A 139,534-nucleotide genomic window follows, 5' to 3' on the forward strand; every position below is an offset into this window, starting at 1 on the left:
GCGCCCAGGGGCTAGGTAGCGGCGCGCCCCGGCTGACGACGTCGTGCGGCTGAATGTTTAGAAGGCGCGAAACTACGTACTGATTATGCACCCCATCAGGGCTACAAAGTGAGCTCGCTAATCCAATAGTAAATCTCGAACAGATACTAGCATTCTCCTGGGGGGAAATTAACCGATTAAACAAGCGGATTAGTGCGTGGGGATGGTTGCAAGATAATCATGCAGCAGTCGGCATCCCCAGCAAAAGCAATCCCCATTTGAGCCTAGCTATCAAGACTACTATTTGCGTATTTTTGCATGTGTATCCATGTTCTAATGCTATATATCATGCTTATACTATACTCCTGTGGCTAGTGAGTAGTGATGATTCTAGGCCTTCTAACTAATCCATCAACAGCATCTAAAAAAGGTAATACATGCATGGGCAGTAAGCTAATAAGTAAGGAGGAGAGATTGATCTGGTGCTTTGTTGGTTACTCATGCAAGTGATATATCTGTTCCACTGTCCACGTGTACCTCGCCGATTTGTGGGAGGAACAAACAAGACATCCGTGGATAAGGCGGTGAGTGGTCTTCAGAAGTTTGATTGAGAGAAAGACGAAGAAGAAACACATTGTACGTGCCTATCTTTACGTCAAATCCATAATCCTACAAGGAAGAACATTTACTTTACCTCTTTTAAAAACGAAAACTGAAAAGGAGCAGCACTAGCCATCTACAAGCTAGTAGTAGTGAGCAACAAACCATGATCACTAAAGGAAAAGCGAAGCTCCTAACGCATCAATGGCGATTGGGACCAAGGATTGTTTGGATGCACATATGCACCGTCGATTAGCTCCATTAAAGCAGCAGGCAGGCCAAGGTTTATCCTCAATCCTAACCTAATATTTTTTATTTAAGTTTTCAGCTGCAACAGCAATGAGTTGTTTCCGTGCCATGAAATAATAACGAAAACCTCAATTTGCCACTAAAAAATTACTAATCCCTTGTGTGCTACTAGTTTAATTTTTCCTTTCCCTACGTGCCACTTCCGTCTAAATTGAGTTAACTGAGAAGTAAAAAGACCACTTTGCCCCTCACCCTTTCTTCTTCCATTCTTCCTCGCAGCAGTACATTCATTTTCTGTAGCAAATCAAAAAGCCATAATGAAAAGTCTGATTTGTCGCATCATTCCTTGTTTTGATTGTGAACAGGTGAGCTGCCCTTTCCGTTTTCTTGCACCAATATGCTGAGCAGTGATGCGTTGTGACAGTAATATTTGTGTGTCTGGCTTGAGAGCATGAGCTTGGTGGAGCCATCTTTTTTATGTAGCCAACTATTGGATCCTTTTTGGAAGATTTTGGCGTGGATGAACCAAGAGAGGATGGGGGTGGCGAGCTAGTCAGCCTGCTTGGGAGTTTCAGCCACCTCACCAGCTCTTCACTGCCAACTGTTGCTCCGTCCACAGCCGTAACACCTGCTCGATGCACTCCGCTATTGTGGCACAGCGACGACTGTGGGCAGCGGCACATCTATGGGACACACGAGTGGAAAAGGCAGCGAGGGTCGATGCGGAGGCGACGGCGCGTACAGGCACGTGCGTGCCACAGTGGATAGGTTATGGTGGGCCGAACGAACGCGATGATGGCGGCGTTGGCGCCACCATTGGCGAGCACGGGCAGAAGCGGCCGTGGAGCCTTCTGCACTGTCACTGAGAACTCTTGTTGTGACACGGAGACCGAGGGAGGAGCTAATCTGATCAAAACGAGTACTACAGCACTAAGGAGAAAGAGGCAAGGGCAATTTAGTCATTAACGCAAAAATTTGACAACAAACTGAAGGCTAACTAAAAGTTTAGATAACTGAGGTGACGAAAATGACACGGAAGGAAATGAAAAATAAATCAGTGGTGTAAGAGGGACTATCAATTTTTCAATGTCGAATTAAGAATTTGTTTAATGGCGCACGAGGAATTGTCTTGTTGGGTGATGTGCGTCAATGGCGCCCGGCATGCCACGGCTCGGCCCTGAGGCTGGAGCGCCCCCCAACCCCATACTAGTGGAGGGCCAATGGGGCCTGGACGGTAATGATTGGTCTACTCATTGATTGCTAGCGCTCAGAACTTTCATATGCTCATCGTGGCACGCACAGGCAGTCAGGCACACCACTGCTCTCTCTCTCTTGCTTCGCCTCTCTCTTCTCTCTTCTGCCTGCCATCTTGCACTTTGCAGCACAAAAGGGGGAGGGAAATATGGAATGTAGGCCGCTGCACGGAATACTAAAATGGACACGACTAAATACTGACTGTGCATACTATAAAGGGATAGCATGCACACTCTTAATTAAGAAAATATTTAATTAATTGATTTCCTAATTAGGTAAATTAGCATGACACACGCAGATCACGTCCGCGACAATACCTGAGAAAAAACGAATTTGTCTGTCCACAGGCAAAAATCATATGTATTGAAAAAAGTATTTTATATACTATAAAAAAAGCATTTCATATGCTGTGAAAAAGCATTTCATCTAATCATCTTTTCTATTTTTAGTAATCCTAACAAAGACTAGCATGGTATAGCAGCAAAGAAGAGAGGCGCACCCAAGCAGTTCAAAAAATCCAGAAAGCAAATTGTTTCAATTTGAAAAACTCAAATCCGTGTAAACTCATAAAAAACATATTAGTTCTAAATTATAAGCAATTCATGTGAACCAGAAAAGCATATTATGTGAATTTGAAAAGCAAAATTAGCATAACTGGGTACAGATTTGAGAAAAATATTTTGACGAATAAACAAGTTTTTGTATAGTCATAATCAAGTTTTCAAAAATCATAAGCAAATTATAATGCACACAGAAGCACTTTTTTATATGAAGTTGATGTTAGAAAAAAATATCATCAAAATATACTCACCTGGGGTCTAGTTTTGAAGCTTTTATCGTACGAAACACAATGGTGCGATCGGATTTTAATTTAGATGCTCGGTTTGAAAACTATAGTTTTTTAAAGTTTTGAAATAGATTTGCATGTGAATGACATCAACAATTTTGTCATATTTCTCTTCTCCATGCATGCAGCCAATGACATTCGATGCTGAACGAATGGCTCATCTGAGCGTGCATGCTGCATGATAAAGGCATGCACGGTCGGAATTTAGTCTTTGGGTACTAAAATTTTCCGGAGAATTTGCAAATCCGCATGCACCAATACCAAGGTTGGAGCTGGGGTAGCAGAGAAGCACTACTACTGCTCCACTTTCTGGAGGAGGGGGGGATGGAGCTCCAAGTCTGAGCCTGGGATGTGGAGCAGAAAAGAGGGAAAGAAGAAGATCCATCTGTTGATGCGATTTGCACCTCTCTGCAGGTGAGATATTTGATAATTTCTGTAACACGAATCGACACAGAATAGTGCAAAGTATCGTTGATATATGCTATTCAATTCATTACCTAAATCATACGGCAAAGAAAAGGAGCATAGCAAAAATTGTATCTTTTCTTCACAAAGACATCGTTCACCTTGTAAAGTAGCAGAGCAGGGGAGAGGATCATGATGATGGGGCTCTAAAGGAGATGGGCCGGGGAAAAGAGGGCAAAAATAAAAGGCCAAAGGGCAAGGAGGAGGGATTAACAAAAGAGAAAAAGGAAGAAACTACAAACTCCAGTAGTAACAAAAACCAAAAGAAATGAAAGGGGAAAAAGTGAAGAAAAAAAAAGACACCTTGCTTGATTACAAGTCATCCTCGGTTATGCTCTCCAGGTGCGGTCGCCACACGGCGACGCGCCCCTGCCGCCGGTCCCTCACAGTGGAGGTATTCTCCTTCATGATCTCCGACAGGTACCTCTCGTTGGCCAGCCGCCGCTCCTTCTCGCCCTCCACGCCGCTGCGTGCCACCGCGGCCGCGTTGCTGCAGGCAGCGTGGTCCCGCGGCGCGGCTTGATCTTTCCTCCTCCTCCTCCTCGCCGCAGCGGCGGCATGGGCAGCGGGCGCCGAGGCGGCCATGACCGGCATGAGGAAGTAGATCTTGCCCTTCTGCAGCTCGGCATTGGGCGGCAGGATGACGGGCTTCTGGACGACGATGCCCCCGCCGCCGTCGGCGGGGCACGTGGACGGCGGCTTCCGGAGGACGTGCTTGGGGTACGCCTTCATGATCTCCCCCGCGAGCACCGGCCCGCTGATCTCGTCGACGCGGCCGTTGGAGTGCACGATGCGCACCACGTCCAGCGCCCCGCACGGCAGGATGCACGCGATGCAGCACCGGATGGCATCCATGACTGACGGACCTGACCGATCTAGCTGTCTCCTTCTCACCGCCGCGCTCCCTCGCTCCCGGCCGGCCGCTGCGCCGAGCTAGGCGGCTAGCTCATAAGGTAGCAAGGAGATCGATCGAGGACGAAGCTGGGCCTGGGCGATGCGCGCCGCGCGCACGATCGACCTTTCACTCTCAGCTGGCCCTAGGTCCTTTTGGTGCGGGTACGTTCGAGCTGCTCGCTTTTATATAGCGGCACATTAGGAAGTTACGATACTTAGCTGGGCTGCTAGCTCTGGGTTGCAGACACGGAGTATTTGTACCACTGATAGGGGGAACTGGTTCTCATTCTCTCTCGTGAGATCAGTTCACAGCTGCTGCCACCGCTGCTGATCAATGCACTCAGTCAGTAGCACTACTAGCCCACAGTGGCAACGGCTCCAGCTAGCTCCCCCTCTATTTTCTACTGTTTCCACTACTCGCTCTCTCGTTGGCTAACTTGGCTTCAGACGTGGGTGGATGAAAAGGTGGGATGTATATCAAGTAGAAGTGGGGCTCAATGAACTGTGAATTCAATTCGGCTCCTGTTCATTATACCTTGCTTTTCATCTTATCGTTTTGGTTCCTTGAGTGGAAGTGTGGAACCCCTGGCCAGCCTAAATCATTGCCACTCCTCCGCAATCTTGTACTTTTGTTAGGGCTAGAGAACGAGCTAGGGGTGTGGGCGAATGGAGGATCGTCTGTAAATTCCGAGCCTGGAGCACGCCTTGTGGATCTGAAACTGAAAGGCAAAGATGAAAGCAAGGAGTAGCAGTAGTAATATATGTATCTTTGGTGTTAGGTCTAAATTCAAAATAATTCCACAATTAACTAGACTAAAGACATGGGAAATTGACTATATGTCCCTGTCAGGGGATAATATCCCGGATAATAAATCCGGGATATATATATTAATGGGCACGTTGATCTAATTTTTTAGGTTAGATCTAATGAATTTAAGAACACGAGAATTTTATCTAAGTTCAAACCTTCCATAAGATAATAGCCCTACGTTATTTATATTTTCTTAAGAATTGGATGAATTTATTATATAATATGTTTTTATTGTCCTACAAGTCGGGTCATTCCCCCTTTATAGAATCAAAGAAAAGATGCACATACAAACGGACCGTGCCAAATCCCATGACAGACCTACACCTAACGAAACCAACCACTCCTATCTCATCACGACAAAGGATAGGCATGCACACCTTATTCTGGTCGCCCTGCATGCCCCGTCCCATCATTGAGCGTCGTCACACTCGTCTACAAGACTATTTCGTAGCATTAAATGCTACATGGCCAGTCACCATATCTGCTCATGAACTTACTTGTTGAAAGAGAGTGGCTAAGGAAGGAAAACACTTGAGTAGGTGGTATTAAATATGATGCGATCAGGAGGGGTTGGTCGCAGGATTTTATTCTCAACTAGAGGACTGGTCGCAGGAGCTTTGTCTTTGTCGCAAGGTGAGACCATGGTCTTGAGAGTATTCACCTACGGTTGACATGTGACAGTGTGGGGGTCTGCCGGGTGGGGCATCCCTTTAACTATTACACCGTCTCTTCCAAAGTTAATGAACTTTTGATAAAATATCTAAAATCGATGAACCTTTAATTATATGTCATATAAGGATTAGTTTATAATAAAATTTTATTTTAGGTATTGCAATTAGATCATGTACATCAAATGACCATTTTCTGCCTCTGCCTGATCCTGGCCAACTTCACTGTTCCAAACTGACCGTTTTCTTAGCAACCCTCTAATCTGCCACAAAAGCTTTTATTATTATTTAGTATCTATGCTATGCTATTCTGTGTTTCAGTTCTCCCCCTTTTTTTAATACATCGATTTTTTGAATGTATGATGGGCTAGACATATGGTAGTTGTATCTCTGCAGACTAGACTATCTATCAGTGTGATGATCAGACTCTGAAAGTCCTGAGACGAAGAGTTGCTGAAAGAAGTGGCATCATGTGAGTTTCAGGTGCTGGCCTGAAAAGGCTCTGAATTACTGAGCTCGTGTTTGGTGTAGCATATAAAACATCAATCGAACAGAAACATTCAGCACATCCTTCAATGCATGTAAGATGGACACGATTTTCTGCCTTGTTATCTAGCTGTTCTTTGTTTATTGTAATCTTGTAACCTTGCCACGACAACTTGTCAAGGCCTCCCTGATCCAACTTTGTCACGGGGGCCTCCCTGATCCAACTTGGCTTTTTGCGGCTTCATTCTGATTGATTGCAACTGCTCAAGCTTCTGAATGAGATTTTTGTTTGTGAAGAGTAAACTTGTCTATTTATAGGGTTATTTGTTCCTCCATTTGTAAAAGAGATTCTATAGATATATAATCGAACTATACAATCAACTTTCGATATATAATAAAGGGTTAATTAGATTGGTGCCATTATAATTTTCATGGTTTAGAAATATGCCATCAAACTTTACTAAATCGGTCTGATGCTATTATTGTTTTGCATACGTCCGCATCTTGCCATGTTGTACGCCTCCGGGCTCCTTGGGCCCACCTGCAGGCGGGCGTACTTCGGTATGTCCCAAAATGCCCTGCCGCCGGGCCTGGTCCACTCGAGCTGCTCCCGCACCACTCCCTCACTCACTCATCATCACCAGCGATGACGGCGACCAACACGAAGACGGCGGAGGCGACTGGGAAAGGCGACATTGTCACCAGCGATGGGGGCGGAGCTCGGCTGAGGACGACTGCGCCCACACCTAGGATGGACGACGCACTTCCCACTGCGGCCGGATCGCAGAAACCGTGAGTAACCCTAGACTTCCCAGATGCCCCTAATTCCTGCACAATGCATTGGTTATTGGTACGAAATAGCTCAGATTCGTGGTTTAATTCAGTTCTCGGGAGGAAATACCTCACGATTTGACTAGGTTTCCACCCTTTTCTCGCTAGGATTTGGTACACAGTAGAGGTTAAGATTGAAGGTTTTGTCACGGTTGACTCAAATGGTAGGAAATCATATACAAAAGGTTTAACACGGGATTGGGTAGTGGATTCAGACAACTTTTCATTGGATTTCCTTATGAGAAGCTTAAGTGTCGAGGTCAAATGGGGCACGAACCAAAAGCCAGTGGTGTGGGTCTTTGACAAGAGGATGGGTGAGGATATTCAATTAGTTGATGAGAGTCAAATATTAGACGTGCTTGACATGTACAAACGAGAGAAACACTTAAAGCTCCTGGTAGCAGTGTTTGACAAAGACACATGTGATCAGTACGATGCTTTAGTCCTAGAACCTTTGTGTGTTGTGCCACCAGAACCAAGTACCATTCCCAGTGAATGTTTCCCACCTCCTGCTCAAGAAGGCCAGGCAACATTTGAATCTAAAGTAGCAGGTTGTGAAGAACCTGCTGGTGAAGAAGCAGATGAAGCTGAGCCTGATGTCTTTGACAGTGGTGAGGAGTATGTTGGTGTAGATGATGAAGGTATGTATGGTCATCCATCAGCACCTGCTGCTGGTGCTGACACTGCACAACCAGGGCAGCCTGATGTACCTGCTGCTGGTGCTGACACTGCACAACCAGGGCAGCCTGATCTACCTGCTGCTGGTGCTGACACTGCACAACAAGAGCCTCCTGAGGTAGAAATAAATGATGCTGACCCTTAGGAACTCCACGTGCTGCATGATCTTGAGAACCCAATTATTAGATTGCGTGCATTGTTTCCTGACATCATTAGCTTCAGAAAAGCAATTAGGCATTATGCTATTAAGAGAGGTTTTGAGTTTAGTGGTTTGAAGACAGATAAAACTAGGTTTATTGCCAGTTGTTCACATAATGTGTCCATGATTACTACTCTGTGCAGAGGTTCAAGGCAACATATGCTGCCATGGTACCCCCAATGACAGATAGGTCCTAGTGGCCTATTGTGGACCTTGGTTACAAAGTGTTTCCACCAAAGCAGAAGAGAGGTGCAGGGAGGCCTAGAGTTCAGAGAATAAGATGTGTTCTTGAACTAGGAAGAAGAATTGTTAAGTGTAGGAGATGTGGACACTTTGGACACTTTGAGAAGACATGCAAGCTACCTGAGGCATCTGGTGTGGAGAGCAATGGGGAGCATGTAGGCCCAAGTCAATCAACACTAAGGAAGAGGTAACCTCAAACTGTACTATTTTTATTTTTTATTTCATATTTGTGAAGTATGCCTGACAATGAGATTATGTAAGCAGGAAAAAAAAAGGCTTCCACTGGGGAGGGTGAGAACCAGACGACCAAGAAGCAGAAGAGGACACCCAAGAAGAAGAGGAAAACACCAAAAAAGAAGAAGGCTAAACCAAGTGCACCAACTGCTAGTGTTGTCAAAAAGCTCTCGGAGTGGTTGAAGACCTGATGCATGTAGTTCTGGACACCTGATGCATGTAGTTCTGGACATGTAATATGTAGTTGCTAGTTCTGGACATGTAATATGTAGTTGCTAGTTCTGGACATGAGGTGTTAAGCTACTTCTGGACATGATGTGTTAAGGTAGTTCTGGACATGATGCATGTAATATGTAGTTGTTGTTATGCTAGTTCTGGACTTGATGCTTATGTTAACATTGTTATGGACCTGATACTGTGCAATTTAGTGTTCTGGGCATGATGTGTGAAGCTTGTTCTGTTCTCTCCCATTTCATACAAAATGATGTGTTAGATTATACTTAACCCAATGTAGCAATATTGTACATGGAGCAATCATAATGCCTAGCAAACAACATTTCATTCACTTAACAAAGTAATTACACAGTCTTTCACTACTTGCACAGAACTGCAACTACAATACCTAGCAAACAACTAACTAAAGCAACACACACACTGTCAACAACAACTCCTTTCTTCCCTATGCACAACATTGTCCTCAACGACACAATTTGCTGCTTCAACTCCCTGATTTCATTTGTCAGATGGGCAATCTCATGCTTCAATTCCAAAATTTGTTGCTTCACTTCTCCATTGCGACCACTGTGGAACTTGTCATCAGAAGAGCAGGGCACGGCAACATCTTCCAGCAAACGTTTACGCCGTAGCCACGACTTGTACTCGTTCTCCCATTTGTAGAATCCACAAGTCAATGGATCATCCTACCAATATCAACGAAATCAACAAAATCAAACAAAGCCGTGGCCAAGAACACCGAAAACCTAACATCGATTTGATCCAGCTCACCTTCACATTCTCCTCACACTTGTAGAACACTCTGCCATATGTCGCCGCTTGCTTGCTTCGTAGCTTAATCACATGTTTCCCACAATCTGGTCAATCAACAAGGGGGAGCTCCTCCACATCGCTGCCGGTTGCGCTTGACCCCGACGCCGCCTTCATCGGGCTATTCCAAACCTTGCTTGGGGCTGTCCCAATCAGGGGGATCTGGAAGGTCTAGGGTTACTCACGGTTGGTCGCCGTCGCCGTGTTGGTCGCCGTCGCCGTCTCCGTGTTGGTCGCCGACGTCACTGGTGACGATGAGGGAGTGGTGCGGGAGCAGCTCAAGTGGACCAGGCGGTCGTTTTAGGGCCCGGCGGCAGGGCATTTTGGGACATACCGAAGTACGCCCGCCTGCAGGTGGGCCCAAGGAGCCCGGAGGCGTACAACATGGCAAGATGCGGACGTATGCAAAACAATAATGGCATCAGACCGATTTAGTAAAGTTTGATGGCATATTTCTAAACCATGAAAATTATAATGGCACCAATCTAATTAACCCTATAATAAAAGGTTCATTAATTTTGGACATTTTATCAAAGACTCATCAACTGTAGGACATATAGCCAAATTTCCCAAAGATATGAATACTGATTGATCTTGGTGTAAGTGTGAACACATACCCGATGAAAATGAAGACATTGCAGTTCTGTTGGTGCTGAGGCGCAACAAGGATCAGTACGGGTTGGTGAAGCGCAATGCAATGTAGATCGCGACGATGAAGGCGGAGGTGTAATCGCAGTTGCCGGAGGTGAAGAGCTCGGTGTTGACATAGGCAGGGATGTTGTCACAGTCGTTGGCGTGATGGATGGTGACAGCAGCCTTCGCCTCACTACTGCGCGCTGATGATCGCCTTAGGGTTTAAGGTTGTATGGGGAATGCTAAACCTCATAGGAACCTTAGCTCATGAGATGCCGACTTCTCTTTTATATTGCTCAGGGCGAAATGAGACCGCAACCAATAGTTAGTTACATTTCCAATCAAAATACAAGATGAGGGAGTCATAGCCCCTCTAGACTCGGTAGATAGTTAGGATACGTTAGATTAGTTTGAGATCAATCCAACATATGGTACCATATATATATGATATGTTGGTTTGGGCATGGACAGCATATCGGTCCGTGCCATCACTGTTGTGATGATTAAAGAGGTGTTGAATACGTTTCTAGTTTAGGGGCCTGTAATGGACATGTTCATATTCAGTTAGGGGACAAATAGCATCGTATACAAGATATTGTTCTCAATCGGTGGCGAAGCTAGAGTAAAATAGAGGGGGTGTAAGATCTTACCAACGCACGGCTCTACGCTCTACGTGAGCCTGTGCAGACTGGCGTGGGTGCAAGAGTTTGGACCATGAGGGTACGTTAAGGGTAAAATTCTTAGGGTTAGCATTGATTTTCGATTTTTTTGTGTGGGTGTATCCGCACCCCCTCTGTCCATATATCGTCACCACTGTTCTGAATAATCTGAACCGAGATGCATGTCCTCCTAAATCATTATCCAGAGAAGCAGGGATGGATCCATGTATATACTCCAAAAAATCAAGCAGCCACTACCTACACTGATCGACGTCGTCCAGGCGAACGCTGAAGTAGAAGGCCCAAGCTAGCAAACCTCACAATGCTAGCAAATATTTTTCTCTAAAAACTCTCATTTATTAAATAGGCTAAGCATTCACCCTCTTCCCCTCTAAAACTCTAGCACAATGCTCTCATATAGGTGGCACAATGGGCTCAAATGACTGGTTCATCTTCTCACATAGTCTTACCCCTCTATTTATAGGCCTAGGAAATTTGATCCTTAAATTTCCTAGCTTTTTCTCAAAATGCCCCTCTCTTTTAGTACACTTCTACTTACCACCGAAGGTATTTTGGTCTATTTTCCTTCTCCACTCAACGGATGGCCTCGGTGTCTTCATAACTTAGCTTTGCCTCGACTCCAGTCCTCTCATGCTTTTAAGGTCAAACCACGAAACCCTAGCACGTTTCTCAAAGTGTGACTAGCCGTCACTTACTTCAATCTAAAGCAAGCGCTCTGATGATGACAAATATCCTCCGTCTTGCAATCTTGACCGTCGACAAGTCTCTCCCACTTCCGATTCCTCGGACCGTCTTGTCACTTGCACCAGCATCCCCTTCGCTTGACTTTGTCAATATGACATCTTCATCATCTATTTCATATTTTGTTTGACCTCCATGTATATAGCTAGGATCGTCCTTGACTCCGCTTGGCCCTCCTTGATCGTCCCACACCAAGCACTCACTTAGCCCCAATCATCCGTCGTCGACCGCCAAGTTGCATCCATCACCTACACACTATGAAACAAGCAAACATAATTCTCTATACTCTAAAACATCTCCCGGTTAGCATAAAATAAAAAACTTTAACTTAGAGCACATCCTGCAAAAAACGTGAACACTAGATGTTCTAGTGTGTTTTGCTCCTGAACACCAGATCATCTGATGAGTGTAACACTATTTATTCCAGAAATTTTTGCTCTCTGCAAGAAAAGTTCCGGTGAAAACTTCCGGTAATCTCATGTCCATTACCGGATAATCCAGCGTGTGTAAATTCACTGAACCACCCTTCTGCAATTTGTCTGTAACAAAAGGTTTAGCGCATTCTTCAGTGTTCATAAACTCAGTACCGTACCATCTGTCGTACATATTGAAACTTGACGCTAAAAACCTACTCTATACAGAAAATACTCCGGTGCTCTCTAAATCTATCACCAGACCATCCGGTGTTTGCTTCAATTTATGTTTCATTACTGAAAACGCTTTGGTGCTTATTTCACCGTAACAGCAGATTATCCGGTTTAGTCAAAACCCACACATCGGATGTTCCAGTGAGACATTTTTTCTGAACTCTGAAATAGTCTGCTCCAATTCAAATTTTAGTTAGTCGTAATAAAAATTATCTCAAATTCAACATTATCAATAACTCATCATATATAAAACAAGACATATTTTAACTTGCACGTTAGAAATCACTCTCGAGTATTTGACACACTGGTGTACACCGTTTCCTAAAAAAACATGGCAATAGCACACGTACGTACGGCATGGGCCCCGTTACCTAGCGAGAAGCATAGACAAGATACCACTATCATCCACGCACTAACAAAATACTACTTGATTGCGTGTGTGTGTGATCATTTGATATTCCGATACCGTCCTGACAATTCGCGCACGAGACCCTTGCACTGCTCGGTTTTGCACGACCAGGCTGTTCCGCTTAAAATCTCGGTGAGTTGACACCTGTTTCGCTCGGAGCAGTTGTTCTTTGCCCTGGCCTCAGAGCGTGCCTTTCTCGATCTGTTTATAGATGCTCCCCAATGAAAATAGTATACGTATTTCTTAACTCAATCTTTGAAGTTGATTAAGATTTTCTTATATAATATGTTATTTATAATTACAAAATTTATATATTGTAAAATTATTTTAAATTGTGAATCTATTTATAAGATTTTTATATTATAATTTAAATAAATATTTTTCAAAAATATGTCTATTATTTCTAAACAAAACAAGTAATTTACAGAAACCGGCCTCTTACTCGTAACACGTGGCGTGTTCACTGAGCAAGCCTATGCTCGGGCCTCGTACTGCACTCTCGCGTGTCGACCGCTGGAAGGAAGCGGCGTGCGCGACACAAGCCGCATTTTGTCCTGGTCGGCAGGGAAGACAAAACTCGATCGGGCATAGGTGCGAGAGGCGCGTGGATATCTGTTGGAACCCGTGAACATGCAGCTGCTCTGTTGCTGCGCCTCCATTTGTGTTTGGGCCTAGGACTCGTCAGTCGGAGGATGTGCTTGCATGTGTGCTTCACGACATCGATGGATGCGCGAGAGCTTTATTTTGGTAGAGGGTTACTCGCTCTTCCTCTCCTTGCGTTGTGTGCTTCACCTTGCTGTCAGGCTCCACTCCACAGTGCGCAGCAGCGACGACTCCAGCTTGTCATCTCAAGCACGAAACATCTAGCTTATCCCACGCTAGCCACCCGTAGAATTTTAGCCACCTTTTTAGCCTCCGAGAAAGAGCATCACCTTCATCAGCACGCTGCAGCTGCAAAGATACGCGGCGAGTGAGTGCACTTGATTATGCATGGGGATCCGGCTCGGCGCTGGGCCGGACGGATCGATCGTCCCCCGGTAAAAGTCAAATGCATGAGCAACGACCAAAACTTTACAGCCGAGTTAGTGCTCTGATGTCAAGGTTAAAATTCAGAGGAGTCAATAAAGCTAAATGAGTTTTAACTGAATTAAAAGAAAACAAATCAATAAAATATGAAAAATTAAATCTAAATACTGTAAAATATAAAAAATTAATTGCACCTAAAAAATAGGTCATGGCCCACCTTCATCACCACAATACTCCACCCGCGCATGTCACAGTCAAATGCCATTGGGCAGTAGGCCCCGCGCGGCATGCAACGAGAAAGGGGTTCGCGCAGCTTTACATCAAGTCAAGGTCCATTCATCACTGACTCGTCACCGATGGAGCTGCTACTCTTTATGGAGAGCCCTAATACTAGCTCAAAGAATTCCTTTGGGGGATGATATTTTTATTGTGAAGGGTTTTTCGTTTTTTTAGTCGTTTCAATAGTTTCACTTTATGATTTCTTTCATAATGGGATTTCTATGATTATTCCTTTCAAGACGAGATTCTCTCTCCTTTCCCTTTGCAATTCCCTTCGAAGGGAAACTGTTAAAGATGAGAGAAAATAAAGAGAATAAGAACGAAGAAAGGAATCGGAAAGAAAACAAAATGAAAAGAAAATAGTTAAAGATAATCTAACGTGGCCTACTAGAGCTAGCGCTGGCATTGCAAGCATCTCATCTCATCTCCTTTTTAATTTTAGGAGTTTTGTTTTGGCACAACTCCCTGATCGCTTGCTGCTTTTCTTGGAAAGTGATGGCATGGAATAATACTTGATTTGTTTATCTATAATTGATCTCTGACAGTAATTTCAGTATATTGGACAGTGTGTGTGAACAATGTTTTAAGAATTGGATGTGTGTAGATGGTGAATTCAGGGACACGAGAAGTTATATAGGTTTGGACCTCTCAGAGGATAATAGCCCTACGTCATGTGTGTTATAAAGGATCTCAATTAATTACAGATGATGTTCTAGTTGGTTACTAGACTTGATCCCTCTCTCATACAAATAGGGTCATAATCCTTTTATATAGTAGGGAGGATGTGTGAATATATATGTAGATCCAAACAGAAAACCTCTTTTCATTCTAATATCCAACTCAAATCATCATTACGGAGGACAAGACGTGATCACTTGCTCTGAAGGCTCCGTATATCCTATCTTCGTGTGCCGCCGTGCTAGCCTGCAAAATCTCACTCCGCAGCATTCAATGCTACGGGACAAGACAATGCCCTTATGCGGCGTCCCCGCCCACGTACCTGGTCGGGCTACTGATGACGTCCCATCCATCGTGCATCTCCGTGTCGGTCTGCAATGTTTCGCCCCGCAACATTTAATGCTACGAGACAGGACAATGCCCCTCTGCACCGTCCATAACTTCGTCCACTGGAGCTAACGCCTAGGGAAGAAAAATACTTGAGTGAACGTCAATAAATATGTTTTGGACAGGTTGTGTCAAATCTGGCTCTACGATCAGTGGGGCTGGTCGCGGGTTTATGCGATGGTGTAGTGAGATTGGTCATGTAGGTATTATACTGGTCGCTAGAGCCATATCCTGATCATCGCACGATCGACCAGTTTTTGGAAAATATACACCTCTAGTCGTTAAGTCCTCGGTGGGGCCCGTTAGCCAGGGTACCTCTTTCCTCAAGACACCAACATTGTTGATGATGGTTTTTTTTTTTTTGAAAAAACGTATTGAAATATGACTTAATTTATTTGTAATGAGTGATTGACAAGTGTGTTGTTTTGGTTTGATGATTTTTAAATTGTATGGGCATGTATATGTATTGCAATGATGTTTATGGCTAATCAAAGTTACAGAAAAAAAAATAGAGTTGGCACGGTAATGAGTGATTGATAAATTTATTTGTAATGAGTAATTGACAAGTTGCATATGGCGGGTGGTTCGACGCTTAGGAGGTGTGCATGTTGGACCATCTGGCGTTCACAATTTTTCTGAGATGTGCCTTAACTGAGGATTTTGATTATGGACTAATCTATAATGGAATTAGAGATATATGTTTATTTATCTATAGTTATACAGGTGATGGATGTAACTTGGTGATCGATAGCGGGATGATCAGGGCTAAACGGGGTGCTTGGTGTCAGACGATCGAGGAGGCCAAGCGAAGTCAAGGGTGATCCTAACTGTGCACATGGAAGTCGAGCAAAGCTTGGAAGGTAGAATGAAGATGACATGTTGATAAAGTCAAATGAAGAGGGTGATGGTACAAGTGACAAGGTGGTCCGAGGGATCGGGAGCGGTAGAGACTTACCGACCGTCAAGATAGCAAGACAGAGTACACATGTTGACATCACGATGCTTGCTTGGGGTCAAAGCAAGAAGCAGTGAGTCACGTTTTGAAAAGCGCGTGAGGCGGTTTCGCGGTTTGACCTCAAAACCGTGGAAGGGTGAAGTGCACGTAGCATTATCGTGAAGCTTGTGTCGAGACGAAGCTAAGTCATGAAAGCGTCACAATCGTCTAATGGATGGAGGAGAAAATATACTAAAATATCGTCAGTGGTAGGTAGGAGTATACTACAAGATAATTGTATTGTAAGAAAAAACTAGAAAACTTAGAGGTCAAGGAATCTAGGCCTATAAATAAAAAGGTAGGGCTATAGGAGAGAAAGAATGAGAAGATAGATTTGGTCGAGAAGACATGATAGACTTAGCCTTTATAATATGTTAGAGTTTTTATGAGAGTAAAATATCTTATAATATGTCTAAAATATGGCTAATTTTTATTCTTAATGAAGTTAATTTTCTTACATGAGGTTGTGTTCATATCCTTCTAGTCTCTTTTTTTTTGTTCTCTTGCTTCTTTTACAAGCTTTTTCTTTTCGGTTGTGATTTTCGTTTTTCTTTTTGAGCTGCAATTTTTTATCATTGTGAAGTTAATCTCTTTCTCGCTAGGGGCATAAAATAAACATAAAATATTACAAATTTGGGTTTCGTATTCTCTTGCCTCTAAATTATCAACTTAGAGAGTTTATTTCTCCGGTGTCTATCCTTTTGAATCAAAGTATTTGTTCATTCAAGTTAATCTTTTGTAGCTATAACTCATGAAATTGGTTTCAATGGATCATAGTGTTCATATACAACTATGAGAGCTATGCTTTCATTTATGTTCTTAATTACTATTGGTTTCTTTTCAAATTTTGCTTCCACTTGAGTTTTAAGATGTATGGAATGAAATAAAAGAAAAAATCATCCGATTAAAAAAATTGATAAAACGTTTATTCAACTTCTCTATTCACCGTTCTTATCCTACACTCTCCTTTGAATTATTAAGCTCCTCTCTCTCGTAGACCTTTTTCTCTTCCTGGTATCCATATTTAGACAGGATGGTCGGCTTTCTCTTGCCCCGGCCAAAAGGCTGCTGCAATTCCACTCGAGATCGAGAGACGAGAGAGATTGTGGTACGTACGTGCGCTCGCATGTGCGTATCTGTGGCTACCCGCGCGCGTACGAGATATGATGGTAGACCTGCACGGCCCAGAAAGTGAGAGGGGCTCCGCTGCAGGGTGCAGGCAGCCTACGTACCGTGTGCAATTGGGTATTGGCAGCGTAAGTTTCGGCTTTCCAGTCGGCCCTACCGGTGATACCGGTCTCGTGCATGTAGCTAGGTGCAGTGCGGTTGGAGCAGCCATTGAAGCAGGAGAGGAGTAGAGATCAGTGATTCGTTTTCTGAAACGAAGATCAGTGATTCGTTTTCTGAAACGAAGATCAGACATTTGTAGTTGTTGCCTGTTGCTATGTAACCGTATCATCGTCAGGGGCCTATCTAGTAGAGGGACAGCCCAACGTCGGCGCCGATAAGAAGGGACCGGGGAAGAAGTTTGTGCAGGCAGTCGTTGACTGTTTCGTCCAATCTCACAGGCCTAGAATCGTTGGTGAGGTCTTCCATGTTAAGGTCCCGTTTGGTACAGTTTTGGGAGCTGATTTTGCTCCGGAATCACTCCCAGCGCTGTCAAATGGGTTGGTCGGGGAGTGATTCTGCTCGGGAATCGCTTCCTGTTTTGTATAGCGAGGTGGGAGCTGAAAAAACTAGCTTCCACCTGATTCTCGACTGATTCTCCTCGATTTCAACACAATATCCTCTCAGGAATCACTTCCACCACTAGCATACCAAACGATTTTACAAACAAAATCACTTCCACCACAGAATCACTCTCACCCTACTTCCACCACAGAATCACTCTCACTACAGAATCAGAGCTCTACCAAACGACCCCTAAGTTTACATCTTTGCCTTTAGGGCTGTGCTATCTGCTATGTATTATGGATGAGGCTTAAACTTTTCTCGAGAACACGCAGGAGAAGCGCGCTTGTCTGATCGGGTTAAAAGCGGTATACCGAGTGCCTGCTCCACTCATGTCGAATTATTTCCCTGATGGGAGGAATATATCCGTGGCTTTATAAACCTTGATTGAGTACAGTGCCTTCACGTCATGAAGTCCTGAACATCATTCTTAAATGGGAGAATGTCGTCTCTCTTTTCTCCACTTCTCAATATGCTCTCTATTTCCGTTTCTCCTTTTCTTCTAGAAATCCTCACATCGGTGTTCAACTAAAGGCACGCTGTACATCGTATCTGCTCACTGCTCAGGCCTTTTAGGCTAAAGATCAGGCGCGCCTGTGCTTGGATTCAGCCTTTTATTCAGTGAAGCCCCTCCCCCCTCCCCCTTCATTGTTAGGGCAGAGTTCTGAATCTGGCCAGTGCGCATGTATAAAAGCATGAGCCATGCGGCCAGAATCACACAGCAGGGCATCTCAGATGAAAAGGTTGGCACAATCAGGCTTGCAGCATGCTCCAGATGTTCAGAGACGCCATGTTCGCCCTGATAATCGCTAGAAACCTGTTCTTGCTTAGACGCTCCTTCGATATCGTCGTCAAGAATCTTTATGTCGAATCTTTCGTTTTCTTTTTTAACCGAGAATGGTGTCAGAATAGGCTCATTAGAAGAAAAAAAAATCTATTTCGATTGCATACTCCTTTTGTTTCACCCAACACATTTTAAAAATTAAGTGAAAGTAAAATCCAAGAGAAACAAGTTACAATCAATAACACAAAGGAAAACATAGCTCTCATAGTTATATATGAACCTAAGTTCCAATAAAACTCAATCTACGAGTCATCGCTATAAAAAGATTGTAACTAAAGGAAACAAACCTTCAAATCAAAGAAAAGATCACCGGTAACAAAAATTCTTCAAGTTGATGATTTAGAGGCAAAGAAATTTATCGGTGACACAGGAACCAGGGGTCCCCAAGTTCCAAGACCAGATCAGCAGTTTGCCACATGACGCCCCCCGCGGAATCACCTCCGTGAGGTACGAGAAGACTAAGTCCCGGGAGAGGGTGCTCGGGGCCATGAGCAGTGATCCCCGAGTACCTGAGTTCCCTGATAACCCGAGAAGACCAAATACCGGGAAGAGAGTGCTCGGGGTTGTGAACAGTGGCCCCCGGGCACTCAAGTCCCCCGACGACCAGAAAAGCTAAGTGCCGGGAAGGGGGTGCTCGGGGCTGCGAACAGTGGCCCTCGAGCACCTGAGTACCCCGAGGACCCAAGGGAAGTTAGTTCCAGGAGAGAGTGCTCGGGGCCGTGAACAGTGACCTCCGAGCACTGGGTTCTCCGAGAACCCAAGGGAAGTCAATTCCGGGAGAGAGTGCTCGGGGCCGTGAACAGTGGCTCCCGAGCACTCGGTTCCCTGAGGACCAAGGAAGGGCATATCCGGGAGAGAGTGCTCGGGGCTGTGAACAGTGACCCCCGAGCACTCGGTTCCCCGAGGGCCTGAGAAGTCCTTCGCCGGTGGCCCCCACATTGGTCCAGCGGTGAGGTGTCAACCAAATAAAAGGCCCGATACCGCATTTAAGAGAGCGCATGGCCTGTCACTTCCAACTGCTCCTCCACGCTTACTGACAGTCCCTACCACGGCCTGGCAGGGAGGCGTGGAGACATTTAATGCACGGGTCCCATCCCGCGTCATCTGACGCGCCTCGGGATAACATCGCGAGGCCCAAGGCACCCCGCCTGTCGCCCTGCTACATCAGACTCGCTCTGACCGAGCGGGCACGCCGGGCTGTTCAGTGGCTGCCCGGTGGGCCCTCTCCGTGGCGCCCGTTGCAGAACGACATGATGACGAACAAGACCGGATGGGGGCGCGTTTTCAACCCTCCCCGTCACTTCGTGCAGCAAGCCTATGATGGTTGCTTTCTATTTATTGCGCCTTGGAACTCGTGCCCTCCTTTTCTGGGCACGCCACCGCCCCGACGGGTATTTAAGGTGGGGCGGGCTCCCCGGAGGAGGGAGGATTGAAGTGATTTCAGAAGACCGTAGCCAGGACAAGTAGAAGACAGCGGCAAAGACAAGCACAGAAGCTCAGATCACCGAAGAACAAGGAGCCCGACGCTCTAGGCTAGACAAATATTCTTGTAACCAGTAACATCTCTGAGAGACATTCTCAGAGCATTTATAGCATACACATATGAGTAGGGTATTATGCTCAGTGCGGCCCGAACCTGTCTAAAAAACCTCCTGAGCTTTACTGCTTTCTGCATCCGATCCTTCCATTCCACCTGCATCACATTTACGCCCATTTATTTCACCCGCAAAACAGATTCAGAATCATCCCCCCGGCCGAATCTCAAAGGGGGTCCCTCTGGATCCCTGCTTGAGGAGTTCACCCTCCGACAGAATTTAAAACTCAATTGTTGGCCTCAGTGATGACGTTGTGGCATTCATCCTTACCTGTGAGAAAAGCTCTTTCTAAGATCTATTCATTGCAGGAGCTTAAGCTAGCTCCTGCATCATCCTTGAGTAAATTGCGCCCTCATGTTGGAAGATGACCATGGGAGGGAGTGTTCTGAACTATAGGGTCATGGGAATCGAGTCGCGGGCAGGGATGAATCCACCTGCAACAGCAGCGTCTCTTGATTAGTACTTTCCCCCAATGACCTCTTTACAAGCAGCACTTGTGGACTTGGGAGACCATCCTGATGACCAGCGCAATGCAACAAAGATGGGAGGAGAACACGTCCCACTAGGCTTGCAAATCTGTTTTGCTCATTCGAAATCTGTTTCACGGATTCGAAACTCGACTTTTGAACTGTGTATTGTATACACTTGGAATAGATCATTTGCGGGCGTGCCAGTATATGAAAGAAACAGTAGAGCAATGTAATAGAAACAATGAACTTTCTTCATTCATTATGAACTCATAAAGTACCAGTTTCATCGATTACATATTCCACCTCACGCATGCGCACACGCTACCTGACTAGAGCTTCCAATCTAGCGACTACGTCATCCTGGTTCATGTGGCCTCGTGAAGCCTCCGATTAATTACGCCCGTCTCTCGGGCTACCTTTGATTGAGCTACGCTGGCGGTCATCGTGTAAAGGTTGTCTCCGAGTCTGCAAGGCTGTAGTGACAAGGAACACAGACAGAGCAAAGTGATTGTTTATGTATCCTGAGTCATCATTGGCTAAATGGCCTTAGAATAGTATGTAATCGAGGTGAGCTAGGAGCACGACACGACGCTTAGCTACAACCAGTGCGGTAGCGAGGCCGCGACCAGGAGCCAAACGTCGTGCTTATCTCACTAACTTCCTCGAGCCTTGGACTTAACCTCATCGGTCGACTTTGAAAGGCAACAAAGGGGCAAGCCACAAAGGCTATCGGCCACCCAGGCGGGGTAATAATAACGAAGCCACAAAGGCTATGGGCAAGCAGTGGCAACCGACAACAGTGACCACTTCATTGCTTACTCAAACATCACAAAGTAACATGTAAGCAAACAACATCCACAGTGATACAAGCAACCATCATCATAGCCAGGGCAAGAGCATTAAAAGCATTGAGTCACCGAGGAAACATAGACTGACATCAGCATCTCAAGCCAACAAGTAGGCAACAGGGATGACAAAAGAAGGACACAACAACACTAAATAGCCTCCACGACACAGAAAGAGAGAGACTTAACCATCCATCATCAGTAAAGAGAGTAACAATCAAAGATGTAGTAGATCAAATAGCCACCACAACTCAAAGAGAATTACTCAACAGGCAGCAGGACAATAGAATACAACAACGGCACCCCACATCGCCAGATCAAATAATATGGAATGTACCAACAGCTAAGGTGGCACACACAATGACAATGACAGACCGGGCATATACACACAGCAGCACTCAGATTACCAAGCCAACAATGAATGTCGATGGTACTAACTCCCGACCGGCGGCATCACACCCTGCGGCTGCATGAACCCCCATCAGTTTCCAAACCAAAGTAATTGCATAACCCAACAAGGATATCAAGCACTTGCCCAGGTGCTAAGACATAGCAATATCAGCTCTTCACTAAGTAACAGCACATGCACAAGGTCATCACCAACAGAAAAAGAGTATCACTAGCAAATAACAATACCACGGACGGCACCTCGACAGTGCATGCGCTGACCAGGTTTCAAACTCTCCAGTACGTCACACGAGCACAGGGAGGTCACACTGGCACAACCGGGCTAGCAGCCACAAGCACGCACAAAGGTGGCATCACACACGCTCATGTCCAGATAGAAGAAACAGCGGCAAATACACATGCTAATGCATAGGTTAAACCAGGTGACCGTAACATGCACACCAGCGGCATAGCCCACCCAGCTATTTAGTGGCATGGCTCACCCGACCGACGGCAGGAACTCAACAACGTCCAACCAAAGACAAACACACAGGCACAAACTTGGTGGCAACAACACAAGGCCGGCCGAAGAAAACACCCACAGGGTAGTGTAGCGAAAACACCTCGTCGGCAAGCACCAGGACCACACGCTTCCACGGCCATGGTATAAACACTAGCCAGAGCCCATCACAGATCAACAAAACTAAAGATGACCACCACATCTCGCCAGTAATGAAAAAAGACCGGCAAGATCACACCTGCATCCACATGGCCACAGCACAAGCACCGACTGGAGCTCATCACAATCAAAAGAATCGTCGGCCACCAAATCAAACAAAGCACCTCTCGACGATCGCAGCAACAAGGCCGGCTGGAGTGGATCACAGAAGAACCACCGGCCACCAAATCAAACAAAGCACCTCTCGACGGTCGCGGCAACCAGACCAACCGAAGCTCATCACATATCAAAAGAACTGCCAGCCACCAAATCAAACAAAGCACCTCTCGACGATCACGGCAACAAGGGTGGTTGGAACTCATCACAGATCAAAAGAACTGCCAGCCACCAAATCAAACAAAACAACTCTCGATGGTCACGACAACAAGGTTGGCCAAAGCTCATCACAGATCAAAAGAGCCGCCGACGACCAAATCAAACAAAGCACCTCTCGACGGTCGTGTCAACAAGGCTGGCTGGAGCAACACCTGGACATCTCATGGCCACGACACAAAGGTCAGCCGGAGCAACACCTGGACACCTCACGACCATGGCATGAAGGCTGGCCGAAGCACACTTGTAGCGGAGAGGAAGAGGATGAAGAAGTGATCACAGAGGGAACCCACCACATCGGACATCAACGACGATGGCCATTGGCGGTGGCGAGAGGACCTATGCGGCGAGGATGGCTTTCTCTCTCTTCTCTCTTCTCTTCTCTCTCTGAATCTCCTCTCTCTTTTCTGGCCTCTCTCCCCCTCACCCTCTAGCTTCCTCTCACGGGCACCCCCTCCTGGCCCTTTATAGCGGCAGCTAGGGCTCCCTCGCGGAGGAATTGTATCGAGGCGTTTGGATTTGGGGAGGGGATAGAGATGGTGAGGAGATAAGCATGGCTGAGCGGCTCAACGGATAGGGATGGGAGCGGGCAGCTCGGCACGGGGACAACAGGTGGAGCGGTTCGGGCACGTGTGGGTGTCTCAGCCTGGGTAGGAGAAGAAGCACAAGACCGGCCGTGTAGATAAGAGAGAAGGGAAGAAAAAAGAAAGGGGCAGCCAGGCCGGCATGAGCCAGAAGAGGAGAAAAGAAAAGACCGAGATGCCAGCTTGGGCTTGGGCCGGTGCAAAGATAAAGAAAAAAGAAAAGCACGGGCCGGTTTAGGCAGAAAAGGGAAGAGAGAGGAGAAGGAATGGCGGCCCAGACTCGCTCTCTCTTCTTTTTTTATGTATATGTGCATATACGTTGTGCAAATATATGATAAAATAACATCGTACACATATACATGCTTTTGCAATCCCACAAATCAACACACCAAAATCATAACCTTGTCGAACCAAGTCACATTTCAACTTGATTTCTCACTTTTATCTTTTTTCTAAGTAGCTTATGAGTTATGAGCATGTGTACCTGAATAGTTCGAGTAAAGGGAATAAGCAAGTGCATGACTGGGAGCATGATCATTGAGACTTTTTTTTTTGGAGAAGTACGGTAGAGCTTTTATTCAATTGACCTCATGATCGGTACATGGATGAACTTCGGTGGGCGCCGGAGCCATAGGTGTCTCCCAGCCGATAGAGTACAAGAACATTTAGCTATTTTGGAGAAGTACGGTCGAGCTTTTATTCAATTGACCTCATGATCGGTACATGGATGAACTCCGGTGGGCGTATGAGCCATAGGTGTCTCCCAGCCGATAGAGTACAAGAATTTTTAGCTATATCATGAGCATCAATATTGGAGATTCTACTCTCATGCTTAAAACTAATCTCCGGGATCAATTCTGAAAACAACTCCGGATATCGTTGAGGATCACACGGTAAGCACTTCTCGTCTCCTTCTGCAAATTTACGATTACCTTCAAGCAATCCGAAGCCACAACACACGGTGTGGCATTAACGTCAAGTGCTAACGAAATACCTTCATTGATGGCCATCGCCTCCAAGCTAGTAGGGTCAGTGATGTTGTCAAAAATCATAGCACTCGCACCTAAGAACTTACCTGTCCAATCTCTGGAAATTGCAAAGACCACTCCTTTTGTGCCTGCTCTAGAAACTGCAGCATGAACATTTATCTTAAGCATACCATAGGAGGTGGAATCCATTTCAGAGCAGGCCTGTGAGCTTTTTTTTTTCTGAATTGTTTTTGTAGTCAACCTCAATCATCTCTAGTTCCTCTAAGTATCTCAAGATAAAGTGACAAATAGATAGAGGACTCTAAAATTCATGTTCATGAATAGCTTTCCTTCGTATAGTCCATATCGACCAACAACCGATAAGCAGCTTCCTAAATTGAGGTGTTGTAAGCGACTTCATCATAAAAGCCAGTTATTCCTTTAGATCCACAATATAATTTTGTGCTATGTGTTCAGTAAGTTCTTCATCTAATAGGACCCAAACACACCTTGCTAATGTGCAACTCAACAGCGCATGAAGCCAATCAGCGTGATCACATCCGCACAAAGTATAAGCAGCATTAGTTTCCATGGATCGGTTTTTCAATACCTCACCTGTAGGCAAGGAGTTTAGAGCTAACCGCCAAGCAAAGATGCGAATCATCGATGGAGCTTTAAACTTCTGTAAATCCTTCCATTCCTTTCCAAATATAACAGCATTAGAACATTCTGCTCTGCTCTCAAAATAGTTCTCTCGCCTATATTTATGCTGAACAAGCATACGGTACGCAGATCGTACTGAAAATAATCCATTCCGTTCATAATGCCAAGCCCAGAAATCATCATGTCGGCTGAAGTTAAGAGGAATTTGATCATTGAGATTTCTGACCGAGAGAGCAAGTAAGAAGGCTAGAAAATTTCAGTCGAGTTGAAGCTCTAGGGCCCAAGTACTAATAGAAGAACCCGTTTCAACGGCCCATATCCAAAACGTGATGTATTGGGGCCCATTCTGAGACCCACGGGTCATCAACGTTTCAAGAATTTTACTTCTGTGGAATTTTCTAGACTTGTTTCGTGACAAGTAAGAGTCCAAACTCCTTTTTCTAAGGTTAACCACCCAAGTGAGCTTTACTTTCATTCATAAGTAAGATGTACAAAGTTCAGCCCAGTTTGGCCATGTACAAATTTTGTCTTTCAAAGGGCAACCTCCATGGTATCTGATATTAGAGCATCGAAATACAAGGTTGCCAGAACTGACAGAAACAGCATTCCTAGGTAGAACATCAGCGATTAAATTCTCCTCTCTAGGAATGTGATAAAAAAATTCTTTTAGATGTACTTGATGATATCCATCATATCATCGATAGTGTGTCTTATTCTCCAATCCAGCATAGCATCTTGGTGATTCTTCATGCATGCTATAAGATCTGAGTTGTCAGATAGAAGTCACATTCTTGATCCTGCAAAGAAACAACAAAGAGTAGGCCAAGGAAGAGGCTAAGCGCCTCAGCATGAAAAGAGGATTCAACTTGAGGGATTCTTGCTTTTATGTGCAGCGCCCAAGGGGATTTGTCTACAGTATTTGATTTTTTTTTTAGAGCGGGGTCTCCCCGAATTTCATTACAAGGTAATAACAAAATTACAAACAGTTTTCACCGATGAAACAAAATGCAGGCTGCAAGCTAAAAGAAATACATAGCTCCAAAAGCTACCTACGCAACACCGAGGGTCGCCCCAAACAAACGTCCACACAGCTGCCCAGATATGTACATAGAAGTCTCTACGCGAACGACCAGCATTATACACGACGCTAGGAACAAAAGACAGCAAAAGCCAACAACACGACATATAACGCAGAAACAGGTCCAGAAGGCCGATTTGCATTAAGCAGCACAGCCTTGATGCCTCTCCTAGGCGAGTTTGGCGATGGCAGCATCAGAATCACTAGCTTCATCTTGAATCTTCGCGATCTTTTCAGCATCGTCCTTGTGTTTCTTGGGATGGAGCTAGAGGGCCGTCTCATGTAGGATTTGCACGCTCTTCAGCAGCATGTCCTGGCACTGTTCAGCTTAGAGGCCTGCCCAATAGCGTATAAAGGAACAAGCAAAGCAAACAAACTCAGTTGGAGACCGCACAAACTTTTTATCAAAGATCACCCTATTTCTCAATCTCCATATTACCCAGATAATTGCAGCTAATCCCATCATGTGAAACTTTTCACCACCAGGAAGATGGTGCATGACCCAAATACAATACTGCTCAATGTTTGATGGCTGGCATTTAGCACCAATAACCCACCCGATTAGGCTCCAGCTGTATTTGGCCATGGGGCATTCAAAGAACAGATGAGAAATGGTTTCTTGGTCACAGCAAAAAACACATCTGGGATCACCCTTCCAATTTCTTCTGATCAAGTTATCTTTAGTAAGAATTGCGTTTTGTAGCAGCAACCACAAGAAGATTTTAATTTTTAGGGGGATCTTGGCTTTCCAGACTTCATTATAGTTCAAACCATTATGATCTTTGCACAAATGTTTATACATTGATTTTACAGTAAACTTTCTAGAATTTTTCCAACGTCAGATAGGCTTATCATTTTCATTGGACAGAGCACATGTTAAAAGAATATCTTTCAGTCTTCTTAGCTGATTTTGCATATTCTCATTGAGCCACCTTCTATAAGAGAAGCACCAATGTTTAGAAGCAGCTACATCAACAGTCATATTCTGATCCTTGCAAACCTCAAAAAGGTCTTTAAATTTGTCCATGAAGGAAACTTCACCACACCAAGCATCTCTCCAAAAATCTGTTTTTTTTTTTCCATTACCAATTCTTATTTTCCTGCCAGCCAGGTAAAGATCTTTCACCTTAAGAAGATCATTCCACACAGGGGAGTGTTTAGGGTTACTTTTAAGTTGGGAGATGCTTTTTAGCTTGATATACTTTTTGACAATAATCTGCTGCCATAAGCTAATCTCATTTTCCAATTTCCACCACCATTTACACAACAGATTTATGTTTAATTTCCTAAGATCTTGGATTCCAAGCCCACCTTTACTTTTGGGACTGCACACTTTAGTCCATTTGACAAGGTGATATCTTTTTTTTTTCTGCCCCCTGCCAAAAGAACCTTTTTCTGATTTTGTCCAATTTGGCATGAATAGTTTTGAGTAACAGGTACATGGACATATGATATATGGAAATACTACTCAAACTAGAGTTAACTAAAGTAGTTCTTCCACCAAAGGAAAGGAGCTACCTTACCACCCATCTAATCTCTTAACTAGCTTCTCATCCAGATGTAACCAATGCATCACAAGCAGCCTGGTACTAGATATATAAATGCCTGACTAGCCTCATGTCCTTGGATAAATGAAGCATCTGTCCTGCAACAACAATCAGAAGAAGAAAAAAGAAACATATACTTCATGGTGATTGTTGCTTGAGTTTCCAACTGGATTTTCTCCAGCATTTAGCTCAATGCTGTAGGCTTCATATTGTGCCTTTTGAACAGCTTTTGCCTGAAAAATGACACAATGTATAGACCATTCTTTAATGATGCAGCTCACACACAGGCTGGAACACTAGTACTCGTACATGGGCATCCTCTTGCTTCAACCTTACGTGATGTGGGATCATGACCCAAAAAAGAAGTATCTCCTCTCCCCCTTGCACGGGAGCAAAAAAGAGGACAAATTTTACGGTGGTCTAAGAAAAATTTGAGCCATCTATTTTTTTTTGGATCGGATGGTCTAGATTAGTTAAAATACTACCCGTTATTTAGAGGTAGTATGAGTAGTATACGAGAGGAGTATATGTAGTATAAGGGTATTTTGAGAAAAAAAGAAATAGCATGTTATTTATATTATGCAAATTCATATGTTTAATATTTAGACTGGTCTGAATGTTGATTATTTAGTTGAACGATTATTTAGGAATTAGATATAAAAAAAGATTGCAGTGCCCTTCAATAATATGGTGGGTAAATATTAATACTACTGTCGCAATTACAGAAATGTCCAATCATATGGATAGTCAGATTAAATTTATACTACCTTCTAACTATAGGTAGTATGGATCACCATAAAAGAGCTCAAAAAGAGAGATAGGTGGAGTATCATCTCAGAGTCTGAGACTGAGAAAGAAACACACCTTCAACATGGTGGCAAGAGCAAGTACAGTTTCAGACGAAAAGGAAACGAGTTGAAGACGAGCAGGTACAGTTTCAGCCCCTTCCAAAAGGTGTGTTCTGAAAGCAGTGTCGACTGAGATCGTCCGCCGGAGCGACACGAATGTTTGCGCAAGTTCGTAACGCACGGCGTCCGGAATTCCATTGCCCGGCCGACCCTCGAATAGATTGTTCAGTAAAGCAACTTGTATCCGTGCAGTTTTCACAGAGCAGTTAACTAGTTTGGTAGGAGTACCAACGCGGTACCTCGAAACAGAATAATCAGTAGTGATGTAGCCCTACCAGCGGCAGCGCCCGGTGCCCCAGTGCAAATACAGGCTCCCCCCTCCCCCCGGAGCCCTGACAGCTACCCTCGCCAATGTACACACGTAACAGAAGTGATGATCTGAACAACCAAACACCGGTCGGTACCACTCGTACGTGCTTTAGTAGATGGGTGCAGTTAGCCAGTTACGCGCAGTGTAGAAGAAACGACTGCTTGAATGATGAAACAACGACCGGTTCAGTTTAGAGATGGAGCGAAGCCGAAGCCTGCAGCTGCAGGGGAGGGAGTGCGTGCGTAGGGACGCAGGCAGGCGCTCACGGGCGCACATGGCATGGCGACCCTGCCAGACGGCGCCGAGACCGCCAGTCCGCCAGCGCGGCCAACGGCACTAACGAGCGCTTGAAGCCGCATTCGCTTTCACACACGATCCGCGCACCCAACCGATCTTGAATTCATTCACACGCCACCTCGATCCATTGATCCTTAATCTTTTCCCCGTGCATGCATGCCCGGCACCGGCAGGGCTCATGCGGCCGTGCGCTCGTGCCTCCCCTAGCTGCCGCGCGCGCTGCCCGGACCATTTCTGCCTGCCGTGGTCATGTCACCTGCCAAGAGCAGGCGACATGATCTGCAGTGTGGGTTCGTAACGCAAGAACTGATCGCCATGTTTGTACCACGAGAGCTTCGGTAGCCTGTGCCGTTCTCCAAATGAGTTAACGCATTGCTCCATCTAGTACATACAGTTTAATGAACCCTGTTTTCTTCGTGCGATAGGAATGGCGCCTACCAGATTCCACGGGTTGCACAGTTGTCTGAACCGTTGCTCCCTACAGAAGACGGCAGCAGATGTGTCATGTGGTGCCATTTGCGCCACCAACCACTGAACTGCTAAGTGCCATGTTACTGTTGGATAAATATGTACTTTTAAATTTAATTTAAATCTTAAGTATAACATGAACCTGAACAAATCGATTATCATCCTACTGTAAAAATTTATCTTAGACATATATTTCTCTAATATATTCTAGAACGAAAATAATATAAAAACATGTATGATAAATATGACGGATCACAATGAAAATATTCGATAGCAGCGTGAGATGCAAAAGCCCCCATGATATCGATATAGCAGATAACGGTGAAGAGGATGTAGAGGAAGCAGATCATGATGATATAAATGAAGCAGATCGTCAGTAATCGCGACGAGCGTTTAAAACCTTATTTGTCCTCTCCTGATGTAGGATCGCAAGAGCGATAAGTTTTGGAGACCTGCTATCCCGTTCATTGGTTCACGCCGACGCAACAGGACGGAGTAGACTATTTGTGACGGCGCAACAGAGAGAAATAGATAAAACCATAATCGTGTATATCTTTTGTGATAGCAGTTGGTAGATATATAGAGATAATTGCGTTGTTGAGGTGTTCCACGATCTGATTATTAACCGACACAATTTCCATATATATCTATTTACCCATACAGTAAAAGAAGTTCTCCAATTTTAACAAATTATTCATGTAAGTGCCGTGCACCCTTCACCCCGTCATGACTCGGGTCCAACGAGACGAGACTTAGTGTTCTCCACTAGTTAAATGGGAGGATGAGATAACTCTTTTTAAGTTAATCTTTATCATTCTTCACTAGTAAGATAAAACTAAAAAATACACCCAACCTTCGTTTTGTTAACCCTTTAAAACTTATTTAGAATTTTTTTAAATATTACGGGCTAGGTCCGTATATATCTAACGCATGTGGCTTCCTTTTTCTTGACATCTCATCATCTCCCAGTCAAACGTGAACGCACAGTCAACGCCTGTAGAAGGCATATCCTCACCTGTCACCTCTGGTTAGGCTGGATTTATCCACCATGCAAGCGATCGACAACGCCCCCTCACGGTTTGTCAAATGCTGCTTATACGTGTCTAACAAAATAAATTGGATAATGTTGCAGCGCTAAACAACTTTCAATAACCCATGTACGTCGAATCCATATTGCAAAATAAATAAATAAAATCAATGATGTTACCACGCGAGCCAAAAAATATCACAAGATAAAATAGGCAAACCGCTCCCTGCGGAAGCCAGATTTTGTGTTCCCGGAATCTTGTGATTATGTGACGTCCCAGCTATGTCAGTGTTCGCCGCAAAACTCTAGTTGTGGACTCCCATCGTCCTCGCTCTCGCTGTCGGAGAAAGTGTCCTGCTTGGACGTGACCTGCATGCGGCGACGGATACGACGACGACATTGCATCTTCTGGTAATTAACAATTAACAACGACAAGAACGCGCCTACCAAGTTGCTAGCTGTTGCCGTTTGGAGAAATCAAATTGAAATGTCTTATTTATTTATTATGAGCGATTGAAATTAGTATATATTTAGTTTGATGATTTTCAGTTTTGTATGAGTTTGATGTGATTTGAATTGATTTGGGATTTTATTTGAGTATATTGATTATAGACTAACTAAAATTAGAGTTGAAGATATGTGTTTGCTTGTCTCATGGTGTGCAGGTGATGGATATAACTTGACGATCGACAGGGATAATCGGGGTCAAACGAAGTGTTTGATGTTGGACCATCAAGGATGCCGGGCAGAGTTAAGGGTCATCCTAGCTGAACACGTATTGACAAAATCAAACGAAGAAGATATCAATGCAAGTGACAAGATGACCCGAGGGATCAAATGCGGGAGAGACTTGCCGGCAGTCAGGATCGCAAGACAGAATACACGCGTCGACATTGGAGTGCTAGCTTACGCAAGTGGGGAGTCACGCTTTAAGAAGCGTGCTAGGGTTTCACGGTTTGGTCTCAAAACCGAAGGAAGACTGGATGAGTACATGCCACCATCGTGAAGCTTGCGTCGAGGCGAAGTTAAGTCGTGAAGGTGCCGTGGTCGTCCGATGAATCAAGAAAAAAATTGACCAAAATACACTCAGTAGTAGATAGAAGTGTGCCACAAGAAAGAGGTATTCTAGGAAAAAGCTAAAAAACATAGGGTCAAGTTTCCTATGTTTATAAATAGAGGGGTAGAGCTATGGAAAAAAATGAATCAACTATTTTGAGCTCCTTGTGCCATCCATATGAGAGTCTTATGCTAAGGTTTTAATGGAGAGTAAGATGAGTGCTTATCCTATATATTAGGTGAGATCTTTGTGAGAAAAAATCTTTATAATCTGCATAAAATATAGCTGACCTCTACTGCAATAAAGTTTATTATTCTTCATATTATTGTGTTCACCTTCTTCTAGTTTCTCTCTATTGGTTCCCTTGTAAGTTTGCAAGTTTTTTGGTTTCCGGATTTGATTTTCATTTTGATTTTTGGCTGAAATTTTAGCACCTTATGAGGTCATTCTTTTTGTTGCTAGAGGTATAGAATTCATATACACACGTTTATGTGATGAAATCTTGAATTCTCTTACCTCTAGACAATCAACTTAGAGAGTTTCGTTGCTCGGTGTTTATCTTTTCTTGTTCTTTGTAAGTTGTGATCTTTCGAGTGCTAAGACATATGGATAGATCTTAAATAGAATATACGATTCATATATCATCCATGGAGTTGTGTTGCCTTGATTTTCTCTTGTTAATTTTTTTCGTTATTTTTGTTTCCACTTGAGTTTTGAGGTGTGTTGGATAATTCAAATAGGAGAAGTCCATCGATTTTACAAGAAATTTGTTGAAATGCTAATCTTGTTCTTACAATTAGTATCAGAGTCGGTTTGATCACTTGTTGACTTTTACCGTCTTTGTGATCCATAGATAACAATGGAGAGAAGTGAGAAGATTCCTCTGTTTGATGGTCAAAAAATTCTTACTAGAATGTGCGTATGGAGGCTTATCTTCTAAGTCAAAGAAGTGCAATTTAGAAAATAGTTGATTCCAACTGTGTGATTCCTGTTGTTCGCGCGACTCAGATTCAACTTGAGCAGTATGAGACCAACAACAAGGCCACTAATATTTTGTTCAAAAGTCTGAGTCGAAATAAGTTTGACAAGATCCAGCACCTCCGTACTATCTCAGAGATCTGGTCTACTCTGAGTATCTTTCATGTATGCACTAATCAGATTAAGGCTAGACGTCAAATCACATATAACCAAGAATATCAAATGTTTGTGCAATGCCCAAAAGAGTCATTGGATGCAATGTTTGCTCGCTTTCATGGGATTGTTAACAATCTTCGATCCACTGGTATTCTGCAATATTCTGACCATGAGAGAGCGATCAAGCTTCTATATGCTCTTGACCGTAACATATGGGAAGTAAAAATCTCGAGCATTGAAGAGTCACCAAGTTACGACATATTGACTTGTGATGAACATTTCAGCGAGCTCAAATCCATCGGGATAGCCAAGACGGCTCGGATAGGTCTTGGAAACCCCCATCTCAGAATATGGCATTTGTTTATGGATCAGATGGTGGCAATTAGTTTGGAGCTAGCTTCTCTTGTGCTAACACTTTATCAAGTGATTTTGCTTTGTCTATCACAGAGGAGCAGGTAGACACTTTGGATGATGAGGACATTGCTCTCATTGTGAAGAAGTTTACTTGCTTTTACGACAATCATCAAGATCGGAGGAGGGACGATTCCCGTGCCTGCTTTGAGTGTGGTGATACCACCCACTTCAAGGTGGATTGCCTCAACCTCAAGAAGAGAGAAGATCACGACCACAACAAGCATGAGATAAGGAATAAGAAGCTCTTCTTCAAGAATAATTGCAACAAGATTGTAACATCCTGAGTTTAAATATGTTAATTAATTGCAAATTTCACTCCAAACTAAAACTTTTTACGATTAATTCGGCTAATTAAGATTAAGGAAATAAGTATATGAATGTATGTATACACACCAGTATGTATACATTCATATATATTAAGTGTACTAAATTGAATAGGTGTTCCAAAGTGCACTAGAATCAATTTCAAAATAATCCCTGCATTAAATTGGTTCATATGCATTGGTTTGAAATCTTTATAGTTTTTTGTGTGGAGATTTGAAATCGAATCTCTCTCAATTTCCAATCTATGCTTAGATTCTATTCAGCTTAAATCCAATTCGAATTCAAATCCTTTGATTCAAATCATCTTTAGAATCTCAAGATCCAAGTCCCCTCTCATTCACCTTTTCCTTATTTTCACCGCCGCCACCGCCATTGCACGCCATTGTAGCTCACCGTCACAGATCCACCGTCCACAAGCCATCAAGGAGCTCCAGGGCCGCACCGTCGTCCCAGTTCCACTTTCTGTTGGCCGGAAGCCCAACGGGAGACCATCCGAGCCGGAGTCAAGCAAACCCACTACCACCCCTTCGATGAGTTGCCGGCCGTAGCCTTGCCCGTCACTGTCTTCGTACCTCCTTTTCATGTAGTAGCACGCCGCCGTTCTTAAGGCCTTCCAAGTCATGTTTTGGTCACCACCGGCGTGTGCCTTGTGCTCTGTGTTGTAGCCGACTATCATGTTATGATGCCTAGAGGCCCCGAGCCCCTTTTCTTTGCAGGTTGGCACCTCCTAGTGCAAGGGAGGTGCTGCCCATTTTGCCCACGTCGCAGCCCCCTCTTCGGCAATCATCTGGTGTTGCTCTCATCGCCGGCTGCCATCGATAAGCCTCATGTCGCATTCGCCGTAGCGCGTAGAAGCCCGACATCCGCTCGTCCTCGTGAAACCATGGTGGAAAACCAACTCCAGTGAGCTCTCCGGCGTCGTGTCACTGCAAATTGCTCGCCGTCGCCTATTTTTCCCCTCCCTCCGCCGCTTTGCCCCAATCGGTGGGCCTGCACGAGCATGCGCACGCTTGGCCGGGCCGTTGCTCGAGCGCCGCGCAGCCCAGCAGCCAAAGGCTACTCACCCAGTGAGCCCGCCTAGCTTCGCACCCGCTAAGCCACCCGGCCCAAACCTAAGTGGGCCGACACTGTGCAACTCGGTATTATGGAGCCCAAAGCCCGGCTCGGCCCATCCAGGCCTAGACTTGGCCCATCTAAGCCCAATTTGGCCCAATCTAGCATTGTTCATGTGGGCCTAAGCTACTATTTAGTGGGACCCACCTGTAGTTCCCACTAATGAATAGTGCTATTTTGTAATTTTCCGATTTAATTTTAGATCAAATCTTCTGAGAGCCATAACTTCTCCGTTCTGGCTCCGATTTCGATGATTTTTCGCCGAAAATAAACTAAAATCGAGATCTACTCATATGTCACATTGTGATATCCAATAGGACTCATTGACTTTCCATTTGGTGTTATTTGATTCTTCTCTAGTATAGCTAGTTGTTGATCGTAGCTGTAATTGCAGAAGCACTAGATTTCTGCAAGTTCTACGCAGAAAGTGTCAGGAGCAAGGAAGATCCAGAGAAGGCAAGTCCTATCTCCTTGATCGTATTGAACTTATGTTTTCAACTAATCTACATGATAAACTAAAACTGGACTTATATCACATGTGCTATGTAATGCACTTTTACAAACTGCTTGTAGTAACTAATCCTATTAAATACTTGCCATGCCATAAATGTTATCATTCAAAATACATATCACCTTAGGATTACTTGTTATCTATATTAATAACAAACGACGCTTGGATATCTAGCATGCTTAGGATGGAATACGTCTCCTCGGAGACATCGCTTTTAAAACACCTCTCCTCAGAGATAAGATTACTATTATCAATGATAACTCATATACCATGAACATTTGGTTTGTTCATTGCCGAAAGATACCCGCCTCGGTCATTTAAGGACCGAGTTAATTGTCTCGATATGCTTAGCCATCCCTATGCAACCATGCATCTTGAATGGGCAGGACTTGACTTTTCTTTCACTAGACTGAGTTGGGCATCATACTAGGAGGCTGAGAGCAGCGAGTAGTCAAGTGATCATCTGTTTGGAGGTTTTTAGAACCGACCTAGGCTTAAAAAGGGGCTAGCTTTCAGTACATGGACTCTAACACTAAGGGCTAAATCTCGTAGAAAAGCCCGATAGGAAAGGTGATTGCAGTGTCTCGGTATGATTCGCTCCTCCGCTTGCAATGGTTGGAAGCTGAGCATATCACGTGGGTACAGTGTACAACCTCTGCAGAGTGTAAATCTATTCAAATAGTCGTGTCCACGGTCATGGATATACGAAGCATGACCCCCATTTGACTACACTCCGAGTGCGTGTATCTTGATGAGTGAGTGTATGGACTAGATGTCCGTATGATAAGATTCTTGGCTTAATCCCCCCAGAAACTGTGTGGTACTAGAGGTACATCAGATGTGATGGTAGGGACTGTGGAGCGAGATGTAGTCCCTCCAAGGACAAAAAAAACCCAGATAAAACTTGTTACATGGTTTTAAAGCATTTAAACTGTTAAAGTTAATAATAGATGATACAATTGAATACATGCATAAACCGTTGTACGCTTAAAACTAAACTGTAGAGCCTTAATAATAGATGATACAATTGAATACATGCATAAACCATTGTACGCTTAAAACTAAACTGTAAATTCTTATCCTTAAATTACTCATTTATGCATCTATCAACACCCTGAAGTAGTATAAGGATTGCTGAGTATCTTCCGTACTCACTCTTGTTGTCATTTAGATGAGGAAGCAGTCGCCGCCAACGCTAGAGGCGAAGACGAGGATGAAGAGTAGTCATAGAAGTCGCGTTCGCACCCTAGCTGCTTGTGACTTGGGTCCTTGCTTTTCACTGTATTTTTGTTGGCCGTTCGTTCAGGTTTGTAATATACAGTATGGGTTGTAACCTTTTGTACTCTGTAACCTTAATACTTACGTACAAAGTTTGTCTGTGATACTACAACTGTTGTACTATGTGTATCAGCTACTTGATCTAGAGACTGATACGACTGGCACAGGACATCTCGGGTTGGGGTTTTACATGAGTGGTATCAGAGCCATGTTTGGTTGTAGGACGCGACCTTAGAATAGAATTGCTCGTGTTTGTTTATTTTTCCAAAAACTATGTTGTCAAAACTGCTTCCGTACTTACCTAATGTCTTCTTACCTTTGAAAACTTGTTATACTAGTACTAAAAGGTCCCTTTTTCCCCATCAGATGGAAGACGGGGACTGGAACACAGTGCGATATTTACAAGTGAAGGGTTTTCTCAAGTTGTTGTGCGAAGCTTATTGTCGCCTAGGATATACCCGATGCCCAGAGTACACCGGGCGTGAGTACGACGAGAATGGATCCCAGAAGTCCCGGGTTTTGTTGCAGATCTTCGACTGTATGAGATACCCCAGCTGGCGACCGTGGCACATCAGCACCAATAGAGTATAGTACTCTGACACGTACCAGTTGGTAGCCTACGAAGCACTTCAGCACCTGTGCGGAAGACATGTCAGGGAGGTGGCACACACTCCCATGAGGCACTTCCCAGTTGTCGCTATCTAGAGAACTGCTTGGTTTACACGCTGATCTGAGAGCAGTTCAGAGCAGACAAAAAGGTTATGCAGATAACTGGAAGAGAGACTTGACCTTTGAGGTTAGAGACTACGTCTACCTCAAAGTATCCCAAATAAGAGGCACCCAAAGATTTCAAGTTCATGGAAAGCTAGCACCTAGATATGTGGGACATTACGAGATACTCGACAAGATTGGAACAGTGGTGTACAAGTTAGCACTCCCAGAAGAGATGTCTGAAGTACACGATGTGTTCCATGTCTCACAGTTAAAGAAATGTTTGAGAGTTCTAGAAGAACAGGCTCCCTTATAAATCATGGACCTCCAGCAAGATCTTAGGTATAAGGAAAGACCAATCCAGATCTTAGATGTAGCAACTCATCAAAACAGAAGAACAATAGTCAGGTTCTGCCGAGTACAATAGAGTAATCACACGGAAGTAGAAGCTACATGGGAACACGAATAGAATTTGAAGAAGGAGTTTCCAAATCTCTTCACGAGCTTTCCAAATCTCAAGGTCGAGATTCCGTTTAAGTGAGGTAGGTTTCTAACATTCTAAGTTTAAACATGTTAATTAATTACAAATTTAACTCCAAATTAAAACTTTTTATGATTAATTCAGCTAACTAAGATTAAGGAAATAAGTATATTAATGTATATATATATATACCAGTATATATACATTCATATATATTAAGTGTACTACATCGAATAGGTGTTCTAAAGTGCACCAGAATCAATTTCAGAATAATCCCTGTATTAAATTGGTTCATATGCATTGGTTTGAGATCTTTATGGTTCTTTGTGTAGAGATTTGAAATCGAATGTCTCTCAATTTCAAATCTACTCCTAGATTATATTCAGCTCAAATCCAATTCAATTCAAATCCTTTGATTCAAATCATCTTCAGAATCTCAAGATCCAAGTCCAAATCATAGTTCAAATATGTTCAAATGAGTTGATCCTATTCCAAGATCAAAACTAAATTCAAATACTCCATTTGAATTTATTCCAAACTTCCTTGTCATTTTTTCTTTTCTTTTCCTTCTTTTCTTCCATTTCTCCCTCGGCCAGATTTCCTCCTCTCCCTCTCTTTCTCAGCCCGTCCAGTCGGCACGGCCTTCTCCTTCTTTCCTTCCCATCTCCCTCTTTCCCGCATTGGGCCACCACCGCGCCCCTCAGCCCAACTCCCCACACGCTGGTCAGTTCGCCCGTGCGTGCATTCGCGCGAGCGTCGCCGACCACGTGTCGTCCATACGGACATGGCTGTCGTGCCTCTCCTCTTTCTCCTTCCTCCTCCAACTCACCGCGTCACCGGCCATTATTTCCCCCTCTCCGGGAAATATCCCCAAGCACCCCGACCGGCCTCCACTTCTCCCGCTCTCTCCTTTCTTTCTCGCTCTCTCTCCGCCCATGCTCACGCGCCCATGTCATGTGACATTCGCGCCCTGCTCGCGCATGGACGGTGCAGAGCACCCATGCTGCAGGAAACACGGTGGGCACCGCCCCACCGCCTCGCCGCTGCGCTGTCCATTGACGTCACGTGATCACCGCCTCAGCGCTCTCTCTTCCTCTATAAATAGCGCAGCCCAACCCCTTTTCCTCCTTTTCCCTATTTTCACCGCCACCGCCGCCAATGCACGCCACTGCAGATCGTCATTGCTGATCCACCATCCACAAGCCATCGAGGAGCTCCAGGGCTGCGCCGTCATCCCAGTGCCACTTTCCGTTGGCCGGTAGCCCGATGGGAGACCATCTGAGCCAGAGCCAAGTAGAACCGCCGCCACCCCTTTGATGAGTTGCTGGCCGCCGCCCTACCCATCGCCGTCTCTGAGCGTGGTGAGTACTCCAGACCCCTAGCGCTCCCTCCTAGGTAGCTGGTAGCCACCCCTGTACCTTCTTTTCGTGTAACCGCGCACCGTCGTGCTTAAGGCTTTTCGCCATTGTGTTGTGGTCGTTGCCGGCGTGTGCCTTGTGCTCTATATTGTGGCCGACCATCGTGCCATGATGCCTAGAGGCCTCGGACTCCTTTTCTTTGCAGGTTGGTACCTCCCAATGCAAGGGAGATGTGATTTGAATTGATTTAGAATTTTATTTGAGCATATTGATTATGGACTAACTAGAATTGGAGTTGGAGATATGTGTTTGGTTGTCTCATGTTGTACAGGTGATGGATGCAACTTGGCGATCGACAACGGGATGATCGGAGTACTTTGTGCCAAACGATCAAGGAGATCGGACGGAGTAAATGGTGATCCTAGCTGAACACATAGAGATCAAGCAAAACATGAAAGACAAATGGAGACGACATGTTGATAAAGTCAAGCGAATGGGATGCTGATGCAAGTGACAATGCGACACGAGGGATCGGGAGCAGGAGAGACCTGCCGACGGTCACGATCGCAAGATGAAATATATGTGTCGACATCGGAGTGCTTGCTTAAGGTGTAAGTAAGTGAGGAGTCATACTTTGAGAAGCGTGCTAGGGTTTCACTATTTGGCCTTAAAACTATGAGAGGACTAGAGGAGTACGTGGCACTATCGCGAAGTTTGCGTTGAGGCGAAGCTAAGTCGTGAAGGCGCCGTGGCCGTCCGATGAATCTAGAAGAAAATAGACCAAAATATCTTCGGTGTTAGTTAGGAGTGTACTATAAGAGAGTGATATTTTAGAAAAAAAAAAGATAGAAAACTTAAGGGTCAAAATTTTTAGGCTTATAAATAGAGGGGTAGAGCTATGGGAGAAGATTAACTAGTCATTTTGAGCATCTTGTGTCATTCATATGAGAGTCTTGTGCTAGGGTTTTAAATGAGAAGAAGATGAGTGCTCAGCCTATGTATTAGGTGAGAGCTTTGTGAGAAAAAATCTTTGTAATCTGTCTAAAATAGAGCTAATCTCTACTGTAATAAAATTTATTTTTCTTCATGTCATTGTGCTCACCTCCAGTTTGCAAGTTTTTTATTTCTGAATTTGATTTTCGTTTTGATTTTTGGGTTGAAATTTCAGCACCTTGTGATGTTATTTTTCTTGTTGCTAGAGATATAAAATTCAAATACACACGCTTATATGATGAGGTCTTGAATTCAATTGCCTCTCGACAACCAATTTGGAGAGTTTTGTTAATTGGTATTTATCTTTTCTTATTTTTTGCAAGTTGTGATCTGTCGAGTTCTAAGATATATATATTGGTCTTACATATAGTATATGGTTCATATATCATCTGTGAAATCGTATTGTCTCGATTTTCTCTTGTTAATTTTTTTTCTATTTATACTTTCGTTTGAGTTTTGAGGTACGTTACGTGATATAATAGGAGAAGCCTATCAATTTCGAAAATATTGTTAAGACGTCTATTGCCTCCTCTAATCAATCTGATTACTACAGATTCCTTCTACAGTAATAGCATGAGACCATGATAGAGCCAATCCAGGGTGGCTGCCGATAATCCTGCATGCCATGCGAGGCGCGCGAAGAGTACGCCCCTCCTTGACACTCCAGTTGGGGTATTAGGAATCCAGAGAGAGCAGTTGGTCCTAATGCAAATTCAGAAGAAGAAAAACAAGAGTCTTCCATACTACACTGAACCATGGAAATGCTACCTATCTTAGTCGCTGCCTAACTTGGCCCCCTTCCCCGCGTGCGAACGCAGATGCGGTCACGGCCCCGTCCGTCTGAAGCACGGCGACACCAGTAACAAGTCAGGAGGGCCACCGCCGTGCCCCCGTGCATGTGCCGAGTGGCGATAGAATCCTACCGCGCGCGCCAGCTTTTTAGGCAGATCGCCCCCAGAGAGTCCACACTTTTCCCCGCACTCCCCCGGTCGTTTGACGCGAGCACCCACGCCACACGGCCACGGCCACACACCCGCTGACCCGCCCAAGTCGCCATCCCCTCGCCGCACGCGTAGCATTAACCCAGCGGCACTCGCACCGCACCCGGGCGCCGCCCCACCCCAACCGCATCACTCCGCACTCGCGTCGCGCTAGTGGAGTGTCTGCTTGGCTGGCGGCTGGCTTCGCGGAGGAGTGAGCGAGTGAGCTTGCACCGAAACCGCAGTTAAATTTCAGCACGGCAACGCGCGGCCCGGGCGCAGATCCCTCCCTTCGCACGCTTGCTCTGCCCGTTCCCGGTGGGCTACGCGACCAGGGCCTTTTCGTGGTTTTCCGAGCTCTTACGCGTCCGCTCGGCTCGGGCGATGCGGGCGGATCGCGCGATGGGGGAGGGGGGCAACAAGCGGATCGACCTGGGCGCGCCGCTGCGTTCGGTGCACCGGGCCAACGCGCCGCCGCACTACAAGGCCGACCTCAAGTCCGGCCCCGTGCGGCACCCGGGCGCCGTGCCTTTCGTCTGGGAGCAGCGCCCAGGCCAGCCTAAGAGCGTCCGCACCCGCCGCCCGCCTCCGTCACCACCGCCGCGGACGACTTCTCAGACGCAGCCGGAGGTGAAAGGCGGTGAACGGGAGGTCGATGTGATTGCGAGCCCCTACTACGATGCCCTGGGGGTGCTCGGTCCCCAGGCGCTTCATGGCGTCGCCGCCGACGACTGCAGAACGGGCGCTGCGCCGCTCAAGGAGGAGAAGAAGGTGGCGGTGGTGGAGGCGAAGAATGAAGTGAAGAGGCAGGAGGTTGTCGCGGTGGCTGCGGTACTACAAAAGGAAGAAGACGACGAAGAGGAGAGGTTCTCCGACGCGCTCGAGTCGCTCTCCCGCACAGAGTCCTTCACCATGAACTGCAGCGTCAGCGGCCTCAGCGGCGTGCCGAACCCGGTCCCGGGCGCCGCGGCGGGCGCAGAGCCAGGCGCGCGCGGCTTCATGATGGACCGCTTCCTGCCGGCCGCGCAGGCCGTGGCAGTGGGCTCCCCGCAGTACACCTTCCGGAAGGCTGGCGCCACTGGCAACCCAGGCCGTGAGCATGCGCGTGTGGCTGCAGTGAAGGCGAGCAGGGACAATGGCGATGATCGGATGAGGAGAGCGCCAGTCCAGCTGCCTTACCAGCATCTGCCGCCCAATTACTTGTCCTGCACCTATCCGAGACGCGATGAGGAGGAAGAGGATGACGATGACTATGATGTGCATAATACCAGGGGTTTTTCATCCAAAGGGTGTGGTCTGCTCCCTGGGTTGTGTGTGAAAACCTCCTTGTTGCTCCTGAATCCAGTGCCTGCGATGAAGCGTGGCAAGGCGCGAGGACGAGGGAGAGACCGGCAGTTCCCGTCCAAAGGCAGGGGCAACACGGCACCGAGTCCGCTTGCCCGGATCTCACAAAACAAGCATTTAGGATGTGATTCCAATGGGGTAATATAATGCCAACGCACATTGCATGCTTGTCAAATTCCAGTTTCACAGTTATGTCTCTTGTTCTTAGTGTTAGGAATGATAGTTCTAACCATCTGAATTTTGTTGTGTGTCAGCAATCCTGGGAGGATGTGTATAAACATAAGTTGGAGCAGAAGTATCTTGGTCAAGGAGAGGACGGGAGGAGCAAGTTGGCAAGTGAGTCGAACCAGCTGACATTCTGGAGCGACTCGCAGACGGGGGATGGGTCTTCACCATTCCACCACTCCATGGGCGGTGGCTTGTCTCCGTATCGCAGCTATGCTGTGATGTCACCGTCAAGCAAAGCAAATGGGTCATTTGGAATAGGAGATAGAGATGAGAAAGCAATTCGGAGCAATGGCTCTGGTTCACTTGGAAGAGACCATGATCGCAGCTCATTGGCTGGATCGGATCACAGTAGTTTTAAGGGATCAAGTTCCTTGAGCTCAGGACTGGATAGAACAGGGCATGAAGATTCAATGGATCGCTATGGAGATATTGAATCAGAAACAAGCCACCTTAATCAGCTTCTCGATACAAAGGTAGCTTTGAATGCTGACGTATATGACTCTCCACCTGAAGGACAACGGATAGTCGGAAGGAACTCTACTGTGAAGGATCAAGACAATGATCCATTGACTGAAAAGATATCTGAAATTAGAGAATCCCTATTTTCCATGCCTTGTGGAAGCCCAGGAACGGTTAAATTGGATGATGGAACACATTTGATGCATGATGCTAGTCAGGAGGTTCCACTACATTTGGAAGATACTAGTGTTGTCAAAAAAGAAATTATGCCTTTGCAATCTCTGTTACCAGTCCCAAAATCACCTTCAGAATCCTGGCTTTCTCGCACTTTGCCGTCTGTGGCGAATAAACTGCCTGTGGCATCTTTTCTTGGAATCCAAGTACAGTTGAAGAAACAAGCTCCCTGGGCCTCCATGCATCCAAAGGAGAATGATAAAAAACTTTCCAGGCCACGGCAAATAAGATTTGCAGATGTAATACTTAGTTTTCTTCTGTTCCGCTTATACCTCCAGTTTTGCATGTATTTCCATGCATCACAGAGCCATTACTTATTTTTCTTATTGTCTGCTTGTTTAGGTGGTAGAGAGGCCAACTTCGTTGGATCCTGAGATATGATGTCGGCCCTCAAGACCGATATATATTCATGATGCTCATACCTTGGATGCCATCAGGTCGTAGATTTCACCAACGCCCAATGGCTATACGAAAATCAAAAATCCTATAAAGAAGGGCCGTCGTTCAACGGATAAAAGTTACTCTAGGGCCCAGATGTGCCTCATCATTTTGACGTTGCAGTGACTTGGAGCGGCTGCTGGTTATCCTTTTTCTGATAATTTGAATTCACATGCCATGTCTGCTACATTATGTTCTGTATGCTGCTAATGGTAACTTGGTGGTGGTTTAGATCTGTTGTAAATCGTATATTTATACAGGAGTGCTTCTGCTTGCTTCCTTACTGTCCATAATGAGATCATGTAATACAATTCAGTCGATAGAAGAGTTGCGTTGATCACAAAATGTAATTGCACCAGATGTACCATAGAATAAAATGTCAGAACAAGTCAGACTCCCATTCCTGATACATTTTCCATGCATCACTGTCTCTTACCCCTTGTTCCATGTCTCGAGTTTCCAATAATGCCAGCATTCCTTTTTCTTGATATGTTAGTAGCTCTGCTTGATAGAACTGCATTTAGTGCCTAATCTGGTCCTCTCAGTAAGTTTATTCAATGTATTCCATGTCTAGTTATTGCAGTTGCTGCATTGTTGTCGTTGGTTGGCTTCGAGGTGGAAGATACTATAGTATAGAAGCAGCAGAAAGTTTTGCAAGTCTGAAGCTTTTTATATTGAAAAGGTGATATCACGCAAATCACACAGGAATTTATCTGGGGTGTTATGCCCATCTGTTTACGAAAGTGTCTAAGTGCTACCCACATCAGTGTTGTTTGATCTTGACTTGGTGCATTCATGTCTCCTCTTGCTATTAGGGATAACTATGATGCTGAGCTGACTAGTATTGGATGAGGGTCAACTGCTGCACTGATTGTAGTGCTATTCGACTAAGAGCACTGCTGAGTGCTGTGCTATTTTGTTGATCAAGTCTAAGATATTCCTTGTGCTCATTAAATATCTCCTGAAACGTGTAGACAAGTGCTTTGTCCCTACCCCCTAGCACTGAACTGTTGAGGTTTGGCAATTTTAACGGTGTCAATTGCCATGGCTTCAACATAATGTCACAAACTAAGAGCTAACGAAGACCACTTGACTTAGGAAACGCAGCGTTTTGTTGTAGGTTTCATACAAAACCGAACTTCTATGTGGGTATGAGGGAAGGCGACGAATTTTTGAGAGTAAATTTTGTAAAATCAAAGATTTAAACAATAGTTTTATAAAACTATAGATTTAGTAATAATTTTATCGTAAAATTATAGATATTTTGATAAATTATTGCAAAAGTATATATTTAAACAATATTTTTATAAAACTACAGATTTAGTATCGATTTTATCATAAAACTACAAATATTTTAGTAAAATTATCATAAAATTACAAATTTAAATAACAGTTTCATAAAACTATAAATTTAATTTTGTTTAAATCTGTACTTTGACGGTAAAATCGGCGCTAAATCTGTAGTTTTGTAAAGTTATTGTTTAAATATATAGTTTTACGATAACTTTTAAAAAACCTGTAGTTTTACGATTAAATTAGCACTAAATTTGTAGTTTACGAAAACTAATATTTAAATATGTAATTTTGCAATAATTTTATCAAAATATTTATAATTTTACAAAATTTATTCAATTTTTTAACCCAGCAAGTTTCAGCGTATTGCTTTCCCTACCCCCGACCGGTTAAATGCGGCAAAAATCCAAAATTAGACAACATACATAAACGTATTTGCCAAAATAGATAACATGTAATCGTATTTACTAATTTAGCATCCGTATTCGACACAGTAAATACAACTACATATTGTCTATTTTAACAAATACGCTCATATATGTTGTCTAATTTTGAATTTTTACCGTCAAATGCAGTTTCTGATATTACTGAAAAAATCATGTCCATGGAGAAACCCTGCATTGTTTGCGGATCTTGTGTGCAAACTTCAATGCGATTGGCAAGTTTGATCATGTTTAATCGGTTCCATTTTACTGTGGAAGAGGCCAAGAGGGTGATTGCTCCGGAAACTTCTAGGATTTAGTGGTACGAATGTAAACTAAATGCCAAGTCCAAATTCCTCCAATCCAAACAAGCCTTAAGACTGTACCAGAACCAAACTGACTTGTGTATAGAAAATCCCAAAAATTGTAATATAGCTGTTGCATCATGAGATAAACAAAATAGCACCTCACCAAATTCTTTCTGAATCATCATTAGGTGAAAAGCTTGCATCATTGATCTGCCTACTACAGCATGGCAAGTGTTATGCTAGACTATGCTCAAAAGTAGACTCTACGTTCTTGATCTTATAGAGCAATCCCGCAACAAGGTCAGAGATGCTTCAGCAGCGGGCACATAGAATTAAAATGGTGACCAAACAATAAATATTCAATCTTGTCCAGTAAAATTAATGTTAAATTATCACATCTCTTTGACATATACAAAATAAACCGCTGGCTGACCCATTGATGCTTGCTTTACTAAAATCACATGAAATAGATGGCGCAAACCAGCAACCTCTTTCAGCTGATCCGTAGTTCATGGATAACGTGCTCCAAACCAAATTATCTTCTTATTACAGGGCCTTTATACAGACCTCTCGCAACAACAAAGCCCTCAGGGGGCTGATGGTCCTCCAACTCCTCCAACCAGACTACTTCTGAGCTATCTACTTCACTGGGCAAAACAACTGGTAGGTAGATTTTCAAGGAAAGAAGTTAGAAAGCTCAAGAACTAGCATAAGAATATGTTCAGAACTTAAGTTTCAAGAGCTCCATGTACCAGGTGGTTCGTTCACAGGAGACTTCTGGAAGTACGAACAGTGCCGCCCCTCCTCAGCAGAATATGGTGGAGAAAGGACGTCAAAGAGAGCGCAAGGTGTGATGGCTCTGAAAGTGTGGATGTTACCACCTTTATTGGGGTAAAGAATGGTAGTCTCTGGTGCAGACATTTCACAATCTCTGACAAGCTTTGCTGGCCTCACTGCACGTTCAGCAGGGTTAAGGCATTACAGAAATTTTTTAATAAGAACAACTGCATGATTAGACAAATGATCCACAAAAGAGGAGTAGGATAAATAGGTTTATTCAGCAAAATTGGCAATAGGTTTTGATAAAGGATGCAGCATAATAGTGCTACCAGTTCAAATAGAAACAAGGCTGATGCTGAAAATACAAGACACTTGACCTAAATAAGTTGAATCAAAAATAAAAAATGCTTAAGCATTGTAAACAAGAAAGATCCTAAGTGTGGAGAACCTCATCTTGGCTAGACCTAGTATATTACAACATACGAGATAGCCTACTAAGTGACGTCTGAAGCTTCATCCATGATAATTGATAGATGGCCAATGATCTGGGTATGTACTGAACAGAGGACAAAAAAAACTCGACCCAAGGGGAGAGACATCCCAAAGGCATTGCATTAAGATCGAGAAAAGATCCCGAAAGCCAGCTACAACCTGCACGCTATCACTAAGCGACCGCGCCACGACTACGAGGAACACACAGCACAGGGCCTTTTTTTACTGAACTGTGGACAACACTGTCCAATGTGCTGCACTTGACATATAAAAAATATGCAGTATAATTTATAAGTTTATAACATTTGTTCCGCTTGAGATCTGTTTGCAGCATCTTAGCATTTGCTGTATCATCAAACAAGCAAAGCAATCAACAGCCATTAGAGATGTCCAAGACACAATCAATTGTGAAGTAACCATTTATTGGCTTTAGGGAAAAATGAATTACCTTCAAACTGCCTAATGTATGTACTTTTCCCTTTTTTCCAATTTTTTTACAGATTCATTAGACATGTTTTATAGTGACAAAGAAAGAATAGATGACGGTGGCATGCTCAGTATCATCAATGAATGTATTAACCAAAGATGCTGATTATGGACAATGGTGTGTAGCAGAAAGGCATCAATTCAAATGTCAGAACTTACCTTGTAATTGGTCAACTGGATCATCTACGTCAATCCAATCATAAGATTCGGCATGCAATCTTCCATAAAGAAGCTTGCTTAGTACAGTCATCCCAGGATGATTGTGAAGTGGAATAACTGAAGACGGTGGCATACAAAATATACCCATCTGCGTAAATTATACGTTTAGTATTTGCTGAATGTAGTGAGCACCACAGAGAAGATGTTCTATCTATCCTCCTGAAAGTGCACATAATTAACGTAAAATATTCAAATAATGAATGAATAAGAGATCTTACAGAGAAACTTTCGCATTCATGGATGTGCAAATATTTGATCGGAGCAGCTAACTGGTTAGATCCATTACGTCCTCGTCTCCCATTTAGTTGACGTGTAGAACTATTCCAATTGCGTGCAATTTTGGCTTCATCATCTAGCCCGACATCTAAAGGTCTTATCTCATCTGAGAAAAGAAACAAAATCAATACTTCAGGTCTGCCCATGCTTTAATCTCATAGAATCAGATAGATAACATCTTTTACTCTATTTTGGCACTGGAATAAAGTCTAGAGAAGCAATTTCACGACGCAAATTCATATTAGACAATGATGCAAATAACATCTTGTTCCTGAATCACGATTTGAACAAGCATAACCAGACAAAAAAAGCAATAAACCAAAACGTTGCTTCTTTTTAGGGGAATTCAGCAGGAGAGAACCCAACTGTTACTAGTATCATCATATAATAAATATACATAGGAGAATATATATATATATATATATATATATATATATATATATATATATATAGCAATATACAGTGGAACGAGAAAATAACTCGGCCACACAGTAGTACTGAAGAATGCAATTACACAAAGTACTAAAACATTTGACGTGTAAGAAGTGACTCTGAAGGAGGCTAGATCTAAGAATAAGCATGAAATCAAGCATCCCCGTGAATGCTTGAACAATGTCCTCAACTTCCAAAGAAGCGTTATTGGCCACTGATGGTTGATACCCTCCAGTTCAAGGACCTCACCATGCTTGCCAACAATACCTGCCACTCTGCCAGTACCAGCTTAACTTCACAATGTCAGCATCTAACTCATTTCGTCGCCACCTCCCCCCCCCCCCCCCCCCATCTAACCCATCTAAACACACTACACACCTGAACAAGTTGCTCGGATAAATCACGCAGTCAAAGTACAAAACAGAATCAATGCATACAAGAATGCGGCATATATCAGGAAAACACAAAGAGTGTATAAAATACTACATACAAAAGGCAAGATAAAGAATTGCAGCACCAAAACCTAAATAGTTACCACCAAAAGAAAATTGCTACCACAGCAACAAACGACTCAACTTTCGGTTCAACAGCATGATGTAGTTTCAGAAAACATCGAATTCAGTATTAAGAAATACTACAACTGCTGACAATGGTGAAATAACTACCAATTACTCCAGAAAAAACAGAAATTTGACTCACCTAACAGCGCACGGACTCTCTCAAGCGCCTCTTCAGATATGGGATCATCCGGAGAAAACGATACTTTACAAGCATTCGAGAGGTTCTTTATCTTTGGCATCTAGCACTTCAATGTATTGTCGAGAAGATAAACAATCGTCAAACTCCTTAGAGCTCCGCTCGAATTCACAATTGAAGGACCGAAACACTGCTCGATCGACCCACAGATGTGGTGCTGGAGCACGGCTTTGCCTCACCTAGGCAGTAGCACGGGGCGAGGCCAGAATCGCGCGAGGAGGATCCGACGGGCCGCGACTCTGGAGAGAGGGCTCGAGCCCGCGCGGCCGAACTGGGGGCGGAGGGATCGGCGTACGGCTCCCGGAGACGCTAGGGTCCGTGGCCGCCACGCCCGATCAGGCGCCGCGAGGCATCAGCCTCGGTTCGCCATCGGGAGCTGGGGACGACGGGAAGCGGAGCGCAAGAGCTGCAGGGCCAGGGGTTGGAGGAAGCCGAGGAGGGAGGCTCGCGTCGTCTTGTAGCCGGTACTAGGTGGTGTGGCTGGGCCCCGGCGCGCAGGCGCAGCTGCGGCCAAGTGCCATGTACCGTTCGATTGGATGCGAGCGGCCGAGGGGACCAGGCGGCCCCCGTGGGCTCGGTGTTGGTAGGCTAGGGAGGGGGGAGGCCAGGACCGATACCCGGAGCCGAGGAGGCGAGGCGAGGCGGTGCACGGAGGACTCGGTCGAGGGAAGCAAAGCTGCGCTGTTCCCACCCGGTCTTTCCGTTCGCCGAAGGGGTGCTCGTGGGGCCGGGCGCGGATCGTGACCCCACAGGCCGAGCAGCTGTTTCCTGGCGCAGTAAAATCCTCAGCGGCGGGTGACACCCACGATTAACAAACTCAGTCGATGACATGTCGATGACATGTGGACCGAGAGTCACATGGGACCAGAATGTCACTGGCTGTATGCGTCAACCAAAGACTGAGCCGTGTACACAAACCGAGTTAAATCGTACGATCCCCTGCTCATTTTAAAATCGGAACGCGTTCCTCGTGGCACGGCCATCCTTGCGGACCCAGCCTTTTGCTACGGCAGTATTGTGGCCTTTTGCGGCTAACCACGCATTCAGCACTCGCACTGGTTCCTTTCGTGGCTGGGACGGAAAGAACGTTCCAGTTAGCCGTTCATAATTTTTTCAACCTCAATTTAGAATCCGGCAGATTCAGCTCAAAGTAAAGCCTAGTTGAAATGCAAGTGCCTCTCTTTTCGTTGCCGTGAACGTCTCTCACAGGTCATATAACACGGGGAAAAGGGAGAGGGGGACCATGCGGTAGGGAACCCGCTGCATGTGGTAAGCAGGGTTAAAAAAAATCGTTCAAAACGTTTGATATTTATGAAAAACCGGTTAATTTAATCCGCACCTTATTTTGAATTTAACTGATTTTCGAATTTGAATTCAAAAAATAACAAAAACTTTAAAAATATTAAAGACAATTTTAAGACCTTCTTGGAAAAAAAATCTTAAAATAATATTGTTTGCATCATATTTCATAGAGATGAAGTTTGAAAAGAAAAATAAAATTACTGAAATAGGTCGTATATACAGAATGATTTGGCCATCGCATTAAGTAAAAGTTTAATATGCAAACATATTTTTTTTATGTATGGTGTATCTTAAGAGAATTTTTAAAATTGGTTTCACTTAATTTAGAGTTTTATTAATTTCTCCATGATTTTTACAAATTTCACAAATATAAAGTGAACATGTTAAGAAAAAAATATTGTAATTAACTTTTTCATGTCTACCATTATTTTTTCTACATAAGGCATAGTATAAGTAAACTAATAAAAATAATTTCATTAATTTTAAAGGTGTGATGGGTTAGTTATGAATTAATCTAGTTGCAACATATTTACACCATCATGCATGTTACAAAAACTATTTCATAAGTCTATGTATTTTTAAAATACATAGGATCATGTAAGAAAACTAAAAAAATTAGTTTCATAATTTTTGGATTTAAGTATGTATTTAACTAGGTTTAGCAAATACATTTTCTTACAAAAAATATTCAACTTTTTACTAGTATAAATAATTTTATCATGTACATCATGTTACAAGGAAACTAACAAAAATTGTTTCAATTAATTTGAAACTCAGATGAATTAGTTATTGATTTTACAAAGTTGAGCTATTTTTTTAACGTCACTGCAATTTGGGAAATGCGCTTGGTAAATCGGTACATTCGATCGGTTTTCGACAAACTCATTCAAAATGCGTTCAATGCAGATAATTCAAAAAAATTAGTCAATTTTTTATGTAATTCGATCGGTTTTTTATTGGATTCGAGCGTTACTAATTGGTTGATTCGGTCGGTTTTTTACTCCTATTTACAATTTTGATTGAGTAAATTTGGCTGAATTCTCACTAAATTTTGAACAAATTTTTATATATTCGTGAATTTTAAAATTTTGTTGGTAGCAATTTTTGTTCCCAAACAATTTTGTAAAGCCTGATTGTCAACGTGTGATTGCTCGTGTTCGGAAATATTGATCTAGAGATGTGTATAATCTCATGAACAAACTGTTTAGCTATCCATATCTACCGTTTTAATCTAATTGAGCTAATATAAATGTTTGTTTTTAGTCTGTTTCAACAGATAGAGACTACTATATTTGCTCATACAGATAGATTCATTTGTCAGTATAATAAAATTATTTTCATGCGAACAACTAATCGCAATCTTAACTCTTTCATCTGTTTATAACTTCAGATAAGATCAGCCACATAAAAACTTAATTTAACTTATTTAAACAGATATAACAAATCAAATATTTTTTAATAAATAAAATTCCGTTCGACTTGTTTTACCTCTTAACTGTATATACGGTCATGCAAGCAAGACTCCGTACACACAACCAATCACGTCTTAAGGGAGCATCTAGGTCGGCGGCTTTGTGGAACACGGTACGATGCCGAGCTAAAATAGGCAGCAGCGGGGCGCACAGGCGAACGACAGGTGTCGAGCGCCGGAAACGGACGGCGGGGAGCGCTGCGTCGTCCCGTCTCGCCTCGGATGGCGGCCGGCCGGCCTCTGGTTGGGTCGCCGGGGTCAGAGGTGGGTTCGAGATTCCATGGAAAGGAGCGGACGTGCTCCGTCCATTGAGCTTCCCAGGCGCGGGACGGCGGAAATGATCATTGGCCCCAGCCGCCGCTGCCGTACCTGGATCTTGGCACGTCACGTCGGCTGACGTCGGCTCCAGAACCGTAATGGCGTGGGGCAGCAGTCTGTACTCAACTGTCAACACTAGGATGTCAAAAGGAGCACGGGGATCCAGAGGATATTGTTTTCAATGAAAATGGGATGCGAGAATGTGTAGTATTTTATTTTAGTAGTACTAGTTTGTAGGAATTGATTCGTACACAGGCACAGCAGAATTTAAATCATGTGCGTCCAACATTTCAAGTGGGCTCCATTGGTGGTATAAGTACTTATCCGATGCCAAATATAAGTTTATCTTAGTTTGGTCTAAGTTAAATACTTTTAGTTTTAGTATCAATAGTAAAATAATATTATATAGATTGATAATATAAAATGACGCTAGTAAAGTCATCCTGACAAATAATATAATAATTTATAACTCTTTTTATGTGAAATAATATATTTGTATAGATATTATTAGTTAAAGTGCTATATTAGAGACCTGTGAATGTTCTAATGTACTTTTATTTGGGATCGGAGGGAACATGTTTTTACACGTGGGGGGATGCTATTTGAGTTTGATGTGTGATTTTGTAGCGATGTATGTAAAATATGTGAAGGTCTATTCCATGTGTTGGAGATCTCTTTAGCGTAGGTGGACGAAAACAAGGCTATAGAAGGTCAGAGGATTTAAAGATATGCAACTTGATGACCTTGAAAGGAGAACCTCTACATATCGGAAAGATACAAACATTCAAGGCATTCGAAGACCCGAAGAACTCAATCTAGAGGACTCATACATTCGGGGCGTCCGAATACCCAAATGACTCGTACCTTTGGGGTGTCGGAACACCCAAATAACTCAAACCTCCGGGAGCATCGAGAGAACTGTAGAATAGACTACATATGTTAGAAGACCTCAGAAGGAAGTCCACCGGAAAACATCACGACTCGCCCTCCATAGGCCCGTGTAACAAACGAACATGACAAGTGAATCAAGCAGATGACCATGGTACCGTATTTGTTGTATTGAACTATTTTACCATCAGTCAACCCTTGTCAACTTCATCAATCCGAGCACGAGATTGTCTTTTCGTATCAGGCCATGTCCACGGCCTATATATATGCTCATGTAACCTCTCGTGAGAGGAATTTACATTCTCTCATAACACAATATATATTCACAAGCGCGACCCTTGACTACACGTAGGGTGCCGCATGGCCTTAACCCGTATAAATGCCTATCTTACTTTGATTCTGGGGCGCGATGCCCATAAACTAGCCAAACATCCATCTCTTGTGTTTATGTGAATGTTCCTACCAGTGTGTTTGTTTACAACAACACCAGGTAACCCTGTATCGGCACAATCGCCACCATGAACAGACCAAAAGCATAACTATTCGGCTTTCAATTTGCCAAAAACAAAGCTTTCTCCTCGTAACGACAACAACATTGGACCTAGACGTAACAACTTCCAACTCGTTATTGAACTTCAATTTTAACTTTGAACTCATCGTGTAGTGAACTTCAACTTGATCCTACCAACTTTGCTGAGCTCGACAGACGACATACTTTTGACCTGAATCCGTAGATCTATGAACTCGATTTGAGAAAAGATCAACATGGTCTGGGAACATTGGGCCACTAAAATCCATCAGATGAAAGCCACAAAATCCTAGTTGCCGAAAATCAAACACTCTGATTTCTACTCATCTGGAGATGACTACGATCAATTGGTGCCGCCTAATCTCTGGAAGCGACCGATCCTGGTGTGACGGGAACCAATTAGTCTGAAGTAGCTAATTTTACGTCAGAGAAGCACAGTAATTTGTGTCTGTTGTTACAGTTCTCTGACGTAGACACAGTGACAAACAGTATTTTAGCTACTATTTATATGGTTACTGGTACTTTTTGCTATTTGCCGAGACACTGTAGCATCTGATCCGTCGGTTTTAGATCAGATATCCAGGATTTATTGGACTAGCCTCTGACGTAACGTTCCGTGTAACAACGGTTAAGGTTTTAGAGCGTGACGGTGGTAACGAACGGCGAAGCAGAGACCTAGGAAGGGGCAGGCCAGGCACACGCCGGGCACGGAAACGGTGAGGCCGTCACGCGGCAGGGTGCAGGCCAGCGGGCAATGAGAACGCCACCGCGCGTGCAAGTGCAAGGCAGGCATTCCTCGAGGGAGTCTCAATCTCATCCGTCGACGACTCCTCGGCGTCTACCTGTCACATGCGCAGCCGCGTGATCGAATGATCGACTCGGCTGCTGGCTCGCTGCATCGCGATCGATCGCGCTCGCGCCGGTTCTATGGGAACAGGTGGGGTCGGGGGTCGCCCGTAAGCAAGCTAGACCGATCTGCGGACCACCGGCGGCGCGGCCATGGAGTCCGACACCGAACGAGACGTCCCCCTCCTCCCCACCGCCCTAAATCCCAGCAGCCGCCAGCCCCTCAGTGCAGCCAAGTCAACGGCGTTCAAGCGGGAGGAGCGCCGCAAGCGCAAGGACCGCAAGCGGCAAGAACGTCTCGCCCTCGAGCTCGCGCAGTGGGCCCCCCTCGGCGCCCCGCCTCCCCGGCCGGCCGCCACCGGCTCCAGCGCGGAGCACGACACGCCGTGGCCGTGCGACCCGTCCCCGCCTTCGGAGCTGGCGGCGTCCGCCTCTTGGAGCTGGGACCCGCCCGCCCAATCCCCACCAGCACTGCCCCCGCCCCTGCCCACGGTAGCGGTGGCGTCCCCGCCGCATCCGCAGGCCGCAGCCGTGAGGTCCTGCCGCGCGTTCTTCGAGGAGCACGTGGACGATAACGACGACGAGGGGGAGGAGGAGGAAGGCAATGCGGCTAGGTTCTTCGGCGAGCTGCTGGGCAACGACGCGGCGCTGAGGGGGTTCTACGAGGCGGGGCGGGAGAAGGGCCAGTTCCTGTGCCTGGTGTGCGAGGGGACCGGCGCCAGGATGGGCAAGAGGTTCGCCGGCTGCGCCGCGCTCGTGCAGCACGCCGGGTCGGTCGCCCGGACCAAGAGGAGGCTGGCGCACCGCGCGTTCGCCGACGCCGTCGGCCGGCTGCTCGGATCGGGCGCCGGCCGGACCGCGCCTCCGCCGGTAAACATCTTCTCCCGCCCCTCTGGATATGCGTTCTTCTATGCCAGATCGATGGATGATTCGGTGTTAATTATACGATGAAATGCAGGCTGAATCTGATAACGAGGGCGCTTCTCATCAAGTTGACAACTTGGATGCTCCTCAAAGCGTAGAAATGGAGGTGTCCTGACTCCTGATCACTGCCGTCTACTACAAGAACCGGGCTTTAGCTCAGCTTTCACAGAGTTATTAGGACTGAAGAGTCCATCGTGGTTCAGATAGCTTTGCTGATTGCTGTCCTTGGTAAGGAAACAGTGCGTAATATGCTTCGAGCATCTTGAACTCAATGCTCATCTCATTGTTGAATATCTCGACCTGATCTGAGGTTGCTGGATTGCAACTAATCTTATTTTGGTGTCTGGCTATGCTTTGAAACTTGTTGAAGCATCAGGAGCTCGATGCCAGCTTTGCTGAACATCTCAACTTGATCTGGGGTTGCTGGTTTGCATTTCAAAACTTGATGAATCGATGTATTTTGGCTCCAATTACGTGCCGGACAAGTAAAACCACATCAGGTTGAGTCCAGACTGCGTAACAAAACTTGAAAAATACAATATTTGTCAGTTGTGCGCGGTCCATCAAGCCTAACTACAAAGGTCTGACTAGTTTCAACTTACGGATGGGCCTCAGCCTGAAAACACAGCTTGCTAGTTTCAACTCATGGGTGGGTCTCCTCAACCTGATATACGTTTCCAGGGTTTTGAAACACATATCAGGCCTATATATAGTGCAACTACACAGAAGTTGTGACACACTTTCAAACGGCACCAAGCGATTACATCAAACCTGATTATTCGGGTGATCGGGTCACCCGTCAGAATAGAGGAATATATTTGTTACAATGGACTGATGGAGAGACAACAACTAGCACTATTTCCCCTTTCTCTAGGATCAACAGGTAACTTGGTTCATTTGATGACTACAGAAAATGTTCAAAAGGACGATAAGTACACTGAGTTACCTGTTCACAAGCCAACTTTGAGCCAAAACTGGTGAGGCAGATGGCAAACGCCTGGAATGCTGATGGAGGTTGCCGATAGTCCATTGTAAAAAAGTCCTCCTCGATTTTTCCGAACTGAAGTATCACCGTCTCGTCGTCTTGAACACCCCATGGCTCCCCGGTGCCCACTGGAGCAACAAGTTGAAAGTTCTTCAGAGGCAACCATAACCCGACCATGAAAGTTCAGACATCAGCACTGCAGATGCTCATGCCACCGTGGCATTTTATTGTTCAGAACCAATGAACTAAACGTGCTGGGTTGCTTTGCTTCTTCTGCATCTATTGCAGCACCCTCATAGACAGAGCACTGAATACTGCAGACTATTCTTCTAGGTCGTCTTGATTTGAGAAGATTGTACTCATGGAACACCTGTCTTACTTCAACATTGCCAGTGGAAACAAGAGGGTTTATTTGTTTGTGTACAAGGCAGCGACTGGATCTGCTGCTTGGCAACATAGCTCCTTCATATCGTGGCTGTTGGTCATAAACGGTCAACTTGGTTCTCATGAAGTCAGACCTACAAGCACAGGTTGCTTGATCATTATAGAATTCTTGTGAAATGTGTTGTGGTAAGGATTCATCAAGCAAAACAAGGCATCTGGGCAATATAATTGATTTGTTATTTTATGCCATGAAAGATAGTTACAGCCTTACAGGTACATTCTTTTAGTATGCATTTGATATATGGAGACCCACAGCAGATGAGTGTAGTTTTTAAGATGTGGTTAGATTGGAAGGTGGAAACAATATTATATCTCAGATCATTTAGACGAAATGAAGTCAAATGTATCAACGGAGCATCTTGTATGATATCCTGCTAAAATAAATATAACTATCACGTAAGTTGTTACTGTAGGCAACTATCAGGAGTTTTCTATGCATATGCATAGCATACGAGCATTTCCACAACTAAAGAAAAACATGTATATATGTTACAGGTACATTTAGTCTATTGAAAACGAAATTACATATAAAGAAGCTATGTAATTATAAGCATGGGAATCTATTACCAGCTACAGACGAAGTGAAAGGCGTTTCTTGCAATGTATCGCCAGTGTTGCAACAAATAGCCTCTAGGATGGAGCATATGCATCAACAGTTGCAGCAGTTTGAGATAATAATTTAGTTTGATGGCGCTTTCTATGGCATAGAGGAAACAGAAACGTGAAGGTAAATTGCAATAACCAAGGGTTATTGAATTGTTAGCATTAGACCTTACTTTAGCTTTCCGAAATGGTTTCAATGAGAGAGATCATCGGAGTGAATAGAGATGATATATTCCATGCGCAATCCGCACCTCATCCTACGAGCTGCCAACAGAAACTTTCCTTGATCCGTTAATACTTCTAAACCAAAGTCCATGAAAACATATTATTACAAACTTACCTGTATCTATTCTTGAAAAAAAGTTTTGTATAAACACATTACTATGATATCAGTAGCAATAGCAACTCAAGATATCAAAAGAGAAAAGGGCTAAGAACCAAAACAGGTAGGTCAAATTCATTGGTGCAACAGTGCATCATGTTGAAATGATTTTTTAACCACTAAAACCTTACAGTCCTCATTGAATTGTTATCACAGTGGCCAAATACCAATAAACTTGTTAGTTTGAAAACAGGATCTACAAAATGATTTGAAGTTTTTAACATATCAACACCAAACGTCATAGATAGAAAAGGACTATGAGCGAAGTTACTTGCCCTCTTTTTCTGATATATGTGACAGCATACCAGGTCATAAGTCCAAAATAAAAGGCTAGCTCATAATGAGCACCCAATGCAACTGCAAACTAACTTACCTTGTGTTAAGCCGAGATAGAGGTAAAAGGTTGATTTTTGGGCGAATTCCCTCTATGCCACAAAAAAAAGTAGCTCTTCCCTCTATGTCATTAAAAATTTCGAACTTCCTTATTTGCCATCATTTTTATCTTTACTTTACCTCTTGACACTCCGTCAGCCCTCCTGTTACTCCAAAAATGGATTAAAATGGGTATTGTTCACAAGGGATATCAACTTCTTGTTACTCCAAAAATCAGTGGTCTTTTATTTCTTTAAAAATCCTAAAGCTTTTTTATGTGTTCTATAATTCATATGCAATCTATTTTAATTATATTTACCTAAAAAATATGTGTAGAATTTAAACTAAAATTCTCCAAAAAGACCCGTTGTTTCAGATAATTGACTATTTGCCATTACAAAAGGTGGACTTCTATAATTTGTTACCGCAAAATTTGGTTTCGACGATTTGCCAAAAAAACATTGGCCATCTTGATTTCTTACCATTTTAGCCAATTAAATAGATTATAATTTTTTTATCCACTCAGAACATGTGAAAATATTGCTATACCCTCGACTCAATCTCCATCCAATCTCCCATGCGTTCGTGTACACAGGGGAGGGCAGGGCGTAGCACTCTGTGTACTTGGTGTTGGTGATGCTGAGCTCCAGGAGTCCGTCACTCCCGCAGAGCTTGCAGAAGACCTCGTGGAACCAGCGGCCGTACAGGCCCATGAAATTGGCATCGACCTCGAAAACGGCGACCGGCGTAGCGCGGCCATGGAGGACGCGGTGGAGGGCGTCCATCCGGTGTCCGGCGTCCTCGCAGCAGTCCTCATCGCCCTCGTCAGGGAACTCGCGTCGGTTGAACGTGGCGGGGTGGAGGAGCAGGCGCGGGAGCGTGGCGAAGACGCGGGGCCAGCGGCGGGAGAGCGTGGTCGTGGCAGCCGCATCGCGGAGCGGCAGGCGAACGAGGATGACGTGGATGGTGGAGTCGTCGAGTGCGCTGAGCCAGTCCTCTGCCTCGACGGCTTGGGCTTGCGGAGGAGAGGACCTTGCCCTCTTCGTTGCCGGTGGTGTGCGCTCCTACTCCATGGGTGGGGACGAATGAGAGATGAGTGATCGGATTGGGTTTCCGGCTGGAGATAAAGAACGCACGGGAGATTGGGTTGGAGATTGAATCAAGGTATAATAGTCTGTTCACATGTCCGGAGTGGATAAAAGAAAATCATAATCTATTTAATTGGTTAAAATGGTAACATTGGTAAGAGGTGACTAATATTTTTTATGGCAAATGATCGAAACCAAAGTTTACTAGCAAATAATCAAAACCCACTTTTTATGATGGCAAATAGTCAATTATCTTCTAGCCCAGGCCCTTTAAGAGTTGGAACCATATAGGATCCGTTGATAAGTTACTACAAATACTTGCTTGCAAAACATACTTACAAAAGAAAAGATAGCAAGCGATGAAAGGAGAGACCTCTGGCCGGCTTCTCAAGCACGTAACACAAGACTACCATATAAAAAAAAAAGTAAAATAGTTGTTTTCGTCTCTGACTTTTGCCTGAAGCTCAAATTCATCTCTCGTCTATCAAATTGGCCAGTCCAGTCCTCCAACTTTTCCTTTGAACTATTTTTCCTCATCCGATGTGGCACGCCGATGTGGCACGCCATATTGTTGTCATGCCTTAGCAATTTGTGCCCTTAGGTGAGTCATCACACATAAATTGTCTCGTTTACCCCTTTGTTTCTCCATTGAGTCATCCCTCCCCTCCCCATGATGTCTACACTGAAGGCTAGGGTTTGATGTGGGGGAGGCACGTGGCTGCTCTCGGCAGTTGGCCAGATTCGTAGAGTGAAGACAAGGCTCTAAAGTTGTTGTGCGTTGTCGGCTAAATAAGTTCTAGTTTTCCTCGCTTGATCTGAATTTGTTTTCATTTTTGGATGGAATGTGATCATAGAGTGTATCGTGTAGGGTTGAAAGAAGATGGTAAGTTGAGAGATATTAACTACTCTTGGCAGTTGGCCGGATCGTTAGAGTGAAGACAAGGCTTCAAAGTTGTTGTGCGCCGCACGGCATAACCACCGTCGGCGCGCAAGTTTTTTTCTTGATGTGTCAAAGGTTCACTATTGCAATAGGGATGAGGGATTATCACACATAGAGAAGCATAAGATATCAATCCAGAGCCTAATTGAGAAACTAGGGATAAAAGAGGTAAAGTGTGTGTGATAACTTAACTAAGTGCATCAATTGCTGACTATGCATAATAATGTGGCGCGTCACATTGGATGAGGGATGAAAATGGGACGAAAGTGAACTTGAAGGATGACATACCAACTTGATAGCTGAGGGAAGAATATGAGCTTTGGGTAAAAGTTAAGGGATGAAAATAGCTACTCCGCCTCAAATAGAGAGAAGCATGTGTGATAGTAGTTGTTACTTACTAGCGGCCAAGAGGTATTTATCTGACCTTTCTATGTGACTTTAGTACTATCCAAAATATAGAAACGCTAATTGCTAATTAAGAATGTTATGTTTTTGGTTGCTATGGTTTTGCAGAATTTTCTGCTTTTTTGCTTCCTGTTCAACTGCACTGACATTAATCTTATCTAATTTAGAGTTGATGGAAGCAATTATGCGGATGACTAACTCATCTAGTTTTTTTTACATAACAAAAATCATATTCCATCATACCAATAGTGACCGTACAGTTAGCCGACAATCAGGCTATTCAGTCTTAAAATTTTTTTTGTCTTTGGTAGCTTAGGTCGCTATCTACGTAGCATAGTTTATTGGCTGAGGTCGCCTGTAAGTTTGATGTTTCCATTTTCTCTTTTAATGAAATACGCAAAATCACGTTCTGGAAGAAAGAAGATAATCTTAAAAATGACAAGTAGATTGTTCAGCGACATTTGAGCAAATCAAGAGATTTCTCCCAAACTACAGTAGTACTATATGCAGTACGTGAGCAGCTTCATTTTCCTTCAACCTTCCATCACACATATATGTAGCCTGGAAGTGGCACATGTAAGTAGACACCAAACTTCTATGCTTAACGGAAATCCACAAATCGAGAACATCTGAAGTGGGAACCGGAACGAACACAGCGAGGACTGAAGAAAAATCAGCAGCAAACAGGCCAAACCAGAGCCACGCGCGAATCGCCGCCGCCCAGTGGCCAGTGCCCAAGCCAAGGGGGACGCACCGAGCACGCACACGAATGGCCCGTACCTGGACTGGATCAGAAGTTGATATCTCTCCACCATGCGTTGCTGCTACGTCCTCCTCCTCCGGTTCTCTTCTCCGCCCACACACACACACACACAGAGAGAGAGAGAGAGAGAGAGAGAGAGAGAGACGAACAACCGAGTGGGAGGGCAGGGAAAGGGAAACCCCTCCGTTACCAATCCCGTGTGTCCTCTTCCCCTGTCTTTTTTGCTTCCCAAGCTCCATTGCCGTCTCAGATAAAGATCCACACAGATCGCTCCAGCTCCACACTCACGCACGCGCGCCATGCATGCATCCATGCCATGCCGTGGCCGCCACGCGCCACATCACCTGCCCGTTCCCTGCTTACATGTACCGGAGAAAAACAAACAAAACTGACAAACCATATAGAAGGATCAAGGCACACCAGCAGACTAAAAGTGAAACAAGGGAAAGGTCAAAAGGCACCCGTACATATAGTGGCAACACATAGGCCCCGATGCTTACCGTCTAGTCAGTCACGGACTCACGGTCTTACAGCAGACCGGTGGCGGCAGGATGGACCAGGCGCGGTATGTCGCGTGCTACCGCCAGTGGATCGCCGGCCAGGAGGCGGGCCTCGGCGAGCTCGTGGCGGCGTCGGCCAATGCCGCGGCCGGGCGCGCCACGGACGCCGAGCTGCGGGCGGTCGTGGAGCGGTGCATGCTCGGGTACCAGGACTACGTCACCGGCAGGCGCGCGCTGTCGCGGGAGGTCGGCACGGCCTTCTTCGCCCCGCCCTGGTGCACTGCCTTCGAGAACTCCGTGCTCTGGCTCGGGGGCTGCCGCCCGTCGATGTCCATCCGGCTGCTGTACTCCCTCTCCGGCGAGGGCCTGGAGACGCACCTCGAGGAGTTCATCAGCGGCCGCATCAGCATGCCTGGGGGCACGGGCCTCCTGGGGATCACGGCTGGGCAGCTGGCGCTCATCAATGATCTCCATCACCGGACGCTGCGGCAGGAGGATGCCCTCTCGGAGCGGCTCGCCACCCTGCAGGAGGACATCGCCGACCGCCCGCTCCTGCCCATCGTGCGGGCGCGCGAGCGCGAGCGTGCCATGGCGATGGCACAGCTGGGCGCCGCCGGCGCCGGCTGCAACGACGTGGTCGGGCGGCTCGGGTTGGCGGGGCCAGGAGGCGTCGACGCCGAGGTGGACGCGGCGTTGGAGAGCTACAAGGTCGGGCTGGCACGGCTACTGAACGAAGCCGACGGGCTGCGGATGGCGACGACGCGGGCGCTGGCGACGGAGATCCTGACGCCGCCGCAGGCGGTGGAGATGCTCATGGCCGCCAAGCAGCTGCACCTCTCGGTGCGCGACTGGAGCCGTAGGGGGGAAGGCGGTCAGCAACAGCTTGCGCTCCGCGCCGCAACGGCCGCCTCCGCCGTCCGCCCGAACCCATGACAGGCTCACCAGTCGCCATTCCTCCTCACCTTGCATGCTTGCAGCATCCCTTTGTACACAATCTGAAGCATCTGCCTTTCTGTCACCGTAGCATCTTCCATTAATCGTACAAAGTTCATGCATGCATGTGTTCCAGGTACTACCTATTAACCACCGTAGCTAGCTTCCTATGTCCGTGCTTGCATGTACGCACTCTCTTGAGTCTCTTCGTGTTCTTTCTACTTCTACTAGTCTTTGTTTGTTTCGTCTTTACTGCATTCCCTGTTCTTCTGTGCAGTGCACTGCGAGCTTATATATATGGTGCCTCCATTTTCTTGCAAACCTTAAAAGAGGAGGAAACGGTCCCGTGGACGTTTCATCTTCCCCTTATTTTTATCTTTGGTAAGGGCTGCCCATCGATCGTGTAGCTGTGGCCCGCTTTGCAGCAGGTGGGCGCTGTTGTCCTTTCAGACTTTCTCACCGGCCGGCGGGGGTGTGGGTGCCTCTGCCTGCCCACTTTTCCTTTTTTTTGTTGTATTTTCCCTTGCCGACGTGGGGCGGGCTGGAGGCCGCAACATGTGGAGCCGGCGTGCACGAGGACGCTCGCTTCTCGCCTTCAGTTCCCTGGCCGTTGTTTCGCCCGGCGCGACGAGCGAGTCAAACTGGCGCGCGCTGTGGCAGGCCGGCATGGCCCGTCTCTAGTGCCGCGCCGCGCGTCATTACGTTAGGCCGCGTACGGCGTGGCCGGCGCATGGGCGAGAGATGAGGGTGCCGCGGCTGCTTCCGCAACGAGTGCTTGCATGCAGGACGCGCGTCGTGCCTGATGACTCATAGTCACATGTGCTTGATCTCTGATTGTTTTAAGGGACCTTCTAATTGTCAATCTACTGTTTTTTTTTCTTTACGGTCCACAGGTTAACGGCGTACAACTTTTTTTTAACAACCGGGGCCTCCTACCGTCCTACGTGGGGCCTTCGTTGAAGGCACTTTAATGTCGCCAGTGCGAGACGGAAGGAAATTTTACGAAGTTCGACCTCACAAAAGAACGCGAGACTCTCATCTCAACCATTCATCCCGTGATCCAAAGGCTCAGGTGAGAGAGAGGGGAGTGGAGAGAGAGAGTATAGACACGTGTCGTGTAGAGAAAATGAATCTTTTGTGAGATCGGACCTTATAAAATTTTCTTTCGTATGATCCGTGGATGGAATCCGTCGGTCGGACTCTCACCTTAGAATCTAACCACCGAGCTCTATGCTCGCAAATCTCTTTTTTTCACTTTTTTTTCAGCCTTCATCCATTAATATCTTCTCTCTTTATTCCATGAAGTGGCAGTGCGACACTCCCACGACCGGTTGGCCTCCTCCGACATTGGCAATGCTCCCAGCGCTAGATCCGCAGCCACAGGTTGCCTCCTGTTGACCCGATCTTGATTTGACACCTATGCCACGGGCACCAGCTAGGCAGCTACTGTCCTTTAAGTTTAACAGATTTCTGAATTCTGAAACCCCTAACTTTAACCTTGTCGGTCGACAGTAAAAATATCTATTTTCAGTCAATTGAATTGTAGAAAATGTATTATTTTAAAGGCCGTGGTGATCCGAAGTAAGAGTCACCTTCGTAAAAATAAAATAAAATAAAATCATTTTAGGTTGCATATGGTCAACATGCTCGAATTTAGGTATTAAAAATTATTTTTAATATTTTGATTGAAATTCCGAAATGGTATAGCTCCCTTGTCTTGTAAACTCATTTCATAATATTAATATTATAATTTTACTATATGTTGTTTAAACAAGTAATTATTGGTAAAAATGACGTGCTGATGAACGTATTGGCGTTCAAAACACACACTTCTGTAACTCGAGGAAGTAATCCATTTTAGTTATTCAAACGACATCCTTCTGTCACGGGGAAAAACAATGTGATTTCTTCCATGGTCTTATTCATACTTATTTGGGGCTCATTTCAAGACAAATTTCGTATAACTGGTTTAACCTAGGAGTTTGGTTCACGTTTTTGACCGTGGGGATATGGCCCGAAGAATTTCCTTAAAATAGTTTATGTTCCATCTATTTCTTTTTAAGAGTACACTCAAGCTCAGCACGCGTCATACTTATACCGCTATTCACATTCACACGTGTATGTTCCTTACCTCACGTTAGAAATTTGTTAAGAGCAATGAATAACAGCTATACCAACTAAACGCGCACACTAGTATGTAGGTGGGACATGTTTTAAGAGTGTCTAGTTGTTTAAGAGGATGGCCTTAAAACTATACACAACCTCAAAACATGGCTCGGAACGGAACCCTTGCCTCTGCGCGCACGAGGTCCGAGCAGGGATGGGTATAAAGTGATCCGTGGATATTCGTAAATTTATTATAGTTCAATTTAAACAAATAATAATAAGTGGTTTCACGGATCATTTCACGTCCAAGATCAGAGGCCAAGAGCGCACAATATACTTTGTGCCTATTTGATAGAGCTCTTCCTAATTTAAATTTTCTGTGGAGAGTGATTCTCTAAAAGAAATGATTCTGTGGTTGAAATTAATTTTTTTAGAGTAAACTATATGAAGAAAGTGATTCTGTGCGGAAATTGAATCAGAAAAAACTGTTTTTTTCAGCTCCCTAACTTCTAATTCATTTCAGAGAATCATTCACACATATTTCACTCAGAGAGTAAAAACTGAAAACTGCTGTTTAGCAAAGCTCCCTTGATTCCAGCCGAGAAACTGCTCAGAAAACTCTGCCAAACAGCCCCTCAGTCCATTGGCTGCTCTGCTCACTCTCTTAGTTTTTTTTTTTGTTTTGACGACCCTCCTCTCTCTTAGTAGTTTTTTTAGAGGGTGCTCTCTTTTTTGAGAGAGAGAGAGAGGATAGAGGGTACTCTCTCTTAGTAGTTGTGTTGCTGTTAGTATGATGGGCTCCGGAGACTTTAGTGGCGGGCTCATGGGATGGCGGCATGGCGCTGTGATGCAGCGTGAAAGAAGCAATGGCCCAGGATTTGCCCCAATTCCTTGCAGCTCTACTCGTGAATTCCATCCTCTGAAGCTGAAGGCTGGTGCTCTTCAACCTCTGAAAATAGCATGTGCTGAACACGCCTGCACCACGTCCATGGTTGTCTTTCAGCAAAGAGCTCAAAATTTGGATGTCCAGGAACAAGATTGGCTAAAGTGCACCAACCTAGAAACTAATGGAATAAGACATTAAGAATGCTGAATGCATGACAAACACCACCATGGCCAGACTCGATTGATCAACAATGTGATGTCTCAATAGTGGAGGAAACGTCCTATGAATTTCTGATTCGCAACCTGCTACACCTCATTCGTACAGCAAAACACCAAGCTTATATATTCATGCTCCGGAAACCCGCACAGACGGTCATATGCAAAATACCGGAAGCCCAGAAATTCAGAAACATGTGGGCGGGCCTGATCAATTACAAGAGCAACACGGGTCAGTGCACGTCGGCAAATCAAGAACGCTCCATGGTCGGTCTCCTCGGCGCCACCGGCACAAGCGCCGGCGGCGGCGAGTCACCGCGCTGCCACGACCACACAATGTCTCCCAGCGATGGCTTCAGATCCTGCTTGTAGAAGTCCCGGAACTCGAGCGAGTCACCGCCTGTCTTCCTCATCTCCACCACGTGCACCGACGGCACCACCTCGAAGATCTCCGCCTCGATGGCGAGCGCGCCTCTCAGGCCGTCCTGGCTGCCCTCCATCTCGACCCTGCCCTTCTCCTTCACCTTGAAGCTGAGCCCCCGCGCCCCCGCGATCTCCTCCAGCTTGGACACTATCGTCGCCGTGGTCTCCCTGGTGGAGAACCGCGCCTCCGACCTGTGCTCCGCGTCGAACATCTTGGACAGGTCCAGCCCACTCGATCGCGAGATGATGTCGAAGGCGTTCATGCTCGACGGCATCACCGCGATGTTCGCCGACGACACGGCCACCTTGGACCGCTTCCTCTTCCGGGCGTCCTCCTCCTCCTCATCGTCGCGGTGGTGGTGGTCCCTACAGGCTTCCTTGCCGAGCAGCAAGGCAGTTTCGCTCGTTACGAGAGGCTTGTCGCTTAGGGGGCAGGGGCCTTTCTGGAACCAGGGCTTGTCCATGAGTTTGGAGATGGTGATCCTGGTCTTGGGGTTTGGGTCGAGAAGCCGGGCGATGAGCTTGCGCGCGTCGACGGAGAACCACGGCGGGCACTTGTAGTTGCTGTCCATGATCTTCTGGTACAGGCACACCAGGTTGGTGTCGTTGAAAGGGAGGTAACCGGCCAGGAGCACGAAGAGGATCACGCCGCAGGACCAGATGTCCGCCTTCGCGCCATCGTAGCCACGCTTCAGGAGCACCTAATTAAGCGCGAAAACACGTTACATTTGTCAGTGATACTAACCCTTTTTAATACTAACCAACAGTAAAATAATATCCAGATCCAAAAATTCTATTCCAATCAGGTTTTAGTTTGCAACCTTAAGTCTGACTCTCTTTGATCTCTTCGTGTCCGGCTGTCTCTATTCCTTCTCTCCCCCATCGGATCTCTCGCGGCCACGACCGCTGCACTGGAGGAGATGGCTGGCGAGGGGTCATGGTTCCTCTGTGATGCCGACATGATAGGCTTTGAGGGCTCTCTCGTGGTGGTTGGTGCCGGCGAGGAGCTGCAGCCGAGGCAGATCTACTTCGTGCTCCGTGCCAAGATGCAACGACATCGCCTCATCGACTTCGTGCTATGGTGTGTGCGCTACGTTGAGTTCTAGTTAGATCTGTGATGTGGCGTGTTGAGTTCTAGTTAGATCCGTAGTTAGATTCGTGCTGTGATGTGTGTGATGTGACGGTGGTCTTCGTGCCACCGTATTTTCTTGTGTAAGGGTGGAGCAAGACCGATCTATAGCATGACAGTGGTGGCAGCGGCGGAGCACGTTAGTGGTAGCAACAACCGAGTCGGCTTGTTTTCTTTTTTTAGCTCCCATAATTACTTCCACTATTGGTTCTACAATCAATAGTAATTGGAATGTGAGTTTAACTGTTCGTTGCGTACTGTCGGTTCTAAAACCGATAGTAAAAATTAATTTGAAACCGACCGTAAATACATATTCTACGGTAGTGGTCACACTTAGAGAAGACCGGCACGTTACATTAAGTGCACATGCACGCATGTTGTATTCGATCCTCGTTACCTCAGGGGCGACGTACGCTGGCGTGCCGCACGCGGTGTGCAAGAGGCCGTCGCTGGCGTCCAGCGCGCTGAGCCCGAAGTCCGAGACCTTGAGGTCGCCGCGCGCGTCGAGAAGGAGATTCTCAGGCTTGAGGTCGCGGTGGTACACGCCGCGGCCATGGCAGAACTCGACGGCCGTGACCAGCTGCTGGAAGTACCGGCGCACGACGGGCTCCGGGAAGCGCGTGCTCCGCGAGAGGTGCGCGAAGAGCTCCCCGCCGCTCGCGTACTCCATGGCGAAGTAGATCCTGGACCGCGTGGCCATAACTTCGTGGAGGCGGACGACGTGCGGGTGGTGCACGCGCCGCATGACGTCCACCTCGCGCTTCACCTGCTCCACCATGCCGGATCGGCGCACGGCTTCCTTGTCGAACACCTTGATGGCCACGGCCTCGCCGGTGGCCACTTTATGGGCCTTGTAGACCTTGGCGAAGTTGCCGCGGCCGAGGAGGCGGCCGAGCCTGTACCTGCCCATGATCACATGCGAGTCTTGGTTCTTCTCCATTGCCATGGGAAGCGAGGGAGGTGCTCCAAGTGATCATGGGCGAGGGTCCGGCCGGGCAAACGGCCGGACCGAGAGTGTACCGCTCTGCGCAGGGGTGGAAATGGCGGATGATCATTGGTAAGAGTCGTTGGGGTTTGATTTGTTCTATGAAATCTGAGGCTAGGAAGTGCTAGGTGATTATTGACCAGTGGTGCTGGAGGGGAAGGAAACGAGGAACCCTTTCACTAATTTTAGAAAGTCGTTGGTTAATTACTTAATGATAGAATTATGAACTAAATTAATAGCTTGCAAATTGTTGTAACACTATTTGTTTTATTGTGGAATAATTTCCTGCTTTGCCAATCCTGGAATTATGATGTTTGAGGCTAGCCATTCAATTGCGCGAGATGGTAAAACCTAGAATTATGATGTTTGACTGATGACCTATTAGTAATACTAGGCGGATTGGCGCGCCTACACCGCGCCTATTTTTTATTGCATAGAGTATGACAAAAAAACTAAAAATAGATTTACTATTTTTAGACATCTAAATATTTATTTATAAATTTATCAATATTTAATACATTCATTTAACTGTAGGAAAACAGTGGTAATTTCATGCATGCATATAATTTTAACATGTATACGATAGTAATATGAACATAACTAAATTTGTTTCATATTTTTTTGAGTTTTAGATATTTTCCTATACATTTTATATTATTCCAGCTAATTTATCAATATAACTATTATTCATTTCGCTATTTATTTTGTAGTTTCAAAAAAATTATGTGCGCATATATATATATATATATATATATATATATATACATATATATATATATACATATACATACGCACACGTGCACACACACACTTACCCGTATATATGTACATATATGTGGGACCCATATGAACACTAGCTATTGTGCCTTAGCCCCAAAATTGTTTCAATTCTTGGTCCTTTAATATGTGTAATAGATTTATTGTGCGGATTGCAGAACCAAGTTGACCGAGCTAAGTAATTTGATCGCTTCGAATGTAGGTTCATGGTCTTAGTATATTTAAGAACCTTTTCGATATAAAAATTGTAGTATGCACACTACGATATAATGTTTCAATTACTTTGTTTAACATTACAGATTTGGCTATTCCATGTTGCTTCAACTGACCTCTACTCAGTTCAACATGTATAATTTAATGTTGTTAAAGTTAAGCACCTTTAAAGTAGGTCAACATCAGTTTAAACGACTCATGCATGCATGTTGTTACATGTTCTTGTAGGTCTGCAAAATACCTCAAATTTGATACAAGGACATTTGGGATAATTGTATGACTAGAGGATAGCTTAGGCCTCCTTTGGAACAATGGAAAAATGGAGGACTTTCATAGGATTTGCAACCTACCGGAAAAATTCCTATAAAACCCTTTGGAACAAATGATTGCACCTCTAGAATTCCTATGAAATGGCTTGCCTCTTGAAAAAAATTCCTTAGTGTCTATCTATCTCTTCTGATTCATGTATTTTTTCCTACACTCTGTCCAAGCAGTTATTTATATAGTTTTCCTGTGTTTTTCCGTTCCATAGAATTTGAGGTGTTAGGGCACTCTAACCCTATGTGTTTTCCAATTCATGTGTCTTGAGAATCATACATTTCAAAAAAGGCTCTTAATTTTGAAGATTTGCATTAGTCCCAAGACATTTGATAATGATGTTGCACATATGTATAAATGTACATTTGATAATGACACTGTAAATATGACAGTTGTGTCAACTCATGTGGCGCCATCTTCTTGAAGCTACACTACACTACAATTCGTAACGGAATCCAAGCAACTATGAAAAGCTTTATGAGTCTAATTTATTGAATTGTATGCACCAATCAGTTCATCTAAAAGTCTAAGTTAATGAGAAAAAGTGAGTAATTCACTTATACTTCAATATTTTCTTTCACTTGGAGGCTCGCTCAGGCCTCAGATGTGGAAATAGGAGTCGGTTGCAATTTTTTTTAATTGCGTCCGTTAGGATTCAGACTCGAAACCTCTGACCCTGATGCTATATTGAGTTCCATGCACCGACCAGTTCATCCAAAAATATAAGCTATTAGAAAAATATGAACAATTCACTTATACTTCAGCACAACTACTAAGATTTATTGGTATAGCATCGGAGTACTAATCTGTAGTTGAGCTAATCACTATGTAATCCAAAGATCTTGCAAAACTTGATCAAACGTTTGAGAAGTGTTTTCACACTCTCAATCAGGTCCCAGAAGTTCTTTGACAAATGTTGCTCTTTTGCCGTTGTCAGTAACATTTTTGTGAAGGCACAAGAAGATGGAACATAGACACTTTCATCATATAACGAACAGTAGCAAAATTTGGGTGACGAATGAGATGAGGCTTCGGGAGTACTCAACGTCTCACCAGTTCTTGGCAAATCATAGAGCGGCAATCCTGAATCTGCCCATGTAATATGGGGTCTCACGTTACCTTTCAAAAGAAAAAAGAAATTCTGGTGGCAGGTGCGTCGACGACGGCAACAACAGGATATTCTGGAGTACATTGTTCAAAGCTATCCAAGAGGTCCCGTGTAGAGTAAACAAATGTATTAGGACTGAACGTGATGTGGTGAAGTATGTGTTGGTTACCACCCTGCTGGCTACTGCAATCCCAAACACAATGACAGCTCTCCGTGGATGAGGAAGACAATCATATATCGATTGTTAAGTTACCACTATATCATGTACAATTCGGTTCAGTGAAAGCTTCTCTACTCAACACATCATGACAGTTTTCAGGAGAAAAAGAAATCACATCGTAACAAAGTCAATACTGCCTGCACTGGCGGATAATTGATGCTTTGAACGTCTGCACAGTTTCTCAAAAACAACTTAATATCTTTTATAGCATGTTTTAAAAACTAACGTAAAGATATGTTGTTTTAATATATCTATCTACTATCTAAGTAATTGGACAACAAAAGAACATTCCTCCTTAATATCTTAAGGCCTACAAATTACCATGTTAATAAAAAAAAGCAAAATATCCCTATATATGTTTATAAATTACATATTTTTGTTATTACGAAAAAGAGCAGCAGCTGAGAGGAGCGTAATATATTAGTGTTGATTAAATTTGGCGATCTTGAGCCCCATATGGGCTATCAAAGGTGGCTATGATGACACCAACAAGCCTAGCAATACCGCATCGGAGGAAGAGAACAAGCGAACCGCGACCATGGCAATGCTCAATCAAACTGTTAAAAGGAAGTCACTGGCTGATTGGCGACAGAGACGACAAACAATGGTGAAATTAAGCCGTGATAGTTGTCTAGCCGCGCAAATGCTTGCGCGGGCCACCTGCTAGTTCGACCTAAATATTCACAAGATATCAATTGACAAACGTTAACAGGTTTGGCAGCACCCATATCAAACACATCCGTGCCCATCGCCGTTCATTTCTCTTTCGATCACCAGTCACCACCCGTGTTACTTTATCAGCGAATCCAGAAAAAAGAACATGGTCACGGATACGACGGCGACACAACCCATTCACGATGCAATCTTTATCTCTACAGAGTGCAGACGCGCAACAACGGCCCCCACCCGCCCACCCACTGACGCGCGCCGCCAACCCCGAGCCGCGCGCAGCCGCACACGGCGCTTTCGTGACCGGGCCCGGCCGCCCACGAGCGCCGGTGGTAGACCACCCACCGCCGGCTCACGTGCCCAACCGCGGCCGCACCTCCTGCCATGTCCCAATTGCTTGGACCCCTTGCAGCGTCCAAAACAGCGGCATTTGTCCAAGTCCGGATTCCTCCATTCAATAATGCGGTATCAAAAATGGAAGATCCGGAATCCGATCGACCGGCGCATGTGCCAGTCCAGGATGCACCCGATTCTATCAATCAGCAGACACACAGCAGATGGTCCAGAATAGCATAATGATTTTACCCAAAATTATTCGACTGCACCTAAAACCAATAGCAGGAGTAGACCACCCGCGATAGTACATTCGACAAACCTAATTAACCGCGGTACCAACCAACCGGAGTATGTACAGCCACAATCTCGCTACACCACGGACAATTCCATGTCCTCGAAGGGAAACAGGCTTATTATCCTCGAAGGGAAACTGGCTTATTAAGGCATGCGATAATGAGCCCATTGTCATCAGCAGGTGGAGCTACGCGAAAGGATCTTACTGCAAGGGATCTTAATGCCAACTGCGCTCAACTCTGTCTCTAGCCTCACGCCGCTCCGAATGTAGCTTCTGTCACCATTAGCTCCAGGCGAAGTGGCGCTGTTACCTTGGAAGTCTGCAGGAAGCAAAGGAAACTGTCAGATGGGTACAGCAGTACACTCTCCAACTCCTACTCCTATCACGATTTTCAGTAAACGTATAAACATCATTTTCATGCCTGTTTATAAGAACCAAACCAAATGATCTATGACCTATCAGACAGTTTGCATGTCTCAACACATTATATTGCCCTGCACAACACTAAAATTCAAGCCTTATTGGCTACATTTTTTGTGGCCGGCAGGAGTACAAGCCATGGAATCATACAATAGATTTCCATTCAACCAAGCTGGTCGGTGAAGCAGAAACTCCTGATTGTGGGACTGTGGGTACATGTGTAAGATTTGGCTACATGTTAATGTGCTCCATGTTTTTCCCTATGTGACTAAGATGTTTTGTCAGATTAAGAGCTCAACATGGATCCAGCATGGTATATGCTATCAACAACTGTAATTAGATGATTTTGATAGATCAGTGACGCTACACTAAGAGACAGAACATTACATTACCAAAAAGAGGAAACCGAACAAAAAGCCAGCAACCTACGAAACTCGCAAATCAATGCCAACATACAATAAACAACAAAATTCCTTATTGTCATCATCACACAAGCAAACTTGAATGGACGAAGATTATACTAATTTATTTTTCAAATTAGAGGGTACGGGGAAAAAGAGAATTGAAAACAACTGATCGCATGAATGGTACATAACAGATTAGCATGTCTGTCCTATTTAAACTTCCTTTTAGACGCATGCAGTCCCTAACTCCTTGGACATCATGATATTATTTGTCAGGGAAAATATGCTTTCACCAAACTGAACATAATATGCACCAAACTTTACATAAAATTATCCAATCATTACAATTTTGAAGGGGGATGCACCACATAAACATACATTGTTTATCTATGGAGAGATGAGGTACTATCCCAAGATTTCCACCTTGAAAAGCATGCTCAAAAAAGTGTAAGCAAAATTTCCTTAGGGAAAAAAAAATGGAAACACTCCCTCAAATTTTTCGCTCCATATCATGAGTGGTGGTGACATCAATGAGAACTAAAGTTGAAGGTTCCTATTTTTGAAAAGTTCTATCAGCACGAATTTCCACAATGCACTATACACTGTAAATTACTCGCAGCAACATTCAACAACAATATGGAAGTAATGCTGGTGTAACATGGAGTGATAAAGACAAATGAACCAGAGGTTCAAGTTCAGTCACTTAACATGTACTTGGTTGCTGAAAAGCTAGGTTTCAATAGAACAGTGCATAATCACATCAAAAGATTTTCAATGGTTAAAAATATGTACAATTGCATCTTACATAGATTTTATCACAAGTGGGGAAAAACTCCTCAATTGAGATGATAAATTATATTGAGATTACTCACATTTGAAACATATGTTGAAAGAAAGTGGATGTCAGTAAGCCAACATGTGCTCTAGAAATAAATAAAACAATCAGAAATCAACATGTGCTCTAGAACTAAGGTTGATAAATCTTTTGATCAAGTGCTGATACATTTTTCCAACAATCATTCGGTAACAAATTCCAGACCTCATTTTATATCTTTTTTATAAAAAAATTGTCTAACCAGTAAATTAGTGAACTAATCTGCTCGAGATTAGCAACAGAATATCTGTTGATACTAAGAGCAATGCATTTTTCTCAGAAGGCTATAAATACTAGCGACTTCAATTGCTGGGAATTAACCAAAACATGAGGCTTACATAAACTGTTATCTGGATCAGGAAATTTGTTACTGCTCACATGGAATTAACAATGCAAACATATCTTGACAGAATTGACATGAGTAGAACACATGATTTAAAATAGAGAAAGTGAGATCATGCAAATAAATATTATTAAGTAACTATTAGGCATACCATCAATTAATACCACATTCTTCTCAAGTGTTCATGTTTACCAAACACTCTTTATCCTCGGTTTCCTTGTAACCGCAATACATAAGCAAAAGGGGGTGAAAAATTATTACCTTCCGACCTACTCGGTATCAGTAGGTATACTTGGATCCCGGACCATGTGGTGGATGAGGTGCTGCATCCCTGGCTTCAATTCCTTGTTGCAAAAGTCCTCATACTCTTCGTTATCCCCAGCCTTCTTTTTTACCTCCACCATTACAAGGGGCGGTGTGAGTTCGAATATCTCCGCGCCAATTGTCAGTGGCCCCTTAACTCCTTCCCTTGTACCCTCTAGGCACACTCGCCAGTCCTTCCTCCGCAACTTGAAACTCTTCAACTTTGCAATGTCCTCCAATTTCGCTATGATATCCAACATGGGCTCAGCCGAGACGAACCTCAGCTCGTCCCCCTTTTCCTCAAATAACCCTGATAAGTTGAATCCCCTCGAGAATGATATGATATCAAATGCATTAAGGCTTGCTGGGCGTGGGAGTGACCCACGGGGCCTCTGTCTCTCATCAGACAACACTGTACCAGGGCAGGATGAGATAGAAGAGTCCGATTCTGACCCCGAATCATCACCCTCAACCTTTTGTGGAGGTAGAGGTGGCGGTGGAGGTGGCAATGGTGGAGGAACAGGATCAGCAGGCCCCATGTCCAGCGCGCCTTCCACATCATCTATCACGCTGTGCATCTGGTCATCCTCAATATAGAACTTGACTGGCTTGAAATCTTTCTTAAACCACCGGGACTCCATGACCTCCGCCAAGGTGATCCTAGTGTTGGGATTGGTGTCAAGAATGCGCATCAGCAAGCTGGTAAGGTCCCTGGAGAACCACCTCGCGCACCGGAACTCCCCCTTGTAAATCTTCTTGTACATGGCCATGATGTTCTTGTCATGGAAAGGGAGATACCCGGCCATAAGCACAAAGAGGATGACGCCGCACGACCACACGTCCGCCTTGGCGCCGTCGTATCCGCGGCGGGCGAGCACCTCGGGGGCGACATAGGCCGGCGTGCCACATAAGGTGTGGAGCAGGCCGTCGGGGCGGAACTGGTCGGCGACGGCGGAGAGGCCAAAGTCCGATACCTTTAGGTCCCCGTGCTCGTCAACGAGGAGGTTCTCGGGCTTGAGGTCCCGGTGGAAGACGCCACGGGCGTGGCAGAAGCCGACGGCGGAGACGAGCTGCTGGAAGTAGCGGCGGGCGACGTCCTCCCTGAGCCGCCCCTTGGAGACGCGGGAGAAGAGCTCGCCGCCGCGGACGAGCTCCATGACGAAGTAGATCTTCGTCTTGGTGGCCATCACCTCGAACAGGTGCACGATGTTCGGGTGGCGCACGCGGCGGAGCACGGCGATCTCGCGCTTGATGTGCGGGACGAGGCCGCTCTTCACGGCCTTCTCCTTGTCGAGCACCTTGATGGCCACGCTCTCCCCCGTCTCCGCTTGACGCGCGTTGTACACCTTCGCGAAGGTGCCGTGGCCCAGGAGGCGCCCCAGCTCGTACTTCCCCATCAGCAGTCCCCCGGCGCCGCCTCCATTTCCTCCTCCTCCTCGCTTGGCCACCGCGGCGGCGGACGGGGCGGGCCGCCCCGCCTCCGGCGACTGGTCCGGCGGCGGCCGCGTGGTGGCCTCCATCGACGGGTGGTTGGAAGACGAAGCGATTAGGCGGAGCGGCCGGCCACGGAACTATTCCCTGCTGCTTCTCTCCAGCAGTCTCTGGCGCCTCGCGTTCTTGTGGCCCTGGAGCCTGGTTGGCAGGGGAGATTTTTTTCGTCTTCTTGTTTTGTATTTTTGCTCGGTGCTTTATGGCTTTACGCCCTCGCTGTTTCCGTGTATTGCTGGGATGGGTCCGTGTCGGCCGTGGGTGGAGGGGGCTTTTGGTGTACAGCCTTTTCTGATTTGCCCTAATCTGGGGATAGTGATTCGTGTGCGGTGTTTTGGTTGCTGTATGTAAATAAAAAAAAATATTTTTTAGATAATGTAAACAAAAATATTAACCAAGGAAAAAGTTGAATACTTATTAATTGGAAAATGATAAAGCACTACAAATGTACAGTAAAGCTACACATTACAAGCAACTTTCTTGAGGCTTTATGCTCATTTGCGTGAGTGCTCAAGATTCATGTAAGGGAAAGTTAGCTATGTGTCTTTAGTTTCAAAATATGTTGGCTAGAGACAGCTCATGAGGTTTTATGATGTTTATTGGGTAGGATTTTTAGGGGAAAAAAATGATATTTACAAAAAAGTTAGGTTTTCATAAAAAGGTTTTGACTAAATTGTGTGTGTTTATCGAAACTTTTCCGACAGGTGCCTTATCCATCGACCATTATCGTGTGGCTTTTAATTTCATTCATGTCTTATCTTTTAGATTTAGTGGGGTCATTGCTCTCCTGCGACAATATGTTACATCGTTGCTTATGTTAAGACCATAATGACACAACCTAAGGCATCATCTTGACTCTCCAACTCACGTTAGGGTGCTCTATCACTGATTAATAACAAGGGTTGTCAACTCGGATTGAGGCTACACCCTATTGCTATCGCATATCGCTCTGCGCCCATTTTTCCTTCATGTGAAACCCTATCAATTAAAAGGAATCTATTAACTAGCGACATTCCATTATGTTTTAGATGTTTATTAGGTAGTTTTGACTAACTTATGGTCGTTGTTGGAAAGTTTTATGGGGACCACCAACTATCGCATGCCATTGATTTCATTCCCGCCCCACCTTTCAAGTTCATTGGTAGTTGCACCTCTTCGACGACACGTCGTTGCTTCTCTCTCGATACCACAATCCAAGGTGTCGCCTTGCTCATGTGCACCAACACATCAGTCGATGTGCCTGGCGCCTTTACCGTGAGGCTTGTCACCCCTACTGAGGCTACAACGATGCACCATACCGTCTTTTGGCTCTTTCCCCTTCCCACAAAACCCTAATTGCAAGGTGACAAGCCCCACACCATGAGATGGTTTATTAAGTTCATGCATTTGACAACTCCAAGTTAAATTTTCTTGCAAACCTGAGTTCACAGCTGTTGAGGAGTTCCCTCTTTGCCCATAAGTTTTTTTTAGCTCTTATCATTTCGATCCAACACAACTAGTTGCTGAATACAATGTTGTTGTGTTTTTCTTCTTCTTTTTTTTTTTGGGCTAGGGAGGTGAACACAACGTTGCTTACCAAGTGGCAATGCAATATTTGCTAATTATAATACATTGTTTTTTCTTCCAAAACAAAGTTTGGTAAGCGAGGCGGTGCATTTCTTCATTTATGCGAACACTCCATTTCCCATTCACGTTTCCAGGCCAGCCGGAGCCGTTGTTTCGACAACACATTCACGCGATTACTCTATCTTTAGGCGTGCTACGCGACCTTAACGGCCTGCCAGCAGCCAGATGGCGCTCATGCTCCCCAGCCCCGTGCTAGCTTTTGACAGCACGCGTCAAATGTAAGCCGTAGCGTGCTGCTAATCCAGCCATTTCCTCCCTCTTTATTTCCCGTCAGTTTCCTTTCTTTTCTCCCCAGCAGCACTCGTGCTAGAGTAGAAAATATCGGAGGTTTCTCTTCTTTAGCAAACGAAACTGCGCTACCGCCAAATCACTTTCTAAAGAGCAAAAGCCAAAAAGAGTGGCAAGGTTTGAGCCGCGGCGTACGTGGTGCGCGGGCAGTGATCGAGCTGGCGAGCGGGCGGACAGGTGTGGCGTTTCGGCTGGTGCGCGACCGCCAGCGCCAGGGAGAGGGGGCAGGGCAGGTCACCCAGGCAGGCCGGTGTGGTCGTCGCGCGCAGGTGGTAGTATTCGCCTCCTACCACCCCAGATATCATAAACAAAGAGCGTCACGTCGCCGCGCGGCGCGGCGCCACACCGGGAACCTGGGAGCTGGGGCGGCGCGTGACCCCGAGCCCGTACCGGAAGGACGCGGGCACGGCCGCGGGGGCTTGGGTCGCGTGAGGCCGTGAACCGACCGACGCCGGGCGTGTTTGGTTGGAGCCCTGCCACGCAGCTCCGGTGCGCGCCATGCAGCTGCTGCCTGGCCAGGCAGCTCCGGCAGGGGAGCAACGAAACAGGCCCGCCGTGCGTGCGTGCGTGCGCTCGCTTGGAGAGTCCCGTGCCTGGGAGAAACGCGTGAGCCAGGCAACGGAAACGCTCCCGGAATCTGCTGGCTCACAGCTCATAGCAGGAGTGAAACGCCACAACGCATCCCAGCATTTTACAACGTCAGTAGTTCAGTGCCATTATTGACGTAATTCCAATCTGAACTGGAGCCCTCAAAAGAGAGAGAGAAGTTCTAGGAGGAATGCATTGCTGTAGCACATAGGATGAAGAGTCACCACTGGCTGTACGTGCTACTTTTCGCTGCAAACTTTAACGTGCGAACACCAATGTCTTCATTCACCCAGGCAACCAGTCAAACGGACAGTATACCACTCAGAGACATATCACCCAACAAAGGATTGCGGTCCAGATAGATACGCAGCGAAAGGGACGGACACCAGAATGGGCGACGCAAAACGAAAGGGACGGCATGTCACGGCCTATCTACGGCACAGGTGTCGCGGTTCGTCCTTTCGCTTCTGGAACGGGGCGAGCATGTATTGGGAATGCTCTCCGTGTTTTCTCCTTGTACCAAGTGGCCTTCACACAAAGCCAAGACAGGGACTTCGCAGAATGGTCAAATTTCGCCTAAGACGAAGAAGAGAAACCGGAAGTGCCCTCCAAGAAAAAAGGAGGAAAGAGGCACAGGAAGTCACTCGGCTAGTCAAGCAATGTGGGGAAGGAAGCTTGAATACAGGCCACGAGTTTGTGAGTTCAGAACTGTTCGGATTACCCGTGTTCTTTCAACAAGGAAGGTTTGCTCGAATTATTATGGCAAGCCCACATCACATGATTATCGCGAAGCTGAGGAGTGCGGCCCCCTGCAAAAGCAAGTGAAAGGCCGGCTCTCGCTAACCTGAACGACATTTCTCCATTGTGCTTGTGCAAGCACTAAAGCGAACAGAGCCATCCCCTGCTGACGATTGGTGGGCAGGTTACCTATTAGGGAATGCTGATATCTTGTTTATGCCTTGTTTCTCGGCCACAAATTGCACGAGGAGGAAGAGCTAGGCTCGCAGCAATGGTTGGGCAAAACCCATATATGGAGGGGGCGGCGGCGGTGGGGGTGGCCGGAAGAAGACTGCGCGCTAGTGCTATCGCATCGTCCAGCCTAACCCATATATGTAGTGGTGCTTGACATTTTTTTTTCGATGGTGCTTGATGTATTCTTTTTGGGACAATTATATGTAATAGATGCCATCAAAAGTTATTAAATCATTCATCTATCAAAAAAGAAGTTCTCGTTCTTTCCGTGCTACTACTTTAAATTTTCCTTTTCCTATATGGTGTTGTCATCATAATGATGTTAATACCAATAACACGTAGGAGATGAATAAACTAAATTTATCTTCCAATGTGTAACGCTATCGTCAGCTCCATAACATATAGAGGATGAAGATTTTAAGTAGTGACATATGAGAAAAACACTTTTTTTATGGCAAATTGAAGATTTCAAAGTTTTTCAAAGGCATAGAAAGAATTATCTCTTTCTTTTTTGAGTCCACCACACCGTAAATCATATTGCTCAGTGGTGAAGTCGGGTCTTAGGTGGCGAGGTGGCAGAAACGCCGGCGGTCACAAGTGATAGAGGACAACCAGATAGAGATGGTCATGTCGGGCGCTGTTGCAGACCGGTTAGCACGGGAGCGGTCGGAGAGGGAGATAGGCCGGGGGCAAGGAAGTAAGATCATCTCCAACCATATTCCCTTCATTTCGTTCACTTCCCGATTTTCTTCCCCGTTCTCATTCCCTTTATTTCCTCTCATCTCCAACAGCTTCCCCTCGAGGGGAATCGCGAAGGGAAAGGAGAGAGAATCCCGTCCTGAAGGGAATGACCCTGGGAATCTCGTCGTGACGGGAACTGTGAAGGGAAACCGTTGAAGCGCTGAAGGGAACGAAAATCCCGTCGTGAAGGGATTTTGGTCTCTGAAAGAAAACCGTTGGAGATGATCTAAGCACGCCGCCGTAGGAAGACGTGGCAGATTTGCTTTGGCTGGTGGTTAAGGAAATGTTGTCGTCGCCTGAAAAGATAAAATAAAATAGCTGACTGAATTTTAGAAACGCCCTTTTTTTCATTTCGCCCTGCATTGTGCTACTGTACGCTGCCCAATGACCTTTCTAAGCCATTTAATCATGCTGGCTCCTACGCCACCTTGAACACCTTATTTATCATGGCTTCAGTATCTACGATCCTCTATTGACTACATGGCCTCTATTGTCAAATCGTACCAACTATAATCAGCACCACCGCAAAAACGATGCTATCGTTGATCCTTCGCATGCTAGTGCATAAAACTCAAACCAAAAACCGTATAAACTTCCTATATCGAAATTTGTTGGGAGCGTTAGCAAAGGAAGGCGGGAGTCCAATTTCAAAAACATGACCATCAATATATTTTTAATTAATTAGATATAAAACATAAAATTATTATTATAGTATAGATAAAAAAGACTTTCTCAATGTTATAATTTTACTGTTAAAAAACATATTAGAATATAAGTTAGAGTCAATATTGCATTTTGATACTAATACCAGGTCGATATTCAGTAAGTGAGAACACCAGCATCGGACGCTAGTGTGCCATTGAGCAGGAAAAATGGAAACCGACCAAAACTGGAGGAGCGCACTTCAGCAGGAGGGAACTTGGGCTAGCGAGTGGGGTTCAAGTTTTGAACCAGGATCTAGGTCCCGTTTTACACATTTTATTGATAGCTTCTGTTTTTCAAAAGCTATAAACTGAAACAAATATATTGTTTTATTATTGATTTTTAAAAACTAAAAAGTTAGATTATGATAAATAAACTAAAAGTTGATAAACTGATAGAGGGTGACTTTTTTAAATAACTATTGTATTGAAGACTTAAAAATTTCTCATAAAAATTAATAGCTTTTAGCGTAAGCCACAACTTTTAGCAAAAACTCATATATTTTAACTATGCCAAACAAGACCCTAATCATCTAGCCTAGGAAGACTTGCTCCTAACCACTCGATCACCTTTTAACTTGCATTTAGTATTGAAACATGATACTATTTAAACCGTTACTAGCCGGTGGTCCAACAGGTTGGACCAATGAACCGAGAACCTTAGCGGTTCGATTGCCGGTCTGGTCTTAACAACTGTGGTCTGGAGTATGGGCTACGGTCTGGGCGGTTGGATCCGGCTCAGTCATCGTCTCTACTCGACTAGGACTCCCGAATCGCATTCTCGAGCTCGCGGAAACGCTCTTTTGTTTTGCCTATGCCTTGTTCCCGAGCTCTTCTGCCGCCTACCTCGCGGTCCGCGTCGTCGCCTCGCATCCTCCCCAAATCCAACCCTTAACACAAGCTCCTCTCCTCGGCATGGCGTCCGACACCGAGGGCATCACGGCCCTCTTCTCCATGTACAACGACGACGAGGATGAGGACAGCGACGAGCCCAACCCGCCTTCCCCGGCGCCGCCTGTCGCCGCGGCTCCCGACCCCGCAGTATCCTCCTCGCCGCTGCTCCCTCAAGCCGGAGATGAGGGCTCCAACCCTAGACAGGAGCCCCCGTCCCCTCCCCTGCCCTCGGAGTCGGCCGACCGCGAAACCCTAGTGAGCCCCAACCCTTCGCCGGCGCTTCCGCCCCTGCCCTCGCGCCGCTCGTCCTCGCCCTTCGCTGTCTCGTCCCCCTCCCCGCTCCGGCCCTCAGCGTCGGCGCCGCCGGCCGACCTGCCGCGCCCACCGCGGCGTGGCGCGCTTGCCATCGTGGACTACGCGCACGATGAGATGGCCATGTCGCCCGAGCAGGAGGTAGAGACGTTGAAGTACGTGTTTAGTAATTCTGCTCGGAATATGCTGGTTTTCTGAATTGATGTTATTAGTTGCGGATTGGTTGCAGGATGGGGAGATCATGAGCGGCGCACACGAATCCGGCTCAGATATTCAGGCTGCTGAGGGTAAGGTCCTAATTTGACTTGCTTATATATTCTGTGAACTGTGTAGTTGTTTCCGATGTGACCATGTCCTATGCTGGGTCTACATTGCTAAGTTACAATACAGATAAAATAAAAGTGGTCCAGACAGTTTACAGAAAATGTGTTATGTAAGGATTTATGTGTTAATATTCTTGGTGCATTTGGTTATACTATCAACTTGCTTTCATGTGAAGAACATCGATAGTAGCCACATCATGATACACTAGTGGCAGAAGGCCTAGCCGAAATGTATGATGATGCCACCTTGATGCCTTAATTGCAACTAGTCATGTACTCAGCTTCCATCAACTAGCAGTTAATACAATATCATGAGGTGAACCAATTAAATAAAATGTTGAAGTACATTTCTTGATATGTTTGTTGTTCAATTGCAGATCCTTGCTTGTTACACTTTGCTCTCTTTGATCTTGACGGGGTTAATGTTACACAAACATGTGATTCATCATATGGTAGAAAGGATTGTAATCTCTTTCGTGGCTTGCCAATGAAAGAAAAAAAAATGGTGCATGAGAATGAACTAGATTTAATTGGCTAGTGTTTTTTTTCCCCGATACCAAAAACCTTTATTTTGATCAAATCTTACCGGCTTTTAGTTAGATGACACCTCACACTGTTGTTCGAATTAATATTTTTTTAAGAAAATTTGTTGGCACTCTTCTATGAACTGTCTGATGAGTGAAATTTTGGTTTGTTGATTTTACCCTTCATCCCCTTTCCTAACAGAGACCATTAGGATAGATTCTTATTTTCATGTGTTTACTTTGTTCTTCTTTTTAACTGTTAGTAACCTTGATAACAACTATGTTGATTCTATAACCTTGCCCGGAGACCTTTCCTAAGTCAAAGTTAGAAAGCTGTTAGTGTTTGACACAACATACGGTGCATTGTAGGTAGGGATGCAAGTTTTGTATTTTTTGGATCATTGGGTTGACCCAAAACTCACTCAATTGAACTAAAGATTCACTCCCACCTAATTATGTTAAGAAAAAATGAACTAAGTAGTGACCTAAAACTACCCATTGGGTACCCACTTGCATTCCTAATTGTAGGTATCAGGATGTTGTAAAATGGACATTATTTTACTTGCATGCACATTCCGTATGCTCTCAAGAATTCTGCCATGTATGATAATTAGTTTGTACCAGAACTGGATGTGCAGCTAAGTATATGTGCAGTCCCGATACATTATTTTGGGCAGGCACTGGTGACATAGCTGTAATTCATGATATTTTGTTAGATTTAACTATAATTAATGCTTGATGTACATATACCTGACCTCTGTAGGAAAAACGTGTGAAAGTGCTATTTTCTGTTTACCTGTTTGGGGCAATTTAATCATTACAACTTCAAACACCCTTTTAATTTCTAATAGAAGCCTTCCCTCTCTCTTCTAGGTCTTGAAGAACGAACACTCTCAGGTACTGTTCACATTGTGACCCCAACTATTCAAGCAGAAATGCATCAGCATCCTGATGCACCTGAGCAGAACCAAGTAGGGACAGATATGGCAATGGATGTGACTGGAGCAGAAATTGAAGATGCCCAGGTGGAGGAAACTCCTGATATTTCAACTAATGGTGAAAGTGATGATCCGTTGAGTCGTTTCCTTCCTCCACCTGTTGCTAAAAAATGCTCTGCTGCATTACAGGTTATCTTTTGATCAAGTAACCATCCCACCTATTTTTCCGTGTAACCTACTTAATCGCATTTTCATACAGAATATCAGCTCCCTTTGAACCATCTTTCTATAACGTTTTGACGAACTCCATTACCTACTTTTAAAAATGATGTGACTATTATGTTGGCCTGTTATGGGAAGGCACTGCTGAACAGCCATATCATATATATTCACTTATGTTTCTGCAACCAGGGTATCACCAAGAATAGGCTATGAGATAGCTATTCGTCACCTGTTCTTATGCTTGATGTCACTTCTTTTTATGTATACCTACATTCGATCATGCAATTCTGTCCATGCAGTTGGACTTACCTATTTGTAACTATTTCTTCTTAAACTTTTGATAGTGTCGAAGGCCCTTATATTCCTTTTCGTTCTTTCATATGCTTCTCTTTTCATTTTTTTGTGAACTTATCAACAATATTGTCAGATGTATACTAGGAATGCATGTCCACACACCTTCATACCTATTCTTGTTTTGGTTCTCACTGCGAATATTTGTTTAGACTCATTTTCTACTTCTCCACTGCTTTTTCTGCAGCAAAAAATTAACAAGTTCCTTGCATACAAAAGGGCTGGAAAGAGCTTTAACGCTGAAGTGCGCAACAGAAAGGACTACAAGAATCCTGACTTTCTTCAGCATGCTGTGCGGTACCAAGAAATCGATCAGATTGGGACCTGCTTCAGTAAAGATGTTTTTGATCCCAATGGGTATGACAAAAGTGACTACTATGATGAGATAGGTATTTGTCCAATATACTATCCTCTTTGGTTGTATTTTGCTGTTTGATAAACAATATTGCATTAGACTATAGCTTCCCTTTTCGAGCTAAATACTAACACTTAATTATTTATGAAAAATCAAATAATTAAAGATTGCATTGTTCAAACCAACAAATGTCATGTGGTGGGCCTTGGAGAAACATAAAGTCCCAACAAAGTACATTACCCTCATCAAGGATATGTACAATAACGTTGTGACAAGTGTTAGGACAAGTGAAGGTGTCACCGATGATTTTCTGCTTAAAATAGGACTACATCAAGGGTCAACTTTGATCCTTTATTTATTTGCTTTGGTGATGGATGAGGTCACAAGGGACATTCAGCTTTGCTAACGATGTGGTGTTACTTGATGAGAGTAGGATAGGGGTTGATAGGAAATTGAAGTTGTGGAGATATACTTTAGAATCAAAAGGTTTTAGACTTAGTAGGACTAAAACCGAGTATATGAAGTGCGATTTTAGTGATACTAGGCACAAGGGAGAAGGTGATAGTCTCGGTGGAGAGGTGGTTCCCAAGAAGGATACCCTTTGATATTTTGTATCGATGGTACAGAGGGAGGGATGGTGATATCGATGAAGATGTTAGTCATAGAATCAAAGCCGGATGGATGAAATGGTGACAAGCTTCTGACATCCTCTGTGACAAGAGGGTGCCACGAAAACTGAAAGGTAAGTTCTATAGGACGACGATTCGACCTGTGATGTTGTATGACGTCGAATATTGGCCAACTAAAAGGTGACACGTTCAACAATTAAGTGTAGTAGACATGTGTATGTTGTGATGGATTTGTGGTCATACAAGAAAGGATTGGATTCGAAATAATGATATACGTGATAGGGTAAGGGTGGCGCTAATTGAAGAAAAGTCTGTCCAACATCGGTTGAGATGGTTTGAACATATCCAACAGAGGTCTCAAGAGTCACCTGTGCATAGTGGGATACTAAGGTGTGCTGATAATGTGAAGAGAGGCAAGGGTTAATCAAACCTAACATAAGAAGAGTCTATAAAGAGAGACTTGAATGAATGAAGTATTCCCAAAATACTATGCACGGATAGAAGCGTGTGGAAGTTAGCAATCCACTTGACAGAATCATAACTTATGCATCAGTCCCTTTGTACTATTATTACTTTTATCTTTTACTATTACTAGTATCTTTATTATCACTATTGTTTTCTCATAATCTTTTTAGTTGGATCTTATGGGTTTCATCTCTAGCCTACCCCGACTTGTTTGGGACAAAGGCTTTGTTGTTGTTGTATTGTTCAAGCCACCTGGTATGTGCTTTTGGAGAAGCCTGTGAACTGCCTTTAAGGGTGCTTTTTAATTGAATGCATTACAAGGGCCTGACTAGTTATATTTGGATCCGTATATATAACACCAAATTAGATGGAAACGCAGAATATGGAATTATGTGATGAGTGGTTGATTTTATATTGACATGAGAATACTTGATATAGCATAAGTTCCCAAAAGAATTCTTTACTTTTGAAATGAACTCAATTAATTTATTTATTGATTTTGTGCTTATGCAGTTGCCGATATTTTTATTTAAAACCAATGCAGCAGTCGCTTGAATGTTCTGTTCTGTCTGCTTAGGTCATATATAAGGGTATTCCAATCTTGATCTTGTTTTTACCTCATATTTGATGCAGAAGCTGATATGAAGCGTGAACTTGAGAGGAAGGAACAGAAGAAGAGAAGTCCAAAAGTTGAATTCATTGCTGGAGGAGTACAACCTCCAATTAGTGCATCAATACCGAAGATTCCAGGTATAGTGAATATGAAGCAGTTGCATGCTCTGTTTTGGCAAATTAATATCATCTGCCACCTTTTTTTTAATATTTTGACGCTCGTTATATACTCCGCAGCTTTAGCTGGTGCGACTACGCTCCCGGTACCTGCGGAAGATGCACAAAAAGAGACTAGACCAAACAAGAAGTCAAAATGGGATAAGGTTTTTAATCCACCGGTCAAGACATTTATCTTGTTTGAGTGTTGATCTTCAGGGCTTGACGTCTGTTTTGCTGTTATTGGCTAGGTTGATGGAGATATTAAGAACCCTGCAGTTCCTAGTGGACACGACAATTTATCAGCAACCGTTGCTGCAGCACTTTTGACTTCTGCTAATGTTGGTGCTGGATATGCTGCTTTTGCGTAAGTCGTGTTGTTTCAGCACAATTTTCTTCAATGTGTTCAGTTTATCAATTAGCACAATGTTGTTTCTTGTTACAGCAATCTTCTATCTTCTAGGTGCTTTCCTCCTTGTTAGTCCTTGATATACTTTAATTGGACCAACCAATGCAGACGTTCATACCTTTGGTCTCCTGTTTTGTTTTATTCCTTGATATACTTTAATCGGACCAACCAATGCAGAAGCTCGTACCTTTGGTCTCCTGTTTTGTTTTATTTTTCTTTTGTGAAGACAACTGCTTGCATCATGTCGTTTCAAACGAATGATGAGTTGGTTCTTCATTCAAATAATATAATTTTGAACATCTCATAGTGGTGCTATTATGACTGAAATTATCTACCGATTGTTTTTTATGTAATGATGAGAAATAGAGCTGATAAGGTAACCATGTGAATTGACAGGATAACAATATGAAATATTCGTTTACATGAAGTGCATACTGAAGTACCTCGCCCCCTATCATTCTTTCCATTATAACTTCGTATTTTATTTTCCAGGCAACAAAAGAGAAAAGAGGCTGAAGAGAAGAGGACAAGCGATTATAAGTCAGACAGAAGATCTTAGCGCTACGTCTCCCTTTTCTTTTTGAGCAATGAATGTACCGTTGAGAGCTTTTCTGTTACATAGTTTTGTAATATGCGAAAAAAATTAATTTTTCCCGGTCAAAGTGACTTATAAAAGGGCCCTTTGTGCTAACTTGTATGCACTTAAGGTGCATCCGGTAGGATTCAGATTCTCTCATAAATATTTTAGTTCTAGGTTCTTTCTAAAAATGTTTCTTTGTGAATTAGAATCACCGAAGGAAGCTACTTGGCTAGCTAGTTGGATTCGGAGAGGATAGTTGTGTAATTGAATATTTTATTTTTTGCTGATATATTGTTTTTTTTACAATAACAACATTATAATACCAACAATTAATATACATATACAACATGAGCATCATCTCTGATTGTTTTTTTAGCAATTGTTGCATGCATTTGAATTTAATTGGAGTTGATTAAATTCATGAAAAGTGAGTTTATGTGAAGACAATATAACTTAAAGCTGGAGATAATTTTAGAAATTAGTTAATTAACTAAGATGAATATTGGTGATTTTTTCTAATTTTTGTGAATCTTTTTAAAGCTCTAAAAATTCATGGAAAGAATTTATGCTTTTTAAGTACAACCAATTAAAATGAGTTGCTTATGGATTATATAACATATACAAAAATTGGTAGATTTTATGAACTCTTTTAGAAGGTCTAAATCTAGACGGAAAAGAGACGTATTTTTAAGGGCTGAATCGGAGAACCGGTGAGAAACCGTCTCCAAGCGGTTTCAGTGATTCTCTCCTTATCCTTGAATCTAGCTATTTAGAATAGTTTTTCGCTCTCTCTCGACCGTTTGGTTGCGTGATTCATCGAAATGGTTGAAAATCCGAAACAATTTGGTAGCCACACGGGGCTTACTAGAAGCTGCACATTATATGCCGATAAAAAGAAAAAACTGGGAGCATTCTGCCCCATAATAATAGCCAAGAATTATGTGTTTTGTCTTCAGTGTTCATAGCTCTGCACCGCTAGAAATTTGGAATTTCTCTAGTGTTAGCAAGCATCTTTAAGCCAAACAGTTCACTTTTATTAAAACTGATAATCACATTACTCAATTATTCGTACGAAGCCAACTCCGCCGGTTGCACTTCACTCATGATCTCCATGTCTCCATGTGATGTTTTAGGGATGAAATCACACGGTCTGCATTCTACTACTGATGCGTAACAGGTGGTAGATGTACGAAACGCATACAATCTTCAGCGTAGAGTGTAGCGCTACGCTCACCTCCCGGTTCTTGTGATGTCAGAGGCGCACTATATTTTACGAGGACCGCTACAGTGATCTACAGCCAAATATAACAGAGCTTTTTTTTTTTTTTGCGAAAGAGGGAATATCAAATACAGCAGAGCTTTAACACTGTAGTATCACATTTTGCCCATTCATTTCGGATAGAAGGGCTCACGCCACCGTTTTGAAGTCATGGCGACTTCATTTTCTGTAAAGATGATCCAATTCGCTCACGGCCATCTCGACGCTCGGTTTCAGTCCAAACGGCCAGCACTCTGCGCAAGGCTGAACTGCTGGAAACTGAAGTGACCACCACCAACCGGCAAGGCAACCACCGCCCCTGTCCCTCTGCTGCGGCTAATTACTAGTACTAGCCTGCTGCCTGCTTGACGCACGTCCATCAATTCACCACAGTGCAGCGCAGCACCGTGGTAGACCTGGCAGGGGCAGGCAAGCAATTGCGAAGGGACTTTGCCGTTGGCCTCTACGGGACCCAGAAGTAACCACAATAAATTACGGACCGGGTTCCTGTACAGTCGCCACTGCAACTTAAACAGTCGCACTAGCGGCCGTCGGATGCGAAGCAGACGGATGAGGCTCACGCGGAATACTGTATTAGCACTGTAGCAGAAATACTGCACCAAAAATTACTGTAGCAGTTGGTACTGTATCGATTTATCTGCACTGTTCACCACGAAAACGAACGGCCGAGAATCGGTGCAGTCATAACTTGCACCGGATCCCATCAGAATAAATTACTCGTCGATTGGCGGGGCCCTGCAGCGGAGTAGCACAGTACCCGTAACAAGTCTTGTACGGCGAGTAAAAAAAAACAAGGGGCAGGTTTTTCACGTCGCTCGTTGCTGAAGCCCATGGCACGGCCGGCAGGTGGTTTACGGCCAGCGGCAGAGGCGTAGCGGCGCACTGCGTGGGGGTCTGTGCGGTCAGGCAGGGCATCTCTCAGACTGCTTTCCTGCCTGGCCCGGTCCGGCCGCGCGGGGGGCCCAGCGGCGGAGGCGGAGGCGGAGGCGTCGTCTTGCCTCGCGGCCAGAGGCAGAGCGGAGCCGACGGCGCTGGCGCTTCTTTCGTCCCACGACGCGATCAGACATCGATCCGACCACCCACACGGCGAGCGGCGCCCAACGGTAACTTGGTCCCTCCCTTTCGCAGGATGTAGGGACATATGCTGACGTGCACACACGGACATGGTGCGCCATTTTAGAAGCGGGAAAGAAACAAATATCCTCTGGACTCGGGCCAGACCGTCAGGTGACGCTGTGGATATCTAATTGGAGCAATTGTCCCATCGGTTGGCCGGAATCGGGAGACGTACGTGCAATGCAATGCAAGGCCCTCCCTCTTACTTGTCTGTCCCCGTGGCAATCTGGATCTAGTGGTAGATCGCGTTTCACGTTTAACCAACAACGTCAACTATCTGGTCTACTCCAACTTGTAGCAATCCTACAGTACATACAGAGTAGAAACTTTTGTTGTTGATCGTGGCCATCCAAGGGGAACAAATAGGTGAAGGTGATGGCGAAGGTTCGTGAAAATTAACCTTTGTGTCTGGTAATAATTATTTGTACGGTACTATTTAACTTGAACATGATAGACACTCTACTAAAGAATTGAACTTTGAGATCAATAAAATGATAACAGCTACGGTGCTAGCATCGTTTGATCAGGAGATGAAATGTGAAAGAAACAAAAGTAAAGGAAGACCCAACAGCAGTCAACAAACAATACGTTGAAGGCAGTAGACCACCCGAGCAGAGGACACAGGAGGGGCAATTTGGTCATAGCAAAAAATCCAACGGCCAGTTCCCTGAAACTGACAGGAGGGAAGAAACACTTCGAAGGCGAGAAAGCATTAAACCCAGGATGAAAACCCAACCCAACGATAAAAACAGAGGCGAGGAGAGAAAGAAGCACCACGAGATAAGAAAGAAAGGCTGGCGACTGGCACACTAGTGCTGCTAGAGCGCTGGCCAGTGTGCGGATTCGCTCTTGGCCGCCGCTGCTAGTGTCGTCCTCCTCTCGGCGTCTGTCTCCCTCTCCCTCGTCCTCGCATCCTTTTCTCTAACAGATTTCGTCCTGGTTCGTGCAAAGGGCGGTTGCCGGTGGAGACGTTTCCACCGTCTGTCTGGCTGGCTGGCTTTTTCTTGCCTTGTCGAGAAACCAAGAAGAAGAGGCAAGCGAGCAAGCACACAGGAATCACAGAGTCGGTGTGCGGCGGCCGGCTGATTAAGCGAGGGGATCGTGCTGTTGGGAAACCGTGAGACAGGGTTGTTCTTGCCCTGCGGTGTTTCTTTTGTCGGCGGGGCAATCTCGTCGGGGGCCGAGGAAGAAGGGGGGAAATGGCGGAAGTGAAGCCGGAGGAGATCAGCCATCCGCCCATGGAGCAGCTACAAGGGTTCGAGTACTGCATAGACTCCAACCCTCCCTGGGGTGCGTCTCGAAGCTAAGAGTTAAAAATGCATCGCATTTTGGCTGGGATTCCCCTCTGAATCGTGTTCTTTTTGCTGCCCAGGCGAGGCGATCATACTGGGCTTTCAGCACTACATTCTGGCGCTGGGCACGGCGGTGATGATCCCGGCGGTGCTGGTTCCCATGATGGGCGGCAATGATGTGAGTTCCTGCCTTGCGCTTCTCGATCACAACAGCTTCGTGTCAGTTCTTGGAAGCATCAGTGTAGTGATGTGATGTTCTGCGGCCTTCCGTTTGGGATTGGTGTTGCTGTTTGCAGGGGGACAGGGTGAGGGTGGTGCAGACGCTTCTGTTCGTGACCGGGATAAACACACTTCTGCAGTCCCTCTTCGGGACGCGGCTGCCGACGGTGATCGGCGGGTCCTACGCGTTCGTGATCCCGATAGTGGCCATCATCCAGGACTCGTCTCTCGCGGGGATACCCGATGGCCACGAGGTGAGCGATTTTCGTGTACATTCTGCATTTCTGCTGTTTCTGATGTGGTTGTCTAGTCAGCTGTCCGTTCATTTGTTGTTGAGCAGAGGTTCCTCCAGACCATGAGGGCGATACAGGGGGCTCTGATAGTGTCTTCCAGCATTCAGATCATTCTGGGCTACAGCCAGCTATGGGGTATTTTCTCCAGGTGATTCTTCACAATTCACACCCTCCAAGCATTGTAGTATGTTAGAATAGATTTGCTGTTTGTTGCATATGCATTTCTGTCCAGTTTTGACAGTGCCTAGTCTCTAGCTCTACTGACGGGACATTGGTGCTACTTTCAGATTCTTCAGTCCAGTGGGGATGGCGCCAGTGGTTGCGCTGCTCGGATTCGGCCTCTTCGAAAGAGGGTTCCCTGTGGTACTGCTTGCTTTGTCTCGATCTTTATTTCGTACTCTCAATTTGCCCGCACGACGTTAAAAGAATAGTTTGTTCATCGCATTGTTGTCTGATATTGCATCAGGTTGGGAGATGCGTTGAGGTCGGCTTGCCAATGTTGATTCTCTTTGTTGTACTCTCTCAGGTTTGACAAGCAAACTCCCGTTATCTCAAGTCTTTGCTGTCGACCAAATTCAGCCTGAGAAAGTTAAACATGTCTAATTTGTGCGTTTTATTCTTTCCCAGTATCTGAAGAATGTACAGATCAGAGATATTCCCATACTGGAAAGGTTCTCCCTTTTCATCTGTATCGCATTGGTATGGGCCTATGCTCAAATCCTCACTTCAGGTGGTGCCTATAAGCACAGCACTGAGGTCACTCAGATCAACTGCCGCACTGACCGTGCTAATCTGATCTCTTCTGCCCCATGGTTAGCCCCCTTCCCAATCTCGTCCCTGGTCCCACTGTTTTCTCGTGTAAATTTGAAAGGTGTTCTACGTTCTACCTAGTATCAGGGGCTTCGCAATGTGCACGGCTAACAATATCTCACGGAATCATTTTTTGTAAATTTTAACATTGGTATTGAGAAACTATAGTTTTAGAAAAAAAAGAGATCTGTTTACAAAACTAAAAAAAGACCGCACTTGATACTATGCTTTTCGAAACTACAAGATCGGTTACATCCAAACAGCTCTAAGTTTTCTAAAACCAAAGTATTTCATAAAAGAGTAAATTTCACAAACTTGCCACTATTTATACATTTAAACGTAAAACTACAACTTCTGAGACTTGTTTTATTACTATTTGTATTTGTACCCTAGTAACGAAAAAATATAATTTTTTAGTCTGATCCCACACATCAGTCACACATTATTTGTTTTCCCCATTATGCTGAATATATGTGGCTGATGGATGAGACCATACTAAGAGCATAAGTAGTTGTAGTTTTATGAAATCTACTCTTCATAAAGCTATAGTATTTTTCCAAAACTTAAAAAAAAAACTTAACAGCCAAATAGGGCCTTAACAGTATATGTGCTCAGTAACATAAAAGTGGCACTGTTAGATTTGTTTGAAGGTATTCATGATTTTATGAATATCAACAATACTACTCTCTCCATTAAAAAGTACATGACGTTTTTGATTTTTCACGGTCTTCGATGCGTAACTTTGACTACTATTTTATATTAGAATATAGTTATAATATATAATAAAAATATAATATTATAAAGGTATTTTTAAGACAAATTTACACATATGATTTTTATGTTTTCAAACTAAATCTTTTAGAAGTTATTGGCCGAAGTTTGACCGGATCTTGATCACAACGTCAAGTATTTATGACCGGAGGGAGTATATCACAAGGAAAAATGGAAAGTTACTTGTGAAGTCAATCCACACCAAAGAATGACATATTGGCCCCACAGTCTAAGTACAATTTATCCCACAGCTGTCATTTTCTGCACACTGATATATTGACTCGTTCCAGGATTAAGATCCCTTATCCACTACAATGGGGGGCACCAACCTTCAACGCTGGCCAATCATTTGGGATGGTGTCTGCTGTTTTGGTCTCACTAATAGAGGTGATACCCCCAGTTACAACTTTGCAGGATCCTTTGCTTTTGGACTCACTAATCCCAGCATTGGTCTTAACAATGTCTCTCTTGGACAGTCCACAGCTTCTTACAAAGCTGCAGCTCGTCTTGCAAGTGCCACTCCACCTCCAGCTCATATCCTGAGTAGAGGCATTGGGTGGCAGGTAAATACTTTCTTGGACCCATGATTGTTCTTCTTTTCATGTTCTGTCAGCTGTTGAAAATTGAAAAGATGCACTGTGAACTAACAGGGAATCGGAATCCTCCTTGATGGGTTATTTGGAACAGGGACTGGCTCCACTGTCTCAGTGTAAGTGTGTATGCCAAATTATTCATCATTGTGCCTTCACATATATGTCTTCCAGCCTTGGGTACTACCTGGAACAACAATGCAGGGAGAACGTGGGGTTGTTAGGATCTACAAGGATTGGGAGCCGACGGGTTATTCAGATCTCTGCTGGTTTTATGATCTTTTTCTCCATGCTGGGTGAGCCACTGTTCATCGTCTAGTCATCGAACTGTTTGCGGATCATGTCGCTGGAAGCTAACTGTTTCTGAAATATCATTGATCTGGTGCAGGGAAATTCGGAGCACTGTTTGCTTCTATCCCGTTCACCATTTTTGCAGCCGTGTACTGCGTCTTGTTTGGACTAGTTGGTTAGTCATCCTGATTCCTGCGCCATCAGATATGAGTAATGTGTTCAGTCCACACTTTGGTTTTGTCTAGACTGACGCTTTGCCTTTCTCTGACTTTCAGCTGCAGTGGGGCTCTCCTTCTTGCAGTTCACGAACATGAACTCCATGCGCAACCTCTTTATCGTCGGCGTCTCCATCTTCCTAGGCTTATCTGTGCCAGAGTATTTTTTCCGGTACACCATGTCTGCTCAGCGTGGTCCAGCGCACACAAAAGCTGGATGGGTTCGTCTCTCTTTACCCTCCTGATGGCTCAAAGACACCTGATAAGTCATATAGAACTAGTTTTCAGTAAGACCTGTTCTTCTGAAGATCTTCGTTAACATTTGTATGACTGTCGCAATGCAGTTCAACGACTACATCAACACCATCTTCTCGTCGCCTCCAACAGTTGGGCTGATCGTGGCCGTCTTCCTAGACAACACGCTGGAGGTGAAGAACGCGGCCAAGGACCGGGGGATGCCGTGGTGGGTGCCGTTCCGGTCGTTCAAGGGGGACAGCAGGAACGAGGAGTTCTACAGCTTGCCATTCAACCTCAACCGCTTCTTCCCTCCATCTTAAGCGAACACAAAAGAGGCGGATTATGTCACCGATGGAGGAAAAAAGAGGGAAGAAAAGGCAGCTTATTTCCTCGCCGATGCGATTGTGCGTGATTGTCGGGAAGAACTCAGATAGCTGAGCAGACGCAGATTAGTTCTTTAGTCGGCCATTGTTTCATTCGTTGATTTGTTAATCATGTTCGACTCTTTGTAGTTTGCCAAACCCAGAGTGATAGTGTTTTGTCCACCCTGTAAAAATGGTCGCCTACTGTTTCACTTTGCATGCAATGGGTGCACTGGTAGTAGCTGTACAGTTGTTATCTAGTCCGACAAGGACAGAGCACGGGAACCATGTGGGACTGACCTGACGTGACGTCTGAAGGAAAGAGGCAGACCTTGGTGGTGGACGCGCACGCTCCACTCCATGGGGACGCCGCACGCGTGGTGCATGGCCTGGGCGCCGAGCGCAGCAGCGAAGGACCATGGAACATGGATGGAGTGGCGCACAGGCCCTGGTCGCGTGGGGTGTGCGCGCCGAGTGGCTGCGTCCGCATGAGCGGTGGTGAGACGCGGTGCGCCTTCTCATGCCCGATCAGCACTTCGGCGGCGGGCGGCGCGGGGAATGAGGGATCAAAAGGCTGTGGTTCGTGCGAGCCGTAATGATGTGCGTTGTTGGGTGCCGTAGGGGCCTGGGCCATGGAGCGCCTGGGCCTGAGATCGGAAGACTAGGCGGTTTCGGCCTGGACGCGCGGTGGAGCCGTCGGGGCCTCAGGGGTGTGTTTCCCCGCGCCGTAGGCTGCTTAGGAATTTTTTTATTTATATTTTTCAATATTTACAAAATACATGTCTATTTTAAAATATTGTATATCTAGTCCACCATCTCCCGTTGGTTGGTGACAGTAAAGTGTACTGTCACCCATTAGCTTTTAAAAATATAATGTTACCCTTCCAACAGACAATAGCTTAAAAAATAAAAAAACACTGTGTTTCATTATACTCAAAATTTGAATCACTATCGAAATAGTCATGAAATTTTTTTGAGCTAGATCGTAATATCCACTATATCATACATTTTTTAGAATTTTTAATGACTATTTTAATAGTATTTTGAATTTTAAAAGTAATAAAATGTAATGTTTTTTAATTTTTAAAAAGTACTTTACTGTCATCCAACCAACCGCGACGATAGTCTTATATATATATATATAATATTTTAAAATAAACATGTAATTTTATAAATATTGAAAAATAAAAATAAAAAAGACTCGGCTGGTTAGTCGATGACAAGGCCGCTCCTGGGCTGCGAGAGGTGCTGCTGCTGCTGGACGTTTCGTTGAGCGTATGGGCTGTAGCGTCCGTCAGCTGTGCCTTTTTAAATATTTATTATTTTTAATACTCCTTTTATTTTTTTTAAAATTTATCATTTTTAATCAAACACGTATACTAAGATAGTACCGACTTCAAATAGAAAATAAAAAACACCCTTAAAAACTAATCCAAATATTTAAAATCCACTGTAAATAGGTGGCAAGATATGCTATTTTATAAGAACAAAATTGAAATCTATATTTTGAAAAACATGAAGTAACAAATATTTGAAAACAAATAAAGTATATGCTGGGATTTTTTCTTATGGCACGGGTTCCAATCGTGTGCCACGGTTGCAATCACAAGGATGGACTGTGCCTAGGGATGTGTGTACCCGTGATTGGGATAGGGCTTCCGTACGGAACACATGCTACGAATGAAGTAGGCCCAGCCGATTTCTTTATTTGCGAGGGCCGGGGATCAGATCAGCGCGGAGGCGTTCCAGCCCCGCGCTGACGCGGAGAACCCGACATTGGATAGGCACCAATTGTAATAGATTTCTCACAAAACACACTGTATCTTCCAAGTTACAAAGTCTTTGAATCACAAGCCCGGGTTCCACTAAATCAATCGGCACGCCAAAATCGACGTGCCATGCCCAGCGAAAGATTGGACATGACCATATCCAACACGGCAAATACCCATTGTTTCCAGCTCCACAAACTAATCAGAGCACCGACCGGACGATCGATTAGACCGTCCGGGGAACTCGCCCTGTTGCTCGACCTGGCCGTTGCTCGTACTCGTTGGCACGTCGCGTTGACGCGGATGACATCCATGCGTCCGACCTCTGCCTATATAAGGATCGAGGAGGGAGGAGGAGCGCGCACATCTGATCTTCTCGCGTGTCTCTCTCTGTTCTTTTTCCTTCGGGTCATAGAGTGGTGCGTACTGGCAGAGTGGCGGGGGAGGAGAGACCATGCTGGAAGGGAAGGCGATGGTGGAGGACACCGACATGCCGGTGAAGATGCAGGCGCAGGCGATGTCGGCGGCGTCCAGGGCCCTCGACCGCTTCGACGTCAGCGACTGCCGGAGCATCGCGGCGGTCATCAAGAAGGTAACCATCCTAAACTCAGCCCTCCGGGTCTCTGTTCTGGGAGGCGGAGACTGCAAAAACGTACACGTATAGATGAATCAATCTATCTCTTTCCCAGAGGAAAAACGTGGGATTTTAATTTAAGTTTACAATTTTTTTCGTTCAGAGACGAAAAGACCAAAATAAATTATTATTTTTTTCTCTTTTCCGTGGACCTCACGTGTGTAGTGAAATTCCCCTTGGGCAAAATTTTAATCCGCTGACTGATGCGATTGGATGGCTGGGCTGCAGGAGTTCGACGCGATCCATGGGCCGGGATGGCAGTGCGTAGTCGGCTCCAGCTTCGGCTGCTACTTCACGCACAGCAAGGGAAGCTTCATCTACTTCAAGCTGGAGTCGCTCAGGTTCCTCGTCTTCAAAGGGGCGGCAGCATAACAGCTAACAACCACGGTTCGCAACCAGGCTAATCAGCTGCGCTATACCGTCTTTTTCCCTCTCCGGTGTTGATGGCGACGAGGCGGCAGCAAGCGTGAAGGTGAAATGTACTCACAGGATAAGATGTAACGTAGTGGAAGATGAGGCTGCAAGGAGGGGGTGCGGCTATGTTTGATCAATTGCTGGTCAAACGTGCCACGGTGCTACTACTTTGTACGCATGTGTATATGAAATTCATACCGACCAACTGATTCAAAATTGGTATTGCAATAAATTGTTGAAATTTTAGGGGATCACGATAAAGAATTTTTACCAGCAAACAGTCCCTTATCTTGGCTGAAAACGAGAGAAAAAAAATAACAGCAAAAAGATTCCGACCTGCCGGATTCGAACCAGCGACCTAAGGATTTATCTGCTCATACTACAGTCCTCCGCTCTACCAACTGAGCTAAGGTCGGATGGTATCCATTGTCCCTAAAAATATTACTTGATGGGACACAAACACATGCCTCTCTCTCATCTGTAAACAAGAGTACAAGACAGCGTAGATCCATTGTATTCTGTTGTTCACCATCTCATCGCGTTCACTTGTATGCATTACGCATGAAGAGGTCAGTGTTTGCGGTATGGATCCAAGCGTAGATCAAGTTCACAGTTCAGCAATCAATCCACTGCAGATAGGCTGGTCACCGGAGGATAGACCGATAGATAGTAAGATGGATACGTATTGATGGCGTTATTCGGTTATTGTTACCGGCAACTGAGGCCATTGACTGAAGATGTACAATCTCGCTAAACTATGCATGACTTTGACTACAATGACTGTTAGTGAGGGACATGTTACATGAAGATCACATAGTCATGTTATAGTCGACCAGATTGTCTCTTTCCTTCGTACATGAACAAGTTGTTTGCCTAGAAGTTGCTACAAATTCTTGCATGTTATTGGGACCTATACTTTTTGCTTATATGACATTAGAAATTTTGATTTCCCTCTTGTGCTATTGATTAAGTTCTGCACTCCCTTCCATGCCATTTCGGTTAGTTCAGTTTACCGTTGAGTTAATTTTATAGTCAATTTTTTTCATATAATGACAAACCCACTCCTGGCTTCAAATCTCCTCATCGGTGGGCTTTTTTTTTACGGTGGCCAGCCTTCTCGACACCACCTCCGCCCTTGTCGGCCCACGCCTCAACCTCCCCAACCGCATCCAGTCCCTCATCTGCTCAGGGGATCTCAACGACGCATCCCTCACCGCTCACGTTGCCATCACTACTAAAGAAACTATTTTCAGATACGGTTCGTAACTCGTTTTTATAGTCATTTAGTGTATCCGTCTGTGATCGAAGTCTTATGGAAATGGACGATTCCCACAGGTGCAAAATAAACAGCCTGATTTTCACATGCAGTTTCTAGAGAGAACCGCCTTAAGGTTGGTTCTCTTAAGTAATCGCTTATGGTAATAGATTTTCACAGGTGACGTACTTTAGCATTCGCCTATGGATAGATAGATTTCCACAGGTAGATGCCATAAGGACCCATCTATGATACGTATTTCATTCAAAAATTAATAATGAGCAAATAATTTATTCCCTTCAAATTTTAATACATTTTCAAGACAGATTTCAACATCACAGATTTCAATAGCATTTGAATCAACACAAGTCTAATATTTAACACAAATACAATAATATTCATAAGTACAATATTTTTATATCACAAGTCAATTTACGTCTTAAGATAAATATTCAACATAAGTATTGTTTCCTCTCTCACTCACAAAGCCTTGGATGGCTAGTCAATTCATCTCCGAGGTCAAAGAATCTGTCAGTCTTGTGAATAACTTCATGCATGATGAACTGGCATATGTCATGTTGGACATTTTGGATATCTTTATCTTTGAGTGAGGTGTGGGTATGTTATATCATCCGTGACTGAAATAAAAATACAACTAAAAGAGTTAAAATACTAATGACAACAGAAATAGAACCAACTAAGAATGTGCAAGCGAAATAATAACTTACGTCCACAGGGTTCATTATGTATCTCTTGTTTATCCTAAGAAACAGGCAAATATAGTATCCACAAAGAACGGTATCAAAACTTTGCTTATGGCACTTCAAATAAAAATACAACGTATTCATTAGTTCAATAAGACTCTTCGTCATAAATAGTGAGATATAAGAATTGGAGGTATGTTATTACCGGAAAGTGTGTACGGACCGTCATTGCATCTGGCTTGATCGTATCACGTATCCCACCTTTCATTGCGTACCACTTGCAGGCCCTATTCAAATACCAATAAATAATTATCAATTTATAAATGATTTATAATAATTTTATGTTATGGGATTTTCTTTACCTCTGTATAACATCGATGAGATCTTGGTAGGATAAAGGGAGGAGATCGACTAAGTCAAGGACCACGAGTCTAATCTGCTTCGGCATCAACATTATACAAATAAAGTGGTTGGTACATGAATACCTATGTTAGGTTCTGGATCGACCAATTAAATTGAATACTTATGTTAGGTTCTAGACATATAAAACTTACTTAAAGTTGTAGAGAGCAATGATGTAGTCTTTATCTTACATTTCTAGCATAGCCCTTCCTATGTATGTTGACATATCAAGCCCGCGTGATTTCAACAATTCACCCAATTTGATGGCCTCAGGTGTGGTCTTCTGCCTAACAAACTCTGCATATTGGTCTGACGTAATCTTTTTATATTTATTAAAGGGTATCAAGTTCTTCTTCACGAAGTCTTTATTTAGCTCACTCTTCTAGCCCTGGAAGCTTTTTTCCATAGTTTTTAATGCATTCTGTTTGGTGGCTTCTTCTGTTCCCGAGGGGAATCGAATGGTTCTCTGCAATGTTACCTATAGGAACTCCTTCATCTCAACTGACAGTAACCGTTAATCAGTTATTGTGATTGGGACATACTCTTTGACCATAAATCCACAATTGTTGCGGAATTTGGCACAAGCCTCACGAGGTGTAATAGACTCCCCTTCAACACCGACTTGCGTAATTGTATAATTGCTGGATGGCAACTTGTTTATGTGTCGCTCGTCCCGTCTTCGTTTCAGCATACCCCTAGAGGGACCTGAAGTTTCGGGCATAGAGGGAGCGGAAGGTTGTGGCGCGAAAGGTCGTGGCGTAGATGATCAACGCAAAGATCTTTGCACCCTCACTCTCTAGAGATAAAATAAGGAGAGTTAACATAAACAAAAAATATTCCTCAGTTTAAGAAGTATAAAATACATTGACTCATCTCAATACCTTTTCGGTGGGATCATAGTCGGGGATACTTTTCCGACGCTGGCTCTCCCACTCGCACGGAATAGGCCTTGGGCTGTGATACGAGCCTGAGCTTTCACTGCTGTCAGAGGAGTATGACGGATGCGGGCTTGGGCTCGTATCCGCCCCATCTCATGCCGGGCACCCTCTATTGCGAGCATCCTCTGTGTCAGGGTGTCTTCTATTGCGAGCAACCTCAGTGCCGGGGAACAATCTATTGTGAGCATCCTCTGTGCTTCTTATTTCTTAGGGGGTTTGGGCTCCTATCCGACTCCTGTTTGCATCTGCCACATCTTGTGTTGTTTTCGTAGGGTTTATTGTCCTCTTTTGCCCCAATGGTACTTAACTGACAAGTATGCAATGGATCATCAATGAAATTTCTCATTCTAATATGTCATTGGGAAGAAAGATGCAATAAAGATCAAATTGTAATGGGTAATGTTATTTTAGAAGAAAGAAAAGGAATCAAGGTATGTGTTTTAAACTTTTCGTGTTGAAAATATATATATGAACTACTTCGTCCTATTGCCGCATTGAGAGTGGCCTTAGAGATATATACATTATTATATTAAGAATGGGCAAGTCAACTATGTCTCCAAATAGTATATAGACTTTTTTTAAGGAAAGTAAATAGACTTAGAAGTCAACTATTTTTGCTCTGTGACACCCAAAAGGCACATTTGAAAACATGTCATCATTTACTTGCCTCTCGCTTGACCAGGATACATTAACTATCTAAAAAAAAATCATGATTTGTACAAATCCACTGAGACTTTGAAGTTTGAACATCCCATCTAAAAAAAAGACTTAAACATCAAAACTCATCAGCAAGCTACACTTACATAACAATACAGTTCATAGCTACACATATTCAGATTCAGACACAAACGTGCACTAGATGGAATTTAAATGTCCATATTTTGAGCTATAGAAAATATTGTGGATGAATTTGCAAACTGTTAACTACACCATCGGATCAAATTTGTAAAATTTTAGGTCATGCAGTTCATGAGTTTTTTGAGAACATGAGGTCAAAATAAAGTGAATATGCTATGTTACATACTGTTCATGAGTCATCAAGTCATGACTAGACCAAGAGAGAGTAGCAAACATTCAATCACAGTTATCAAGATGAAGTCTGAATTCTAAAATCGGCCAAAATAGGAACTATAGAAGAGTCCGACCTTCATCGAAATAATCCATTCAATAACTATGTTTACAAACTTTAATACTACAAAAAATTCATAACACTTTCTCAACGAAAATGTGAAATTAATCATAAGTGCTAGTTAGATTCACAATGACTTGCTCAACATTCAGCAACTCACAAAGTTGAGCAAGATAAAAAGAAGACATGTGTGGTGACATGGGACGCGGTGTGTCGACCCAAAAATGAAGGTGGGTTGGGCATCAAGAACTAGAGGCCCACGTGCTTGGAGGCAGTTTAGCTCACTCATTGATCTTTATAAAACTACCACTATGATAACACTAGGAAATGGGTAACATACTTGTTTTGGCTAGAATATAGTTGGTTCAACAAAAAACATCTAATTGTTTAATATCTTGCCCTATACTCAAATTTAGAAAATCAAATGTCACTGTTGCAGACTGCTATTCTCCAACAGGATGGAAAATATTAGCGGCACGATGGCCGGGCATCACCCAGAGCACAGCGGCACGATGGCCGGACATCACATTGAGCACACGAAAGGACCACGGCTTGGCCGAAGCACGGCTATGATGCCTCAGCCGTGTATAAAGGGGGGATGGCTATTCACCACTCTGGTTTGTCGATGCGAGGTGGACGAGGTCCCTTGGACTCCGGGAGAGGTCGTCGACGCGTGTGACAGCGGCGGCTAAGCACGTTGGTGCGGGCTCCTGCTCCTCCAAGGGGGCGTCGGTGATGGGATGAAGAAGGTGCGCGAGCGATCAAGCGGCTCCTCCTCAGTAGTCCTCAGCGTCAGCATCGGGGGCAATGGTGGCTTGGGCAGCTCCTCCTCGACGGTGATGATGGCGTAGCGTAGTCCTCCTCTGTGGTGCAATGGCGGCACAGGGTGGCCCTACCTCCTTCGTGGTACGACGACGGCACGGGGTGGCCCCACATCATCGGGGAGGGAGAGCTCGCGGCGGCAGATGGCAGTGGAATAGATGCGGGAGGGAGAGGGCGTGGCGGACGGAGGGAGAGGACATGGTTAACTTGGGCAACCTGACGGCACGACGTGGGCACATTTCACAGGAAAAAATGGGGCTAGGATTTTGGGGAATCGTGTGGGATATATATAGAATACATTTTTACATGTAGTTCACCTAAGGAACTGCATGTGGAAACGTAGTGCCATTTTTTACCTAAAACGGCACTGATTTTTTTATTTTTTCCAAGAAATATTCTTCTATTACATATTAAGCTTCTTAGTTAATATGTGCCCTAAATATAAATTAAAGCATATTATCACTTCATACATGCCATCGATATAAATTAAAGTATATTCTTACATCATGCATACATATCCTCGATACAAATTAAAGCATATTCTTACATCATGCATACATGTCCTCAATACAAATTTGCATAACATGACACTCTTTTCCTTGAACTGTTTTTCCTACACCATCAAGGCGCATATAGGACATCACAGATCTGTCGAGGGTTGCTTCTACAAGTTTGATCTTTTCTGGATCCCTAAAAGGCGGCATATCATCGAACTAATTGTATTCTTCCTCACCTTTCACATTCTCAACTCTGACAACTCTTTGTTTTCCAGCAATAACTATGTGTTTCTTTTCATTCGCGAGATCGTTTATATAGAAAACATGTGCAATGTGCGACTGCCCATGGGTCATCTTTGTGCCCTACAATACTGAGGTTGACAGTTGTGAATTCATGGTTGTCCACCGCCACGTCATTTGGGTGTTTGACCCATTTGCACCAAAAGATGGCGATCTGCAGATTCATTACATAGTTGAGTTCTCATATTTCATCTATGAACTTATAGTAGATGCTCTTTTCCCCTGTTGTGACATATGCTTCTATCTGAATGCCGTTGTTTTGGGTTGTGCTCTTCTTATCCTTTGCTTTGGTATGAAACATGTACCCATTAATGTCATATGCTTACCATGACGTAACTAACCTTGATGGGCCACAAGCCAACATTTTCATATTTTTTTTAATCTACAGACTCACCATCTGGTTGGTTTTGGTTCTTGAACCATGTGGTGAAGTGGCGCTTGTGCTCTTTCAAGATCCAATCATTTGAGCGACCATAATTTTCTATGTGAAGCCTATTGAGGTGTTGCTCGATGTACGACTCCACTATCTTGAGCTGCTGCAAGATGGTGAAATGTGCTTCTTCCACTGCTTTGTAATCATAATCAATGAATCTTTTCTTTCCTTTGGTCCCTCTCCCAGACGAACTCCCCTCATATCGAGATTTTATGTAATCTGTTATGTAATCTTACACCTATCAGTTTTGCATCTTTTATGTAATCGATGTAACACTCAATGACTTCCTCGGTATTGTAGCCATCGATCATGGAACCCTCTGGTTGAGCACGATTCCGTACATAGTCCTTGAGAATGCCCACGTACCGCTCAAACACATACATCTGATGTAAGAATACAGGGTCCAATGCAATTATCTCATTCACGATGTGAACCAAGAGGTGTACCATAACATCGAAAAAGGATGGAGGGAAGCACATCTCAAGTTGGCACAGAGTCTCTACCAAGTAACTATGTAGAACACCTAGTTCTTCAGCATTGATCACCTTCTATGCAATTGCGTTGAAGAAGTGACACAACCGTGTGATGACCACCTTTATGTATCCTGCTTGATACCCCTGATTGCAATAAGGAGCATCTGTGTCATCATCATATGACAACCATAAGACTTCATGCCGATTAGTTTCAAATCTTTCATCGAGATTAGTTTCTTGATGTTAGATGAGTAACCAATCAAGACTCTCATCCCACTTAAGTAATTTCACAATGTCTTTTTCTCCTCAGGTGTTAGAGAGCAGCTAGCCATGGGAAGGTAATGTTTCTCATTTGGTCTATCTTCAAGGTGTAGCTCTGGCTTGAGTTTAAAATGTACCAAGTTCTTACGTGACTTGATTCCATCATTTATCTTGCCCAGTATGTCCAACAAGAGGCCAAGGATGCTATCATATATACTCTTCTCAACGTGCATGACATCGATGCTGTGACGAACGCCCAAGTCCTTCCAATAGGATAAATACTTAAAAAAAATTGACATCTTCTTCTACAACATGTCGGTCGGCGTCTTACTTTTCTTCCTCTTTTTACTCTTCGGTGGCTTCTAAAAAATAACCTTGATGCTCTTGACCATTTCAAACACTAGTGCCCCGCTGTGAGGTTTTGGACTAGTACCTTGCTCAATCGTGTTGTTAAAATGTTTTTTCATCTTGCGGTATTGTGAGTTTTGAGTAAGAATCATCGGTGTCTTGTGCACACTACCTTTTGTGAGTACGGAAGGTACACAGACACAGTTTCATCCAAGCATACTACACATCCTTGCTTCCCTTTAACATGTCCTAATAGGGAAAAAAGGGTGAGATAATCACTGATGGTAACGAAAATCATAGCTTTCAGCGTAAAGTACTGTCGTCAGAACTCATCACACACCCGGACCCCATCATTCCACAGTTTTGCCATATCTTACATCAATGGTTCCAGAAACAAATCTATATCGTTGTCAGGTTGTTTCGGTTCTTGGATAAGAATAGACAACATAAGGTACTTCTGCTTCATGCATAGCTATGGAGGAAGGCTGTAGATGGGCAAGACCACTGGCCAAGTGCTACGTGAGGTGCTTATGTCATCGAAAGGATTCGTTCCATCGGTACTCAACGTGAACCTAACGTTTCTTGGTTCTTTAGGAAATCTGGATACATGACATCGAACTTTCTCCATTAGCTAGCATCACCAGGGTGTTGAAGCTTAGTTCCATCCTTCTTGCACTTATCGAAATGCTAACGCATCAGTTCAGAATCCCTAGGGTTCGAGTACAAACGCTGTAAGTGGAAGATCACTGGCAGGTACCACATTACCATGGTAGGACTTCTTCTCTTCTTCTCCGCGTTGGAACAAGTGTCTTCTTCATCATGACCAGTAGTACTCTTCTTCTTCTTCGTATTGGCGGAAGCATCTTCATCCTCACAATCATCATTTCTCCTGTACCAACTCGCATTGCACACCAGACATCTATCCAGGGCTTCGTATTCTTTACGGTAGAGGATACAATGGCTCTAACACGCGTGTATTTTTGCACATCCAATGACAACAGGTAGATAAACTTCTTCGCTTGATAAGTGGTGGTGGGCAAGGAGTTAGGTTTCGAAAACATATTTGCCAAGAGACTAAACCGATCCAAGAATTTCTTGTCGGACCATCCTTTGTTAGCCTTCAAACTTAGAAGTTCAAGCACCTAATGCAATACCGTAAACTCCTTATCACAACCCTTCAATTCCTCATACAAAAGTTTCTTCGATGCCTTCTGTAACGTCTCAAAATTATCTAAACCTCTCATGTCCCTTAAAACATGCGATTCTGCATGGCGCAATATTTTCTCCAGATCAAATTCAGTATCATCATCGATCATACAATCAGTGTCACCTTCGATCCCCTCATCATCACCGTCTACTTGATCAACAGCGATGTCCTCGTTTGATTCACATGTATGTTGTTTGTCGTGTTTGGACCAACATATGTAATTCTCAACAAAAACTCTCGAGATCAAGTGTGATTTGATTATGCTTGATTTGTCTCACAATTTTTCGTGCAGTCAGAGTATAGACAGTGTATTTCCTTGGTCTTCTTAGTCAAAGCGTCTTTCTCGATGACTTAAATAAAAGTAGAGAGTCCTTTGATGTATATTTGTCCATGTCTTGGCGTATCGTATATCCATGCTCTGTCCATCTTTAACTTCGACCACAAAATTAGATTTATAAATTAATTAATAATAAAATCATAATAAAAAGTTTTAAAAAATAGGCTTGTTATGATTATAATATGTCTACGCAATTGAATCTACAATGACCCAAATTTATGACTCAAAACAATATGAATAAATTACTTCCTCCCTCTAAATCTACATCTAGATATATCAAAAAAAATTCTAATCATGATAAAACCTCATAGAAACTAAAAACATCAAATTTTAGCCATATTTTTTAAATATAATTCTAGAATCGTGTGAATCTACTCAATTGAATCGATATTGGCCACAAATTTTAGCTAATTTGAGATCTAAATGGCTAGAACCGTAAACATCTCCAGATCACATCTAAATCCTAATTGAGCCTTAAATCTAAATCTAAACTTTTAAAATATGCAAGTTAAGGATGAGATACCCTTACCTTAGATGATTCCTCTAAGTAATTCAAAAAGAAAATCTTCCCTCTCTGTTTTCAAAACTCACGGTCGCCTTTGAGCTCTACTGTTCGGACACGGTGAGCTATGTCTGAATGGAGCTCACTCTGAAGGACTGTTTATAGAGAGATTATCACAGACGGTTCTTTATGCGAACCGTCTATAAAAATTAATTTCACAGACAGTTTCTTATGTTAACCATCTATGTAAATAACTCTATTATCACAAGCGATTCACATAAGAAACTGTACGTGGAATTCTTCATTTCCACGTACGATTTCTTATATCAACCGTCTGTAGAAATAGACTCTATTTTCATAGACGGTTTACATAAATGACAGACTGTGAAAATGCTCCGTTACCATAAGCAGTTCCTTATGTGAACCGTCTGTGACCATTTTCACACATGATTCACATTTAGAACTGTATATGGAAATTGATTTCCATAGCCGGCCCAAAACCCGCACAAAACTAGCCTACTACTGAGACAATTTATCGTATAAACTGTTTTTTAAAATGAAATCTACGTATCTCGAAAAATAGCTTTTATAGTAGGTATCTCCTCCCGCATTTGGCGCACCATCTTCACTTGCAACACCGTCACCGTAGCCATGGTCCACGCCAGTCGTCACGACAATGTTGTCTTCCTCTTCGAATTCTTCTTCCGCCGCTCGTGCGTGAGCCATCGCCATCGAGTCCATTGCTCAAGGGATCCAAACAGCCCAAGGGAGTGACTGTCTCTCATCTCTCTCTCTCTCTTTGTATGTGATTTGGGAGGAAGAAGAATCAAGCAAGGGCATAACAGTATTTTTGCATCTCAGTTATTGGTCATCAGGTGAAAATGGCACACAAGGGATGAGAAATTTCAACCAGTAGCATAGAAGGGAAGTCTTTTTTTTCAATGGCATAGAAGGAATCACTATAATTTCTAGTGGCGTACAAGATCTCTCTCTACATAGATAGAAAGGCAGCATTTGGATGCATAACAACATATGCGGTTGTGGTATTCAGCTGTTGCGCTTTCATCATGGAGAGTTTTTTTTTTTTTTTACACTACCAAAGTTCCTCATAGAACTGTATACTCTGTTGAGTACCATGCACCAACCAATTCGCCCGTTCGGGCACGCTCAGATATGTGTAGGTGAGCAGGTAGAGCAGATGACGCATCGGGCAACAAGGGGAGAGCGTGGGCTTCTTCTCCTTGCAGCTCCCACCCACTCCCGCACCGTTCAATGCCGGAAGCAGGGAAGGAGGCTAAGAATGGCATGCTCTTTCTTCTAATAATAAAGCGAGTGCCAGTCCCTAATTATACTCCCCTATTCCCTTCGCCAGTCGCCACCCGGACAAGACAGGCCGATGATGTATCGAGCCCAGTTCCTGGATTGCAGAGACCCACGGGAATCATCCGTTCTGAGCTAATCATTTCGACCCTTTTCTCGATCTCTGCGCGCGCGTAATCTCGGCTCATCGATCCTTTCCGGTGACAATGCATTTCTAGCGCTCCGCTCGAGGCCTCGAAAGTTGCACCCTTTACAGGTACGCCGGCATCATGGTGATCTTTCTCTCTCCTTTCCTACGTGTCCCCATCGATCGAATCCTTTCTGTTGGCATTGTGATGGGCATGTGATGATGAAGTGCAGTTTTGAGGTTCACGGCAGATCGATGGCGGCGATCGGCGGGGCGCAGCTGGAGCGGCGGAGCTCGGTGCGGCGATCGCAGAGCATGGTGCTGGAGGAGGACCGGGGCCCGCCTGCCGACGAGGAGCTCATGATCCGGAGCCAGGGGTCCAACGAGCCGGGCGGGCCGCTCAAGATCGGCGCCGTGCTCGACAAGGACAGCGCCGCGCCCAAGTCGCGCCTCTCCAAGGACGACCACGGCGGGGCACATTCCGGTAAGTTGACATCGGCCGGCAGGCCAGCGCGCGTGTAAGTGCACGTACGCCACGCGGTTCTTGGATCGGTGAGCCGAGTCGATCGTATTGCTCTGCGCGCGCGGCTTCGGTTTGACGAGACGTCAGACGGTTGCGTTGCATGCAGAGATGGAGCTGATGAAGGAGAAGTTCGCCAAGCTGCTGCTCGGGGAGGACATGTCGGGGTCCGGGAAAGGGGTGCCCTCCGCGCTCGCCCTCTCCAACGCCATCACCAATCTTGCAGGTGACTACGACATGCCAAAATTTCACTCTTTGTGGACAAAAAAGGAAGACCTCTCATGTGCGACTTTCATCAGCGTCTGTCTTTGGCGAGCAACGGAAGTTGGAGCCCATGTCCCCAGACAGAAAGGCGAGGTGGAAGAAAGAAGTCGGCTGGCTTCTGTCCGTCGCCGATCACATCGTCGAGTTCGTCGCCAAGAAACAAGTCCTGGACAACGGGACTGAAATGGAGGTTGAGCTGAGCAACCTCTGCATGCCATTGCTGTTCCTAGATCGAGCTTCTCCCTCTGCGCGCGGTTCTAATAATCTGGTCTCTGGCTCTTCTCCTCGCCGCAGGTGATGGGGACGCAGCAACGACGGGATCTCCAGGCAAACATACCAGCACTGCGCAAGATCGACACCATGCTTCTCGTAAGCGCCAACACCTTGTAATCAATATCTCGACGACACATGCATTGCCGAAGAAACAGTCTGAAACTCTCAGGAAGGTGCTAATGCTCCAGTCTTCACCGTGAGCAGGACTACCTCGACAATTTCAAAGATCGCAACGAGTTCTGGTACGTGAAGCGCGACTCGTGCTCGGACAGTGAAAAGGAGGGAACACAAAGGTCAGATGAGAAATGGTGGATACCGATCGTCAAGGTGCCCCCGAACGGGCTGTCCCCGGCTTCGAGAGGCTGGCTCCAGCACCAGAAGGAGCTGGTGAACCAGGTACTCAAGGCGGCGATGGCCATCAACGCCAACTGCCTCATGGAGATGAAGATCCCTGAAACATATCTAGAGGCACTCCCCAAGGTTGAGAGATCACTAATGTTCCTTCACATGAATATCGATGCACAAAATAAAAATTGAAAAGAAACTACCATGCCTTGGTCCTTAAACTGAGTCATCTTCTGAAATTTTTCACTTGCTGGTTAATTTACAGAACGGGAGAGCGAGCCTTGGGGACGCGCTGTACCGGATCATAACGGACGTGGAGTTCGACCCGGATGTGTTCCTGTCGACGGTGGACCTGACGTCGGAGCACAAGATCCTGGACCTCAAGGATCGGATCGAGGCGTCGGTGATCATCTGGAACAGGAAGGTGCACAACAAGGACGGCAAATCGGCGTGGGGCTCCGCCGTCAGCCAGGAGAAGAGGGAGCAGTTCGAGGAGCGGGCGCAGACCCTGCTGCTCATCATCAAGCACAGGTTCCCCGGCATTCCCCAGTCCACCCTCGACATCGCAAAGATACAAGAAAACAGGGTAAGCATGCAATGCAACACCTAGTGGTTTGTACTTGCAATTTCTTGGCGATATTGCACTAACACATTGCCTTGGCCACTAGGACGTTGGGTTTGCACTCCTGGAGAGCTACTCCAGGGTCCTGGAGAGCTTGGCGTTCAACGTCATGTCCCGGATAGAGGACGTCATCGACGCCGACAACCTCACCAGGGAGAAGGCCAAGAAGGACGCGCAGCCCACGCCGGCCCCGGCAGAGGAGGTCGCGGAACGCCATGATCCCCAGGCGGCGGGCGAGCAGGAAGATCAAAGCAGGACCCTGCTGGACTTCATGGGCTGGACCGGCGACGACAAATCGCCTCTGCCGCCGCCCGACCCACCGGCACAGGACAACGGGAGGCTGATGAAACCGCCCAACATCATGACGAACTTGAAGCAGACGTACATGGACAAGCTGGACTTCCTCGGTGGGCACAAAAGCCCGACCGGTCGCCATTAGAGACGGCGCGACACGAGATTTTGCGTGCATCGTGTGCAGTAGTGTACATATATATTTTGGATCAAATTGGGCTCTCCCTGGCCTTGAGTAGCCCGTCGTGTTGATTTCCGAATTTTGCAGACAAGTGAGTCTCCCTCTCCTGTACGATTGGGATTGACCAATGTATCAGACCTAAAGCCATCAATAAATAGAGAAATTTAGAGCTACCACGACCTCCTCAATACAAATGCGAGTGAAAGAATAATCAGGCCGAAACCTACTAACACTGAAATACAGAAGTATGGCAACAACTGTTGTATCAATTTTGTAGCCATAAACGGAGCCCAAGCAGCACTTTTTTAAAGAGGAAAATATGTACTAGTTAACACAACTGAAAAACGAATTAGCAAACCTCTGAACTGAGGAAAGATACAGCTGCCAAAGAGTAGCTCCACAAAATAAATCACTAATATTACAGACCGCTGCAGAATAAATATTTAGCACTGCGGAGTAAAGCATTGCATGTGCATCTTATTAGAAGATCCGGAAGCACCATAATCTTCGAACCTCGTTTGTACAAAACTGCCCCAATAACAGAGTCAAACATGTGTATTACAAGGAAAATTACAGGAGAGGAGGTCAGCCAATGAATACACCAGCTGAATCCATGGGACACTGCTGTAGGTGATTCAGATTTTATTCGCGGAAGGTGCGATACTATCATTCACTTTAGTTGAGTCACTGCAGAGTGTATGGCATCTGCAAGATGGGGCACAGTCCTGGCGTTCAAACCAGCCATACTGATCCTCCTGCAAGAGGAATATATACCAGACATCAGTGTCAGTTGGGATTTGCCTCACAAGCTAATGAAAAAAATCTAATTTTAGCAGCTAGATGAATAGCGCCGATCAAGGCTGCTGAAAAATGTGATCTCAGAAGTACTTCTACAATCTACACGAATTACAAATAGGACAATGAAGAACTCCAAAGTCCAAAGTTAGCCCCTTTAAGTAGTAACTACTCTAAAAGGTATAAAACTACAGCAGCGAACTTATGTAAAATGGTTGAATTAGACGTTTACCCATCGGCTGTCATGTAAATGTGGTACTCTTGCCTCATGAAGGCCACTTGCTCGCTATTGAGCCCAGTGAATGTAAACATCCCAATCTGCTTAATAATGTGGCTCCAATCTCCAGGCGTTCCTGCATGATGTCAACAAGAGTAAGAACTTTTGCGATAGAGACAGGATTTGACCACTGCAGCACAGATATACCATATACCCCGTCAATTAGGATAAATCTATACAAACACTGGCAGCACACCTTAACAGTGCAAGCCAATACTACACATAGATTGGATAAACTTTTGATGGTCAGGTTATGACGATTTTGAGTTTGGGGACTTGATAAATCAACTGTGTAGGTGAAAAAGGAAGCTATGTTATGTAGCATCGTGGCTGCCAAACCAAATGGTTTTTTATAGCAATAACTATCTAGCTGCAGCAGAACTATTAACTTAGAGCAATCGTATCAGTAGAAAGAAGACCAATGGCACCAAGTTGCATAGTTGCAGTAAAAGATCATGAAAGAAATGGTAAGGAAAAAATGGCAAGCCACTTCGTATATAACATTGAACCATATTGCCGGCAGAGAGGAGACAGGAGTAGCCAGAAAGTAGTACCTCTGACTTTCAGTGCATCAAAAAGCTGTTGCCTCATGCTAATTATTCTACCAGCCATGGCCTTCAGTTCCACTGTCCATTCGTTGAACATCTCGCTAACAAATTACAGAAATATAATCAACAACAGGGACTAAGCACTGCATATTATTCTTTGGATCCGCCCACAAAGACGACATTGCAACAAAACGCATCTACAATAACACGAATATTACCTGTCCTTAAATATGGTAGCCACGATAGAGGCACCATGAAGAGGAGGATTTGAATACATAGGCCTAATCACAAGTTTGAGTTGACTTTCAACCCTAACAGCTACATCCGCGGTTCCACAAACCTGAAACATGAAGGTTAATCGGAAGGGCATCAATCTAGAACAAGTATCTTCTTTCAGCAATTAAGGCATAAAAGTCATGCAGTTTGTAACTAGACAGTTTGCAAGTCAACAATTGTTCCCTTACTCTCCTCTGTAACTTGCATCATTGATTACTTTGCTGCATCAATAAATATCATTCTAACATCAAAGACAAGACGAAAGAATTTAATTCTAGCTAAAGGCTAAAATTGTAGTCATCAGTGGCCACGAGTGATTGCCAATCTCAACTGTCCACTAAAATATACTTCTTTCTTATTCTGCATAACAAAAATGATAAAGACAACCAACACAAATGGATAGTCCACTTAGAACTTTGGGAACTGACATCTCTCAAGTCACAAGTAGAAAACTAAGTCAAAAAGGCAAATTTTCACATACACAAGAGAATTTCCATGCACCAATAAACCCTATAACATTAACCTCAGATTACATTTTTGTAAGCTATATTAGTTATCTGGACAAGGGAAGATGGCTCTTTTTTTACAAGTTCACCAGAAACATTAGTAATCTATATACACCAGAGTTAGATACCCACAACTTTAACCTCCAAACTGAGAACTAAGGCGAAATCAACAAGAACTAGAGGTAAGATCTCTTACAATGCTTAAAGCACCGACACGCTCTCCATACAATCCCATGTTCTTAGCGTAGCTCTGAGCCATGAGCAATTCACCACCATCAGCAACAAACATACGCACTGACTGGGCATCTTTATCGAGATTTCCACTAGCAAAGCCCTGTCATGTGAACAACAAACACCAATGGCTGATGAGTGATATCAGACAGCCAGCTCTATTATTTCCCAGTTTCATCAGCATTAATGTGAAAGGTGAAATCAATTTTCAGTGTTAGGTAGGTCTTTTATGTACTTGATAAGCACTGTCAAAAAACGGAAGCAATGATTTTGATCTCATCAGCTGCCTAATCTGTTCCCACTGATCGATGGTTGGATCTACTCCGGTAGGGTTGTGGGCACAAGCATGAAGCAGTACAATTGAACCTGAAGGAGCAGAACTGAGGTCTTCTAACAGTCCTGTATTAAAAAAAAGAGAAACAAATCTTGAATCAGTAAGACAAATCCATGCACCTCCTACAACAACCCAACAAACATATGCACACAATCTCGGAATATGCAATGCATTGCATAATGTTCTTTAGAAGAGCATGGAACTTATTGCACTTGTGAAATTGCACAAAGAACTCGTAGCATACTCACATCATCAAAGCATATCTACTCAATCTAGCATGAAAAATTGAAGTTAATACCTTTGAAGTCAAGACCACGGGTTGCAGGATCATAGTAGCGGTAACTCCTAACGGCCAAGCCAGATAAGGTGAAGACTTTTGGGTGATTTCCCCACGTTGGTTGTGGGATGTAGATAGTGCGCTGGAACATATGTATATGATACAGCAATTATGCATTACGATCAAGTGTAGAAGCACATGGAAAAAGGAGCCATGAAAGGTTTCTTACTTCATGATAGTGCCTTGCAAGAAATTCACCTCCCACTCTTAAAGAACCAGTTCCTGACAAGCATTGCACTGTAGCAACCCTGTTCTCCTTAATAGCAGGACTGTTCCATTTGAAAGAACATAATTAGCTCTATAAATTAGTAAAAGATGGGATGAACACAGGTAACCAAGGAACTTAACGAGAAATTGTATTTACTTAAACAGTTCTGAACTTCAGTATCAAGAAAACACAGTTGACACAGATACCAGCAATGTAAGAATATGGATGAAGAAGTCGATCAGAAAAATACCTGTCAGCACCAAAGATAAGCTTAGCGCTCAGCTTATTGAATTCAGCCAACCCAGTGATTGGTAAGTACTCCTTAACACGTGACCTAACCAAAGCAAGGAAACCATGTGTAAAATACAGTTCCAAAGATCATCATTAGTTTTCACTGACAATTTTTCCCATGCAGAAGCAAGTATACACACGATAGAACACATTACAGTGCTTGCAAAACGACAAAGGATCCCTCACAAAAAAGAAAATTGACGTCAACTTTCCAGGTGCCTAAATCATCGACAGAGAAATAATGGGCCATGTAACAACAAAAACCCAGAAGGCAAAGCGATACCCGCAACTGCAAGATCACATACATAAGCTAATCTAATCCTACACGACAGTACAACCATAGGCGAAGCTAAATACGACGGAGGGGGTGTGGATGCACCCAAGCCCATTCATCCTATATTCACCACATATGCACCCCTGGGCCTATTCCAATGCACCCACACGACCAGAAAGCCAAGCCGCTCAAAGGGGATCCAATGTTAACTTAAGCAGAAAAAATAGCTGAAAAACTAGAAAGAAGCAGGTCGAACAAAAAGGTCACCGACTGGCATGAGGCAATAATTGTTCTGGTAAATGAAAGTATCAGTCGAACTAAGATGCGTATTATCCAGAGCTCAGATTTAGTGACTAGTTAAATCCTTTCTTTTTTCACTTTGTTTTGGGGGGCGGGGGGGGGGGGGTGGCGCACAACTTTATGCCTGAAATTTCAATCACTTCAGAGGCAACGAACTCATTCGGATCATCTGAATTTCGGATCAACTTACGGATTATTGATCAGCATCTGCTCGGCGCGCCTGACCACATTCAACACGAGGGGCTTCCCTTCCTGCTCCGATCAGAACACAAACCGGAGCGTCAAACCCACATCCAATCCAAAAAAAAAAAACAACGAAGGAAAGCTAATTCAAAATCCCCCAAAACTGCTCTCACCTCGGTCCGGTAGGCGCCGACGCCGAGGTTGACCTTAACGGGACTGGGATCCTTGTTGTACGCGACCGTCACCTGCGCCAGCAACCAAACAAGCACCGATCAGCCTGAGAAAACTCACGAGGCGTCGAAACAACGAGACCGACAGCGACAGGGGAGCAGGGGGTGAGATCGCCGGGGTAGGAGAGAGGCGAGACGAGGGGAGAGGTCTTACCCCGAGGATGGGGTCCTCCGGGGCCTGCGCGAGGGCTGCGAAGGCGGAGGATCCCTGAGACGCCATGGTGGGGAACGATTCGAGGGTGGCGGAGGTGTCTGCTGCTGTTCTTCGTGGGGAGGAAGGCAGCAGGTGGCGCACCAGCGTACTTAACCTGCGGTCGGCGCTGGGCTCCTGCGCCGCGCCCGCGCGCACGTTAGCGGGGGTCATCTGGTGCGCGGCGCGTGACTGGTGCGCGGCGGGGGAACCGAGAGGGGGACGTGAGGGAAACTGCGCGCGATCCGGGTGCGGCCGCCGGGCCGCGTTTAAAACAGCGGGCGCGAGCGGTTGCGGGTTGCGCCGCGGTGACCGACGTGGACGGCTGTTTTCGGTGCACCCGACGTGGCCGTGCCGAAGCGCGGCGTGTGGGCGTCAGTCCTTGTTCGGTGCCGTGGGGGCACGGAGTAGGCGCCGCGGAAGGGCATCTTGGTACGCTTTCTCGTGTGACCCGGGCTGTTTATTATCCGATCCCGCGCCAGCCAGGGAAAGCGTAACGTGCCGGCAATGGCGAGCTCCATGCTATGCAGTTTGTTGTCGCGGTGTGTGCCTACGGATGTCTTGGCCAACCTCTGAGAGCGACCAAGGATTTGGGACCGATGGCGCGCGAAAACGAGCGATGCGGCGGTCGGATCTGTAGAAGAAGCGGATGATCAGAGGCAGGGCAGCTCTTCCTATACTATATTTTCAGGTTCTAACCATTTGCTCAGGTCCGTTTGCGCTACGGGTCTTGGAGTAGCGTGGCCAAATGCTTGGCATGACAGTCCATTTAGGTTAAGAAACAAAAAAAAAATCTCGCGGCCGGGGGGCGCAGAATTTCCCCTCAGGCTCTTGCATTGCATCTGGGGCCGCCGTGTAATCCGGATGATCCGATTGGTCCTTTCATACTTTCTTGCGTGCACCGACCGTGGATATGATCAATGGAGATATTGATCGGTCACGGCACGGCTATCTTCTCGACCTTTTAAAGTTTGAGCTACGCAGCGAGATTCTTGCTCTTTCTACGTACTGTGCAATTACCGAGTAGAGTACTCATGTTTCACAAGAATTATCGAGTACTAACTACAAGCATTGTAAACACGTATGCAGACAGGTTCCAATTCGCTTCTATGGTATCCTGATCACCTCGAAATATTTACGGACTCCAGCGGAAGCGCGGCCATCAGCGACGAGCTGGCCAGCACCTGGAATGCCACGGTGACCAGCGACCCGATCGCCACCGCCGTCCTGTCGTCCGTCCAGCCCGTCCGGAGTTACCGCGAAGCCACGAGAGCTGGGCCAGCAGCGCGATGATGGCCTAGGGGCGAGAGAAGGAAAAGGGGAGAGAAGCCGAGTTTTTTTTATATGTTTTTATTAAAAATTTAAATAAATAGATTTCTTGCAAGAGAATTTGTAAACCTAGGAGTAGAGGTCTTTGGTTAGGGCCTTTTTTTTCCTCTAAAAATGTAATTTTTTGTGTAATTGAAGAAATAAAAAGGAAGGGGTGTAAAGAAATTAAGAATTTAAATTTGAAGTAGGTTATGTAATAGTCGGAGAATAAAAAATCAGTAATTAGCAGTCGCAGCATTTTACACGATATGAATCAATTTAACGTAAGGATTATTTTGGAAATAATTCTAGTGCATTTTGAAATACCTAGTCAACTTATTATATTTGAAAATGTATTTTTCCTTGATTTTAGTTGAATTAATTAATTACCAAAAGTTTTAATTTAGAGCGAAATTTGTAGTTAATTAACATGTTAAAACTCATAATATTACAATGTGCATCCCGAATAAAACACTCTGAGAATATTTTTCTACCAGGTTACGCGATGAGATAAGGAGTGTGCATAGCTTGGATGGCAAATGCATGGGTCGTAGCATAACTCCACTTGATAAAAAGAATGAGAAGCACCAGAATCGAAGAGCACTTTCACTAGGTGAGAGTTAACTGGCAACATGCTTAAGAGCACCCCGACTTCCTTTTGGGCTTCCTTAATAGTGATGATATTGATATCCCCTTGCTTCAGAGCTGTGACCTTTCATGACCCATGAGGTGATAGCGTAATTGGGGTATTTATCACACTATTTTGCTTTGGGCAATAGTAGCGCTTGGCAAGATGCCCAACTTAGCCGCACTTATAACATGGATGCCCCTTTCCACGATCTGAGTTACTTCTCCAAATCTTTATAGTTTCTTGGGATGGCCTTTAGGAAGAAGAATGGGCCAAGCACATATATTGGGGAGGCACCATGGTCACCGCATAAGACAGAAGTACCTGTCCTGCACAATTATTGCTCATTGTCTCCATCAGAAAATTGTTCCTCACCCTTGCACTTCTTCTCATCTCGATGTTTCTTCATTTTGTATTCCACCATGATTGACTTGGTCACCAACATGTTGAAATCATTACAGTTATGGGCGGAGAGCTTCTTTTGCATCTTCGTAGAAAGCCCGTTCATAAAGTACTCTTATTTGTGCTTGTCGCTGGAGACATATTTCAAGTGCATATTGAGCCAAAGAGTTGAACTCCTGCACATAATCCATCACAGACTTGTCTCCTTGCTTGATGCTGAGGAACTCGTGCTTCTTGAAGTCTCTTATATCTTTAGGGATGTGGAAAGCACGGAAAGCCATATGACATTCCGCCCAAGTGATGCGATAGTCAGGGGCTTGCATAGCGAGGTAGCTCCGCCATCATACCCCGGCTACGCCTTAAAATTGATGGGTGGCATATCAGACTTTGTCATGGTTGTCACACCGCACGAGAGCAAGCTTCTGCTCAATGGTGTGAAGCCAATCATCGACATCACTGGGGTCTTCGACGCGGGTGAACATATGAGGTTGGGTGCGGAGGAACTCGAAGAAACCGCTATGCATGTCGGCTCTACCTCCAATAGGATGGGCCGTGTTTTAAGAAATAACTTTATGAAGATCCAACATCTCTGTCATAGGGGATGGCAGGGGTAGTCCTCCATCTTGGATATTTGAACCCTTCGGAATATCCTTACCGCTACCACTACAGGTTCCCATCTTGTTGTCAATCCCAAAGTTGTAACGACAAGATCTTGATAAGGAGATACAAAAGGAATTTAGAACGACAAGGACAGAAGATTCAACATGAATGCATGAATGCGATCGAGCTCCTTAAAGCCCATGATAGGCAAATATGAGCAAAAGGAGCAATAGAAAAAAAAAGTATGCTCGGTCCCTATCTACACATTTCTGTCTCTAGTGCATCACTCCCCAACAAGCATCATAATCACAATCATCACGCTTCACGCGAGAAAGAAAAAGTTTTTGCGTGAACGATGCTTGTGCAACTCACCGTACAAGCGACGTTTCATATGTTGTTGCCAACGTATTCACTTCTCGTACCTTCGCCTTACGGGATACCCCATATAATCACCACATGGGTAGACGACCATACTATCATCGTATGGTGGATGTTCAAATTTTATTGCTAATGTATTCACTTCCTGTACCATCATCGTACGGGAAACACCAGGCCCCTACCTCGTACTAGTTGAGCCACCGATATTCACCGCCATCAGGATGCATTCCTTACCTTTTTCGTCGATGCAACAACAAAAAATATGGAACCAAAATGACCTAAGTGCTGCAAACAACAACACATTACACTTAAGGGTATAATATAGTAAGTTTATACATATTAACCAGAGTAGGTACAAAATAATTTTAGTGACTTGTTTAAGTGACGTTGACACACTTCCTAAACAACGTACTAATTAGGTTTAGGCTACTTCATTAAACCAAGCTCTGATGTCACACTGTGAGAAACCGTTTAAATAGTATTTTAATTAATTATTAAGTCGATTATTTATATAATCATAACTATAATGATTAATCAGAATACCGTCATGATAGTCCCGGCACATGTTTTATGCCCAAGATCGGAACACATGCCTTTCCAACATATAACATCACAACAAAAGCTTAAGAAAGAGCAAGTAATTAACATTATATTATAAATTCTTAAGCAATCACCTATTTACAATAATTTACATCAAAAGAGATAAACTACGCAGTGGAAGAATTAAAACCTATCAACAACAAAAAGACCGGTGAAGTCATATGCCCTTAGGCTCCACCTAAAACCTCACCACACGAGTAGATGACACTACTCTTACCTGTCGTTGACATCGGAAGACATGAAGTAGTCAGAAGTTAACTTTTCCTCGCCTGCAACCTGAAAGAACATCATGAGTATAAAGGTACTCGCAAGACTTAATCCATATAGGGTACATATAATAATCTGACTTCAAGGATTATGCAATTAGGTATTTAGCAAGAATAGGCTACAAGGTTAAATAATTTCATATACGGTAGCAATCTTAAGACCTATTTGTGAGTACATATACTTAACCAAACAACATCTTTCTTTTCCGATAAACACTAACTGAAACATAAATATAATTGAAAACATAATAAACATATATATATATATATATATGTATGTATGTATGTATGTATGTATGTATGTATGAAAATAGAACTATCTCAATTGCAACCCAACACACCAAACTATCACCTTTCATTCATGACTCTACGACCGATATGGATGGACAAACGCATGCTCATAATCAAGAGCGCGATAATTCATATTGATTTTACACCCTGTAGGGGAGTACTCCTGGACCCACACAAAACGAGACCACCGCCCACATAACACGTCAGTTACGAATGATGATTCACGTACCAACCGTTCACGTACCCACACTGAACCTTTGTTCCCATGTCGAGTAATGTGGAGGTCACCTATATCCCGTGCGTATCAGGACTTACCGGCACAATCTCAGGCACCCATAACAGCATTCCCGCACACATCTTGACGCATAAGTCAAATGAACGTGGCGACTTATGATACTTGACTTACCTGTCCTATATCCGGGTATGTGGTAAGTACAAAAAAGTGCTAAAGCCAATGACACTGATGTACGATGCTTAACCGATGCAAGCGATCTACGGCATCTATGCTCCTCTCCCAAACTACCCCTAGCATTGCTCACATCTCATCTTATCCTCATATTTCATACATCTCAATATCATCATTGCATTTGTAAACGATAAGTAATTTCAAAGCTCGCGAATAATGGTTGAACTATTGCTCGACTTCTACCGATGATCTATGCATTGCTAAGCATATGGAACAGATTTGTAATTATACATCAACAATGTTACCAAAGCTACAATGATATGGATAAACAATAACTCAAGTTAGAGGTAATGCAACAATATATGTTCTACCCATATAAGCCAGACATCGATTCACTAAACATGCAACCATATATAAGCAGTAATTTATCAATTTAGACTTCATTCGGTTTGAACCAAAGGATGCAATATACTTAGATACTTACCTTGCTAATTCTCTTTAATTCGGGATCAAACGTCAAACCCCTTCATGAAAACTGTTATATTCTGGTTCGACGATCACTAAAGAAAAGAATGAATCGCAATAAATATATGCTAAAATGCCATTAAATATGCTTTATAATACATGAAAATATTTTTACTAGTTAGAACAAGTCATAATAAGACTAGCACAATTGATTTCATCAATTTTGAACTTGTAAAGAATTAATGTTTAGTTAATGAAGCCTTAACATAATTAATTTATCTTAGAAAGTTAATAATTATTTCATAGCTGAGGATATTTTTAATAGATAGAGGAGGTTATTATGAAACTAAAATTTTTGTTTCATAATTTTTGGAGATACAAAGAAATTTTACAAGTTTCAGCAAAGAAAAGAAAAAAACGCATGGTGAACAGTACAATCCGGGTGAATCTTCGAGTGGAGGTCCTCGAATATTTTTAGCTAGGATCACCTGAAACCTTCAGGTTGTGACCCGAAACCTCCGGCAACCATTGGAGGTCAGAAATGCTGATTTTAGCCAAGGATCTCTCTGGCAACTATTCTAATGGCTTTTGGGGCATGTATTTTGGACCTAGAGCATCATATTGACTTTCTCTATTATGTAGGATAACATACATAAGCCGAAAATGACCGACACTTGGCTATTGCCTCCAATGGTGCCAGCGGCCATTGTTGAGCTCTTTTTAGCCCGATGCCGGTAGATCCGGCCATAGGAATGAAATAGGAGGGGTGGGGGTTCTCACCACGCCCTAGCAATCTTGTAGCTCGGTTGTAGGAGTTGGGGAAGGGCCGGAGCTCGAGATGACGTCAGAGAGGGTGGTGGCCGACATGAGGAGGAAGAATAGGTGGCTGAGGTGCTTGAACAATATCAATGAATGGTACTCCAACTAGATGAACAGTAACTCCGACTAGTGAAGAATAGTACTCTGAGCAGTGAAGAACAATACCCCCGACTAGTAAATAGTGTCCTCCAACTAGATGAACAGTATATGCAACAAGTGAACTGTACCTATGACCAGTGAACCATAAAGGCTGAACTGTAATAAAGAATACTCAGGTAGATATATAGGAGTTCACGTGGTTAATTAGGAAAGATATGTTAGTTATAGAAAGTTTAGAGATCGAAAGACAAATTGAATCATATTTGTAAGTTCCGTTCGGTTTGAATTAGGAGTTCTGATCTTGTACGGCTAAGACCTACTACCCTTTAAATATGAGAGGGTCATGGCCGATTGATAAAAAAACCAATAGATCAAAACACATCTATGTTTCATTTTTTTATTTATTTTGTCTAGCTTCTGTAGTCATGTTATCTCTTCCAATCTATATTACTATATGTTCTTGATCTCGACAATCAAGAATAAGCCATCGACTATCCACGTTTTGACGGGTCCCTCTCAAGCGTGGATGACGTGGAAGGTCCAACAACGTAACACTACAATCGAGATATCCTAGGTGGTACTTACTAAACTATGCACTTAAGGTGCTCAGTGTTTAACGTAACATCTTTTCATGTTAACACAATCACCTTGATCCGCTCTTCTACGATGCACCCCGAGGGCTGCTTCAAGCACTTGCAAACCGCCGAGGACGTTTGTGCATCTGGTTCAACCTTGTCGAAGGAGACATCGACTACAGCCCATCTCTCTGCAATGAGCTTCTTGCAGTGGCGAAGGAAGCTCTCATATTTAAAGGGTACGACTGGAGCATCAGCACCTCTGGAAACATCTGAAGCCAGTAAACAGTCAGAATTTCGTACAGATCATTCTTCGATCACGAGGAGACGGGAAATAAATTTCATAAGACTTTGTTTAGAAAGGTCTTCGTAAGATTTTATTCATATTATTTATTTTGTGATTTAATAGTTAGATTGAAGATAAGAGAGTAAATATGTGTATTAGAGCGGAGAAGATTTTATATAAGATCGAGTTCTATAGAGTTTATTTCCGATGAGAAAAGCATGAATCGGGTTTACCAATTGAACGATGCCGTCTCTCGGTCAGCGTTCTCGTCTGTATGGATCACACCCAGCGTCACCGCCTTCGAGATCATGGACGGAAACAGCTCCTTCCATTGGATCTGCACGAAATTCAGAGATGAAAATACTGTGGTTTAGTGTACTGTGTACAGATCACAATATCAAACGCACGCTTAACAGGCTGCGAGAAGAATGGTGGTATACCACATCCATGAAAGAGTGCACAAGCTGCGTTGTGTCGAAGTACACAACCCCGGCCCCCTTTGACGCCTCCACCGACCACGCCGGCCAGTCGTCGGAGTCATCGTCGCGCCCGAACAGCCTCACGTACTCGTCGTAGTTCAGAACGTCCCGCCCGCTCTCGGCGTTCCGCACCCAGAGTGGCTCCCCGGAGGAACACATCGTCGTCAGCTCGTCCAGTGCGCGGCCGGCCAGCTCCAGGATGCTCGTCTTGTCGTGGCCCAGGAAGCCACTGCCGTCGCAGCCGTCCAAGGAGCTCCTGCTGATGATGATCTGGATGGCGCGCGGGGAGCACGACGGCGGGGCCGGGGAGACGACCGCATCGGCGGCGGCTTTTTCCAGCGTCCCCCGCACCTTCTCTATCTGAATGGCGCGGTGTTCCACTTCCGCTGCGTTAGTGTTTGCAACCACATCAAAGAGCTGCATGCAAACCTCGGCTTTGAGCTGGGCGTTCTCCAGCCGCAGCAGCTGCTCTACGGTGGCCGCTGCGCGGCGTCGGTCTCGCTGGAGGTCGCGACGCCGCAGCTCGGTCAGCGTGATGGTTTCTTGATGAGCTCTCATATGGCCCGGTTCTCCTCCTGGAGCTTCTCCAGCTCGGACTTTAGCAGCGAGTTCTCGTGCCGCTCCTGGATTTCCTGAACAGATCAAACCAGAAGTTAGTAGTAGTCACGCAATTAGAGGAGTAGTAATCGGGATTCATGCGGTGGTGGGCAACTATTTAGGTAGCGTACCTTGATCTGAGTTTGTCGGTTCTGAAACCAGAACTTGGCGTGCAGAGAAGCCAAGCTGCTTGCTGAGCTGCTGTCGCTGCTTCTCATCTGAAAGTGGGGATTCTTTGAATACCCTGGTCATTTGATCAATCCAAAACACCTCAGCTAGCAGGAATCTGCAGGACCATATTTTCGTTTGAGTTTGCATAGGATGTGATTTTCCTGCAGTTCGTTGCTACTGTTTGCTGAGACTAAATTGAACAACTATCTGTATCCAGATTCTTGATCCTAACAACTGTGGTCTTACTAATGTTTTACTCAGTATAACAGCTACGAAGGGACTGCTTAGATTGGGGATATTTCATTTGAAATTTCAACTTTGAACTTAATATATAGTATATCTTTTTCCAACGAAATACCACTCATCCAAACACCCAATAAGGTTAAAAAAAAACTAAGGGGAATTCTGTTTTCTGACAGATCGTTACAACTGTCAGTTATACTTACGATCGTCATACACATTGTTATCTTAGGACGTCCTACAAATTGCTTGGGGAAAACCATTGTTATTTTTTAGATGAAAACTAGAACTGTTTTACTGGTGTACTTTCATCTAGTTCTGCCTTTTTAAACGGACTTTCCTCTAGATTTTTTATTTTATATATATATTTTAAATTAAAATTTGTAAATATATGTGTCCGTTTAGAAAAATTACAGATCTAAACTCCTATCGCCCTATACTTGTCACCCGGTGGAATGGTGATAGACTAAAAATAGAAAAATGTTGGATTCTGGTGCTCTCAAAACTCAAAACACTATCAAAATAGTCATAAAAATTATGTGATATAGAGAATACTATTATCTAGCTCTTTAAAAAAATTCAGACAAAAATATGACATATACAATAAGAAACAAAAGATAAATTTCAAGGGATCCTCAATTTTGTCCTTTTTGTTTATCATTCCAAAAGTACTTACTCAGTTTTCATTTACTTGACACTGTCTTTTACTGTAGTAAATTTGATGAAGATTTTTTCAATTTTTTTTTAAAATATACGATACTAGTAAAGTTTGTTTCATGATAAATTTAATAATATAAAAGTTTTAAGTATATACAAATATTTTTTAGAAAAAAAACACATAGTCAAATTTGCTACAGTAAAAACAGTGACAAGTAAACGAAAATGAAGGGAGTAAGTTTTTTTTAGTTGAAATTTTTGGAGAGCTAGGTGATAGTATCCTCTACACCACATAATTTTTTTAGAAATTTTCATGAGCATTTCGATAGTTCTTTGGTTTTTGAGGAACAAAATATTTTTTATTGGAGCCTATATCTTCATTTTTTTTGAAATGGACGTATATATTTGTATTTTTATTTAAAAATAAAAAAGTTATGGTGGGCCTTCCTGCCTGGTAGGCTGGAACCTCTTTAACCATGGGCCCTTCTCGGGCACCCCTGTCCCTGGGCTGGCCCAAGGCACACCCCGCACAGATAGGAGCAGATTCTCGTGTCCGCCATGCATTCACCCCAAGGCGAATTCAACAAATTGCTTGGGGAAAACCATTGTTATTTTTTAGATGAAAACTAGAACTGTTTTACTGGTGTACTTTCATCTAGTTATGCCTTTTTAAACGGACTTTCCTCTAGATCTTTTATTTTTATATATTTTAAATAAAAAATATAAATATATGTGTCCGTTTAAAAAAATTACAGATCACTCGGTGGAATGGTGATAAGACTAAAAATAGAAAAATGTTGTATTCTGACGCTCTCAAAACTCAAAACATTACCTAAATAGTCATAAAAATTATGTGATGTAGAGAATACTATCATCTAGCTCTTAAAAAATTCAAACAAAAATATGATTTATACAATAAAAAACAAAAGATAAATTCCAAGGGATCCTGAATTTTGTCCTTTTTGTTTATCATTCCAAAAGTACTTACCCAGTTTTCGTTTATTTGTCACTGCCTTTTACTATAGTAAATTTGATCAAGTGTTTTTTTTAAAAAAAATATGGATACTTAAAATATACAATACTAATAAAGGTTATTTAATGATAAATTTAATAATATAAAAGTATTAAGTATCTTTAAATATTTTTTAGAAAAACACATAGTCAAATTTACTATAGTAAAAAACAATGATAAGTAAACGAAAATGAAGGGAGTAATTTTTTTAGTTGAAATTTTTTGAGAGCTAGATGATAGTATCTTCCTCTACACCATTACCTCTTAGTCGAGTTGTTGAGTGTGGAGCGACGATATATCGCGAAGAGGGGAGCCCCTAACGCTCGTGTTGTGTGATGGTTTAGACGGCGACGCCACCGAGGATAGCACCCTATGCGAGGGCTATATCGGAGTGCCTCCTTGTTCGGTGTCAGACCAATTTCTCCTAGGTGCAAGGCCTGAGGCTCACTAATAGTGCCCGGGACATGCCCCCTGCTGCATGGTCTGTCATGCATACTTCACGTTGAGTCTCGAAGCTTTCGAGCTCTAATTCGGTGTCCCAGGCTTACAACACACGAGCTCATCTGTGTCGTATCCCATGACAAATACCTTACGGCGATCAGGCTCCCCATAATGGGACTTAGCGGTTGCCATGGATTCAGTCATAGGTAGCCCAATCGACTTATCAACACTTGACGAAACGTGAAAAGGTGCCTCTACCTGGCACGCCAACTATCGATGCTTAATCACTGACAATATATCCAGGGTATGCCGAACGATGGGTGTGTGATCAACGTTTTCAGTGTCTGTTGGTGAGTATATGTGTGTCGAAGGAACTCAAGAACACCAAGATTTATCTAGATTTATGCCTTCCTTGGGATAATAGCCATATGTACTGTGTATTTTCTTATAAGTTGGATTATCTCGTCCCTATTACAAGCCCAGTCCTCCTCCTTTATATAGTAGGAGGCGAAATATACATACAAGCAGAATGTGCCAAAATACGGTGGTCACGCTATACCTAACAAAGATAGATACTTCTAGGTCATCATTACGGGTGACGAGCACACCTGGTCTGGCCCGGCCTAGTCGTCCTGCACGTCCAGTCCCATCCGCCAACCATCGCTACGTTTGTTGCGCGCTCGTCACGCATGACTGCTCGGCCATCCTATAGTATTAAATGCTATGGGACATGTCACGATATCTCTACGTCAGCCCACGAACTCGCTTGCCGAAAGAGTGCCTAGGGAAGAAAAATTCGTGAGTGGATGACATTAAATACTATTATATTAATTAGGTGAGTACCTGCCTCGCGCTGGTCGCAGATGGAACGCGAGATTTCCATCTGCGACCAATAGACTGGTCGTGCTAGCCTCGTCTGGTCGCGTAGGTAGACCATGGTCTTAAAATTATCAACCGCTAGCTGGCACATATCAGCCTGGGCTCTGTTGACAGGGGACTCTTACTTTTTACATTGACATTTTTGTTCCTCATGTGTCATTACATAAATTTTTTTTTTCTCTGTGTGCTATTGTTGTCGTAATGAAGCTGATGGTAGTAACACATATGGAAGAGAAATTTAGCTTTTTATTACGTGTGTGTCATTATAATTAATATCTTTATGATAATAATGACATATATGGTAAGAACAATTTTCAGTAGAGCTATACGAGAGATGAGAACTTTTTTAGGATAGATTGAGGATTTTGATAAATGTTGATGGTATACATTGGATTGCCTCTAAAATGAACGAGGGGACGCACGCGCTACGGGCTTTCTTCGCGGGGCGGGCACGGACAGAGAGACCTGGGCGCTTGGACGACGCGGCGCCGTGCTGGGCTCGTCACGGGCGTACTGTAAGGTAGAGTGCTTCTTGCGAGGCTGCAGCAGCAGTGCTGCATGTTGGATTCTCCGTCTAGTGTTTTGTATGATTTCAAGTACGACATGTGCATCGTGATTAAGGAATCTGGTGTTTGTTCAGCGGCTTGATGATCTCCAGCACTGACCGGAGTCCGTAGTGCTTCTTTGTCGTCACTGTACTGACATCTGCTGGAGGAGACGATGCAAAATATCTGCAATAGGCAGGGGGCAATCTGCAAATTGGCCATGTGATGTTGCGTTAGTGGCCTAGAGAGCTTTGGTTCACATCCGGTGCAGGGCAGCAGACGGGTGGCCGAACAGTTCTTCGGTCCTTCCACGCACCCATCGCCCGTTCTGCAACAATTCTCAGGGGTGGGCAGCCATGATGGCCGGTGCCCTTGCCGTTGCGCAACCCGCAGCAGCTCTCATGCCATGCGGCAGGACGAAGAACCTCTCCGGCCATCTCCCACGGCTGCCCTCTCCCGGATTCTCAGGTGATTCACCTCTCAGTCGCTCACCATGCTCTGCTGCGTGTTTTCCTCCTGGTACCTCTGTATCCAGGCACGGTGTTGAGTTCTGCACGCATGATGTGCTCGGCGATGCGTGGCGCAGGTAGGAGGATAAGGAGCCGCGGTATCGTTGCAAAGGTTGCGCAAGACAGTTCATCAGAATCGTCCGGGAGCATCGTGAAATACGTCAAGAACTCCGTGAGTTTCTTGTCCTTGAGTCACATTCGCTAAGCAAATTTGGCTTCTTCAAGATTGGATACTACTCCTACTACGTAGCTGGGAAACATCGTACTGACAATACAGAAAAAAAATAATCCATGGCTGTAGTCTTGAACAATAAAACTTAACAAGCATTATCACTCCCGGTGCCCAATGCATCAGTGCAGTAACCTTGGTGTTATGCTTTGTTCAGCTTCTCCAGTATATTTATTCTGAATTGTACTTCCATGAGGCACCAATTTATGATAAGAAACTCATCAGGCTCGTCCTTTGTTGTTGTTGTTGTTGTTGTTTTTCTTGAATTGAAACAGTTCAGCACTCCCCAAGACATCTTTGCTTTAGCTGGTATAGGCTTCGCAGCAATAGCTGCAATATGGGCTTCAGTAAATCTAGTTGAGGTGAATTCCAAATGGCCTATCTTCAAATATGCAGCTCTCAGTTCCTGACAGTAGAAAGTGTTCTGCTACAAGGCATATAAGATTAATCTGGTTCTTGCATTGTTTCACCTTCAGGTCATTGATAAGCTCCCTGTTCTTCCTCTTCTCTTTGAATTAATTGGGATATTAGTTGCATGGGTAAGTTCTGCAGAACCTTCTACAAACTTTTCCCATCCTTTTCAAATATTTTCTGTACTATCACTACACAACTCCTTTTGACGTTTCAGCTGTTCATCTACAACAATCTCCTCTTCAAGCCAGACAGGTTTGCATGACTTTCATATCCATACACTTCCCAAGGGTTTGCATTCTGTACGAGGATTTTTTTTATCTGCTGTACGAGGAATTAATACGACAAAGTTACGCGTTGTTGGTATGAACTAAAATTTTATCATCCTATGGGGTAGAGCAAAACTTTTTGAGCGTCCATTGAATTCTCTATTGAAATCCCACTCTTTAGTATCATTAACGAAAACATCATTAGCTAGCTTTTTGTGCAGACATATGTTCCACAATGTAATGCCTTTCTTTTTAGTCGGATGGCATTTTTCTTTTTGGTATGCCGAACATTGACATCAATGAAAATACAACATACTCCCTACTAAACCTTTTGTGCATTCGGATTTACTAGTCCAATATTATTTGCAGGGAAGAGTTTCTGAAGAACATCAAAAGCTCAGTGTCTCGAATCTTGGGGCAGTAACTTTTTGAGGCAACAGTGGACAACAAGCATTCTGTCATCGGTTCTCTTTAGGCCTGGCGAGATGTAATGTTTAACTGTATGTGAGCAATGAGTGTTACCATTTTCACTCTCTAGAAGCAATATCTATTTCCTGTACATGTTGGTTAGTGTGATTAAAACCATTCTCCCAGTAGCAAGACTTGGGCTTGGACCTCTTGTACGAGAAATAAGAACCAATCCCTAGATTCATTCCTAACCGAATATTGCTGCCGATCAATTCATATTCAAGAACGAGTTGCATATTTTACATCCAAAATTTGGCAATCAATTCATATTCAAGAATGAAACGAAGTCAAGGATTCAGTAAGAGCCAGCCCTCAACATAGAGGCCTACCCAAGTGTTTCGTGGGTTAATAACCAAATGTCATGCACTCAGGCTGCCTAAAAATCTCCAAATCCCCAGTTAGGAACTGATTGCAATCGGGAGCTACCCATGAACCAACTCAAATCCAATTGTAAAACCATGGAACTGATGTAGTGCACTAATGGCGCTAGAGAGATCACGGGAGTTGGAAAATAACAACAGTGCCACGGTGACAAACGAGGGCTCAATCCAGATGGATAGCTTTGCTACCCTACCTCCTGGCCACCAGAGAACACGTCCTGCTTCATCTTTGCAGTGTTGCTAAACGAAATTTTCCCTAGGGAATTGGTCAGTGGTAAATGACACATGATGTTATACGGAACAATCTCATATCAGCTATTAGTATGGCGATTGGTGAAATTTCAAGAGGGAAATCAAAAGGAGAGGAATTAAATGTAGATAATACGATAAGGTTAAATGCATTTATGACTAAACTAACTATCCAGCATTACACTTATTCTGACCAATGAGAATAAATTGGAACTCTCTAGAATCTAAATTATTGATCAAGACTGATACATGTATCTGGTCAACCTGTTAAGAGGGTGCAAAACATGATTCTCTTGATCATTGTTACACCCCAAATACAAACCTGAGACACCTATGTATTCTCAGGCTTCAGTTTTTTGTCCAAATGCCCAGTAACAGGGTTTCCAGCTACAGGATGACTGCTGGAACTCTGCAGAAATGTTTTTACAACAGCAGGTGCATCTACTTTTGAATGCGGTACTTGAGAAACACCATTTACCTGTCCAGGATGGCCAGATACTTCAGATTTGATCGCCATGGTGTACCTTTCCTCTGCAGGGGAGAATATCCAGGATTAAACTCATCCTAGTCTTACAAAGCAAACAGAAAAGATGCATTGACACAAGCATACATAAGCGCTTCAGCCTTCTAGATTTATTAATGGATCTCACTTCTCGGACAACATCACAACAGGGAAGCAAGCACTAGTACAACAGATTGTATAAATGAAACAGCAAATCCAATTCTTAAGTCAGCGGACACGAAACTGAGTAAGCCCATTCAGTCAGATGGACACAAATCATTAACACTATCATGTATATATTTTTTTCTCAAACGCGCAGAAGAGTTGCACATCATTATATTAAGAAGAAGAAAAGGAGTCTAAGAAAACTCATACAAACCACACGCCCATTATGGCGAAGTTTGTTACACGAGGACTTGCCAAAGAACAAAATAAATACGACCAGTGACCTATACACCCATGGCCATATTAACACTATCATGTATAATCATGACTTAAAGTAACAAGATGAGGTCATGTGCAAGAATTTTGTGTTAGCACGATGAATAGGAATGTTTGGTGTACCTTTCATTCTTCCGCATGTCACAAGCTTACGGAGGCACTCACGGAATTCCGTCAGCACACATCTTTCTTGTTCTGCATACAGTTCAGATTGGTTCTCGTTAACAGCAACCGTCTGCTGAGCAACAACATTTTGAGAAGTCGTAAACATTGTATCTTGTTCATCACACATCAGTGCTAGTGTTCCAGGAGACATAGGCCTATTGGACTTCTGATCATCAGCACAATTAGGTCTGGATTCTTCTAAAAGAGCTTTGTCTGTATGAGGTGCTCCGTTTGAACGGTCATCAACTGATGCTTTTTTATCTGGATCTTGATTATTTTCTTCTCTATCATGGTTTGTCGACGCTAGGGAACCTCCCTTATTATCTTCCTTCTTCCTTCCCCTTTCATCTTCCTTCTCTGACACCACCTCTTGCTGGGCTTTCCTACCTGTTTTTTTAACCAATGAGCAGAAAATAACCATAAAGCTAATATCCCTTATGCCGGACTATGTAAATCACTCTTTTTACTGCTCTTGGTTGTTCTCTCTTAACATAAATGAGTGCAATGCTATTGCTGGTTCAGGTTAAAAAAAATCAAAACAATGCCACATATGACGCGGCCATACCTTATATTGATAAACAGAATAAATCTAACAAATTGAAAACTGTAAATATGCAGTAAAAACAACAATAGATGATTCGATAAACGCTAAATGTCATTAAAACTACCACTACTCACCATTAAACTCTTGTACAATATGGTTTCAACAGGAAAAAGGCAAATAGTAACCTTGAACATATTGTGCAAAGCTTAGAAAATTATTGAACTACATTATCAGTAATAGCTGCACATCCAAGAAAAGTCCTAGTAAATATCTTACAATTTTTTTCTGTTCGAAGGGGTGAAGCATTAACACTTAGGGTCCACAATATCTTATCCAATAGCTGTTTTCAAAAGAAACTTTGATACACCACCTCATCAGCATCCAAGTTCCAAGCTCAAGAAATGATGTTAACAGAGAAAACAGATACAATCTAAATTTTCAAGCAAGAACAGAAAAGAAGAACTTGTATGCAGTATCACAAAGATAAGCATACTGGCAGGATCACCAGGATATTTGACCATACGAACTGGTAAAACTGAAAAAAAAGTAAAACCAGCATAATGCCAAGAGCAATACCGGTGTATGCCTTTGCAGCCTCTCCTGATACCACCACCAAAAGCTTACAGAGTTCTTTTATGTCCTCTGCTTGAACAATATCTGCTAAAAGGGGCCTGAAGTAGGATTGCATAAACCCGTCAATAGAAAACAGATACGATAGGCATTCTAGGAAAATGTTGTATAGCTGACAGTTACCTGTAGGTAACTTTAAAGGGGCCCAGAGTAGGAGGATGCGCAGACTGGCTTATTGGAAGTGAACCATCAGGTACTGCATTCTTCTGATAAATAGACTGGTTAAAGTATGAAGTAGGAGTATATACAACTAGCCTTGTCGTAATCTCATACTAACTGTTGCTATAAGTACCTTTATCTTATCTCCTTGCAAAAAGTCAACTTTTATTTGCAGTTCTGTTCTAGAATAATTTGTCCTTTCTCACAAAAAGTACCAAAAATAATTCTAATTTCATAAGATGTCACTATCTACTAGGAGCAGAATGTGAGGAGTGAACACTGCTTTATCATCATGTCATGTAAAAAGAAAAGTGCCCTCAAATATATGTTGACGATTAGTATTAACTAAGTTTAAGTAAGAAACGTGGTATCGTCACTCTTCTTGCTTGTGAAGTTCTTATACTTCAGTAGTTGACCTCTTCTACCTAGTTCCAATGCATAAAACTGGTAAGGCAGCCTATGGCTCTATGCAGGCTGAAGAGTGGGGTAGGTAAGTAGATTCCGTTTTCCTTATGTTATGCTGCCAGGGATGTCAGTAAATGTAACCGTTGCATCACTTTGGCATTGGCACTGATGGTGCAAAGAGAAACTTATTTCCTTTACAACCATACCCAGGAACAGTGTTTATTAACAACTAGCTCTCAATGACACAGGCCTGGTTCATCACCTCACTTCATGTTATGCACAGCATAACATTCGCACTACCAGTGACGAAACAGAGTGCTTTAACTTACTTCTGAAGTCAACAGCTCAAAAACACAAAGCTATGCACAGATAAAGAAATGAGGCAAAAACTGTGCATGTTGAAATCATTGACTGGCCATTACCTGAGGTAGGTGGCCATTCCTGTTCACTACATGTTCTTTATTCGAATGGTCAAGTGAAGGGTCTATGTGTTTCCTCTTCCTTGATGTGGAAGGAGAAGGAAATCCTGTAACCCCAATGGCACCATTTACTGCTGCATTTGCTGCTTGCTGCATGTGAATGGCATTTTTTTGATCCCCTTGGAAAATAGTTCTTCTTTCTTCGCTCCCTTCAAAATTTTTGCAATCCATACACTTGCAATTTTCGGAGCATAGTATATTAGCTTGGAAGCACTCACAGTACTTCTTGAGGCATCCTGACTTCTTGCAGTGGCACCCTTTATTATGCTTCCCTACTAAAGGGAGATCCCCTGATGCCTCCTGGCAATTTCATGGACTAGTATCAATTACACAAGTCATGGCAACGCAATTAACATGGTCTAGATGAGAAATACAATAGTTCTCACTTATCATTAGTTACAAATATCAAGACAAAACATGCATGCGTGCTTCCTATCAAAAACATGATTCTTGTTTGAACTAAAAACACTACCTCCGGTCTATTCAGATGCTGTTTAGGACATCGATACAGTTTCTAATGCACACATTTGACCATTACTTTATCTAAGTATATGTTTCAGAAAACTAATACTTATAATGACATTAAAGTACTTTTGACAGTGAATCTATTAATATTATTTTATCATGACAAATCTAAGTAGTTTTAATACATAAATAGCCAAACGTATGAAAGCTTGATTGCGTGCATTCTAGGATGACATCTATTTTTGGCTGGAGGTGGTACTTCATATTATAAGTGGGATGAAAGGAAACATGCAAATATTTACTGTTGGCGGCATAGGTAGCAAGCATTTTGCATGGAGGATTTGATATTGGACTTTTCACTTACTTTGTCTTCCCCCCCCCCCCCCCTACTTTATTACTTATTAGAGTAATTTTTTGACAGGAAGCCTATCAATATTTGATTAAGATTCAATAGTGGCATGTTTCCATTCTAAACCATGTTGAAGATGGTATGTTAATATTTGATTTAAGGATTCAAATTAAGTTGCTAATGTATGAATCTTTGAAAAAACAAGCACATGTAGAAGTACATTTATACGCATTTCCTATGACTGAGGCATGACGTTCCTGAGAGCCAAACAGAGAAGATGACTAGCAGGAGAAGGCCACTAAAATGTAAAAGTTTTTAAGTTTTCTAAGGAAACTTCTGGTGTAAATTTCTCAAGCCTCACAACTTTCTAAATTTTTTCCCTTCAGCTAGAGTGGTGTTTCAATTCAACTCCTCTTAGTTAGAATAAGCTTTGGATCTCCAACATGTGCATGAGCATTGCTAGGACGAGCAAATGATACTCAAGGAATAGCAGACAGAAAATATGCAGTCACTTAGCAAGTGACTATTTGAATAAGATTTGGACCTCAAAACATACATTACTCCGATTCGCATGTGGGCTGCTCCCAATCTTAGGCCTGAATGCATCTGGATTACGCTCCAATGTAGCATCAATAGCTTCACGTCTGGCGGCGTCATTCTCAACATTATTAAAACAGTTGGTGCAGTTGCATCCATCACAATGAACACCAGAAGCAAAACATTCACAGTACCTGTGCATAAATAACCATAAAAAAGTTTCCAATGGATAGCATCAGTAAATGGGAAGTTGTACAGCTTGAAAAGGTATTGAAACAGCAAAACATTTTTCATATTTCAAAAAGGGAGGAGGTCTGACTCAAGATAGGAAGGTCCAAAACAATAACAAATTGTACAGATTTGTGAAAGTGTGCAGAGAGTCGGAAATTAGGATTTTAGTGAGGATATGAAGGACTGAATGAGTGTTAGATTTTTCAATTTATTTGTATAACTATTAGTATTATTCATCTAACCTACAAGAATATCCCTACATCATGAAACATCGAACAATCTAAACAGTTTGTGACATTCCTCTTCAGTGCATCACATAGTTACACCTTCTAACTCTAAAGTCTAAACTCCATTAGAGGAAGCTCTAGCTCCTTAAGAAACCATGGAGAAACTTCAGTAGTGAGGAAACTTCAGTAGTGAGGCCATAGCTCAAGCAGATTCCGCATATATAATGCCATACAAATATTTCAGCTGGCCATACATTACTCTTTCAGCTCCTTGCCTCTTTTTTTAGACAACATCCTAGCCTCTTTTACAGTATGCCAAAGAATGCATGCGCTGCTAAAAGGAGAACACAATCCTCATTGACAAATCTCCCTTTGTGATATTGCATTCTTCTCAAGCTAAGAAGGATAGAATCTGACTTACAACTTCAAGCATCTGGAGTTCCTGCAGTTGCAGCACTTCTTCTTCGTGGGGGTGCCATCTTTCCCTTCATAGAGTCTTGCCCGCGGTTTCGGTGACTCTGGCTTCCTATAATACAAGGGAACAAAGCATAATTAGAAATAGAGTATCCAGGAGCATGACGCGAAGTTAAGAAGAAAGGAAACACTAGAAATATCGCAGCAATGGGATCATCTATAGAACGTACGTGCTAAAAATTTGCTAGAAATGCCAGTCTAAAACCAAGAAGTTCATCTAATGCAAATATGTGTCTACGTTTCCAAGGAAAGACAAGTCCAAAGTAAAATCTGTAAACCAAGTTTCGGACTCGTGGTGATGATCAGAAAAAAATAGAAAACCTTCAAGTTCAGCTACGTGAATCAATACGAAAAAGGGAAGCTCCAAAGTATCAAACAGAGAAGCGGAACTTTCAAAACTTCGAGGCTAGATATAAATCTCAGAGCGGGGACACTCACAAGGGAACGGCAACCGGGGGCCGTGGCACTGGCTGCGCCTGCGTCGGGCGAAGCTGCGGTACGGGAACCGACACCGACACCGCCTGCCGCGGCAGCGGCAGCGGCACGTGCCCCACCATTTGATGCGGGCGCATCACCGGCAGCCCCCGCGCCTGCAGCTGCTGCGGCACCCCCAACGGCACCACAGCCCTCGCGTGCTGCGGATGCGGGAACCCCACGGGCACCGCCCTCGGCTGCAGCGCCCTGGACACAGCGGCCGCGGCTGCCGCCATCGCAGGGTTCCCCGCCAACACCGCCGAGTTGAAGTCGAGCTGCCTCACCAACTTCTTAATCGGCGGTTGCATGGATGCCGCGGGCACCGGCGGCCGCCCGCCGCCGCTCTGCTCCTTCCCCGCCATCCAGTCAACCCCGAGGCTACTAGATCAAAAAAAGGGCCCCGCCCACGGTAACGCCAACCCAATTCGCGGCGGCCTGCCGGGACCAGAAGCGAGATCGTGGCCGCCGGCGCCGGATCAGACGGGGCGGAGGCCCCGCGTTGGAGGACCGGCGGAGGTGCCGCCGCGAGCTTCGGCGCGTGTTTGCGGCGGAGGGGAATGGCGGATTTTGAGAGAGTTGGGGTGGATTGCCCCTCTTGCTGCTGCTCGCTCTTTCGGTCTTTCCCCCCCTTCTCTCTCTCCTCTCTTGTCCCCTTTCTCTCTCTCCCACTCTTCGCTTTCGAAATCAAACTCATATTCTACGGCCGGATCCGCGAGCCGGACCGCCATCGGACGGCAGATTGCGGCCCAGGCGCATCCTGCGGCTCGAATTCATAGGTGTGGGGTTGTTGGGCCGCTCGCCGTTCGATTCGACGGGTTCGGGATCGTCCAGCTCGTCGCAGGTTGCACGCGCACGCGGCTCTGCTGCTGACGTGTGGGCCGCAGTGGATGGAGGACCCGGTGGGGCGGTGCAGTCAGTGTGAAGGGGCGGTGCGCGGAGAGGCGGCGGTGTCGCCATCGTGCAGCGATGTGATCCGCCTTGTCATTTCTGAAGTTCTTTTCTAGGAAAAGGCTCTGGGGCTTGCTGCGTCTGAATATTTGTCAATGACACATGGAGACCACGTAGGATATGGCCTACTTGCATATGGATTAAGTTTGCGAATTCGCGGGAATGCACACTTGTACCAAGCTGAATCTCGCGCGAGGGTTTTAAAAAGCGTGAGTTGTCATCGATTTCAGTGGAGGCTATTGTTGAGCCCGTGGAGATGAACACCATTCGGCTCATGGGCTCTGTATGGGCTCCGGTAATTTTCCTTTCGAGAGGTGAGAAGAATCGTCCAAATGTCCAATGCCACCCGAGAGCACGGGTAAACATGACCATTCCTTCAGAAAGGGAACTATGGTTGAAGACTTCAAGTACTGGTGTTTCGCTCTCATGGGTCAAATATGCGCAAATACAACCCGTCGGAAAATGGTGGCCATCAAATTGAGACAAATTTGAAAGATAACGACGCTTAAAACCCATATTTGATTGCATTTACAGTTAGCGATCAACCCAAGCGCGCATTTGCCACGGTTCCGACACCAAATCAAGCCTGACTGTAAAGTGCAGTGTCAGGCATTAGTGCATTACTCGAACTTATGTTCCGCGCCATCCCCACCAGCCAGCAGAAGAAGGAAACAAAAGAGCAAACACATCAACCCTTTTGCAGCCACGCTTTCTCGCCCCCAAGGTGACGCTCACAACTTCCAGTGTGAGACCGCCGCGCAATGAAGAGTCGGCGCCGGAGCTTCCTGGCAGAGCACCACACGTCCCCACCAGCCTGCGGACAGAAAACCCTACACCGTTTCATTGGCACACTGTGCAAAGACGACATCAAAATCGATACT

At 44.3% G+C, this 139,534-nt stretch overlaps 15 protein-coding genes, 1 non-coding gene and 1 pseudogene across 24 annotated transcripts in view; 8 read left to right on the top strand and 9 right to left on the bottom strand.

The window, feature by feature from the left end:
• Nucleotides 1-3,498: 3,498 nt before the first annotated feature.
• LOC133910100 (uncharacterized) lies at nt 3,499-4,696 on the bottom strand. The gene has a single exon (XM_062352617.1). It carries the CDS (start codon nt 4,247-4,249, stop codon nt 3,707-3,709), a length of 543 nt encoding a protein of 180 aa, XP_062208601.1. The 5' UTR covers nt 4,250-4,696; the 3' UTR covers nt 3,499-3,706.
• A 36,513-nt stretch (nt 4,697-41,209) lies between these two features.
• Nucleotides 41,210-44,195, top strand: LOC133908783 (uncharacterized). The gene is made up of 3 exons (XM_062350940.1): nt 41,210-42,565; nt 42,682-43,587; nt 43,691-44,195. The coding sequence occupies exons 1-3, from the start codon at nt 41,468-41,470 to the stop codon at nt 43,727-43,729; spliced, it is 2,043 nt and encodes a 680-aa protein (XP_062206924.1). The 5' UTR covers nt 41,210-41,467; the 3' UTR covers nt 43,730-44,195.
• Nucleotides 44,196-46,117: 1,922 nt separating this feature from the next.
• LOC133908785 (plant cysteine oxidase 5-like) lies at nt 46,118-49,708 on the bottom strand. The gene is made up of 6 exons (XM_062350941.1): nt 49,430-49,708; nt 49,194-49,299; nt 48,005-48,168; nt 47,727-47,874; nt 46,562-46,762; nt 46,118-46,469 (listed from the first exon to the last, which is right to left on the bottom strand). The coding sequence occupies exons 2-6, from the start codon at nt 49,291-49,293 to the stop codon at nt 46,345-46,347; spliced, it is 738 nt and encodes a 245-aa protein (XP_062206925.1). The 5' UTR covers nt 49,294-49,299; nt 49,430-49,708; the 3' UTR covers nt 46,118-46,344.
• Nucleotides 49,709-54,603: 4,895 nt separating this feature from the next.
• LOC133908786 (uncharacterized) lies at nt 54,604-57,141 on the top strand. Its single transcript, XM_062350942.1, has 2 exons — nt 54,604-55,474; nt 55,563-57,141. The coding sequence occupies exons 1-2, from the start codon at nt 54,758-54,760 to the stop codon at nt 55,641-55,643; spliced, it is 798 nt and encodes a 265-aa protein (XP_062206926.1). The 5' UTR covers nt 54,604-54,757; the 3' UTR covers nt 55,644-57,141.
• Nucleotides 56,289-58,913, bottom strand: LOC133908787 (tubby-like F-box protein 9; annotated as a pseudogene).
• A 2,716-nt stretch (nt 58,914-61,629) lies between these two features.
• Nucleotides 61,630-63,256, top strand: LOC133908788 (protein DOG1-like 3). Its single transcript, XM_062350944.1, has one exon. It carries the CDS (start codon nt 62,062-62,064, stop codon nt 62,941-62,943), a length of 882 nt encoding a protein of 293 aa, XP_062206928.1. The 5' UTR covers nt 61,630-62,061; the 3' UTR covers nt 62,944-63,256.
• A 2,953-nt stretch (nt 63,257-66,209) lies between these two features.
• On the bottom strand, nt 66,210-68,758 carry LOC133910101 (CBL-interacting protein kinase 30-like). The gene is made up of 2 exons (XM_062352618.1): nt 68,100-68,758; nt 66,210-67,274 (listed from the first exon to the last, which is right to left on the bottom strand). Exons 1-2 carry the CDS (start codon nt 68,646-68,648, stop codon nt 66,402-66,404), a joined length of 1,422 nt encoding a protein of 473 aa, XP_062208602.1. The 5' UTR covers nt 68,649-68,758; the 3' UTR covers nt 66,210-66,401.
• Nucleotides 68,759-72,550: 3,792 nt separating this feature from the next.
• Nucleotides 72,551-76,622, bottom strand: LOC133908789 (CBL-interacting protein kinase 19-like). 3 transcript variants are annotated; one of them, XM_062350946.1, is made up of 2 exons: nt 74,926-76,622; nt 72,551-72,933 (listed from the first exon to the last, which is right to left on the bottom strand). In XM_062350946.1, the coding sequence occupies exon 1, from the start codon at nt 76,485-76,487 to the stop codon at nt 74,934-74,936; it is 1,554 nt and encodes a 517-aa protein (XP_062206930.1). In that variant the 5' UTR covers nt 76,488-76,622; the 3' UTR covers nt 72,551-72,933; nt 74,926-74,933. The 3 variants fall into 3 exon arrangements, with proteins under 3 accessions (XP_062206930.1, XP_062206929.1, XP_062206931.1); XM_062350945.1 differs by having other exon boundaries at nt 72,551-72,942; nt 74,926-76,621; XM_062350947.1 differs by lacking the exon at nt 72,551-72,933 and adding an exon at nt 72,978-74,000.
• A 5,478-nt stretch (nt 76,623-82,100) lies between these two features.
• LOC133908790 (uncharacterized) lies at nt 82,101-88,498 on the top strand. The gene is made up of 8 exons (XM_062350948.1): nt 82,101-82,718; nt 82,807-82,864; nt 84,298-84,551; nt 85,123-85,324; nt 87,018-87,134; nt 87,234-87,319; nt 87,404-87,519; nt 88,054-88,498. The coding sequence occupies exons 1-8, from the start codon at nt 82,287-82,289 to the stop codon at nt 88,118-88,120; spliced, it is 1,332 nt and encodes a 443-aa protein (XP_062206932.1). The 5' UTR covers nt 82,101-82,286; the 3' UTR covers nt 88,121-88,498.
• A 2,742-nt stretch (nt 88,499-91,240) lies between these two features.
• LOC133908791 (nucleobase-ascorbate transporter 2-like) lies at nt 91,241-95,872 on the top strand. The gene is made up of 14 exons (XM_062350949.1): nt 91,241-91,826; nt 91,909-92,006; nt 92,125-92,301; nt 92,388-92,488; nt 92,628-92,703; nt 92,807-92,866; nt 92,968-93,152; nt 94,212-94,308; nt 94,398-94,484; nt 94,572-94,630; nt 94,716-94,807; nt 94,900-94,977; nt 95,078-95,238; nt 95,362-95,872. Exons 1-14 carry the CDS (start codon nt 91,736-91,738, stop codon nt 95,572-95,574), a joined length of 1,575 nt encoding a protein of 524 aa, XP_062206933.1. The 5' UTR covers nt 91,241-91,735; the 3' UTR covers nt 95,575-95,872.
• A 1,595-nt stretch (nt 95,873-97,467) lies between these two features.
• On the top strand, nt 97,468-98,687 carry LOC133910102 (uncharacterized). The gene is made up of 2 exons (XM_062352619.1): nt 97,468-97,977; nt 98,248-98,687. The coding sequence occupies exons 1-2, from the start codon at nt 97,840-97,842 to the stop codon at nt 98,389-98,391; spliced, it is 282 nt and encodes a 93-aa protein (XP_062208603.1). The 5' UTR covers nt 97,468-97,839; the 3' UTR covers nt 98,392-98,687.
• Nucleotides 98,688-98,763: 76 nt separating this feature from the next.
• Nucleotides 98,764-98,849, bottom strand: TRNAY-GUA (transfer RNA tyrosine (anticodon GUA)). Its single transcript is given in 2 exon segments — nt 98,764-98,799; nt 98,813-98,849. It is a non-coding gene; the product is annotated as a tRNA-Tyr (tRNA).
• Nucleotides 98,850-109,522: 10,673 nt separating this feature from the next.
• On the top strand, nt 109,523-111,951 carry LOC133908792 (rop guanine nucleotide exchange factor 9-like). The gene is made up of 8 exons (XM_062350950.1): nt 109,523-109,617; nt 109,722-109,972; nt 110,118-110,234; nt 110,308-110,462; nt 110,567-110,641; nt 110,750-111,025; nt 111,156-111,476; nt 111,559-111,951. Exons 2-8 carry the CDS (start codon nt 109,744-109,746, stop codon nt 111,949-111,951), a joined length of 1,566 nt encoding a protein of 521 aa, XP_062206934.1. The 5' UTR covers nt 109,523-109,617; nt 109,722-109,743.
• A 353-nt stretch (nt 111,952-112,304) lies between these two features.
• LOC133908794 (aspartate aminotransferase, cytoplasmic-like) lies at nt 112,305-117,212 on the bottom strand. Its single transcript, XM_062350951.1, has 12 exons — nt 116,929-117,212; nt 116,718-116,789; nt 116,552-116,613; nt 115,747-115,830; nt 115,458-115,557; nt 115,250-115,370; nt 114,853-115,016; nt 114,583-114,720; nt 113,823-113,944; nt 113,611-113,705; nt 113,012-113,132; nt 112,305-112,739 (listed from the first exon to the last, which is right to left on the bottom strand). Exons 1-12 carry the CDS (start codon nt 117,136-117,138, stop codon nt 112,655-112,657), a joined length of 1,374 nt encoding a protein of 457 aa, XP_062206935.1. The 5' UTR covers nt 117,139-117,212; the 3' UTR covers nt 112,305-112,654.
• A 12,146-nt stretch (nt 117,213-129,358) lies between these two features.
• LOC133908797 (protein CURVATURE THYLAKOID 1C, chloroplastic-like) lies at nt 129,359-131,185 on the top strand. The gene is made up of 6 exons (XM_062350961.1): nt 129,359-129,576; nt 129,695-129,789; nt 130,122-130,208; nt 130,323-130,385; nt 130,475-130,512; nt 130,896-131,185. Exons 1-6 carry the CDS (start codon nt 129,465-129,467, stop codon nt 130,948-130,950), a joined length of 450 nt encoding a protein of 149 aa, XP_062206945.1. The 5' UTR covers nt 129,359-129,464; the 3' UTR covers nt 130,951-131,185.
• Nucleotides 131,186-131,733: 548 nt separating this feature from the next.
• On the bottom strand, nt 131,734-138,348 carry LOC133908795 (protein tesmin/TSO1-like CXC 6). Of its 2 annotated transcripts, none has more exons than XM_062350953.1 (8): nt 137,670-138,348; nt 137,179-137,283; nt 136,319-136,493; nt 134,892-135,248; nt 134,029-134,108; nt 133,852-133,946; nt 132,690-133,118; nt 131,734-132,154 (listed from the first exon to the last, which is right to left on the bottom strand). In XM_062350953.1, the coding sequence occupies exons 1-8, from the start codon at nt 138,065-138,067 to the stop codon at nt 131,955-131,957; spliced, it is 1,839 nt and encodes a 612-aa protein (XP_062206937.1). In that variant the 5' UTR covers nt 138,068-138,348; the 3' UTR covers nt 131,734-131,954. The 2 variants fall into 2 exon arrangements, with proteins under 2 accessions (XP_062206937.1, XP_062206936.1); XM_062350952.1 differs by having other exon boundaries at nt 134,029-134,111; nt 137,670-138,347.
• A 41-nt stretch (nt 138,349-138,389) lies between these two features.
• LOC133908796 (pentatricopeptide repeat-containing protein At2g33760) overlaps nt 138,390-139,534 on the bottom strand; it is a 4,791-nt gene continuing 3,646 nt past the window's right edge. For 2 of the 6 annotated variants that reach the window (XM_062350957.1, XM_062350956.1), the window contains exon 4: nt 138,392-139,534. This exon is cut by the window's right edge. The gene's annotated coding sequence lies outside the window, so the exon portion shown is untranslated. The other 4 variants (XM_062350960.1, XM_062350958.1, XM_062350959.1 and 1 more) reach the window with 4 other exon arrangements.

Source organism: Phragmites australis, chromosome 2 (assembly GCF_958298935.1).
Source record: "Phragmites australis chromosome 2, lpPhrAust1.1, whole genome shotgun sequence".
NCBI lineage: Eukaryota > Viridiplantae > Streptophyta > Magnoliopsida > Poales > Poaceae > Phragmites > Phragmites australis.

Excerpts from the sequence above, each read along its gene's own strand:
- LOC133908795 (XM_062350952.1), bottom strand. The coding sequence starts at position 138,067 with ATGGCGGGGAAGGAGCAGAGCGGCGGCGGGCGGCCGCCGGTGCCCGCG. Across the intron at positions 135,249-136,318 it reads CACATGCGAATCGGAGTAAT|GAGGCATCAGGGGATCTCCC; the intron begins GTATGTTTTGAG and ends TGAAATTGCCAG. Across the intron at positions 134,112-134,891 it reads GGAATGGCCACCTACCTCAG|AAGAATGCAGTACCTGATGG; the intron begins GTAATGGCCAGT and ends TCTATTTATCAG.
- LOC133908797 (XM_062350961.1), top strand. The coding sequence starts at position 129,465 with ATGATGGCCGGTGCCCTTGCCGTTGCGCAACCCGCAGCAGCTCTCATG. Across the intron at positions 129,577-129,694 it reads GCCCTCTCCCGGATTCTCAG|GTAGGAGGATAAGGAGCCGC; the intron begins GTGATTCACCTC and ends TGCGTGGCGCAG. Across the intron at positions 129,790-130,121 it reads TGAAATACGTCAAGAACTCC|TTCAGCACTCCCCAAGACAT; the intron begins GTGAGTTTCTTG and ends GAATTGAAACAG.
- LOC133910102 (XM_062352619.1), top strand. The coding sequence starts at position 97,840 with ATGCTGGAAGGGAAGGCGATGGTGGAGGACACCGACATGCCGGTGAAG. Across the intron at positions 97,978-98,247 it reads TCGCGGCGGTCATCAAGAAG|GAGTTCGACGCGATCCATGG; the intron begins GTAACCATCCTA and ends GCTGGGCTGCAG.
- LOC133908786 (XM_062350942.1), top strand. The coding sequence starts at position 54,758 with ATGGAGTCCGACACCGAACGAGACGTCCCCCTCCTCCCCACCGCCCTA. Across the intron at positions 55,475-55,562 it reads GCCGGACCGCGCCTCCGCCG|GCTGAATCTGATAACGAGGG; the intron begins GTAAACATCTTC and ends GATGAAATGCAG.
- LOC133908791 (XM_062350949.1), top strand. The coding sequence starts at position 91,736 with ATGGCGGAAGTGAAGCCGGAGGAGATCAGCCATCCGCCCATGGAGCAG. Across the intron at positions 92,867-92,967 it reads TCTTTGTTGTACTCTCTCAG|TATCTGAAGAATGTACAGAT; the intron begins GTTTGACAAGCA and ends ATTCTTTCCCAG. Across the intron at positions 94,309-94,397 it reads TTTTGGTCTCACTAATAGAG|TCCACAGCTTCTTACAAAGC; the intron begins GTGATACCCCCA and ends TCTCTTGGACAG.
- LOC133908794 (XM_062350951.1), bottom strand. The coding sequence starts at position 117,138 with ATGACCCCCGCTAACGTGCGCGCGGGCGCGGCGCAGGAGCCCAGCGCC. Across the intron at positions 114,721-114,852 it reads TTTTTGACAGTGCTTATCAA|GGCTTTGCTAGTGGAAATCT; the intron begins GTACATAAAAGA and ends TTCACATGACAG. Across the intron at positions 113,945-114,582 it reads GTGTCGGTGCTTTAAGCATT|GTTTGTGGAACCGCGGATGT; the intron begins GTAAGAGATCTT and ends TTCATGTTTCAG.
- LOC133908785 (XM_062350941.1), bottom strand. The coding sequence starts at position 49,293 with ATGCCAAAGATAAAGAACCTCTCGAATGCTTGTAAAGTATCGTTTTCT. Across the intron at positions 47,875-48,004 it reads ATGAATGCGAAAGTTTCTCT|ATGGGTATATTTTGTATGCC; the intron begins GTAAGATCTCTT and ends TAATTTACGCAG. Across the intron at positions 46,470-46,561 it reads TCCTGTGAACGAACCACCTG|TTGTTTTGCCCAGTGAAGTA; the intron begins GTACATGGAGCT and ends TCTACCTACCAG.
- LOC133910100 (XM_062352617.1), bottom strand. The coding sequence starts at position 4,249 with ATGGATGCCATCCGGTGCTGCATCGCGTGCATCCTGCCGTGCGGGGCG.
- LOC133908792 (XM_062350950.1), top strand. The coding sequence starts at position 109,744 with ATGGCGGCGATCGGCGGGGCGCAGCTGGAGCGGCGGAGCTCGGTGCGG. Across the intron at positions 110,463-110,566 it reads ACAACGGGACTGAAATGGAG|GTGATGGGGACGCAGCAACG; the intron begins GTTGAGCTGAGC and ends TCCTCGCCGCAG. Across the intron at positions 110,642-110,749 it reads AGATCGACACCATGCTTCTC|GACTACCTCGACAATTTCAA; the intron begins GTAAGCGCCAAC and ends CACCGTGAGCAG.
- LOC133908790 (XM_062350948.1), top strand. The coding sequence starts at position 82,287 with ATGGCGTCCGACACCGAGGGCATCACGGCCCTCTTCTCCATGTACAAC. Across the intron at positions 82,865-84,297 it reads AGATATTCAGGCTGCTGAGG|GTCTTGAAGAACGAACACTC; the intron begins GTAAGGTCCTAA and ends TCTCTCTTCTAG. Across the intron at positions 87,135-87,233 it reads ATCAATACCGAAGATTCCAG|CTTTAGCTGGTGCGACTACG; the intron begins GTATAGTGAATA and ends TATACTCCGCAG.
- LOC133910101 (XM_062352618.1), bottom strand. The coding sequence starts at position 68,648 with ATGGCAATGGAGAAGAACCAAGACTCGCATGTGATCATGGGCAGGTAC. Across the intron at positions 67,275-68,099 it reads CAGCGTACGTCGCCCCTGAG|GTGCTCCTGAAGCGTGGCTA; the intron begins GTAACGAGGATC and ends GCGCTTAATTAG.
- LOC133908788 (XM_062350944.1), top strand. The coding sequence starts at position 62,062 with ATGGACCAGGCGCGGTATGTCGCGTGCTACCGCCAGTGGATCGCCGGC.
- LOC133908783 (XM_062350940.1), top strand. The coding sequence starts at position 41,468 with ATGCGGGCGGATCGCGCGATGGGGGAGGGGGGCAACAAGCGGATCGAC. Across the intron at positions 42,566-42,681 it reads TAGGATGTGATTCCAATGGG|CAATCCTGGGAGGATGTGTA; the intron begins GTAATATAATGC and ends GTTGTGTGTCAG. Across the intron at positions 43,588-43,690 it reads GGCAAATAAGATTTGCAGAT|GTGGTAGAGAGGCCAACTTC; the intron begins GTAATACTTAGT and ends CTGCTTGTTTAG.
- LOC133908789 (XM_062350946.1), bottom strand. The coding sequence starts at position 76,487 with ATGGAGGCCACCACGCGGCCGCCGCCGGACCAGTCGCCGGAGGCGGGG.